Source organism: Drosophila mauritiana, chromosome 2L, assembly GCF_004382145.1.
Source record: "Drosophila mauritiana strain mau12 chromosome 2L, ASM438214v1, whole genome shotgun sequence".
NCBI lineage: Eukaryota > Metazoa > Arthropoda > Insecta > Diptera > Drosophilidae > Drosophila > Drosophila mauritiana.
This window is the reverse complement of record NC_046667.1, coordinates 14244380-14352327: the sequence shown is the minus strand read 5'-3', so window position 1 is coordinate 14352327 and position 107948 is coordinate 14244380. Positions and strand designations below refer to the sequence as shown.

The window sequence follows — 107948 nt, the reverse complement described above, 5'->3', positions numbered from 1 at the left end:
TATGAAAAATAATTTAGTTTTAGTAAGAAGCTACATATTATGCATTAAGCAACTCATTTACCCACCGTGCAAGCACGGCGTTTATATTTTGCCACCTCATTCAGTCAACCATTCAGTCATTCATACATTTGGCACGTTTTTATTCACGACAAGGGGGTTTGACTGTAAGTGGGGGCGAAATACGGTGGTAAATGGCCAGCAGTGCATTCATCATTTAATCGAATATTCATATTCATGTGGTGTTCTAATTTGATTGCCGTTTGCCATTCGCTGTCGTGTGAAGTTTCCCCTGACACTTGTGTTTTATTTTTGTTTTTTAGACAAGTGAAATGGCTTGAATTTTCTCTTTTCTCATTAAATTGTTGCCTGCGTTGACTTTTTGCGGTCTGTATTAGTTGACCATGATGCTTTTGGCACGCCAACGACAAAAACGTCAAGAACCAATTTCAAAGTCAAAGCTACGTTTCATCAATCAATGCCAAGAGTCGGCCTGAGAAGGAAATGCATCCGAAAAGCAATTAGAATTATTAAAATCAAATCAAGTAATCAAAGTCACCTTTCAGCTGCCAAAACCATTAAAATTTTAGAGACAAGGTCAAGCTTTTGGATCGTCGAAGTCGAAAAGGAAACACATCTATTGAAAAGCATTTTAATTAGATAAAATGTACTTATGAAAATGGGTTTTCTTAACGAAGCTGACAGACTATGACAATTTGAAGTTTTAGGTTCCTGCCGCTCTTTAAGTTTAAGGCTTAGAACTTAAAGACCAGAAATTTCAATGACCCCATGTGCAACCCAGGTCTAAAAAGAGTTTTCCTTCAGTTTGTGGTTTTGTGTTTGTTACTTTGAACTTGATGGTGTTTCTGCTGACTTCGTAAGAGTTCGTGTTGTTCTGCTTGTAGTTTTTTGTTTTTTGTGGTTGGCACGCGATTAAGTCGTAATTTGTAAAGCTTTTTAAAGTGATACTTTCCGACTTGATGAGGTGTTTGGGTCAAGTTGACGACGGACTAATGGATAAAACAATTTTCGAACGCCTAAGTGTCTCTTTTTGATGCGGGTCCGCTGTGCTTGTAAATGCAACATAATTAATGTTTTCTTTAAAGGAAATTTACGAAATAAAGTAACTAAATAATTTCAAAATACAAGCACCGTTTTGCCAACTTAAGCATGTCCAAACGGACCCCTCAGAAAAGTTTCCACATGCTCATGCATCATTTTGATTTTTCATTTTCGACCAAATACGTTGTTTCCCTGCCCTCCCGATTGTAATTGGTTACATTTGGTGTTTGTTCCACCAGCTTTTGTAACACTCCCAAAGCAATCAATTGTCCTATTAAGTTGGGTTTTTGTCTACCTCTCTGGATGCCCATGCCTGGCTGCCCTTTTGCCACTTGTTTCGCAATCGAAAATGAGTTGTTCGAGTCGAAATTACCATGGCCAACAACAGCGGGCAAATGCAACAGCAACACACGTGTTGTCCGCTGGCCAATGCACTTTATCGATGGACTCCGATGGGAGGGAGTGGGGTTGCCTCATGTTGAAAATGTTGTAAAAGTGAAAATCATAAACTGCTAATTGTATTCAAATGCAACATGCATTCGGCTTATGTAAGATAGAAAAAAAAGATATATCCAGCAGGAGATTTGGGCTTGGTAAATGGCAAAAGTTGTAGTTATAAGTTGGTGGTTGGCAAGGGGAAGGAACGACAACCCACAGGGCGAAATTGGGATCCGTTGGGATTATGATGGGGGAAACCGCCTTAACCAACAGGAAACATTGGTTGGCGAACGAAAAGAGTTGCAATTAAATACGCATATCGATAAGTGTTTATGGCCTAGACTTTTACTTTGCCTTTCAGTTTTGGTTTTTAAATCCTCAAGAGCATAATTTAATTTGTTTTGCAGCTTTAAGTTTATCGATTTCTTGTGCAATTTTATGGCGGCTTTCAATTTGTTTTGAGCTCCTTCCTTAGCATCCGTGACTCAGCAGCAAAGCAAACACATCGCGAAATCTCTTCGCCAGCAAGTGGAAGAAACTCGTCATCGAATCAAATCTTGAAGTCTCTTGCGGCCATCCTACCCAGCAAAGTGATATCCTGCTGTGTTCTGTTTATTATATGATTTATCTGCATAAAGCTCTGGGCCCCGAAGCTGGTGCTTCGCCAAGATGCACTTCACTTTGAGTTAAAAAGAGAGTGGGTCAAGTGCAGTCAAAAGTGAAATTAATATTTGCTCGCCCTTGCTGCAGCGAGATGCACTTGGGCACATATCGTTTAAGCGGGATTAGGTGCAAAAGTCTTAATAAAAATATATATAATTTCAATTAAATACTTATTTATTTTTATTTTTTTATTTCAAAAGTAAAAATTAATTAAAATGAATATTAGTTTTATAGCTCTACTCTAATTACTTGTTTCCCTCCACTGACTGTAGACTACTCTAATTAAACTCCTTAATTTTTGGTACTGCCGATTGAACTGAGTTTTTATTCGAAATTGCAATTTTAGCTCAGTGAGCCATAATTGATTTCTGTTTTGCTGTTATAGCCATTCCGCTTATAAAAACAGGTAGAAGAAATAGTTTTCGATCCTAAAACATACATTTGTTTTTATTCGACTCATTTTCTTACTAATTTTCAATCTATTTCCTATACCAAGTCAATAAAGGCGCACCCCTACTAGTAACGAGTAACGGGTATCGGATAGTCGAGGTAATCAAGCGTCCTTTCTTATTTTTAATTGTGTTTGTGTTTTGCTGTATTTATTCGATGTCTGGTCAGCAGGTGCACAAAATTGGTGCTGGTTGGAAACCCACGTTTGTGGATTCATAGTGTAGAAAACTGTGCTCACACTCGGAACTCAACTGGGCGTCGAAATTGCGTGTTTGGTCTGCATCTGGACTTTTGCGATTGCACAGCAAACACAAAAAGAGTACTTTAAAAAAAAAACTAGATATAAAACAAACAACAAAGAAATAATTGAAAATAAAATTCATTAAAAATGCTGTATTGACAAATAAATCATTGTTCGTTTGGCTGTCATGTCAAATAAATCATAAGACACGACAAAACTGAGCGAGCAAATGGGAAACTCGGAAAATGGAAAACTCCTCGCGCCACAATTTTGTTACTTTGCGTGCCGAGTTGCGTTGATGAAGAGTTAACGGTAAATTATGTTGTCGCGGTCAGCCGTAAGAAAACCAACCGACAAAATGAAAAGTAAAAAAAAAATATATTTCCTTCTGCTTTTCCGAAAAATAAACAAACAAAAGGTATTATATCAAAAGGAAAACGAGGGAAAAACGTACAGAAATAAAATAACTTTAATAGATAAGTTTGGCAAGCGCAACAAGTATACGCAGTGTTGGACGGCCGGCCTGCAACGCTTTTCCTTGCCACTCGTCTCAAGTCACGGCTGCGCCGCTTTTCCCCTTTCCCAATTTTCAATTTTCCTTCTTCCATGTTAATGAAACGCGATTTCCTAGCAGCCTGTTGCCGCTGACGTCTGTGGTTGCAACTACTGCCGCTGCTGGTTGTTATTATTCACGCGCTTTAAGCCAATTATCAAATCCGAACGCGGTGGTTATCGAACCAGGGTTGCTCTTGGAGGATATCTAAATATATTAAAAATAATACTCAATGAGAGTCATATCCTTGTTTTTGTATCTTTGGCTGTGAGACTAAACAAAGTTAGTAGCGGAAAATTCAAGGGCATGGGTAAGGAGTATAGATTCCAAGAGCTACTGGTGACACGTTAATGTTCTTAAAATTAAAGTAGAAGTATTACCCCTTTAGCCAAATAATAAACCAAAAGAAATGGAATGGCGTTGGGTTTTTATTAGAAGGCAATCGGTGTCAGTAGTATAGTTCCTTTCTTTTTTAATGTACATATTACAGTTCATGTTAAACCCACAGCATAAAATGGTATTAAAATATATATTAGTTGGCTTGAATAAAATTAATTTTCTCCCAAAGCTTAGTTTTTACTGCTGGAGAGTAGTGCGACTAGCATAATAAAAGTGCAGGAAACCCAACTGCTAGTCGAGGCTTGCCAGACACACCGACACTCGCAAAACTCTGGAGCGGATTTTGCGAAAAATTTCACTTTCACAAAAAGGTCTATGGACGTTTGGAGACCCCGCTACCGTACCTCTCCCCCATTTTCCCCCAAAGCCGTGTCTTTCAGCCCCTTTTTGTTCCCCCGGGGTCCACACCCTGGAATTGGCGTGAGTCCGCGAATCGCTGCCAAATTGGTACCAGTACCAGCCAAAGACTGTCAGACGTCGATTTGCGGCATTTTTCGTTGGCTTTTCTTCGTTTTGTTGCTGCCGAATGAAAATTGTTCGCAGGTGGTTTCCGTTAGTTGGGGCCTTGGATCGGTTTCGTTATAGGTTTTAGTTTGCTTCGGTCAGTTATGGAGTCATTTTGACGCCCAAAAACATGGCTGCATGTAAAAATATTTGCGTATTTGCAACCGCAAACTAGTTGTATATAGGAAATGGTTTTCATTGCTTTTGAAAGGAAAACGAATATATAAAGAAAATAGCTTAGGCTTTGTCCTGGAATTGCATATAGATAATACAAGTTTGTAAATGTTTAAATAAAGAGTTTGATTCCGTAAGAATCGTGTCATGAAAATAGCTTAGAGGCATTATTTATTTTGCATCTAAAAATAAAAACTAGAAATACTAAAAACTCATAAAATGTCTAACTCGAATGTCTTCATAAATATGCCATATATCTTTGTAGTTCTATTTTCGACGCTATTCCACTTAATCTATTCATAACTTATCTTTGAGTTAAGTCTAGACTTACGGCTCGATTGGAATTTGGTGGCAAGTTCAACATAAATCATTGTCTTTTCTGAAAATATTTATAGTATTCTTAGTGCTTGGTCGGTTTTCGAAACTACATATGTGCTTTTCTTTTGACCCGCATAAAACATTCAGCTTTGTATACATAATTAGTTAAACAAAAGGAGAATTTAATATTGTGACCATTTCTTGTATACTAAGTTAAATTGAATTGCTCACTTTTTCTATCTCTCCTAAACACATTGTCACAATATTTTGTATCGTTCAGATGAATACACTTTTCAAAATTCCCAAAACAATTTTTTTCAATTTTTTTTTTTTTAGAAAATTAGCATAGAAAAAAGTGAAAGTGTTGCAGCTGCAATTTTATATGTGGCAGCAGCAACAACCAAACCAGACGTCATGTGCAGCATTTAGACCTCGCCCTCTTCTCACAAAATTACCCATGAATCGAGACTCGCTTGCTGTCAAAAGGGCGCAAAATTGTTCGAATTTAAAAGGCTGTTTTTCTTTGGGAAAATATGGAAAGTGCCAGCCCACGCGCAGATTATGAAAAACTCAGCAACTACGGCACTAACGGGGCGGTGGAGCTGACAGCTCAGATTGCCTCAAGTTCAGTGCTTTGATTTTCGATTCGGTTCACGATTTGCATGGCTAGACGAGATACTTATTAACCCAAGTGCTCCGACAAGAAGCGTGATCCAAGTTTTTGGTCACACACCCCGAAGGCGGGATCGGATGCACTTGTTGTTGCTCCTGCCCCATGTTGCATGTTTTTTTTTTTTTGGTTGCCAGTCCCATGGGCAAGTCCGTCGAACTAATTGCTGTTGGATCGGTTAATGATACATGAAACTTAATGTTTGGGAAACATTTGCTAAGCCTAACTTACCTTTAATGGGCTTGAGATACATTCAAAAATATCAAAATATTTTGAAAGACTATAAAACCAATATTATTTCACAAGGCGATTTCAAATTGAGTATTAAATAGTTTAGCTGATTGCAGCATAGGTCCGAAAACTAATGAAGTCATCTTGGGTAATTTTGAAAGGCGCAGAATTTTAACGATCTGGCGTGCGGTAAGGACTATGGAAATATTTAGGGAAATAGGTTTTTCATCTTCATTGTTTGTCTTCCACATTACTTTAAATTCATTTGGAGTGTGAGGAGTTGGGCAGAGAAGGGGGTGGAGGGGGCGTTAAAAGGGGACAACTCAACTCGTGACTCGATTGACATTTGAATGAGAGTGGAAAATGTGCAAAACGAGTGGCGGTCGGTGGCTACCAAAAAAATAAAACCAAAAAACAAAAAAAAAAAAAAAAACACTCGCACACAAAGTGTGTCCCCCTTCCACGTCGAAATCAATATTCGGTAATGCATTTTCGGCTATGCAGGTATTACCACAACAACAATAACAACTTAGAGCGCAGCAATGGACCCGAAAAAGAAGCCATTATCATGCAATGTTTTGTTGCAAGGCAGCTGCCAATGCAATCGAGGTATTTTCGGCAATTGCACAAGAGCCAGCCAAATCCGAATCAAATTTAAAATCAACTAATTACCGTAAATGCCAGACCCAGAAGCGAAATGGTCAATGAACTCGCTGGTTAGCAACGATTATCACGTATAACTAGTAAATATTTAGATCAATAAACCGTTCGTTCAAACTGTTGTATTAAGTATACAAATAGTTAATCTGAGATAGAAACTATTGAATATTACATTGTTCCAAAAGCAGCTTTAAAGTCATCGGTTATCACTAGTAAATATTTATCTCATTAACATTTCTTTCAAAATTTAGTATTTGATTTGCAGCTTTAAAATATTTTTGCGTTGTATAAAAGATACATAGGTATGTATATGGAATATACGTTTTTTGTTTTAGTTTTCAAATTCATAAGGGTTATTTTCTAAAATATCAAAATATTATTAATACCACTTTGATCACCCAAACTCAATGAAACGCATGGAAGTGAATAATGTTGGGACTTACGTCGCTTCTTTATTTCACCTTTATTCTCAGCGGCCCCTCCTCCTTAATTCTTTGAGGGCAGCGCCAGACATTAGTCTTTCCTTTCCGAGATCCCAAGCCCCCCACTTTTCCCCTCATTACACACAGAGCCCCCCTTCCCCTCATATGGTAGGTGGCAGTCAAAATATTTGATCGAGGGCCGACTCCTTTTTACCTCGTTCCCTGCGGCCTTTGCCCCTCCCCGCAAGCCCCATCGAATGCCAGAACCCTTGACAAGCGCAATTAATCAATTTTCGTTCTACACAGAGAAAAATGCGATATGATTTCCATATATAATACTTTAACATTACCCCTACATTTTTATTAAATTCGATTCAATTTATTATTAATTGATAAGCTGTTTATAACTTTACCAAAAAATATTGTTTTTTTATATTTTTAATTATATATCACTTTTTTCGCAGTGCATTGCCTTTTATTTATATTTTTGTGTTGCCTGAAAAGGGTTTATCTCTATTGCCTTCTCCTTCTGTTCTGCATCGCACTTGAAAATTTGTTGACCGAGGTTGTTAATGAAGTGTGCAGTTAATTGTTATTGTTATTGGTACCGCTTGCTCTTGTTGTTGCATTGGCCTTTTCTGGCGAGATCTGTAAACAAATTGTCTGTGGCATGAAATGATTGCCTTTGCCGGCTTTGATTTTTCCACCAGCATAATTCATTTTTCCAGTTCGAGAGTCAAAAACCTCATCAATTACAAGACGGAAGTGTGGCAACATTCGTGTGGCAGGCTTAGCAGCATGTTGCAAAGGAAAATGTTGAAAACTTCTGAAAAACTAAAATATACTCAAAATATTTTTTAACAACATAAGTCTAAAATAAGTTTATTTTTAAACTATTCAATTCCCTTGACGTAAATTCAGTAACTCTTTTATATAAATAAAGTATAACTAGAATTTATTATTTGTTTTTAAAATCGCCAGCAACATTTATTGGTTTAGCTTGCAACATGAAGCAACAAGTGCATGAGGCTCTAGCAACACTATGAGAGGAATTTGACTGTGAAACTAACATTGCGCGCTTAAAGATTCAATCGGTTAACATCCACCGATTCGAATTGTTTTGTTTTAGCGGACTGTTTTTATTTATCAACAAACGTAAGGAAATTTACGCACGTAGACAAATACAAATATTTTAAAATTTTTCGCATATTCCAGATATATTTGTAAAATTTCTAACTACTCCATTTTAAACTTAAAATAAACCCTTTAAAACTTAAAATATTTTATATCTTAAGGTTTGGTTTTTTATTTATTAAATTTTAATAAATTTTAAATTTTAATATTTTAAATAAACGTTTATTTATAGCCAGTAAGAAATGGATCCAACTTTTTGCTTTTGTAGTTTCGTAGCTTAATGTAAGAATAAAAAGAAAAATATTTGTTTATGCATTTTATGGCTTAACAAAAGCCTGGATCCCTGGATAACAAGTTAAGATTTAAAAGTAATATACGAATAAAGGGAATAGTTCGCATGAATAGTACTTCTTACAGCCCAATAACAATTGTTATAACAAGATTATTTAAAAAGTAAACATAAACCTAAAAATCGTATAATTATTAACTTATCTATTCTGTTATGCATGATTTACAAGATTACGCAAAATGACCTAAGTTAGTTATTTTTTAGCCTTTTATCCTTTTATCTATGGCACTAGATATGACATCCTTAGTTTTTGGGCAACAAACTTTAAAAGAAAAACTGTGGACTGTTAACTTAACATTTATCTTAACAGAAGCTGTTGCTGCAACCGAAACGGTTAACATTGCCGTCAAAAGAGTACATGTGCAGAGAGAAAGAGCGGAATGCTATACCTTTTTAGAAAGCATATTAAACTATAGATCGATTTATATATAGTTCTTAAACTAATTTTGACTTATTTTCTAATGAACTATTGCGGCAATAGGAATACTATAAACAAACCCACCCGTAACAGACGACAGCGATATTCCATATAAAGTATAAATAGATATGAATATACGATACATGTTAATCGAAAGGGTATATATACGTCAACTTGACGCAAAAATATTCCTATCGTTACTTGCTTGCGGTATCTCTCCCTGCTTCAGTATTTTTCGTTGTCTCAACATGTTTCGGTATTTTTCGGTGAATCGGTCCGATTGCTCATTCCGTTTTGAGCAGCGTGCGCGAACGGTGCTTCAAAAAAGAGCGCGCTTTCCGCGCGAGTATAATACAAATAATACCGGGTCGACGAATATACCACTAAAAATAACAACAAAAATACGAGTAATACGAAAGAAAAAAAAAAACAAAACAAAAGGCGGCGAAGAAGGCCAAAGAAGAAAAAGCCCCAAACTTCTGCTCTGGTTCTCGCGTGCGCGAGTGTATGTGTATTTGTTGGGCTTACGCGGGCGTCCGTGTGTGTTTTTGTGCGTAATTGTGTGCATGTGTGCCAAAGCTAAGAATCAAAGTGCAAAGCGAAATTGAATAATTTCCCCATCTCTCTTTTTCGCTCTCTCGCTGAGCGTGTAACCAAATACCCGAAAATAAGAAGTTTATCAGAGCTGATAAATTCTGAAGTGCGAGATAGTTAAGAAAGGCTGGCTTTTAGAGCCAAAACAAAAACAAGCCAATGTTTTGGTTAACGTAACTTCGCGTCCTTGCAAAAAATAAACGAAAAACAAAACAAATCGAGTTAAAAATAATAGCCATGCCATTTCTGCGAAAACTATAAAAGTACCACCATTTCCGCACTCTCTTTCTCCTCTGCAAGTTTCCCTACTCTTTTTGGTTTTTTGTTGAACCGACGCAGCAGCGCACTAGCGAAATGTCAACCACGACAATAACAACAACGGTGCCTGCCGCCCCCTCGAAATCGGCACCACCCACACCAACAACAACAGGCGCGGCAGGATCAAACGCTCGCACCGCCGACTGCCGCAAGTTCACGCCGAACATTTTCAACAAGAGCAAGTGCAGCCACTGTTTTCGACAGCGGGAGGAGCACTCGGCCGCCGCCTTGGAATGCAATAGGGTGAGTCTCGGATTTTTCACCTCTTTGGACAAGTTTTAGATACAAAATATAGGGGATATTGTTCATTTATAGGAAACAGTGGTCCAAATATTTACATATTTTACATCTACATACAATATCGACAGTTATTGTATAGTTTCGCAACAATTTATGTAATCAATTAATTCTCTACCGTTAAGTTTAGTCATCAAATTTAATGATTGTCCGCGAAGGACAGTTTTAAATTAATACATCCAAAAAAAAAAAAAAAAAAAAAATGTCTATCTATAACTGTTTTAAGTTCTAAACAACTACCTAATTTTAGTTCGATGTTCTCTTCGATTTCTGTTAAAACTGTTAACACCTTGCCCAAAATTAAGATAAAGTGCCTAATGAATATTCACTGTACTTGGAGTTGAGGGAAGTCACCGCGGAAAAACTTTAGGATAAATTTAGTTTTGTGTGTGCTGAATAAATCTTTATTTAGTTTCCAATTCTGTGCGGGCTTTTCTTTGTTATTCTTTTGTTCCGAAAATTATAGTTCCATTTGGTTCCTCTTCTCATCCTGTCTTCTTGTGCATCTTGCTGAAGTTTTGGAAGACATTTATTGGAAATATATCTTGTTGGGATTAACTTAGTTGTGAACAACACATTTTATAGATATTTTTATGGTTTTAACATTTTGCAGTTGAGCAGTGAGAAAGTTAGAAATGCAGAACGTTCGCAGACATATCAGTTTAAACTTATTAATGAACTATGACTGGACTTTCATCATTAATTTTAATTAAAACATTTTCAAATAAGACAGCATAATCTGATCGGTAAACATGGTCAAAACTGACAGAATTTAGTTTGATTACAAAGACTTTTTCCAAGAAGAAACATAGCTTTTGACCAAGATTAATTCATTAGTATGACCTAAAGCATCGTTTGCCCCGGGCAAAAACATCTTCTAATCTTGAAACTTTCGTCCAATCAAGTTACAAAAATCGCCAGAAGACAGCAATCATTTAAACAATAAACAAAATTGCGGCGCGACAAAGGAAAACTCTCGCTTTCTCGTTTCACTGTAGTAGTCTTGTAGTCTTAGAATTCGGGATAGAAAATGACGATACGAAATAAAATGCCACCGAAAACTAATTAAAATAACAAAAACTAATCAAAGCATAGAAAACATAAAAACCCACCTGGACTCAACTGACCGAGCGAGAAGAAAAAAGTGAAAATCGTTTATTATGTTTACCTGCGCGTTGGGGCTGGGTTACCAAAAAATTTACGACAATACTATACAACGCCCCGAACTAAAACACCATGCCCACACCGCCTTGAAGTCTGAGCTGAAAGGCCAACCTGCTTTCTTATAAGCCGCACGATAAGTTTTGGAATTTGTATTTAATAAACATAAAATCGCTGTCGTAAAAGAGCGAAGGAAACTGAGCGGACTATATGAAAATAAAAACCAGAAGACTAGTTTGCCATTGGGAAAGTTGGAGTTTTCGTTGAACTATGCAAATGAAGGTGGTAGAAGAACAGCGGGAAAGATATGTCAACTGCTTCTAAACACTTGTCGAAAGATTAAATCCAAGATTAAGCATCATTTTGGCCGACAATATCTAATCTTATTTCTTTGGGAGATTAAGATAGTGTTTAGAATGAAAGAGTTGAGATAGAGAAGAAAAAGAAGCGCTGTTGCACTTGGTTACGTATATGAATGTATTAGTTTTATTATGCTGACTCAAAATAAACATGTTTTGGATTTATACCCAAGTTAATATTGTAAAGATTAAAAAAAAAATCAATGTAAAGATTTTGAATTTATACGCAGCTAGGTGCAACATTTCTCTGTCTATTATTAACATGCCCTGTTTCTGTTTCGCTTGCCCCGTAAAATCATTTTTTTAATTTTTACAATTTTTGTTCTCGTTTCGTAATAATTTTGTGAAAATGTATTTTTACACAACTGACCCCAATAAATTCTGATCTGGTTATTCTATAATTGCCGTTCTTGTTCTCAATTCAGTTGACAGGCAATTTTGTGCAGTTTTATAGGTCGACAAATGTTTTATTATTCCGCTTAGTTGTTTTTCTTATATATTACATTGACGGCCACAAGTGCCTGGTTTTTCGAGAAGCCTGCGAAAATTAATTATGCGATTGTCAAAAGCAATTTCGGGCTCGCCGCTTGTCCGCTTGCCAAATTGGAATGGCTCTTTTTTTAATTGATCACCCAAAAATGATTCGGATACGCGAGAGATTTCTAGCGCAGCTTGGCCTCAGGCGAAAATTGCTTTTTCGTGTGCTAAGAGCGCGTAGAAATCAAACTTTTGTTTTCCAACTGCTTCAAATGTGTCCGTGAGCCGGGGGAACTTCAACTGCGTGACTGATCTTAAAAAACAGTGCCAGAATGACCCCCATGAAATTAGCACAAAACGCTCACACACCGACCGACTGTATTGTATTGTTAACCATTTATTGAGGAAGTCACAGACCCGAAAAAAAAATAAAAAACAACGAGAACTCATAGTGAAATACCCTCTGAAAAGGCCGGAGGCCAACAGCACTTGACAGCCGTGAAAAATGTCGCCTTTCGTTGAGAATAGATCTAGAAATGATAGTACAGAGTGCAGGGGGTATGTAAATGATCCATAAACTGGAGAACTAGTTGATCGATTTGTTGGCTTAGCTGTTCCTGGCAGCATTTCCTAATTTATAAATAGCTCGAGTTACAATATTGAATTACCCCGAGCTGAGCGAAGCGTTGGAGCTGAGTGTTCACAAAGAAGAAAATAAATAAACTTTACTATTTGAGTGTGAAAGTCATTTGAGTCAATAGCCAGTGGGTAGAACAACTGTGTCAACAAGTCGATGGATGTGGCGGGGATCGGGAAGTGGATGAGGAAGTGGAGCACAGCAGGGGTAAGTTTTTTATAAGTAGGCAGATCTAAGGTTGAACACCCCAACTAATAAACCATTCGACTGTTTCCTATAATGCGTTCAGGTGTGGGCATATTGCTAAATAAGTTTATGTAAAAAGTTTTCGTAACTTGCATTGTACTGAAAAGATTCGAAAACTGAATCTTTGAATATACATAAACCTTCAGCTGGATCTACTTGAATGCAAAACCTTAGAAACTATTTTTACGCTTGTCATTAAGGAACCCCTCCGCCGGCAGTCATTTTAAAGTCAAATCTGGGAAGCGTGTGTTCTCCGCACTCCTTCGGTTCAGTGTGTTCCACATTTGGCTCCCCCTTCCTGTGGATGCAGTTGCTCCGCAGCTAATATGTATATGTATGTAAAAATAGAACTCAACTCTTGGCTTCCGCTCGTCGAGCGGCAATTAGAAGGCGTCGGCAGCAGTCAGTTCCCCCTCAGATGCCCCTCAAGATGCCCCTCCAGCGGTCCCCTTTTGCGGTTACTCAACCGACAGACCTCACAGGCTTGGCACCCCGACTAGGCCCACAGATTTTCTTTTCTACTTGGCAGTCGTTCTAAATTTAGCAACACTTTTGCTTTTGTTTCTTGCTCTCCAGAAGAGTGTCCATGTTCGCCTGTCTTCTGCTTTGGTTTTGACTAGTGCATAAATGCTGGGCCATAATTGTTGCATTGTCTGTCGCCGATCTGAAGGCTAATGAAGCCGGCAAAAGCGTCCCTAACACGGCTCTCGGATTACCTGGCCATGGGATCGAATGGGACGAGATGGCATGGCATAGGACCACCTATCGTTAGGGGTTCCCTTTGTAGTTGGCGGTACACAGACAGGAAAATGCGCATAACAACAAAAAAAACCAAAAACAAAGGCCAAGAAAAAGCGACGAGGTGCAAAACGGATGTCAGAATGCATTGTCAAGTCAATGGAGCGGAACATTGTAGTTATCAGCACAGGGACCATCCACTTCAGAACCCATTATATTCGAGAAGATGAAGCTCGTGTTTTTTTGGGGGCTGTGCCATGTTGACAGGTCAGGTCAAAGGCTTGCAGCATTTCTCGTGGTTCTGGTGGCCCCAAACGCCAAAAAGCAGCCAGCCAGCCCATAACCCCGAGAAAATCCCATCTTGCTGGCCTTTTTTTTTTCATTTTTGGACCGGGCGCGTGACTGGGCACCCCACTAAGACTTAGACTAAAACTAAAGCTGCTGCCCCACCAAGAGGTCTAACCTATAGGCAGTAATTGTGGACTTTTTGCTGCTTTTGGCGGCCGTCTATTTGTCTGGCAAAACAATTGGCATGGGACACCGTGGGCCCAAGGGACACGGAAAAATAAAAACCAAAGTAAATTTGACGGGTTAAAAAAGTAATAGAATAAGTTCTTTAATTACTAATAAATAGTTTATTTATTTCATCATTGTAAGCTGCAAAATATATGGATTTTTACAAATAGACTAACAAGGTCAAAGAACTTGAAACCTTCACAAAACAGTTTACTTAAGTTTAAGAAATAACATTTTATAGTTTGTAGATAAGAAAATATTTCTCACCTTTTTGTTTAAAAAATTTTATGACAAAAGTGTTTAAAATCAATTGAATTAACCAAAATGGACTCACTGTTAGCCATCGGGTGTCATTTTCGAGCTGTGTGCCCCCGTTGAGTATTTGTCTGTGATTCTCCTTATTTTTGTCTGTATTAACCTCTCTGCTTCACTGTTTGTCTTAGACGGTTGGCCATCGGTGTCCTAGGTGCCTGCCTATCCCACCAAAAAGATCTCAATTGGTCCCCGGGGTGTTATTGAGCTATTGGCAGCATGCCATCGGAGAGGAGACGACGAGGCCCGTTCTGGGAGTCCCATACCATCCTGTATACCGTCTGTATTCCGTCTCCAGGTCTCCAGTGGAGTCGCTATAGACCTCATTCACTCGGTCTCGCGTGTTCCCCTTTGGCCCTTTGGAATAGTTAGTTCTCGGTTTCTGCCAGTGTGCCTTGGCCTGGGCCTGGGCCTCGGCCAAGTTCTTGTGTTGTTTGTCAGAGAAGTATACACATAATAAATATTACTTTTGCACACCCATCCTGTACATGCATCCCCGCACCTATAGCATATATATGTACATACCTTCGTGTATCCTCGTTTCCAGTCTTAACGTGCTCAAGTGGCCAACAACCAACGTTGATTGATTGTTTGGCTTAGAAATTGTTCCCAGCTCTCGGGCCCCCCTTCTAAGTACATAGGTATGTGAAGTGGGTGTGTTGCAGAAATTTGCATTTTTCTAGGTTAATTAGTTGTGTATATGCCACCCAGCCGAGTCAAGTGCATTGAACCCGTCCACTCACCAGTCACCTGCATCATCCACGATCGCTTTTGGGGTCATCTCGTTGCTATCTAAATCTATAGTTGGTTAGTTGCATTGTTGAACATCAAGGTAACACTTCGAAGCGATAAGGCCAAGGCATACTATTGTGCAAGTGTGAAAACAAAAGAACTGGCTAAAGGCCTGATAAGTAAAGGAAACTAAAACGTATCTCGAAGATACATTCACCTGCAGTAGACAGTCTGCAAGATACCGAAGAGTTGGCAGTTGCGCATTCTAAGCACCATCAACCAGATAAGAGGAGTCAACTCTTCTGCTGTGAAGTCAAAATCCTTGACCAGATTGTATACTGGAGTTTGTTATTCGAGGGGTATTGGATCTAATCTATTGTACAGGTGCTCTGCCATGTTCTATGTTTTTGTCGTTATCTTAATATATTAATTTTTATAAGATATTGCAACACACATTCCGAACGAAATGTATTACAAAACATTCAACAAGTTATTATCGCTATTTGTGTATGCTTGTATTTGAGAAATCACCTACAAAATTATTCAAGATATTCAGAGAACAGAAGAGCATCTACGGATCACCGTATAGGTTAAGAATTCAACCGACTTGGCGGTGGAGCTTATCTAACTAACTTTGTTGCTGCTATTTGTACTTTATTGTCTGTCTGGAGTTGCCTGTCTGTGGTTGCAATTAGCAGGGGGCATCGTCTGAATATTCTTCAGCCACTCTGCACTTTGGATCTCGATTCTGCGCTGTCTTTCTTTTTTGCATGGGGCCGTGTCACAATTATCAGCACGAACTTCTCTGTCGCTCAAAAACATGAGCAGAGGTAACCGAAGACAATGCCCAGAAAGTTGACTGCTTCTTCTCCAATCTCTGGCGCTCTTTTTGCCTTTGTTCAGCTATGGGGGCAAACAACAAATGGGCCCACCAACCTTATCGCGATACACAGCCAACAAATCATCAATCATTCCATTTCATTCCACCAGCAACATCTACAGCAGCGGCAAAACCAAATCGACTTCTTAACGCCAACAGCTTCATCTCTGCGGCTGCTTTAGATTCAGCTTCATCTCTAGCCCTAGCTATTAGATTTCCTCATAAAAACAAGCTGAAATCTCGGCAAAAGTCTAAAACCAAGATGTGGAATAGAGAGCCGCATCTGCGGATTTAGTTGAGATCCGTCCCCCTTAGATTGAGTTTGAGCTCAAGAGTTTAGTTTATAAACTCCCGACGACATCTTCCGCTGCGGCGTCATTTTATTTATTTATTTCTTTTTTTTTCGTCTACCTATTCCTATTCCTATTCCTACCTATATCTATGCGCTATGCCTTAATTAAGTCGACTTTTCAGGTCTTCGAAAACAGTGGGATAAGATAAGGGGAAAAGCTCTGTTATCGTTTTTCAGCGAATTCGAAAGAGGTGCATTTATTTACAAATCAATCGGAAAGCCAATTGCTAAGAAACAAATCACAGTAGCATGTTTGCTATTTTAAATATTTTAAATATCTTAATTTTAATGTATTAAACCAAATAAATACAAAATTTCTAATTTCTCAAAGTGGTAACACATTAGTCATCGAATTTGCCACTTAATTCATTTTCGCAAATCTAATTCTAACCACTGTGGCAAGACACAAACGCACAATCTATTCGCCGTAGCCCTGCTTCCTGCTGCTGCTCAAATTGAAAGCTAATTCTGTTCAGTAGCCGAGGCAGTTCCAAGCCATGCCATCCAGTCATCCATCTACTGCTGCTCCCCGCAGTCTTGGCATTTGGCTAAGAAAGAAGTCCAGGTAGATCCCCAACTTGCACATTCACTTGTTGCTGCCTCACTGCAGCGATTTTGCCACTTCATACATCAGCCATCATCGTCAACCGGAGGGAAGGAAGAGCCGGAGGAAAAGGGGCAGAGATGCACTGCCTCCGTCCATTGTTCCCTTCGCCAGCCGTCCCATGTGACATTTTGCTGCATAATTGAATTCTTATTCTCTTCGCCGGGCTCACTCAATCAAGACACAATACTAGACTATCCAACTCCGGGCTGGAGCCCAAGTTCCAGTTCAAATGGCGCGCTGCGAAATCTTCTGAGTTATGGCATCTTTACACCTGCCCCTGGGCACGGTTCTTTGCTTTGAAAGAGATAGAGCTGGAATAATAAGACCCAGGTAACCCAAGAGGGGTAACACCGGGCAAACACCATTAGATTGCCAGCGATAAAGACGGAGGCCGTGGAAGATTCAGGCGATCCAGAAGATCTTGGGGGATGGGGCAGCGCGACTTGGCATTTTCCTGAAATAATGACGTGTTGAGAAGGGCATCTTGATTTCAAATTAGTTTATAATTATGATTTTGCCACGACTGCAACCTGTATTTTGCTATTCCACTCTTTCTCTTCCTCGAACATTGAAATTGCTGTTTAATTGGAAAGTAATTTGCACGATATCGGAAGCTTTGCCAGAGTTGGGTAGAAATCGTTAGTTTAGACCCGTCGCGGTCCAAACTGCATGCCATAATTCCACATTTCCACACCTCCCGTCGCCGCAATTATTGTAAATTGTCTGGCCAAATATTTATTGGTGCGCATATTTTAGCACCGAAACGGGCTAACCGAAAATATGTGCCGATTTTTGAAAAAAAAAAAAATATCCGCCCCTCGAGCGTTTGTAATTAACTATCAAATGCTAATTTCCTGTATAACTAACACAGAATTCGTATTAAAACGAAATAAATAAATATTTATGTATGCATTAGTCAAGTTTTTTGAGGGTTACTGAATGTGAAAAATACCTGTGCGCTTCATGAATAAACATAAGACAGCTCTTATAAATCAAAAACTCACCTGTCAAAATGTGTACAAATAGCAATCAGCCATGAGCTAGAAGATTTTTATTGCGACCAAAGTTTTGATTAATGAGTTATTACTGTGGAATGATATTAAGGAAACTCCAAAATCGAATCAGATGTTTTTAATTAATCTTGTAAAGCAAACGAGTAAAATGAAGATGCATGAAAAGCTATTTTTGATGATTAAACGTAATTTGAATAAGAAGATTAGAATATGAATGGATGTATAAAGTGCAAGTTTCTTGCCATAAAAAATAATTCTTCAGAAGAAGATTAATATGCATTGATTTTCATTTCAATTCTAAGATGCTTATGCATATCAGTAAATCTATTGTTAGTATCTCCCATTTCACCTTTACAACTTTAATGATTATGATTATCTTCGATGCTTTCATGGGTTTTCTTTGGCTTTTCCAAGCGTAAATTCGCCATGCCAATTTCTTTTTATTGCTTCGATCACCGTACTTCTTTGAGCTCAGCTCGTTTTTTAAGATTCTTCGGGTTTTGGGGCCGTGGCAAATGGCGATATGTAAATTTTTTCTCTCTCTCGGTCTCTCAGTATCTGTGTTTTGGTTTTTTTTTTTTTTTTTATGTTTGTGTGTGTTTGGTGTGCGGTCAAGGTGATCGAGCCGCGTCGAGTTGAAGTCGAGTCAAGTCGAAATTCAATAGGAATCCACGGGCAGGTGAGGAAGCGAACCGGGTGCGGCCTATAAAGCTGAGGAGCTTTAACACTTCCAGGTAGAAGATTCAATTGTATGCTCGCTCTTCTCAGCTTTTGTTGTGTGTTGTTGCCGCGTGTCTAGATAAATCATCTAAAATACATTCCATTTATTTGGCAGTTTAGAATTTGGCTGCTCTCTGTTTGATTTTTTGTGCGTAAAATGTTTGGCATGGGTTCTTTTTTCGTAAGCTTCTTGGAAACGTCGTTTTTGGAAACAATGGAAGTTTGAAGATCTTTTGGTATGATTTCAGACCTGCCCAGACAGTCCCAAAATAAGAAAAATTGATACGCAGAGTTGCTTCATATAGGGGAGCATGGGCAAAAACAATAAGCCCGAAAAATTGGCAATTACATACCCGAAAATAGACAAAATGAACAAGGCCCAGACTCCGCGTTGCCGACGACAATGGCAAAAGCATTTATTTATAACCAATAATTTTAGCAATTGCAACAACGGCAACAACACATGCTAAATTACGTAGGTGGACATGATAATTTCGCTTCGCTGCAGACACCCTGAACACACAGCCCCCTATGAAGCAAAAATCCGAGCTTCAAGCCGCGCCCTGCATTAAAAAACATGAATAAAAAATAGCAAACAACGCCGCCGTTGCCCTCGGGGGAATTTCATTTAAATAAAATAAAAAAAGAGCGTTTTCAGTCTGCAATTACTGTAAATTGTGGCGGCTACAATGCAAATGATGAGTGATCGAAACTCGGTAAAAAGAGGGCTTAAAGTCGAAAAGGAAGGCGTTTAAATGGAGCAAAGATACAAATATTTTTTCATGGGAGAAATTGAAACAATGGATTCAAAATACGAAGCGAAGGGGGTTTTATTCAATATGAATGTAATTAAAAGAGCAAAAAAGCCGACTTAAATGCAATGTTGCAAACGTTAATATAGTGATTTTACCATGACATATTGGTTGCATAATATATTATATAAAATAGTAGTATATGCGGCTTAGTAACTTAAAACTACATATAAATCAGCCATCTCATGTTTATCAATCAGAACTCATATATCAACCCATATGTTCACTTCCTATTTTGCACACAAATAATAATTTATATGCAAAACAGACTGTGATATATAGATTATTGTTTTTGTCAAAACTCTTGTCCAATTTTCGCAGCTCTAGTATTTAACATAGCTGCAGGCAGAAAAATGCACTCGAGAAAAATGCATTTTACCAAACAGATTTGGATTCCGCATGCTGTGCCGATGTCAACGGGTGGGTGTACTTGTATTGGGACTACCAAACCACCAAGCCACCAAATCATTGGAACCACCCAATTCCCCGATAAGCCCTGCTCCGCCAAGTCAGTCACCCACCATGTGCAATGTTTATGTTTTGTCTTCGATTTGTTTCTAGCCTCCCACAGTACGTGGGTTGTTGTGGAATTGCCGATTTGGCTTAAGCTTTCGGTATCTGTATCTTTTGGGCTTTAAATGGGCGAGCTTCGCCTGCAGATATCATGTACAGAACAGAGCGCAGATACTATATGGTATATGTATGTACGGAAATGTTTTGTTTGCGGGTGTCTGAGGCTTGTGGCATTTTTTGGCTCGGCGATATGCGTGCAATTTATCAACTCATGAAATATTTAGGTGTTTGCCATATTTGAGCACGTCTTGCATAATTTGTACGTTTGTACTTTTAATTAAAGATATTTTAGATATATTTCTTGTTTGGCCATATTTGGCTAGCTAGATTGCGAGTGCGATTGTTGTGATGTGGGGCATGCCGCAACCAAAAACTTGGAGCAGCAAAAAAAAAATTAACTACCACTCGGCTGCCTAAATGTTGACTTGCAAATTGCGGCCCTAATTTGTCTTTTTACCCCTTATCCGAAACCATTTATCATGGTGGCCATTAATAGGCATTTTCGGGGCATAATTAGTTGTTGTTGAAGTTTTAAATAACAATATTTTTCGAAAGCAAATATTTGACCCCAAAAAGCGTAAAACAAAAGGAAACAACACGTTTTCTTTCTGCACAATTATGAATCATTTAAGATAAGAATTGGCTTTGTCTCTACGGGTTTACCTGGTGATGATGCTACTGATGGTGCTGATGATGTGTTTGGCGTTATATGGTGATTAGCCAGTTCTTTCTATCCCGCAGAAATATTTGGCCGAGGGGCTTTCAAACACGTTTACTAAGTTTTCACATCTACTTACTAAATTATTTTTACGTTTCTCTTCTTGTTCTCGTTTCAGGTATGTACGAAAACGAAAAGTCATAAAATATTCTACGCTTATCCGAGAAGCCTGTGGAAGACTATTTTTGTAAACAAAGGTATTTTTAGCTTTATGCTAATTGCTTGTGGATAATGAATGAAACCATTGTACAGACAAATATTTTAAAGTGTTTTTGGAAAAGTCACAAATCCTAGGTGGTCTTTAAAATCTTTTTTATCTATTTTTTTATCTACTGAATCTTATAATGTATCTTTTAATGTAAAACAATAAAAGATTGTTTGCAATAAATCAATGAAGTAGTGATTGATGATTCATCAACTATCATTCAATCTTTTCTCTTCTAACTAAATATATTATATGGATTTATTATTTTATTTTACGGAAAAATCAAAGCTATAAGGCTGACTATATAGCTGATATTCCAGCCAGAACTACATAAATAAAAACTCCATAAGAAGTGGTGTTTCCGCAAAGTAAAATGAATATGTTTATTCCCTCGCCGGAAATTAAATGTCAAATAAAATCAAGTTATTTACGCGATATTTTTTTTATTTTACTGTTTAACCATTTTGTCCGCAAAGTTGCACGTTCATATTTAGTCATGTTTACATTTTCGCAGCGTTATCAGTTATTAACCCACTTCCGTCGAAAGAAAAGAAGAGAAATTAATTTTTTGCTGCTGCCAAAGCGGTCAAAATGAAGAAATAGCAGCAGAAAAATAATTTACAGAACCTAGAAAAAATCTAATAAATCATCAAAGCGAATTGGGCTAATGTCGTCGCTTCATCAGCTGAGCTGAATTTCGTGTGAAAGTCAGACGCTCGCTCTCCACACACACACACCTCGTATATGTTTCTTCACACAAATTAAGTAATTTTAATTTAATTAATCAAATTATTTTGCATTTAACATGATCACTTCTTGGCTCGACAATGACAGACCTAATTGAGGTTGAGTCTGACACAGAAATTCCAATTCCAACTCACTTTTGAGGCGTTAGGTGGGCTTGGCCTCTGACGATGCGGTTGTACATACAACAAATATACTCACACACTCGATACATTTCATTGCGTTTCATTCATTTTCATTTAAGTTGACAAATGTGGCAGTGTGCCGTGTGTGTGTGTGGCCCACTTTATTTCCATTCAATTCGTTTAGATTATGGCCTGAGTGGCTTGTTCGAGCAATAGGAGAAGTAGCAAAAAAAAAAAAACAATATAAAAATCCACTAACAAGATGAAAAAGTAGCACTTTTGTTAAATGGAAAATTGAAATACACTGAAAAGGCTTAAAACTAAATTAAAGACAGGAAATTTTAAATGTAAACGAGGAACTTAGAATACTAGACCAATTCATTTCGTTAAAAATGTCACAATTAAAATATTTATAAATTTTTAATTGCTAGTATAAGCATTGCATTTTAAACTTTAGTACACACATTTTTTTTAATTTATATCTGTGTGTCGTTATTCCTAAATCATTAAACTTACGCTTATAAAACCAAACTTAAAGCACGTTGAATAAGTTTTGCTTTGCGCAATGGTAGCTTGAATTGATTTTTTTTTTCGAATCAGTTCTCATTGTTTTTTGCGTTCAATTTGAACCGCGCATTGGAGAAGTTTGGCTTTTGAATTTGCGATCGGTCTTTTTTACCGAACCGAACCCGTTGACAAGGTCTAGGTGCAGCCCGTTTGTCAGTCGAGATGGAGCAGTTGGACAACTGATTTGAATATGAATATATATTTTGTCAGTCATTTTCGATTTCTTGCACGCGCCAGTCGGCGGACAAAAAGTCATTGGAAATGTGACTGAAGTGAGTGCGAATGAGTGGTGAATGAGTACTCATGGAACGGTTCATGGCGCAATCATCGTCAAATGCAAATGACTGACAACCTAGGGCAAGGCAATCCAAGAGTTAATATCTGTGTAGCTGATAGCGAACACGGCTTCCGCACTTTGCAAATAGAAAGTACGCACCCGGCGGACTGAAGGTAAAAATAAAGGCTAAAATCATTTTACTCAACTAAATCGGTAAAAGATAAAAGAATCAACTTCCGTTCGTAGCTATTTTTTCTCATGTTTTCTAGGTAATTGTAGCCCTCATCTATCCTTTTCATATATCAATATCCAGCTGGAAAGTGAGTAGGGAAAAACAATTATATTGATTTGATTTGTGAAATTTCCAAGATTCTCTTCGAGGTACCGTTTCGTTGTTGTTATTGTGGTTTCTGTTGGCGCCCTTTTGTGGGCAATTTTCGCCCAGTCTTCTCCTCATTTTTCTTCTTCTTCTTTCTGCACTTCTTGAGTTTCTTGAGATTCTTCCCGATGATCACCATCGATGTGGATGTGGATGCCCCGAATGCGTGGTGTGAGTGAAGTAATCGGCCCATTCGGGTCTCCCCCACCCAATTGATCTTGCTCTCTCCCTCTCTTCTTCTACACGGAAATACAAAAGATAGGGCTAATCACAAATTTAAATTAATTCAAATTTGTTATATATTACAACAGTTAGAAGAATAAATAGGAACTGGTCAGTAATCATAAAGATCTTCGTGAAGAAATTAAAAATGTGTAAGAAAAAATATTAAAGTGTAGTAATTTATTAATAGAAATAGTTCTTAGTGCTCGCAGTATTTATTGTCATATTTTTATACTAAATGAATTTTTTGTTAATAATCAGTATTATTCACATTGTTTTTTTTTTTTGTGTGCTGTCTCTCTGTTGTTGATTTTCTTCAGAGGCTCCTTCAGAGAAAAAGGTTGTTGAACTGGTCCCGTGTGTGTCTCGTGTGTTTGTGTGTTCTGATGTTGTTATTATTATTGTTGTGTTCCCTCAATCAGTTGCTGCTGTGCTCGTTTGTTCTCTATCCATCTCTTTCACTCGGCACATTGAGTTCTATTATAGAAAATTATATTATTATTATGTACTCCACTCGCTTTTTTTCATGTTTTCTTTGGATCTTGTGTTGTTCTTATTTCAGGCTTTTTTACTGTTATTACACACAGGCTTTATTTTCCTTATGCAAATTTTTATGATTACTCCAGGTGATGATGTTCGTTCATAAGGTTTCTTCCTACTTCGGTTCTCATGCCAAAATATGCGAAATTCTTGAAAAATTGCTCCGAAGAACACGAAGACAAGATTGTGTTCTGCACTTGAAAGGTGTTTTTATAAACGTGCATTTTCCGGTAATTCTTCTTGATTGCTTTTTGTTGCGTGCTGGCCAAAATATTAAATTTTAGGGCTTGCTTTACGATCAGAAAATTAAGGGTTAGGAAAATTAAAAGAATTCGATCACATGAAAATTTCTTTACAAGTCATTACTTTTGAAATTACCCACTTTATCATGCTTATCAAAACCTTGAACTTCCCAAGCACACGAACTTGCATCAAGCAAACATTTCAAACATAATCGCTGATTGACAGGTTGTAATTGATCCTCCACGAAAGCCCCGTTATCTGTGTTGACACTTAAGAAAGTAATTTCTTGTTTCCCTCTTCAAATTGAAGTCACTTGGGTGCTCTATTTACTTTCCCAGCGCACATCTGGACGGACGAGCTTATCGGATCTGGCTCTTCAATTAGCGCCCGAAAATGGCCCATCTAAATGAACCATAAAATCCAAATTAATTCAATTGAATTCAAATGGCCGGGCAGACCTCTGAAAACCCACGACGACATCGTGTTCTTATCAGCTGATCCCTCGTCTATTAAATGACCTTTCCACCAGACATCTGAGAATTATCAACGGAATCTTGAAGTTTGTTGCCGCTATAAAACTTGTATATAAGTACATAGAAATGCTTGACTTTTCTTGGCGTTGGCGTTCAAGTTGTTTGTGTTTTTTGTTTTGGTTTTTCGTTTGTTGCCTTTTTTTTGGGTCAATATAAAGAGCTGACCTTTTTTGTTTGTTGCCGTTTCAGGGCTCAAAAAGCCGGCCAGAGCGGCGCTAACAGGTTTTTCCCGTACATGTGAAGCAATTAATTTTAATACGATCTGCTCTAAGAATAGAACGGTGGGGAATTTCCTATTTTTTTTAGTGAGAAGAAAGTGTTGATTCGGGAAGAAAATAAATTATATGTATTAGTGGTTCTACAAAAGTATCTATTGCAGCTGAACAAAAGAACGAAAACTTGTTGACACAAAGTGACATTTTATGCACAATAAAATCACTCGAGAATAAATGGTTTTTATATCCGTTCACTGCATTAGACCACTATTGAATTTATGTCTTTTGCCAGAGTCTGGCCTCTCACCCCCTGGTCAGTCGGTGGAAGTGGGTCTTTGAACCTACTCTAATCAATACATCAAAATTTACAACAAGCTCTCCGGGTCCTGGACCTCATGACTAACAAAACCGCCCAGCTGGCCTCTTTTGGGGTTTCCAGTGTCCAAGCGATCTATCTGCTATGGACTATAGACATAGACCGCCAATTGACACAACAAAACGACGAAATATTTCAACACAAGCCGCAAAAAGAGAGGGTTCCAAAAGAAAAAAAAAAGAAAACCAAACCCAATTCATGCAGAAAATATCAACTGAAAGGTTCCCACAGTGTCCACATGGACAGACACTTATGACATTTTGCTTTTTAGCAATAAATAATTTATGCATTTTATATATTGACACATATAAAAGTGGAAAAATGTATGTCCGAATATATATTTCCAACCGAAATGAAAAAGATAAAAAGTAAATTCAAAACATTCATGCAACGCCAAGGAAATTAACAGCAATTGACGGTTGCAATTTGATTTATTGGCTTTGGCTGGCAGCAGGCGAAAACAGAGAGGGACGGCTAGCCGAAATGCGAAAGAGATGGCGACAAAAGGCGGTGATTTATTGGCACGATCAGTAAAACGTGTCGAAAAGGAGGGGCATGTAGCAAGTGATTTTGGAGTCAGGGGCCTTCGCTTCTTCCCGGCCAGCAGCACACGTGGTCAAAATGGAGCGGGAGTTCTGACCCATTCCCATTTCGTATTTTTAAGAAATTATAATGGAAAAAATAAACACATTTAACTGTAAAACTCATTGAGAACCCGCCAAGCACTCTACACCACTCTTCCCTCAATTTCTTTGCCTATTTCCGTCCCGTTTCGGTTTGTCTATGACAGTTAGAATCGCCGTGGCAAAGCGTTAAGCAATAAAAGCGTTTGAAGAAAGCTGAGAACTGAAGAGTCTACCTCAATTCTAAATGCCTCACTCCATTGCTAGTTCTGAATGATCAGCAAAACGTCGCCCAACTTGAAGCTTTAATATATAAGACTCTATATATCTATTATATAAGACTCTATTTAGTATATCCAATCTTTTAAATTGCAACGCAATTTAAGCTAATAATTCTAAGCTAAGCCTGAAGAACCTACCTAAATAAAATAAATACTTATGTAAACTGCAGTATTATATTATAATATATACTTTTTTAATGGTTTCTAAATGTTTTTACATAAAATACTTATGTTGGTTTGATTTGCTTTTGAAAGAAATGCTCAAACATTTCTCATTCAAATCCCAATGTTAATTTCACACCATTTTTTAACGAAAAAAAGTCTTATTGTTTACCGCACGAAATGTCTTTGTTACAGCGCTGGAGTTCACTTTCTTGCTCAGCAAATCGAAACGAGTTAACAAGTGTAGCATTGGCAATTTGTTAGGTAATTTGCCAGAACAACCAGGCGAACCTTGCCCCCCATCGCCACCCACCGAAAACCCCATTAGGGGGCCAGTGACCACGGTGAAAGACAATGGAATATCTGTCGGAAGCCCTAATGACAGAAGAAGTAGAGTTATGTAACCTTTTTGGAAAATTGTCATCGCCTTTTGTCTCTCTGTATGTTTACGAAGCTAATTTCATTTTCCGTCAACCTTGTCGGCAAGCAGCGGAAAACTAGGCTGCCATACTCGAGTTTTTCCCCGCTTGCCGCAGATTATACGAATTTGTTTATTTTCCACTTCATTAATTCGCGCGATGACTTTTGCCTTGCCCAACCAACAATCGCGCGGCTGCTTCAAACTGCTCATGCCTAATGTTATGTAATTTCCTCAAAATTGTAACTACTCTATTTTGTATTCGAATGTTTTCTTTTGGTCTCTTTATTTTCCTTTATATCTGCATTTGTTATTCATTGGACTTTTGCCCGTGTGTTGTTTGCCTTTGCCAAGCTTACGAGTGCGTTTTGCCTTGGATTCAGCTGGAATCGGGTTTTATTTGGTATGTGGTGTGTCTCTCTGTCGATGTTGTTTGGCTTTGCCATTACTTGGGCTTCATTATTCAATCAAATGCATTGTGTTGGCGACCGACCGCCTGGCCCGGTGCGTCTCCATTGGCATTTTCGAAAGCCCAAGTCTTGGGCATTGTAATGATTTTGGTTCCTACATTTTTTTTTTCTCTGTTCATTCACTTTTGTGGCTTGTCATTATGCAGACAAGATAGAGACGTTCTTAAAGGGTTACGGCAATGTAATCTAGAAAAATCGAATCTATTCCAATTCAAATGGGAACTATTATATGGTTGCCATCATATTAGTGGTTTCAAATGATGTCATTACTAGATTAAGACTGGGGAAATAGGAGTAATAATCCATCTAGCTTAAGCCCTACTCCCTTTCCGAGATAAACAAAAAATAACGGATCAAATGCACTTTCTTTGTACCATTTTCATGCATTCGCTACAGCTGGCTTTACCATCAAAACTATTTATTTAGAACACATCAATGTCATATTAGATCTCATTAATTCACTTCGTTTAGCCTCTTTTCCGCTATCACAGATCTGGCTACTCTCTTTTTCAATTATCATTGAATCAATCAATCATTTCATTTCATTTTCAATTCGAGTTTTATCAAACAAAAGCTGTGCTCCCATTTCACGATCTCTTGGCACGATCGAAAGTGTGTCATGGCGGGTGTAATGAGGAGCCCCCAGCTGTACAATTATTGTTAAGAGAGACATGGCTATAAAGGGTAGGAGGAGGGATATAGCCATGACCCATTTATGGAGGAACACCCACTGATCAATGATCTCTTTTAAATGCGGCTTGAAACGTTGAGATTGAGTTCAGTTTTTTATTTCGGAGAATTTAAGCTTTTACTTTTGATTTCAATGCGGCACAAACATGGCCGGGAAAATAGGAAAATAATAAGGCGAACAGTTACCATTTACCATTTTCCACTTCCCGATTCACCATGTTTGGGCTCACTAATGCATTACTAATTAGATTTTTGTGGCCGAGCCTTTCGCCAAAATGTTTCTGCCGCTGCACTTTCACGTGTGTGCAATATACAGCATACAGCATACAATATACAATGTGCAATTGAATTATTGACTTTATTGTCTCAAGTGGCAATAATAAATAATCGTAGGATGTTAAACAACATTCACCATTGTCGGCAGATACGCTTTTGGCCATATTTGGAGCGGCGAAACCGCCGTTAAACATGCAAATCGTGTAGGACTTTTCCTCAGTCGAAGCAACCTTCGTATGCGTATCTGGAATTTCATACTCATGCCATATAGCATTATCATTAGCCGTAATAAAAGCTGAGTATACTGACAACTGAATGCTATATATCGGCATTCGCAGCGAAGCAACTCATGCAATCGAAACGCAAACCTCAAACCGCACTGGGTAAACATTTTTACAACAATTCTATTAAATTATATGTCTGTATCCGTACATCGGTACGTATCTACCCATTATCCGACGATTGTAATCAAAATCAGGGGTTTTCTCTCTCTCGCTCGCCCAGTCTTAAACATCTGCCATGTGTTTGTAATTGCTGATCCACCGGAGAAATGATTTATAAACGGAGCCAGGAGATTGGGGTTCAGGCGGAGAGGTAGAAGTACAAAATTGTGTTGCATTGCAAAAAAAAAAAAAAAAAATGGGCGCTTATTATTATGGCGAGCCGGGCAGCAAAAAAGGTTGAAACGTTTTACCGACGAAGGTTAAATACCCTAATTAGGTCAGTTTTTACAAAACATTTTACAGGTTCATTGAGATGTCAGAGATGAAAGCCTTAAGCTACATTAAATTCGAGTTTTATTAAGTAATTGGTAACTCACCTGTAGTATGAAAACTAACATTAAAATAAACTAAAAGAGAAGTTACAAGTTTAAAATCCAAACCCCACAGATTATCCAGATTTGCATACCTAATCAGTTTTCCTTGATACCATACACATACGATATTATATTTTCCTTTATGATCTTTGCGTTCGAGTCCAGTCAAGTTGATTACAATACGTTCGGGTCTATAATTCGATACAATTTTCGAATGCCTCAATACACCTGACAGAGTGACAAACTGACGGACTGACTTGACTGACTGACTGAGCGACTGACAAACGGACAAAGTCGATCACACAATGAAAAACACTACGAAAACCGGCTGACGAGTCAAGTTCGGATGAGTGACTGGCGCAAGATCATTATCAATGGGATCTGCTTAAAAAAAAATCGAAATTATAGCATTGAACAAATAAGAAAATGAAAATGAGAAATAAACGAAAAACAGGTGAAGTGATGATGATCGGGCCGCAGCTCTTTGTTATTATTTTTCATTGTAAGCCCGGCATTTTTTACCCAACTAAAGTGTAACAAGTATTTATATTTTAAATGTATAGAGAAACCCATAACTGTGTAATGTATTTTCGTATTATTATTTTCTTTCTATTTTTAACTGAAAAATTACTTCATTTTTTCACTTCCAGCGAAGACTGTTTGATTCGATATTGAAACAACTTTCACTTCATTGCCGCAGCACGTTCCCACTTCAAATAATTGACAAAAAGAAAAGTCTTTCCCCGCCGCCCCTTTAAATGCCACTCCTCTAATTTGAAATCGAAAAGCGAAAAAATCAGGCTCAAAGCGATTTAATTAATTACGAATGCATAGGCTGACTTTAACTTTTTTTTTTGGACAGTCTTTTGTCGGCTCGTTTTCTTCTCCTGCAGGTGAATGGCTATAAAAATCAAATTTAAATTAATTTAAATTTTTATCTAGACGCCCAAAAGAGTTTTTCCGAACAGGAAAAAAAAAACCTGAAACCGAATGGAACTTTGCCTGCCTTCTCTTCGTCTTTGCCTCGCGAGTTTTAAAAAATATTTTAATTAGAAATTATGCAAATTACCTTATATGGTGGCTTTTGGCGATGCTTAATTTACTTGGTTGCAGGCTGGGTAAGATAGTTTCCAACAGCTTAGGTTACTCCCCCTTGCAGGTGGCGAGGGGCGTTCAAAAAGTTTGCCTGCACAGACTCGAAAAGTTAATTTATAGGTAATGTTTTAAATTAAGGCTTGTATATTTAATGAATATATATATATGTATATATCACTCAAGGCGGTGGGACGAAAAAAATAAAAAATGTTCATAGATTATAACGATAGTTGGCTGTATCGGATTCAATTTTTAGTTATTTTCTTTATTGAACGTTATTCTTTAATTAAGCTACTAAGCCAGAACTTGTCTTTATATTTATCTAAACACCTGATTTGAATTTAGCAGGAGTTAAATTGGTAACACATTATCGCAAAATACTCAGACCACCCTCGACTGTAGGGCCCCCCACTATTTAACTCAGTAGACAAGCTGTCTGAAAATTTTGTCATATTAGCCTGTTTAAAACGTTTCTGTATCTTTTCATTCCATTTTTCTTCTTTTCAACATGCCAAGACCGCCTTTTGGAGTTCACATAAGATATAAGTTGCAGCGGCGTCGTCGTAGGTTGGTTGGTTGGGTTCGGTTCGGTTGGATTCAGTTGGGTTTCGGTGGGGGCTTCAGTGGGCTTTTTGGCGCCCGCTTATGCAACAATAGGTAAAGCTCTCTTGACACACAAGTTTCTCACATTAGGAAACAATAACAACAACTGCAATTGCAAAAGTCTATGAGAAAAATCACACATTATCTGCTTGGAAAATCAATAAATCAGGGAACTGCAACAGCAACAACAACAAAACAAAGACCCTCGAGTCTGTCGCTATTATTGTTGCAATTTTTATTCGTTTAATCTATCGCAAAAATCTGAAATATTTTGCCATGAAAAATCTCGACAAAATATCATTGAAATTCACATAAAAAAGTAACTAAATAAAAGTCTAGATACCCCTCAGTTGCAACTTGCAACCTTACCAGCTGCACAAGTGAAATGTCAAATATGCAGTAAGAAGTGCACCAAAAAAAAAAACAAAAACAAAAAACTTGCCACTGGTGGAGCTTGTAAAATTTTATTGTTGCTTAGCAGTTTACATTGTTATTGGCATTTTTTGCTACTTTTTGCAAATTGTATAATAACAACAATTACAAGCCGCAAAAACAAGCAGAAAACAATTTCAAAAGTTTTCAGGCAAGAAGAAAAAAAACCACAACATCTCACCCACCTCAATGGGTCGCAGACTCTTTTCGAGGTTGTTGTTATTAGCCCCAACGACTAAATGTTCATACCCAGATTCGACCTCACTTGACTTCTTTTTCACATTGAAATTAACAAGAGTTGCGGCCAAAATACAAAATGCAGCAAGACAACAAGACGACGGCCAGAGCGGACAAAAAAGCGAACTCAATAAATAAGAAAGCCTCACATGCAGCAGCAAATATTTACAAAATGTTAACCCTCGGAGTCTGGAGTTTTTCAGTTGCTGCCGCAATTGCAATTTCGGTTTTTTGTGCTGATCAGCGAATTGTGTAATCGCGATGAGCTTTCAGCGATAACCGACATTAAAAAGTGGGTAGTAATACAAACTGGTTGTCTTTTTTTCGCACAGCAAATGCTATAATCATTTCGTAGGGCACAAATTATAGGCTGACAGCAAGAAAGAAAGGGAAATTGATTCACAGAATAATCTTCTGCACTTTCGATTGCTGAAAATGGCAGTCTGGTTTATCTCATTTGTGTTGCAACACATTATATACAAAGTTAAACCGAAATGGGTCAATATTGTATTGGTCAAGAAGCTTACAAATTGGTAATGGTGTACATTTCATTTTGTTCTTTGCTTAGTAATAGTAACCGCACGAAGCCAGTTCTTTTGACTGCTGACCATTTATGAAATTATCAAATATATATCAACGGGTGGAGTTGGTCCGCCAGCGAATTCGAAAATCTTGTCATTTAGTTTTGGTGGAGTTTGGAGGAGCTGCTTCGTGGAACATTTTTATGGTGGTCATAAAAAGCGAGAGAAAGAGGCTGTGGAGAAAAAGCCGTTGTGGCATAAATCGCAGTTGGCAAATCATTTGCACATTTATCTCCCAAACCAAACCACTTCACTTTACTTCACTCCAGTCCGCGCCACTCCACTCACTCACTGGCCTATAGATAACGAGCCCACAATTTATGAATGACAATAATTATGCCACCAAATAAGAAAATCCCAAGCGAAAATACCGAAAGGCAGGCAGACCGTCACGTCGCATGCGAAAATCAATTAGGCGCAGAGTCCGGACTCGAAAAGTGTCTGGTGGACAAGTCCGGGGATCGAGGCTGGATGGTGGATCGTGGTTATCTGGTCTTTTATCTGCTCCAGGAGAGCAAAGAGCTCTGCTCTGCTCCGGCTGCCCCAAGACAACAGGTTGAAAACTTATCGCGATCGCTGTCGCTTACGGTAAATGTCCAAAGTTATTACTAAAAGCTGACAAATTACGACTCGAGCCGAGCCTGGACTCGCGGAGGAACTGGCCAGAGTTTCGGAGTTACGCGACTCCGTATACTCGATTACTTTGTGTTGCATCTGGTTGCGGAAATGCAAACTCAAGCAACAGATCTGATCTGGCCCGGAGGAGTCATAGGCAGCAATGCATCCGAGGTCTTGCTGCTCTAACGCGCTTCAGAGAAGCGTTAAATTAAAAGTCGCTAATCATATCAATGTCCAAGGCGTAGCGGTTACCTGTCAATTGATGAGCGGAGACTACAGTTCCTCTGGCTCTCTGTAGTTTTTTTTTTATCTTGCAGAAAAGTAAGAAAAAAAAAACAAAACAGCTAAAAACTGGAACTGCCACCGGGCCAAGTGGCCACAAAAGCGACACGATCGGGAGGTGGAGTAACTGGCTTTCATAGCCGCTTAACTTAGCGCCAAGTTACGACATTGTCGGATTGTCTTTTGACTAGCCAAAAGGAATGCCTTAACCCAGTACTGGGCGAGAACTTGTTGGTCGAAATGCATTTTCAGCCATTTTTAATTAAAATGCATAAGGGTCAAGCGACCTTCTAAGATGCTTAAGAATTCGTGTGTTGAGGGGAAGTGAATTGGGTAAATATGAAACTTAAGCTTTTGAAGTTATTAGAAATGAAAAAATATCTTACATAACATATTACTTATAAGGGAATAAATAGCTCTTGTTATATAGCATTAATCATTGAGTATTTTGCATGCCATTGAATTTATATTGTTAATATAATTTGCTGACTACAGCGATTAATCTTAATGTTCCACTTCATTTGTCATGTTATGAGTGCTGCTCCAAAATGGAATTCAATGTAAAGGATGTTTCCATCAGACATAAGGGTTAATTGGGCCGCCGTCGGAACCCATAAAGACAGTCGGACAGATGAATGTCGACAATGGGTCTACTTTGGCCAGGGCCCAACCCATTGGCCATTGCAGCTGACTTGGCCAGCTTTGGGCTTCGGCAGCCAACGAGGAGGAGGTTACCTCCAGACACAACTTGATATCTTGCATCAAAAAGCGTTTCGGTTTTGCTTGGTTCATATATTTTTTCTGCTGAATCGACTGTTTTCTGAGTGAGCGCACTGAATTTGTTTATTTATTTGTTCTCCGGTTTTTGTGTCGTTTAATTCTGTGGCTGTTGCCTTGTGTTTCTGTCGAATTTGGCAAATTTTGCGAAAAAGAACGCTGGCTTTTTGGTAATTTTGAAAAGTTGCGCATCTTATTTTGTATATATTTTTTTTAATATTTTCTTAACCTGCCGCTTTCAGTTTGTCCTCTCCATCTCTGACATTTTAATATGCACTTTGCGCCCATTTCACAATAAGAAGGAGAATTGTAAAAATAAACATTATACATTGCTGCTGGCTGGCTGCTGCATTCAACTGCCAAAATAATTAACATCAATGTGCATTTTTTGCCCCGTCTTTTGCTTTTTGTTTGGTTTTGTGTGACGAGCTGTTTATTTTTATTGGGCAGACATTTTGCAGTTGGGTAAATTTCTTGCGCACGATTCTGGTGCCAAAAGTTTTTAGCCCCATCATTTCGAATGACACAGATTTCAGATTTTTGGTCGGTGAAATGCATTTATGCGTATATGCTAATTAACCCAAAATTAAAGAAGCAAAATGAGGCTAAAGAGAGGCGGATGACGAGTCATTTACTTAACTTCCCTGGACATCGAGCCATTAATCATATTTAAGTTCGCTTGATCAGTGGCGGAAACTTATTTGAGTTCATTTAAAATGCTCGGTTAATATTCGGACCTTACCAGCTTAGTAGTTTAGTTTCCTCTTATCAATTAAAGTGCTGCTCTTCAATATTTAATATTCACTTTTTTTCACGGTATACTTTCATTTCAAACATTATTATTTTAACTTTCCGCATGCAAACTTTAGACGAGTGCCTCGTTGAAAAGTTTTTGTAATATTTTTCTCGCAGCATTGTTGTCTTACGAAATTTCGAGTGCGTCTAAGTAAAGTCTGGCACACCCACTTGGAAGGCTGACTAGTTTCTTTTTTTTTTTGTTTTTGGCTGGGAAAGAAGAGGGGCCCAGTCAGCTGCGTCTGTTTGGAACCCCTTTCAGCCTCCGACTGACTTTTGACAACTAACTGAAAACAAAAGAGCCCAAAAACAAACCCCCCCATTCCCGATTTCCGATCCCCAAACTGCGATCCGCAGACGAGAAGACAGCTCGTCTGCTTTGTCTTCGGTCTGCCTTTAGACGAAAGTCAAATTGCAGAAAAAGTGCATTCATTGCAGACGCAGACGATGCGTCATCTGTTTTCATATGTGCGCATATATATAGATACATATATACTACGGTATAAATGGTGCAATTGCAATTGCAATTGCAATTGCTGATCGGGCAGTTCACACCCCGTCGACGGTTCCCTTCGGGAGAAGTCGGTCCATAACTTAAATGGCCACCATGCATCAAGTTGGTCATAAATTATTTGCTTGTTGCTGCCTTTTATTTTTTTGTTTGTTGCCGTGGCTGCTGCTGCCGCTTGCGATTTTATAACGTTGACCCCGCGGATCAGCGGATCTTTGGCCATATGTCTCTTGGACAAACTTGAAATTTTTATTGTGCCTCGGTCGTGTGTTAAAGTTCAAATGTGCCAGTGCCCCATGCCACCATGCCACATGCGTCGCTGCAATCCGTGTGCTGTGTCCCTAAATATATACGAGTTTATATACGCGAAGGTATCTCAATCTCTTCGGGTTTTCCAGGCCCCAACCATACCCATATGCCATATAGTATGTGTATGCGGTATTTATAGGCTCTGCGGCGGGGACCTCTGTACTTTTACTTTTATTTGCCTTTTGCCTTTGGCTCGGCGAATGTTATAAATTATATGGTTGGGGGATTAAATGCATTTTTATTGGTCTTTGACTCGACCTACAATATTTAATCCGGCTTATTGCAGCGAATTTATCGTAAGTCGGAGGATGAGTTCCAAGAGAAAGGATTACAAACGCAATGCATTGGAGTTATATAAATTTAATCATATATGGACCCTGTTGAAAAGCTTTTAAATAAACTATTTAGTTTACATCCTAAGAAGAACGGGATACAGTTTATAAAATCATTTCGCCACTTTATATGCGTTATCGGTGCGGTTTTGCATGTAAACCGATTTATTTAGTATGCAAAATGTATACCAAAGAATATTTTACAAGTGCAATAGCTTGTAGCTGACTTTTCCAATCTGAAAGGCATTCGCTCTTGATTTAAATTGATTGCCAAACTCATTTATTTTCGCTTTTCCTTTGAGTTTCGGTTGAGGGAACTCTTGCCGCACTAATCTCTTTATCGTGATCGTAAATCATTTCGCAGTGATTGGACGCATCTCCAGTACAATTTGGCCCTTCGATCGGGGAGCCCAAACCAAATCGCCAACTTTCCGCTACGAGTAGAAATACCAAAAATAGTTCACTTAGAACAAGACACGAATCCGAGAAGTCTTTGGCATTGCCCTGCCATTGGGTTCTTGACCCTCGTCGTCGTTCAGTCATTTAAAGTCCTTCGTACAATATGGTGTGCGGAATTTCCATTTAAACCAAATTAGGCAAAGGAATAATTTTTTCGCTTAAGGCCAAGCTAAAATGCCACAACTACGCTAGGCTCTTCAACTGTTAGTTGGGAGGACCTGGACACTGTACACTGGATACTGTATACTGCGATCCATCGATGGTCTGTGGAGAGCTGAGCTTGAGCCTGAGCGCAGCTTAGATATCATCATCATCATCGTAGTAGTCGTCTTCGTGGTCTTCGCTACTCCATTGGCATCCAGATTGTCTGCGGATTTTGCGCAAAAGTCAATCGCTTGATTGACAAGTCGGTGCAGTCCATTGCCAGAGTCCCCCATTCTTTGTTGTTTTCTTTTTTGATAATGCCAGTCCAGAAAAGTGATCTTGTCTCCGTTTGATTCCTGCATCTTTACTTCCTGCTCTGACGGTTTAGAATTCCTCGGGAGTCCAGACATCTGAAGTCATTAGATTCGAGTGCGAGAAAGTTGTACCTCTGCTTCTTTCTGGAATACTTTTCATTTATGTGAACCCCATTCTGCATTTTTTCGGTTTTTTTTTTTTTTTTGGTGGTGATAGTGTGACTGACCCAGTTGGCCTTTTGGGATTCGACACAAAACACATTTGTCCACACGACAACGCCCCCGAATCTCAACCCATTTACGAGCTGTTTTTTTTTTTTGTTTGTTGGACTCGGTAACAGTTCAAAGCATTGTTTCCATTGAACAAAGAGTTCTGGTGAAAACCGCAGTTAGCTGATGTCTGATGTTTGGAGGTGAGAGTGGGATAAAAAGTGGCGGGGACAGCCCCACCGATGCATGTGTGCAGTGATCTATGCAACAACCCACAACTGACCAACTTATTTCTACGATTCCAGATCAAAAAGCCAGATTCCAATACACTAGGTGAACAAATGAAAGTGTTTAAAAATATTCTTAATGGGTAAAGCATTTTAAATGGTTCGAAAATTTGTATATGCTTTTCAAATATTAGTTTAGAATCGTGAAAATAAGTTTTTGCTTTCATAACATTTCATTTTATCTGATCATTTTTCATTTAGTCTCATCTCTAATTCATTTGGTAGTAAAATCCTATCGCCTTTTATTTTGTATTATTTGGTTTCAATGGCTTTTGTTTTATTTTCCACTTGGCCACAATGCCTATTGTATTACTCTTGTTGCTGCTTGGCGCTCACCCCATTTAAGGCCCAAAACAATTTACAATAAAAATATTTGTTATGGTTTTCAAATGCATTTAAAGCATTCCAACGAATCAAAAACAAAACAAACTAAAAGCAACACGAAAAAAAAAAATAAATAAATAACCGTCGTCTGTGCTTAATTTTTCTTTTGATTAATTTCCGAGTGTGAAAATGGAAAGTGTGAAAGTTGCCAGAAGCCGTGGTAAATGCAGCAGCATCAACAGTAGCCAGATGTCGACTAATTAGCTTTGATATATTACATTCAAGTTTGGCCAAGACAAATAGAATTTGAAACTCGTCTAATTAGATGATTTTCAACTGGTAAAACAGCGAAATATTAGTTTGCCTTAGATTTCCATGGTATTTTATGATGCCAATCATGTTGTATTCACTGGCTAGTTTAAGCTCATAAATATTTACAAACCACAAATTGCAATAGCAACAAGTAGTCAAGTGTAAACTTGTTTTAAGTTATTCCACCTGAGTTAACTTGTCCGTAGAATCGGGCTAAAAGCTCAAACGAGCTAAGAGCGTAATTAGAATCGAAGTGGGGAGTGTGGAATAGATGGCATAGGGCATTCCCGCACTTAACCAACTTTCCGGCACTACCCAAAGCAATGTTCAACTAAAACCAGTCATCTAGCTGCAAAACTGCTGGCAAAAACAATTCTAACTCGCAAGTTGTCTTCCAAATGCCAGGCAAAGAATATTTCTGACTTGATGAACGTGCAGTGGATACTGCAGCAGCTTTACTGGTTGCTGCTGCAACATCTACTGCGGCGCAACTGCAACTGCCTCAACAGCAGCCACTACTTGTGACCTAAATTTCAAGTTAAATGCATTTTAAATTCATTGAATCGATCTACGGCAGCGCAACTACAACACTTTGCTCAGGCAGCCCCCAGTGCTTTTTGTACAATTTAAAATTGAAAATCCGTCGAACGAAAAAAATAGCTGAATCGAGTAGGAATCGATAGGCTGCTGACTAATTACACTATTTTGACGGATATCGGTTACACTTACAGTAAAATTGTATTTTATAATCTGATCCATCCTACAATTTAAGCAGCTTTAAATAAAGCATAAAGCGTTTCAAGAAAATTAATAATTAAAAGATAGATCGTCTTAGATTTATCGAGGCCTATTCATAACACACACCATAATGGTTTTAAACAAAGCGTCAATATTAAAGTGTATCTTAATAAGGTTTTATAAATACTTTTTTAAATTGTCCCTATTTTTAATCGAAGCAAACTGCATTGTTAGATGGCAGAACCCGATTTGCAAGCAAGTGTATGTACAATAGAAGAAAAATAGAAAAAATAAATAAATTATACAACTTGCAATTGCCAAGTTGTGGCCGTGGTTGTTGTTGCTTACGCGCTACGTTGGTGTTGCCGTTTGTTTGGGACAACAATGTTGGCTGGAAATGCCGTCACCAACGAGCCAAGAGACTTCGATTGGTAAGACGCCGCCGGTCTGTGAGGCGGACGAGCTCTGAATGTACGTCAGCATCATCTAAGTTGGCTTGTTTGGCTTTGTTTGTGCGACTGGCTGCTGTGCTGCACACACAAATTGAGCAATTCCAGTCAACAACTCCTACTTCTAGTTGAAAAGTAGCCAAGTTGCTGCTGCTTCTCTCCTTAAACCGCTGCAGAAAGAGAAAAACATTTAATAGAAAAAAGCAACCGGCGAAACAGCCTGCAGACCATTAGGCAATATCAAATACGGTCATAAGTCTTGGTAGCAGGTTCTTTGCTTGGTTTGGTAATTTATACTTGAATTTTCTTCCTCCACCTCGACTTCTTGGCCAAGTGACGGCGATAAGTAGCACGCAGTGCCAGTGCCAGCCAACAGCACCAATACAACCAATTCTCCTCGATTGGTAATGTTTTTCAGCCACTGTGCGGGTTGTGGGACACATTGCACTTGGGACGGGGCTAATGTGCATATTTTCACTGAACTTGCTGATCTGGCCAACGACACTTGATAGAAAAAAAAAAACTTTGAAATGGAACTGCAATATATATTTAAACATATACTGATATATTTACCATATTCTTACAATTAAAAATTCATAGAAATACAATTATTCCTACCATACCAAAAATAATTGATGATGTACATATACTTTTTAGTATGTTTACTTTTTAATAATATTTATTTAAATCAATATAAATTTTCCCATTTTCCAATAATAATTCCATTGAAGTCAACGCCCAGTCATTGCCAAAAATTCCCATAATTCCTTATTTCCTATGTTCCCATCATATTTAAAGTTCATCCAGTATTTTTCTGCCACTTCGTCTGCGCTGTCACTGGCTTGATGATGAATTTGCGTTGCTTTGACATTTGGCCAATTGGCATTGGGACACGGCAAAAACAGCGTTCCTTGGAACCAGGCAATTCCGCACTGGCATTGGCATGGCCAGGAGCAGGGCCATCGCAACCGGTTCTTCCAACGCCAAATGATCATCATCATCAGCATCAGCATAAAAATAAATTTCAATATTGTACCATTTAACGGTTCCCGAAGAAGAGTGCCCGAGACGAGATGCCGGGAGTGGAGTCGCAGTCTCCAAGATTCTGGTGCCGCTGCTGGCTCAGCGAAATGTTCTTTTAACGTTGCACGTAGTCAGAAGATGACTCCGGGTCTTCTGACTTGCGGACTGGCTGGCACTCATCACACATTTTCCTCCAGAGATTCCTCGGTTCTTCGTTGATTTTTTCTTTTTTTTTGGAGTCTTTTGGCGAGACACACTCACACACGAGACAGTGGTAAATTCACTGGGATATCAAATACAGAAATCAACTGTCATGTTGTATGTCAATGACGGAAGTCATGCGAATTTGTTGCCTGGCCCCATCGTCTTGGCTCCTTTTTGCGATTCTTCTTGTCGGTTTGGAATTGTTTTGGCGCGCGCAAACTTCATTCTAGCGGTACTTGACCAGCTCCCAAGTCTTCAGCGTCTGTCTCCCTCCAATCTTTATGGCATCGAAGATTCAAAAATTAGTATGGGATCGTAAATAACAGCGAAAGTATAAGTCTACTTCGCCCACATTCCAAAATTTTATTTCTTCTCGGCCTGATGCATTCGACACCAAAAAACCCATAGCAAAATAAGCTTGGTCTTTATGTAACTGGACGTCGACGTGGGGTTTACTGCATCGACTCAAGCCGAAAACCAAAAGTCCATAAAAGTAACACAAACTGCAGCAGTTGCGTTTTATTACACTTTGCCCCCCTGACACACAAAATGTCCGAAAAAACATATCTGCCCAGGCAACAATGAGACACACTCCTAACCAACCTATCTGTGTCACATAGCGAAGTGAATTGAGGCCTGAAGTCCCAATTGGGATTCCTGGCGAAAAAGGGTAGTAAATTCCAACTTAAAATGAGGAATGCCCTAGCCAAACAAAAGAAGCTATTACACTTTGTTTTTTTTGGTTGGTTTGTACAGTTAAAATTAACTTTAAAAAAAAGTTGTTGCCTAACTCATTTAAAGTAATGCCTACAAATCATGTTGATTTCTTACTAAATTTTATATTGAGTTAATTCTCAAAGTTATAATTACAATATGTAAACTTAAGCTAAAGTTTTCTTATTTATGTGGCAGTTAAAATTTATTTTTTATCATCATCCCACTTTAATCACTGAAGATTTCCAATATCTCAAATGCAAACCTGGAAAATCTTTTACAAGTGAGCTCAAAGCTCTGCTAGCCATGCAGACCTTGCCGTAAAAGTAATAACGCTTGCAATGGCATGACCAAATTATGTTAAATAGCTTAGCGACTGACGACCTCTTCTCCTACCTCGACCGCTCAACGTGGCGTATGCGCAATGGCATTTAAACGTTTTTACGTTGGCACTTAAGTGACTTCTTCTGTTGAATTTGGTTCGCTTGCCGGTTGTTTGTTTCGCTGGTTTCTCTGCCTTAACAATAATGTGACAATAAGGTGGAGGAGTGAAAAAAAAAAGACAAAAAGGAAGTTGCAACGCCGACGCTGTTATGTCCCACTTTTCCGATTCTCGCTAATTGAGCAACTGATTTTCCACTGAATGAAATGTGAAACCGGCCAAAGTCTATATGGGAATAGACGTGTAGAGCCGAGCATTGCCTATCCATAAATAGACAAACGCCGAACACCGTTTCTGGCCTCTGTTTTCATTCATAAAAATCATCAGAATGGCCGTTGGGTTGAGCGGGGGGTAATCGGGAAACTCTCTCTACCGCTTGCCGAACCAATTTTGTAATTACAACAACCGCTCGGAGTCCGGATCGGCCCCAAAACCATATAAGATAGCCCAACCTTTTTGGTTTGTGTGTGTTCATTGTTTTGTTGAATTACTGACTCGAATAAAGACATTTGTGCTAGTTTTTTCCTCAATGCACCACTCAATGAACGTTGGCTATGGTTCCGCACAAAACGTAGTATTTATCATACTTTAACCAACCGAACTAATTTTTTTACCTTGTTCTTTATCTCATTGCAGGTAAGCACATACAATCAGTACACCCGAGCGATAAAGCCATTTCCAATGCTAATCTATGTCGGTCAAAAATAAAAAAACATACGTAAGCTTGTTGATAATTAAAAATTTCAGATAAAATTCTTGTTTGGTAAGGGTTTAAGAAACGTTGTGGGAGTTTCTAAATTTACTTCAAAGGTCATTTAATGGGAGATTATCAAAAATTTTATAATAATATCTTGGGGATTTTAAAGATTCGTCAGGAATTTTTCAAAGATAGGTTAAGCTAATATTTTCTAACCTAGCTACACAGTTTTATATATTATTATTAATCCACTTTTCAAAAAGATGTACAACTTTTTTTTCACGAAATGCAATAAAAATATAAGTTTCCTAATCCTATGACTCCCGGCTTAAAATACTAAGACCAATATATAATTCACTGATGGCTTATTTAGGCTGCATCATTTTCTCGAAAAGTTTCCCCTTTAGGTCGTTCAGTCCCCATTCCTATTTTTCTTTTCAACCGCATAGGAGAAAAAAGAAAAACCCGCAGCTTTAGTTTACGATCGCCTTACCTAACATTTGCTTATCTAATCTACCCAAGTGCAATCAAAACTGGCCGAAAACTAAAAAAGAAACCAAATTGTAAAATACAACATCGATTTGGCGGAAAAAGGAGGGTACCAATACAACCAGAAATTGAATTGCAGCTGCAGATAAGACATTACACTCACTCCCCTCACCGCCACCCCTTGTCATATTTCACTTTTCACCTTTTTTCTTGGCCAAAATCGAACGCAAATTGCTGGCAATGGACAACGGGCACACACACACACATGAGGAAAATACAGTGAAAATTCCAGTCAAATTGCGAAAAGCATTGGTTTTCATCTAAGCCGCCCAGTTGCGAGCTGACCGCCGCATATTGCGTATCCCGGAACAATGTTAAATGTCAAACATTTCTAATTGGATGAATGGCGGGGAAAATGCAGAGCTGTTTGTGGCCAAAAAGGAAACCTAAGATCAAACGGAGTCGATCATGAATGACGGCGATCATGACGTGGCCCCATCAAGTTCACTTTCACTTAGTGTCAACAGCAGCAGCGGCAACAAGCGGCAAAGCAGCCGATGACGATGACAATCATCGATCTTCATCGGCAGTACCCTATGCTGCCCCTTGTCCCTCAGTTTTCCTCGCTTTTCCTCACTTTTCCCCGCCAGTTACGATGGCCACACGAAATTTATGTGCAAAGGCAAAACTTGGCTGCGGTCTGTCGAAGGTTCGTTGCCATTTGACGGCGATCGACGATCAACGATCTCTTGAATATACACACAACCACAAAGCGCTTTTCCTCCTTCAGTACCGTACTTTTTTGTTGGTGTTTTTCTTATTTTTTTTTTAAATTAAAAACGAAAGTAGCTGTGAGTCGGTCTGTCTGGCCGTCTTTTGGCCTGCGAAAATTTATGCAGTCGCGCAATTATTTCGTTTTTTCTCCTGCTGCAAGTTTTCTCGCGTTGCAAGACGCCTTGTTATGGGCCTGTTTTATATATAAAGTACATATATATATATTTATAGGGGGTATATCTTTAAGGAAACTGTTTGTAAGGAAGCGGAATATTGTTGTCAAGGTTAGCAGAACAGATGAGGGCTTAATGGCTTGCAGGTGAACTAAAGATGTTGTAATACATACATCAGCGGAGAATTGTATTAACAGAAACATTAAATTGTTTTTTGATCACGGAGATAACATATTTTCTTTTTATTATAATTCAGCAATCAAAATTATTTCTCTTTATATGAGCAATATAAATTAAATGTTTTTTATAAAAAGGATTTTTTTCCAATAATGGTTTTCTTTTTCATTTGATAACAATGATATATGGTATGTAACGGACATTAACATTTATATTACATAATTAAGTGTAGAGTAACATCAAATCGATCTCCTACTATTTATCCTAGCCCTGTCAAGTTTTCCGCTTTTGTTTTGCTCCGTTTAAGCGCCCTGTGGCTCTCCTTGTTAAGTTACTCAATTGGCATCGAGTTGTTAACCTTTTTGGCTGCACCTTCACCGATTTACCCCCTCAGTTCGATCTTGGATTGGTATGGCTTGGTTTGGTTTGGCTTTTAGGTTTTCTGGCGAGAGTTTCGCATGAGGTCCCCCGAAGCGTTGACATTTAATGATGAATTTGACACACAAGGGCACGACAACGAATCATTTGCTGTTGGTCATCTGTCAGGCCCCTCTTATGCCCGAAATGCCCTTCATCGCGGACTTTCCTTGAAATCGGACAGATGATTAATTTGGGATACCCAAAGACAATCAATCCAGGTGGTCCTTCTGGTCCCCTTTATTTTGGGTCTTGGATTTTTTCCATGTTTTCTTACAGATCATCGTTGTGCAACTCTCATAAATAACGATGATTGCTGTTGATTGGGAATGTAACCAGCGGCAAGTGTTGGGGAAATCTTGATTGTCCTGTGCATAACTAAATAAGCTGGCCACACTGCAATTGCTTGTAATTTCATATATTTTGAAATGTTGGGAAATCTGTTAGCGGCGTTTTGGTGTGAGATTAAATTGCAGTGCTGGGTCTTTAACTTCAGTTTGATATAATTTGTTGTGATTTCATAACATGCACACACAGTTGTTCTTTTAAGGATTAAGGCTGAGTAATAAACTGCTTTTGATAAAATAGCAAGGCTTTCCAGTTGTCCCGCACATATGATGCATACACAACTGCCATGATCACACTGCGAAAACTTGGCGAAAACTTTCCATTTCATTTCGGCATTCTTTTCGCTTTCATTTTCATTTGCCAACACTAACCGCGCACTCCTCGCCGATGCTGAGGGTATTTTATGTATTTTTAAATGCATTTCTAAATGAATTGTAATACCGCCTGCCCCTTCGTCGGATTGCCAACGTGAAGTCAGATTGCCAGACACGACCTGTGCGAGCGACTGTATGTGCGATGTCTATCGCCCAAAAGTCGAAAAAGAGTGGAGTTGAGTTTGAGTCCCCGGCAACTTGCAAACTCATGTGCGGCAATAAAAATAAAAATAAAAATAAGAAATACATACTCGTACAGCTGGAAACAAAAAAAAAAACACAATCAAATGCAAACATATGCTGCTGCTGCTGCGGCGCACAAGAAGCCGAAAACGTTGAAGGTGATTTTTACTTTTACTTACTGAAATTCATGTGCACGATTTTCCACCATCGGACGTCGATTTCAAATGCCGAGCTTTCAAATGAAGAGGCCACCACCAAGCAGCAGCATCCACATCCACATCCATCCACGCAGTACGTCTCTACGAATCCAGATGCGAAAGATGATGAAGCTACCAATAAAAGCCTCCACCTAGCCCTTCTTCAGCCCCCGCAAGCCGATTCATCGAAAGTGAAATGTTGCCTTTAAACTATTGTTTTGTAATTTCTTGTTTTCTCGTGGCTGCCCCGTGCGTTGTTTTCCCATTTGGAAATCAATTTCTGACAGTTTTTCTATTGTAATTTCCTAGGCAACACAATAGTAAAAGGATTGCGTTTTCCGCCTTAGTGTGTGGCCACCGGCTGAATGACTAGATTTTTATATCATTTTTTTTATTTACTTCACTATGACTTGTTTGGCTTGGCTTTTACGAGTTACCCCCGGTGTTTTAATTAGTTTGGTCTGGTCGAGGTTTCCTTTTGAGCAATTTTAATCTTGACTTTAATTGTTGCCTTATGGGTTTGTTGGTTTGAATTTGCGGTTATTCTTTAATTGTGGTTGCCATAATGCGTAAATCGACGGAAATCGCAATTGGATCAATTACAAAAAGATCTGAAGGGGGCATTGTTATTAATTGATGTAATGTTTGTTTTTTTTTTAAGGGAAAAGGCTTCTTCCTTTCTATCAGATACAGCTAGTTTTATATAGAAAATGGAAAAAAAGCGGAGAGGAAACCTTTAAACAATCGAACCTCTTCATTTCCTTGTGTTGAGTTTCATACTCAATTTCTCCACTCATAATGAAGACTAATTACCGGTCCTAAACGATGTCACCCATGCAGGTGATCTCATCCAAGACGATTCAGAGCCATTCCCGCTCAGCATGATGCACACATGCACTTCCCACAGAGCGTGCAACGAAAGTGAAACTGGAAAGAGAAAGACGCGAGGTGTAGGAAACCGAAATTTCCAATATTTCTTTTTTGTCTTTCTTAAATATTACACAATGGAGCCGAACGCCGCCCATCCAAGTCAATATTATGTTATGTTAATAACTCGGAGGCCGCCGATGGGACTGCAACAATGTTGGGCCCCAAACTTTCCCACTCTAGCTGGGCGATGCAGTCGAAATTCTTGGCATGCAATGCAGAACTGGTCGGATGTTGGGGATACGTTGACTCGCCTCGAATCGGATTCGATCGCTGGCGGTGGTTCCGGATCGGATCGGATCGGTTCGCGGACAAACAGACATACTGTCTGCCTGCCCCTCAGTATCCCCAATGCAATGGTCGTATCTCTTTGGCCCTCGCTTCGATCCGCTTTTTTTTCGTAAATGGAGCTTGAAGCGCGACCGCGCACCGCAGGCGATGATCGAGCGATTGCACTGAGAAAAATTACAAAAGATGGCAATTGTACTATATAGCTAGCTTCTTTTTTGTAGTTTTTGAATCTAATTTTGGACAAAGAACACCTATAAACCCTTTAAATCTCTTAGTATTTTTGGATTTCATATGCTTTTATACCAATTTAAATTTACTTTCCACGGTGCACTAAACCGTCGACACACAACCGCTAAATCGACGACATTCGCTTTCATTTCCAACTGCAGTTGCCTCTCAGCTGCTGGTCAGTCACACTTGCTACCCAGTGCCATAGCACACCATATTTTCATGCCATGCCGTGCCATGCACTTGCCACTCGGACCCCCCTGCAACCGCTGCACTCCATGCCACTGCGACCCCCCTTCCCCATCCGCCGAGGATCTGCCCCTTCTCAGCTCGACGGTTCATCGGTTTGTTGCACTTGATGTTCGGCCTCTCTGTTTCTGTTCAAGTTTCGTTTGTGTTGCGCAGTTTCGCTTTCGATTTCTTTCGTACTTTCGATTTTCCATACCCTTGAATAAGTTGTCAAAGGTGCATCACAAGTTTGGTTTTGATAATAATAAATATTAAGATTATTATTTATAGAAAGATACGTTCTGAAAGTAGGATAATATAAATATTATTTAAATTAAATAATATTCTTAGTTTGTTGATGGTTTATTATGAATGCTCGCATTTTTTACTATTATGTTGTATATAGAGAGATTGGCTTGATAAACTGTATAAATTGTATATTTTCCCATACTGTTTATTTTTAAACTACGTCGATACTAGTAGAGCTTACCCACAGAAATTTATATAAATATGCTGATGGCATTAACCCTTGTCCCAACCCTCTTGAAGTCAATCAACCTGCGTCTTGGCGGATCGCAAACCACTTTCTTCTCCCAGCTCGTTGCCTCTTGCTTTTTGATCAGGGTCTGGGGGACTTAATAATCGTGCGAAACTTATTAATCATATTTCATGTCGGAGACGCTTCCATGCGTGGTGTGTAAAGGCACATATATATACTTATAGTTATGAATGAGAAGAGATTAGCCGTCATTGACTTAATCGGGCCTAAGATCGGCGACGGCCCTTTATGGCCAACAAATCGAGGGCCACTTTCATTTTTGTTTCAGGCGCAGTCTGTGTCGGAATCCAAAACACTGAGGAGGAGCTTCGATTCATGGTCAGCGAAGAAAGTTGTTCTCACACATTAATTATGCTCCTCGGAAACCTCCCCATCGATTGATTGATACGATTTATAACCGGAAAAAAAGACGGTTTCTGGTAAAAATTGTTTTCATTCATTGATGGCCAGTCAAGTAATTCCAATTGTCTCACTCGATCTTGCTTTTCTCGATCGTTGGCCGACTTTGCTGAAGGTATGAACTGTATGACAAAAGACCAGACTTCCACTTTACAATTTGATGGTTCAATTATAAGAATTGATGGTCTGTAATTTTCATGTCCCATACATAAGCATTACGCCAATGAAATTCCCAAAATGCCGCCTTGGTTTCGCTTTCCGAAGAATCGTTTTATTGGGAAATATTTATTTATTTAAAGTTAACTTTGGGGATTATCCAGCGCTTTCTGTGAATATTTTGTTTTTGTCGCCGTATTGTTTTCATGGAATCCTCTTAATTAGCATTTGTGTCGGAGTTCTACAGAAATGATTGAAAATCCCAAAAGGCGAAAATTCAACAATCTCCAACAGATTGCTTAAGATGATGTTCAAACGCTGCAAATCAAAATATAATTTTTATTTAAAGGCCTCTTTGCAATTTAATAAAAAAGAACATTAATCATGGGACTTCTATTAATGAATTATGTGTAGTATGCGCGTGTTTTAATGTTTGAATTTAATGGCTTCATTGAATGGGAAATCAAATTCGAAATACTATTCGATAACTTCAGCAGAAACTGTTTATAGCATGAGGGGATGGTTGAAAAACCTGTTGCCATCTCTTTGCCAACTGGATGGATGTGGCTAATGATGATTTAGTCGGTTGTTGTTGTTACTGTGGATGAGGATGTTGGTTGTTGTGGCTTGCCTATTAAGCCGCAACTTAGAAACTCGAAGCGAAACAACAACTGCAATGGCAAAGATTGAAAATACACATGTATAAATAAACAAAAATAAATAAACAAACAAAGCTAGGCAGCTAAAGCAGGCTGAAATTGAGTTAAAAGCCCAAGAGATTCGACGAGATTCAAGAGATTGAAGCTGCAAACAACTTTCCACTCCAACTCGAAGTTGGACCGGGTTTGTTTGGGACTTGACTTGGCTTGGCTTGACTTTGACTTGGACTTGGATATGATCCACGTGTGCGTGCGACTCACTAACTAAACACGGTATACCATATGTGCAGATAGATGTATGTGATGCTCGTATGTGGAGGGGATGCCACAAATTGTTTATTTGTCAATCGGTTTTTGGCTTATTAGCCGCTGCGGCAGCAAAAGTGAAATTTTCCACAACTCTGCAAGTGGAGCTCAGCCGGCAGCCGATTTATGGCCAGAGGTACGATTCAGTTAATAGCCCCGACTGCTGCCAATAAATCAGCTAGCTTGGCGGTGAGTGAAAAACGTGACTTTTGATTTGACATTTCACAGTCATAAGTATGCGACGACTATGGACGACCCGTCTCGCCCCGGGTTTCTTATCAAATTAAATCGAAAACAAGTCGCTCTCATGCAATTTAAATTCATTTGGCTGCCGCTGCAACTGGTGGTAAGATGGGGCTCGGCCTCATCTCGAGCGTCTTGAATGTCATCTCAAATGTGGCTAAATGTCAAAATGCATCAGCATCAGCCTCTCATCTGAGACATCTTCCCCGCTGCTAATTGAGTCATTTCGTTCGTCTTCACCCCTTCTCTTTTTTTTCTATAACTATTTAATTCACCAACTAACCGAATGCATTCTCTATTCGTATCTTGCACGCTTGCGCAATAGCGAACCACGTCGAATCTGGCAGAACCAGTAAGTATAAGACTGCATTTATTGCGGATAAGTATGATCTAAGATCCACCGATCGCCTATAGTTTTCTTGCCCGTATGTCTCATACATAATAGCGTTTGCATGACTACATAAAAAAGTAGTCAAAAAAAAAAAGTTTTTGAGTTTTACAGAAATGTATTTAGTCACGCATTTCGTAGTGCATAACTTTTTGGGTTTCAAAACACAGCACACATATTTACATTACCTGTTAAAATGTATTGAATATTAGTGCTTTAGATAGAAATCATTACAAGTTGTATAAAGAGAATTTCATAGCTTAAATTTAGTTTGTTAAAAAGTGATCATTGACCAAATCCACTAGATTGGTAATGGTTTTCAATTAAAAGTTTTTTGTAAACTTTGTAAATTACCTTGAAGCCGAATACATACGCGATTCTCAACAGTCACAACCTTTTGATTTGTCATTAGCATTCGTATTTGTGGCTGAGTTACTCACTCGGAGCGATCAATCAGTTGGGGCTGTGGTTTTATTTCTGTCTGTGTCGTTCCACATTTGCACGGCGCACTTTGCTTCATTAGCCAGCGCCTGGGGGCGTTGCCACGCCCACCATTCCAGCGGCTCACTCAAAATTCTGCACGCGCAGCCCCCAAAAGCCCCCCTCCCCCTGCTCCCGTGGTTTGCCCCATTTCATTTGAAAATCTCCCATTTGTGTGTCAGCAGCGACATGCGCGATGCATAAATATTCAGCATGGCTTGGTGGCTTGTTTTTGATTTGAAATACCCTTAAACCAGAAGTTGTCCTGGCTTTAAAGTTGGCTACTGGATCTTAAAGCCAAGAAATTACTAAAGAACATGTAGCCACAACTTAAACATATAACAGAGCAATACAATTAGCATATTCCTTCACTTTATTTTGGCCAAACATATCACAGTTCTCATATTTTTCTCATCTGGTAGCCTTATTGTTCTTTTAATTAAAATAACTTACTGCCAATTATGTTGATAGTTTTTGTATTTTCAAAGGTGAACCTACAATCTTAATCATAGTGCATGACTGACCTTATGAGAGGCAAATGTTTTCCCACAGCTATCAATTGCCAAACAATTATTAAAAATTATTTACTGAGGGTATACACTGGCATCCATACACACAAAGTCTTTTCTTATGTTTGATCAATTCTTTTGGGGACACCGAAAATGGAAAACAGTTCGCACAATTTAGAAGACAATTGTGACTCATTTAGTCACGAATTTTGCCAATTTTTTTCGCCTGTAGTTTTCGTAAAAGTTTTTTTTATTTTTTTCTATTTTCCAAACAAGCAAAACAGCGACTGCGGCTGGCATTGATAATTTATGTTTGAATGGCTGAATGTCTGCCAGTGCGCCAGTGGAGTCTCGGTCTTGTGGGCTACGTGGTCGGGTATTACGAGTAGCCAACGGTATTTTTGAAACCCCCTTTTTCCATCGGATCCATCGGCGTCCCCACACGTCGCACAGTTTAGCGGTGGCCGTAATGTGACAAAAGTAGATCGCAATTTGGTGATCGTGTGAGCCAGCGATCGGAAAACGGGTCGTTACTTAGAAGGTGCTACCTTAGCTACCCACTAAACCTGAACCTATTTCTGTCACTTAACTTTTCGGACCCATTGAAATTTATGTGGAAAACGTGTCGACTGACTTAGACTGATGAAAGCCTGACACCAGCTGCAAGCTGCAACTGCAACTGCAACTTGCGATTGCAAATTGCGGCTACTGTTGCTGCAACGGTTGCAAGTCTCTCACTCATTCTCTCTCTCCCCCAGTTATTTGAATACAAACGTGCGACTTTTCACATAAATCAATGTTAATGGCGCATTTAAGCGACCCACCACCGACTACAACAACACCAACCACAGAGAATATCATAAAATGCAAAAAAATCCAAGACAGATAAATAAAATTAGCCAGCGTAATTGCAAACCAGACAGCCGGAGACCCCAAAAAAAAAGAAAAAATGTATATAGAGTACCCCGATTAGACCTCCGTGGCAGAGGAGTGGGAGGCATTTTTTTTCTTTTGACCAACTTTGTTAAGTTGTTGGATAGTTTTGGAGGCGAGTGAGTGGCCGGGCACTACCGTATTACACATTTCGTTTTTGGGCTTTGATTTTCGTTTTTGCTATTTTATTGTTTTGTAAACATTTTATGGTGTCAGCTTACAAGACATGATCGGGGTCGGTCGGGATCGAGTCCTACGCGATGCTTAAAGTCGTTGCCAATGGCAAAAGGTGGCTTAATTGGTGAGCGTTTTCAAAGGTATGTTGTGTGGGAATAGAAACCGTGAGGACGCTAAAAAATTTGAAATTTAAAGTATTTTCTTTTTTATGATAGGTTCCAGCCAATATGTGTATTTGATCCAGGCTTTGAAAAGGTTAGATTATAAAGTGTTTTTCTTTTGTAGGATAGGTTATGATGATTGGTCTAATATGTAGATTTGATTCAATCCAATATTGGTATTGATTTGCTTAACTAAAACTATTAAACAATGGCCCATAATGTATAGATCGTTTTGATATGAAACGCTATCAAGCAGAATGAAAACAGAATGTATAGTATAGAAAGCACACTTTGTTTTCATTACTTATTTGTAGCTCATTTGTTTCATTGTTTAAATTTAAAGATTGTCTCACTTTCTTTAATTAGAAGCTGATTGGCGACCTTAAGCCACCGTCACAGTTGCCTCAAATTAAACGCCAGTTCAGCTGGGTTCAATTGGTGGGAGCATTGTGCTATCCCCCCATTTGGCACTCTCGTTTGCAGCTTTGTCAAATCGAAAATGTATATATATGTACACAAGTACAACCACCCACCCAAAGCAGACCCAAAACAATCCCAAACAAGAGACCGACAGCAGCCTAATGGCGGGCGCGACTAACGACTGAAATCCACTTTAAATGCGGCCCAATTGTCGCTTATTGTTCGCCAGCTCTAGACCAGAGGTGTGCAAAGGCCAAGACCCCCTGAAACCCCACAACCAATGTGTGGCAGCCAAGTGGTCTGGTTTTCGTAGTAGTTTCTACTTGTAATTTATTTTATTTGCTTTAACCCCCCCCAAAAAAAATAAGAAAAAAAGCGAGAACCAAAAATACCACATATAAATTTGATTTCTTTTACGGTTGGAAGATAAGCGCGATTTGATAACTCTGTTCATTTTCTTTTTCGATTATTTTTCGCCAATGATATTTCCGAATAAATTTGTTTTGCTAATTAAGATTAAATAGTTTTTGGTAATATATTGATCATTTGTTATCAAACAGCTAGATAATATTTTCATAATTCACTAGACATTCAAGCCAAAATTATATAATTTATATTCGAAAAGCAATCAGCATTGAAATGTGTTTATTAGGCTTATGTGTGACACTTTTGTTTACCACAAATATTAACATAACCATTTTTTCTATTTCAACATCTTTAGGCATCGCGAAAGGTCTCCAAATGCGGATATCTGTTTGTGGCGCCAGATTGGGATTTTAGCAATCCATTGTACAGAACAAAGGTGAGTTCTAACGAATATAATAATATTAAAATATGTGTGCGACATCTTTAATCTCTAAACTGCCATTCAATGCTGTAATAAATTGAATTAAATTGAATGTGGACGCAACAAAACAGACTTACTAAGAGGCTAGACTAATAGAAATTTGTTTAAACATATTTATGAAATCGTTTTCATCGCAGGTGTTGCGAGTCTTTGCTTATTTTGTCTGTTTAACAGAATATGATACCCATTTAAAACAGGAAATAGATTCATATCTAATACATTGTGAACCTAATGACCGCTGCAAGTGTAGCACCTCATTTTCATGGCTCTCCAACAGACTGACTTAGAGAGATCCTCATCCCAAGAGTTCCACACTTGGCGAACCAGTTTGTTTGGGGGCACACGAACGGAAAATTCACACCTTGAATGCATTAAGGCTAACCAAATTTCCGATGTCCACTTTCCCAAAAATGCCAAGCCGCCTATCCTCACTACAAGTAAATCCCATAAAGCAAATTGCCAGCCTTGTCCACCCAGGTGGGGTGGGGACTGCAGGTAGGGGGAGTGCAGTACGCTGGTCATGGGTGGCGACTTGGTGGCTTTGACGGGGTGGTGTGAAAAGCAGAAACACTTGAGCAAATATTTGACAGCATCTGGCGGGACAGAGGCGACGCACCAGAGCCACCGATTTGTTTTTGGACGGTTGGCAAAGAAAGTGCCGCTGTTTGTTGGCCAAGAGAAAGGTGACACGGGGTGGGTACGGTAAGGTAATGATGACAGTTTGGCACTTGAGACACTTGAAAAAATCAAATGAAATGAATCTCATGGTTAGTAATTTAATAAGTTGACTATATTATAACATTATAACGTTTAAATAAGAGCAGGCCTCGTAAAATTAGTAAGAGACGTTGTCTAATTTGTAATCATATATAGTACTACTTTGGTTGCAGTGCATGTACTGCCAGCATTAACCCGCAGTTGCATCAGCTGATGGCCAACACCGGCAACGCCTCTTCCACATCCTCATCCTCTTCCTGGGTTTGGACTTGGACTTGGACGTGGACTTGGTCTTGGTTTGGCTTATGGACTGGGGGCTGCGACGTCGTCACTTCACTCTCTCGTGGCGATTTGTATCTCGACCAATTAGCGAATGACGTAGCGACGTGGCGACAGCAGCGCATCGTTAAAACCGCAACGCAAACGTTCGGCGACATATGCAAATGGCTGCGAAACAGTTACAGGTGGTTTGGCGGGCATTTTGTCGAGGGGGAGGAGGCAGGTGGGCTCCACAGGTAGAAATGGCCAAGTGGCGGCCACACTGCCTCCTCTGATTTGTGCTGAGCGACGGCCAACTCCGACAAACTCTGGCAAAAGACAGCGATGCTGATGATAATAATAAAAGTGTGCGCATGCGCAGAGCGCACTTCCTTGTTAACAACATAAATTTACGTATGTTTTTTAATAGATGGACAGGTATTTAATTAACATTTGTGCAGAAGCAGTCGCAATCTCCAAGCTCACAAACCGGATGTTGTTTTCTGCCATGAGCTGTGTCGTGCTAGCGCACTGGAAAAGCACTCAGATTCAACGATCAAGTGTCTTGAATCGAGGGCGGGGCTAATTGCGGTGCTGGAACGGGAAGGAAATAAATTTAAGCAAACTAGCCAGTGTTTAGCGAAGACTTTCTTTTGGCGAATGTGTGTCTGTAATTGAATTAATAAACGAAATTCACTAGACATTGACTGGCCCACCAATTTTTAATTATTTTTAAGTATTTAACACAGATTTGCTATCATATTCACACATTTCTCATATCTGGGATTTAATATTAGGGCTCTGGAAATTAACATTAATTTTAATGCAAGCTATAAACTTGCTTCGTATCCTATTTTGGTAGTGGCAATTCGCCACTCAATTTCCATTTCACCCAAGTCCTGTGTATCATGTTGTCTAACTTTCCCAACTTCTTGAGAAATATCGCCATCGGCCATCAGTTCTTTATCTCCGTTGTGCAGTCATCAAGTGGTTCCCCTTTCCTGGCCTCCAGCAAATCCACAGCTCGGGGCTCTGGGTTACCCACAAAGAACCGCTGCTGCCTGCTCCCTTTCCTGCCGCCATAATGTATCCATAATGTAGCTCCAGTGCGGCAATTACGTGCACCGCAGTCCCAGATACCACCTCCCCAGATTTACGACCCCACAAACAGAGCAGGTGCAGTCAATTTCTTATTGTCTCGACTCTTTGCATGGGCACTTTTTATTTTGAACGTTATTAGGATGGCTTTTGCCTTGGGTCCGTTGGGCATGCACCTGAACTTGATTGTGAGGCCTGAAGGTGTCGGGCTAGACATGATTTTCTATCCTATTTTGATTAGATATCCAAGTTAATTAAAGCTTACACTTGTATCATTACCAACGGAAAATCAAACTTTTTTTACTTGAGCAGACAATTGAGTAAAAGTACAAAAGGTATCTGATCTAATTGACATAAAACCATGGGATACAGCACACAGTCATAATCACTGTTAAACAAATCAATTTGCTGGCCATAACTGGTTCAACGTAGCTCTCAGATTGGCCCAATACCCCGATCAGTCTTATAGCCCTTAAGACAAATCGACAGTTAAGTTAAGCATCTGGAGTTCCGAAAGTAATTTCACCGCGTCTGCCGCGCTGAAACCCTTTTTAGCATAATTTCCGATAATTTCCTTTGACAAGTTAAATGCTGCAATTTGGTATCCGATAATTTATCATATATAACTTAATATTGATTACGATTATGAAAGGGCCAGAGCAGAGGGGTCTCCTTTTCTCCAGCTATCATTTTTTGCCGCCCGTCGAGCATCTTTTTCCCTTGCGCCCGAATGCTAGGAAACGGCAATAAACTTACGGCTTGGAATTTTGCAGATTTTTATCGCCTCGCCAACTTTTCTGCATACAAAGTGCATAATTTCCAGAAAGGAAAACCTGCTCCAAAGACGTTGGACAGACGGACACGTGGGCAACATAAGCGCTGGCTGAGCAGCAGCCGATAAGCTTTTTTTTTGCCGAAGATCCTGGGTTGCGGGGAAATATTTTCATAATGACGACTTTTGCGTGAGGAGGCATTGAGTTGGGGAAGAGAGCGCGCCTCCAGGGGGGAGTTCAATGGACCTGGTCGTCGAAGAGATGGCCCCCCATCTAAAACGGAAGTGTTTGCCTCGGGTTGATCTCCAGCCTGTGCCTGATAATGAAATTGATAATCACAATCATCACGGTCATAGCTCTGGCCACCGTTTTTAAAGGAAAATAAGAACGTTGTTGATTGACAAGTTGGTCAGGAGTTGGAGTCTGGCTGGGACTCGGTGTCTTCTCTCAGGGGCTTTATTAATTAAACCAGGAAGCATTTTCGGCCTGCCTCCGCAGGCAGTCTCGCAGTCGCGGCCTTACTGGCCAACCCAGCTGCTGCAGCTGGGGATCTTGAAAAATATTTATTAAAAATTATGCACGCATTACCGTGGACCGGCGGTCGGCGGTGGGCGGTCGGCGGTCTGTCTCCCTGGGCTTTATTAAGGAAGTGTTTTGGCTTGGTGGGCGAATTACACGAAATGCTGCATATTAATTTAGTTTCTCTAGCGGTAATAGCTGCGATTTGCGGTCAGGCTTAGAGACCCAGACGCGCTTTATGGCATTTTGATAGCCGAGAGAATCCGCTATAAAAATAAGCATCCAACATTTTACGACACTGGCCCGTTCTCTTCTAACACATCTCTCTGGCGAACCATAGTGATGCAAAACTATTTGGTTTAGTGGTTTCGATTTTTTCGCTTTACGCCCACAGTGCGCGTAGTCGTTTGTAATTTCCTCTCAAAACTAATTACGATACGGCCCGCGGGGGAGGCTGGTGTGAAGGAAAAAAAAATTAGAATATTAACTGAAAATTGTCTACACGAAAGCAAATTCATTAGTCGCAATTAACGGATGATAGGAATGGAGTCTATCGATTAAGTTCTCTACGGATTGCAATCGCTCGATTGTGGGCGTACCGATCGAAATGGGTTGGAAGTGGAAATGAATTGCCGGTGAGACTGTGGGTGATGCGGATGAATAGGCGGGAGATCTGTAATCTAGAACTAATGAGTATGCCGTCTGGTCGGGGCGAACAACGATCGATCACCCCTAAACGAATCGATCACGATGCTATTGCACCGAAGAAGTTGTAACGAATTTATATAGTTGTTAATTGTGTGTTAACGATGGAGATTTGAAAGAAGAAATCACGAAAACCTAGCATAACAAATTCGATTTCAGAGGTGTGAATTGCTTTGATGATAAACAAGTTTGATAAACAAAAAAAAAAAACTAAAAAATATATCAAACTCTTGTTTTTTTATTTGTAATTGTATAATAGCTTTTTACCAAGCCCTTTGCAGGCATTAAAATACATTTATTTTTGACATTTTGCGAATATGCAGTTATTTCTTTATGGTGATCAATTTTGAACACACAGCGTACAAGTGGGTTAAGCACATGCATAAAAACCAAACCAAACAAACTAATTTGCACACTTGACGGCCTGCCAACTTGAGAATGGCTGCATGAACGATTGAATGGAATGACTAACTGAATGACTGACTGTCAGACAGCGAGGCAGCTGCTCTGCCGTCTCCCACCGCTAATAAATAGCAATTAGAATAACATGCCAATAAATCTTGGCTGGCTAAACTCTTTCCCATAAACTGCAATCCGCTGTTGTCGATGCTGTTTTCGATGCTGCTGCTGCTGCTGCAGTTGAACGGAACTGAAATCGACCTTGGCTTGCATATGAATACGAGATGCATATTGCAGATTTGCACACTGACAGAAAAAGTTACCCAAAGATATAAAATACCTCGAAAAAAAAACAAATTTTTAGTGGATTATATGAGCAATTTGTATTCGCCAAGGATGGCTTTTAATTTTCTTTTATTTTTCTCAGTGCACTTGAAACTCTCCCACTCCCTGCCAGCCTCCTCCTCCACCTCCACGACCAGGCCGTCTCTTTGTCTCTGTCAGTTTCATTCATAAATAAATACAAAAGTGCAACACCTCTAAATTTATATGTTAATTAGTTGGGCTGCAAGCTGAAACCGCAAATTAGCCCACGACTCGCGACCGCCTGATGCATTTGCAACTGTCAACGGTGGAGTGCAGCGGATGGAGCGATGTGGATGGAGTTCTCGACGTGGGTGCTCCAGCTTCTCCTCCCCACCTTCGCCTCCCAAAGGTGTGTTAATTGATTGCTCGGGTCTTGCAGGGCCCACAATTGCCAACGGTAAATGCTGCAGATTGTGGCCAACAACGCCACATGAATTCAATGGCAAAAAAGACCAAAACGGGGAAAATGAAAACTCATCTCTGGGGTCCATTCTTTCCTGTCAGTCAGCAAAAACGAGACAATAAGAGAATTACTTCTGCACATTGTTTAAGGTCATTTTTCATGACAATGACAATGATCATAGAAGCATTGCTCTTTTATGCCCCTTACAGAAAGAAGAAATTACATAATTGCTTAGCTTTTGGTTTTTCCAACTATTATGAGATATTTTAAAGATCTCAAGTGTTCGTAAAAAGAATATAATCCCATAAATAACTGAAAAACTTCGAAAGTTTATCTTACCATTTTAAAATTGTAATTTTTAATCGAAATCGCACAATTTCCGATTTTTCCAATAGGCAGCAGATATCGATTACTTGGATCTCGAGAGAGTGTAAAAACTTCGATGAATTTTCAATCGTTCATATTTGGAGTGCAGTACGCGATGCCATGTGGTCAATGGAATATGGCCAGCTTTGGTCGCCTTCGGAGTTTTTCTCGCTTTTTGCTTCTGCCATTACATAAAACACTGAGTTGAGACAAGGCGAGGCTTACGTAGACCGAGCGTCTAACGGCGATGACGTTGACTTGGAGAGATCGCGTATTGGATTTCCACGCCGTCATTGTCGTTGAATGGAGCCGCCATGAACGATGGGCGGAGGGCGGTGGTGCAGTGGTGCGCCGGGGGGCGTGGTGGCAGCTCATGTGTGGTTGCATTGACGAACTGTCTGACGGCGGAAAGAGAGGCTATATTTCTAACTGTGGTGTGGTTTTACTGTGCTCACCAAGCCTAGCGGGCCAGCCCTAATAAAAAGCATTGCACTTCACATATCTGGACAGTGAATACCCTATATAAGGATAAAAATAGCTTAAACAATGATATCCCTTTAAGAGAAGGTTAACTACGAACTATATTAATAATAATAGTTATTAGATGTCTGTCAGGAATATGTGATTTCCAGGTAATTTCTTTAAAGAAGCTTTCTTCCGGTATATTCAAGAACTAGAGTACTCCCAATTCGAATCTCAGGAATCCAAGCGCGTTTGAGATCTCTACTCATCTTTCTGAGAACCCCCTCCCCCCTCTCAAACGCTCAGTAAGGTATTATTTAACTTTTTTCATTTGATGGCTGGCGACTGATGCTTTATGCAAGTTCGTCTATCGTTTCTGCCGGCATTTGTGCTTTTCATTTTTTATCCGCTGCCGCAGTTTGTTTTTGTCATCTGTGCCCATGTGCAATATTGTGCAGCCAAACAAAAAGAGTTGGTGATACTATGGCTGTTGGGAAAACTGGGGGACGGGCGGTGGAAATGGTCGCACTAAAGTTTTCATCATAACGGTAACGACTTTTGCAAAATCACCAGGGAGATGTTAGATGTTTGATTTCCGCGTAATTACTTTTTTTGTGCTACCCCCGTTTGCGGGTATTATTTTTCCAGCTCTGTTTGGAAAGTGTCTTGTTCGCACTAATTACGAAAAAACGACTTCTGCAGCTGCAGATTTGTGGGCGTGTCCAGCGATGTTGCAATTGTTTTTTTATGTTCACTTTGTATTTTTTTTTCTTTTTTTGTGCATTTGCTGCTCACTCCCCGTTTAACACGTATCGCATTAAGGCGCATTTAATAAGCCAATCGCCGCTCTCCCAGTCGCCGGCAGTTAGCCCATTCCCCCATAAAAGAAAATAACTACTAGTGAACGATTTCCGCTCGCGACCGTCATTTGACACGTTTAACGAAATGAAAATGATTGACGACTTGGTGAGTTGACGACTTGCCAACTCTCTGGATTCTCCCAGCCCCAGTTTACATACGTACGTATGTATGTACATATGCGCAGGTACATGTATGAAATACCTGTGTATGTATATATTTCGCAATGGTCGCCACTTGCAAAATGGCCAACAAGTGTGCTGTGGGGCCCACTGACAAGTTAATAGTCAACTCTATTAACTTTTTATGACCACAGCCTGTGCTCTTTTGTCGCCCCAAAGGAAGTTGCATTCACTTGAGAGCAACAACAATGCAATAATCAATTTACAAATATTGAAAACGAGAGCTTCGAGCTGTTTGGTAATGATTAAACCCATAATTGACTTCCTGCGGTGCTTTGGCAATCGGATTTGATCATTATGGCATTGATTAGTTTTCAGTTTGTTTTGCAATTTGCGGCGAGAATTGAGTCTGATTGGTTATTAGTTCAACTTTTAATTGTCAATTAATGCTACAAGCAGTCAATAAATATTATGTGTTTTTGTGGCTAGTTTTTTATGTATTCTCACATGTTGCACAATAGTCAAAACGAATTAGAGACAACTCAAGAATGTACTAAAATGCAACAAGTGCTTCTAAGTCTCCAGGATATAAGCCAACATTACGTTTATTGCTCTATTTTTATAGCAAACTAGAAGAAATGTTTAAATTAATGTCATTAATTTGTAATTTTCGCAATAAGCATTAACGTAACTAACAAAAAAATAGTTTCCTTTTTAGTTTAAACATAAAACTAAAACTAATTTTGAGTTTTTCTTACACTTAGCTATTATTTATATAGTTAATTTTTGTTATCTATAAATGAATGAATGATGTTCAAACTCAATTTCCTATCATTTTTCATCCATATCAAACTCTTTCGTAAGCATTTCAATCGCACACAGATCACAAAGGCATTTCCCAATAGCCATTCAGACTGGGTGTGTTGACAAGGCTAACCAATAGACGCCCCCGCAGATCTTTCCATCTTCTGTTTCCCGACTTAAAAACAAGCTCAATTTATGAGCCCAGCTTGTGGCATCCATCATCGCGCAACTTGTCTTGTCTCCTAAAAGGGCCGAGTCTTTTGGAAGCTGTATACCGTATACTATGCTATGTGCATGCGTTTACGTATTTCTGTATGCAAACGAGAACGCCACATAACAAATGCCAAAAAGCGAGCCGAAAAAGGGTAAGGAACGCCGTCTCGAGCTGTCCGTGTTATAAATGATGGGTCCCAACTCCTCCAAGTCGAGATTCGAGCTCGAGTTCAAGCCTCTTTCTTTCCGAGGCCTTTTACTCTAGCGCCACATGCCACGGCAAAAGATCTAAGACCATGTTGCACATCACAAGATCGCCTGTCTGTCTGTCCGTCCGTCAGTCCGACGGTCCGACTGTCTCAGAGTCTGTCTAAATGTTGGCGGCCCACGCATTCGCCGGCTAAGAGATATCCCAGCGAGAGCAGAGCAGGGAAACCTGCTGCATCATTTTTCACTCGAAGATTGCATAATGATTGACAATTCATTATGCCAGCCAGCTCTTTGCTGGGATCTCTTAGGCATCAAGGATAGCACGCAAAACAATTTGCAGCTAGTTCCTGATTTATTTTAAGTACAACACAGAGATTTGAGAGACAGTGTTTTGATCAACTCGTATAAGAAAATATTATTATTAAAATGTTAAGTGTAATTCATTTACTCAATCCTTGCTTAAAATGATTTAATAGATCATAAGTATTGTGCATATTTTTCTCTGAGTGTATGTGAGGGTTTCTTGGGCTCTTAATGGCTGGCCAGATTAGGCATCTCCCCGCTGGCAATAAGGAAGTGTGTTTGTTCTCCTTAAGTCCGTGTTCTTGCATTTAATATTTCACTAATGAACCTTTTCAAATATTTTATTTTTCTTTCAGGTGAGTGAAGATCGAATACAGAATAAATCGAGATATCAAGATTGAAGCGTGTAAGCATAAACTCAATTGCGAGTCAAGAAGTATCAAGGTCAGCTGATCGTTTAATTGAAAAATCCACAAAGGTGTGACCGCAAAAAGCAAAACAACAGAAATATCGTGAACTTTTAAAAACAATAGAGAGATCCGAGTACTTGGCCCCAACCGAGGGACCGACTGCAATTGAGCTCCATAGGTATTGCACAACTTTGTCGGTCGTTTTGCACACCTGTTGCTCTATGCTGCCTTCAAAGGCCCCAGTCGATGTCTAATTGAAGCAATTAGTGAACCCATTATGGCATTTTTCTTCGATTTTTTCTATCTGTTTCTGTTTTGGTTATATATTTTTCGATACTCTGGCCAATTCAATTAGTTTTTTTTTGTATACAAGGGGGGGAATGGTAGGGGTTCGTAATTAGCCAATGCTTATCTGTGTTTCGGGGAACCTCAGTCACTCCATCCATCCATCCATACATCCATCCATTTGTGTTGTGACTATGACAACAGACCATAATAAACTATATAGAAACACTGACAAAAGGCAATTGACCTTCGTTAGTCAAAAGTTCATTTGCATCAATATATAATGGCATATTACACTCTGAACTGTGGGAGTTATTTGCGCAAACTTTGGCTGCTCCAGTTGAGTAGCTTAGTTCAGCGGATAACTCATACTCATATCCGAAAGGAAACTATTATTGATGTTTTTAATTGAAAATGTATCATATTTATTCGACCAACGCAAAGAAAAAAGGAAAATTCAAAATTTTTCGTACATTTTTCATAGTTACAAATTGAGAAATTTTTTTAAATGGTTTTAAGAAGGTAAGCAACCTCTGTGTGTAAGCCGACATCTGTTTCCAAGTGCGATATTATTTTTATCGAGCAAATCTGAAACAGTAGCAAGGAAGATCCAAAGCAAAATAAGAAATTTTAATATTTCACTCGGCTTGCGCTCCATTGTAAAATTACTCCTATTAACTTGAGATTTAAAATGTTACTGACTACGGCATTTCCATTTCGATAGTGCGCAAGGCTCGAGCAAAAAAAAAAAGTAATTATATGTGCAATCAGTCTATAAAGTAACCTTAGATAACCCACAGATCTTATGCGATGTTTATAATACAGCTTTTTATAATAAGCTGTGTAATGAACAAAACAAATATAACATAATTGGTGTGTGAGTGACCTGACAGTTAACTAGTTTCAAACATTTGGAACTGCCTAAAATTCCTAACTTTTAACTGCCCAATTTGTTTCCACAAAGGAAAAACATATGCAATTTTCATAAATCAAACGAGAAAATCTCGACAGCAAATGAAGCTGAGCAAAGAGAGACCTTTAACCTTTGGCACTTTGCATAAGCTTCATTATCGTGCGAAATGCCTGGCCGAATGGCCACGTGCATGCATATCTCTATGACTCTATCTTAATTCAACCCATCTTCCTTCACAAGTGCTTCTGCCATGGTCACAACTCACACAAAGCTGTCAGATTGGCTGACAAAAAATTGGGGGTACTCCAGCTGACATTTAATGTCATGTCATTGCTAAAACAAACAAAAAAGAAACAGAAAAGAAACTGAATCTGTAAATGAGTTCACTGAACGCGCGACAAACCAAACGCGCCAGCACAATCAACGTCAATCAATGGTCAGCTGACTTACGATGTCCATAGTTGCGCGCCCCCCTCGTCGAATGCATTTCATTTATGCATTTTTCGACTCTTGCAACCAAAGTCACTTTTGGAGTTTGTTCACCCATCCACGCTGACTGGGAACGGGGCGCCATTTCCAAATAACCATACAAATATTTTTGCCGCGCTTGTTGCTCTTTTTGTTTTTTTTTCTTTTTTCGGCTGCAACCTGCTTGGGTAATATCATATTTTAGCAAAACTTGTTGAAAATTCCAAGACACCAATACAAAGGCCAAATCGCCACACAGCACACACCACACGCTGCTGCTGACCAAGCTCTAATAACTAATGGCCAAGAGCGGAGCGGGCCAGTTTGCGGCTTTGGCGCAATTTGAGACTCGATTTCTTGCACCTAGATACAAGGCAGCCCAGGTAGGAAGGCGAACACAAACCGCATTTTCTGAGCTCCGAAACCAGAAAGGATAGCTGGCTGGAAAGAACGATGGATACCCTTTCGTCGGTAGTGATCTTCATTTATTTCACATCGAAATCCTTAAAAATATGCATATGATACGATATTCAATTGATCACTATTCCTGAGATTGGTCTAATATTATAACACTCTTAAAGGGTATGATTATGTACACATACGACTTTTTTCAATATTATATCTTCAGACTCATAACGACCTTTAGGTCCCTCTCTCTGTTGATTTTTGATGTTTAATCAACTGAATAAAGATTCATATCAGAAAATGACAACAAAAATGTATGATGAATTAACTTAATCATTTGCACATATGTAGCCTGCTAACACTTCGGAAGGCTGTTGGCTTAGTGATTTAATCTAATATAAATTAAGATAAAATTTTCAGTTGTAGATACGGTTATGATACAATATAATAATTCTTTAAAAAGTATAATTCTTTTGTGTAGATAGATTTGTGATTAAGTGACCTTATAAAGTTACCTAATAGAGTTACTTAATGAAGTTAGGTAACTTAATCCTAAAAGCTAATTTTCAGAAACATTTTTGGTTGGACGTCTCAAAATACGTGGTGGTGAAAGGCTTTCCACTGTTCTTTATGCCAATCTGTTTATTTTTTTCTTTTTTGCTGCGGCTTTTAGTTCTTAGTCAGCTGCACATACTTCTGCTTGCCGCATGTGCCACTCCCCTTACTATTCATCTAACTAATCGCAGTGCTTACACTTCACAAAATTATGCAATTCATCAAAAATTTAATTAAAAGTTTTCACTTTGTGCTATGAGTAAGGATTACTCATACACTTATGTTAACTTGTTTAAAAGTTAACTAATTTAAAATATTTTTATTACATTTTCAATGGCACGTATTTTCTCTGTGTGCAGCTCTAAATGATGCAAGGCAGCAAAATGTTGCGAGAAATTGTTGCGGCAGCCTTTTCTCTTGGTCAGCCTTTCTGTGGGTAACAGCAACACAAGTTGCAGCTGCAACAACAAAGACGTTCTAAATGTTACGTTATATTATAGCATGTTGCTATTGTTGCTGTTGCTGCTTTTGCTGTTGCTGTTGCAGTTGTTGCTGCAGTTGCCGCAACTCTTCTACAGATGCGCCTCGAATTAGGTCTCTTAGCTCTGGGCGCTGCTGCAGTAGCATTTGTTGCTGCTGCTTTGTGGTTGTGCTTTTATTGTGTAATCAGCAGATAACGGCATTTAATGGCTGAATGAGTTTTCCGGAGAGGAAAACCCAAAGAATATGGCCTAGACCAAAACGCATTCCGCACGAGTCCGTTTACTACCGAACATTTTCCTTTTTGTCGATAACTTAATTTTATTCCGACTCTGCCGCTTTGTTTTTAATGCTTTTTTAACTTTTCGCTGGTCAGCTGAAGCGTGGCGCTAATCGATTTCTATTGCCTCAATTTTGGCTTGCCATCAATTTTGAAATTGCCGAATTATTTCACAATTCGTTGTTTTTCCGTTAGTTTCCCATTTCGCAGGTCTTCGTGGGGCAGCTTAAATTGCATTCGAGATACTTGTTATTTAGATAGAGTTGTTGATTGGATTGTTCAGCCAGAGTGGTTTCGATTTCATTTTCTGCTCATTAAAGTGTCATAATTAACTGGAGGGCATAACAAAGAAACTGGCTATAAAATTGCAATATTTTTAAAACGTTGTCTGGGTATTTTCTCTGTTAATATTAAATGTATGTAAAATTAATAAATATGCTATCGGATTACTCATACTAATCTTCAAGAAGACCAAACGTTTAAACAATATCTGATAACCTTTTATAAAAATTCAGAAATGTATCTTAACTATCTGGCCATCCATCGCATACCCATTTTATTGCCCCAGGCTTTTTTCTTTTTCTATTAAAAAACGAAGAGCAAACCATATTGGGAACGATCAAAATGCAATGTTCCAGCAACTAATAACAGTAAACGCTGAACTACTGGCCAAGATTGATTCAGCGATTGCCTCACATCATCGTCGTCGTCATCATCTTGCCAATCAATGCCCCCCAATGCACCCAATTCCTCGACTTGGCCTCCCAAAGGGAGAAGGGAGCTCAAGTTTGAGCTCGGGCGCTCGAATGCAATTCCCCCGACAACTCGGCAGAGAGTTGAGAACCAAGCTCAACTTGCCATCTTCCCGGCTGCCGCCTGACCGAGCGTCTGTCTCCGCTGACTGGCCGGATCACTCGCATCCACATCCACATCCACCTCGGCTGTGGCAACACCAACAAACTGGGCAAAATCAACAGCGACAGCAGCAGCAGCATCAGCTACGTCGACGATGACGGCGACACATGCTATGGGTACATAGCATAAAAATTACTTCCTGATTGTGTTACATGCACCCAGGACCGGTCCCGAGCTCCCCCTTTCAGTCAGCACCCTTTCACCCGTCTGCCCCTCTCAGAATATTACTTATTTTTACACTGAAAAAAGCGATAGGGGAAGTTAGGTAAATAGTAGAATTTTCGTAGAAATGGGAAGGGGTATAGATTGTCTCTTTTAGTTTAGTAAATGTTTTGGATTTTACTCAACCTACTAATCGAAATTCACCTAGTCAATATCCAGCTCATTTCAATGGTCCTATTTTTGCAGTGCATCGACATCATTTCACATTCGTCTCTTGTACATACAAAGTGGTTGCTGCCTCAAGGCTGAAATGGGTACCACGAGAGTGTAGTTCAGGTAGAGAACTGAACTGGCGAGGGGTAGGAACTTTGCGTGGGCCAATCTGCCGGCTAGGCGGGCCCTCCCGGTTAAACAGGGTGACCCTCTGGATCAGAACCGAGATCGAGAGCAGCGAGATCTGTATCATTCAGAGTGTCAATGGACGCAAATTTACAAAATGTTTGCTGTTTTGTACTCCAGCGCCATTGTTATGGACATTTGGACCATTCCCATTGTCGCCCGGCACGTGTCGGAATCTCAGATCGTCGGCTCAAGTTCGCTCCACTCCCGAATGGGGAATGGTGGTCCATGGGGGAGCAATGGTGCTATATTCGGAGTGGGGCGGATAAGGTGGATGCGACGACCCCCGGAGGGCAAGTAACGTTTTTGCCTGTCATTTTTCTTCATGTTTATTTTTCGCTTACTGCATTTTTTGGCATTTAAGCCGCGCTCAGATCTATCTGTCTTTTTGCTGTTTTTGGGCCACCAGTTGGCCAAGTTGGAGTTGTGCCTTTTCAGCCGGCTGTTTGATTTTCTGTGTCAGCCTCAAACCCGGAGCACTTGTCGTGATTAGTTTAGAAAAATGTTGGCTATTAATTTGCCGCCTTGAGTAACACTTGTTATTTGGCTTCGCATTTCGCATATAATCTTGTCTGACCGCCTGGTGCCATGTGCGGCCGTAGATAATCTTTATGCGCCGCTCCAAGCTCCACATCGGTGTCTCAGTCAAAATCTGAATCGCAGGCCGAGAGTTATATAGTCTCTGGCCCGAGACAACGAGTCGGCCATACAAATGGGACTTGGCTTTCAGAGCTTCAAAGTCTGAGAGCGGTTTTGGCGGGCAAGGGGTATTTGCTCCCATATCTAACATGTGTTCATGTGTTTCGTTTTTGCCACACTGCCGCGTGTCGTATAAAACGAGTCGAGATTGGTGAACTCTGCCCGAGGGGAACTAGATCAGAACATCGGCATTCAAGCTATAGAGCAAAACACAACGTATTCTAGGACCCATTGTAACATTTTTCATGTAGTGATTTAAGACTATATTAATTTACAACCTATTTGTTTATCACTTACATAGCAAATGGACATTCAATTCTTTATATCCCACTAATTATTAGAGCAGAACACTTAAGGAACAATCAGACATCCTGCTGTTTTGTTTCAACACTCATAACCTTTGCTTAATTACTATAATACCAATGATTTCCCACTCCATTAATGAATGGCTATTAGGTTTCATAATGAGTGCATTATCAGTGTTGGCTATAAACTCCCATCAGATCAGTACTTCATTATCTCACCACGCTCATACACAGACAACAGCAGCGACCCATGCAGTTGCATAATCACTATCTTCCTTGGCTGTGGCGTGCATCCGTCAGGTTAATTAGTAAAATACCTGGTGACCAGGCACGTATTGCCATTTAAAAAGCATCAGTAATTTTTTCCTCCATTTTTCCGCAAATTTTTTTTGTTGATTAATCTCCACCTACTGCCGGCAACCGGTCGGTCGCATGTTTTTGTTCGATCTACAGTGTTGGGGAAAATACTAGAACTAGTCGCAGCCTAGATACTCTTAGTATGAATAGTTGCATTTAAAATGATTATTAGTAATTTAACTTAACCTACCATTTACAAGAACACCTACAATCAAATTAGTGTGTGAATGTTAGTTCTTTGAAATGGACAAGCTAAATTGGTAAATTACCGGCCCAGAATATTTATTACTTCATGCAATGTATCTTGTATCGTAATTTTCAATATTTTCCGGCATTTCCTTCAGGCGAACATACCCCAACATTTTTGCGATTGCACTGCCTCTCCCATTTTGGCTATTGTGCCCTAGCCAATCGATTACTTCCTGCATTTTTAAATGTCCTCCACCCCCCTCCCCCCTTGCCAACCGGCAGCTGACCAAATTAATCAAGCGTGTGCCAAAAAAAAAAGTGGAAAAGGGGAGGAAACCAGCAAAAATTAAACGAAAAAAAGGAGTTATAAATGAAAAATGCTGGACAATTGCATGGTTCGCTTACAGTGACTAATCGATTTTTGGAATTAAGTTGCGCCATGGAAAGGAAAGCAAACTTGCAACGCCAGCGGACGGCAGGGAGTGGGAACTCTGGAAAAATGGTTTGATATGGCCTGGCCAGATTCCACTCCATGCGATTCCGTTGGTTCCATTCCGCTGCGTTGGGTCCTCAATCTCCTCAATGGTATTGTGGCTCTTTTTGGTCTGCTGGCTATTGATTTTTTACGAACCGAGTGGCCCCGACTAGAAGGAAGACAACGCACTCGAATTGGAAGTATGCCAAGGCGGCGTGCCCACAACTCACCCCACCATATAGCTGAGATATAGCTACACCCTGAGAAAAAGCCAGGGCAAGATTGGAAGTAGAAAATGTATACTTCTTCATGAATTCAGCATAATAACATTTTCAACATTTGTAATAGATTGAACGTAAAGCACATAATAGCTTTTCAGGTTACTCGAGCGTATGAGAGCTATTGCGTTAGATTTATACCGAAAGTATCTATTCAGGGTTTTTCTCCTGGTGTATCTGTAGGCTCTCCTCAGTGCCAATATTCCTGGGCAATGTGTCGGCAGATTTGTTTGTTTTCGCATTCGATTCTCGGTCGTCCGATTGGGTTTCCTATGGCTGACTGGCTGCCTGTGCGTTTGGAAATGTGCCAAAGTTCAATGCACGGCATTGCTCTAGCAAAATTTCGACATGCATTCGCATAGTTGAGATGCACTAGAGACGTTCTAGAAATGTGCACGTAAGGTCTACGTATATTGTTGCTGAAAAAGCCTTGAGTAGTTGGACTTGACTTTGCACTTACAATTTAGATCAAAGGTTGGAAGGAGAGCATATAGTCGAATGATGTAAAGAAACTGTATAGTACACAATCCCAATCCCATGTAGTCATACATAACGTAACCCCATCATAATTAAGCACATCTAATTATAGCCCCAACACAATTCGCTGCATACTTTTGGGCACACCGAATTTTGTCATTACTCTTTCACACCCCATAGATGACCCATATCTATTATCATATGAAAATGAATTGCCTACTTTTTGCGTAAAGCATTATTTTATTTGATTCGAATTCAATCTTGATCCTCTTCATCATTGCTCTGCATATAGTGCACGAACTGGTCGGCCATGTGCCAGTACCAATGCAATTTGACCAACTCCAGTCCACCCTTATCCGCAATCCATATCTGGCCATTCTCCGATCTCTCGATGGCATTGACAATATTCTGACCACACACCGATGTCGATTGGCAGGGAGCTCGCCGCAGGCGATCGGCAAAGGATTGTCCGTATTCCAAAAACGCTTTCAGTTTCCGGTCCACAAAGACCCTTGTGGGACCACAACAAACCGCCATCACAGCGACTCCGTTTTGGGAATAGTAAAGGGGGTCCTGAAAGCAAAAATTAAGGAATTTATACGGATAAGATTGACTTCAATTCACCGCTAGACTTCTGGTAAATCCAATCACACCGAATTTGGATGCACTATAGGCGCAGAAAACCGGCGAAGGGTCCAATCCAATGACCGAGGTAACGTTCACAATTAGCCCACCAGATCCTCCCATTTTTCTGTCCATATAGGGTAACACTGTCGCCACAGTGTTCATCATTCCCGTTAGATTTGTATTGATGGTGGCATCAATGTTATTTTCATCGCACAGCGTAGCTCCATTGATCAGGACATCGATGTAGTCCATTTGGACCATCACCTCATCGAAGTACTTCTTCATTTCTTCTCTTGCCATGGTCACGTCGTAGGTCCAGAAAAATATTTGAGTACTTGGCTTTATCGACTGCAGCTGAGCGATGGCCTGGGGATTTTCCGTGCTCTGTAAAATGGCCAATTTCTAGAGTGGAGAGAGTAAGAAATTGTTTGGCTTTTAGTAGATAGTAACTTCCCCGTTTCTCTGAATTTCCTGATAAAGAATACAAATATTTACACAGTATATATGGCTTATCTGGCGATTAAAATAGACTTCATAGGTGGTTTAATATCGAAATATAAAAAGTTTAAGCTTATCATTAAAAAATATGACCACCAAGTTATTAGAATGAGTTGTGATTTTGTTCTGAAGTATTCATTGAAAGCGCCAAGTTCTTCAGCGTAATCAAAACTGAACTGAAACATAAACTTAATTGTTGCTCAGCGCGAAACTAACATGAAAAACTCATTAACTTAATTAGTTTCGACAGCGACTGGCTGGACTAGTTTTGAGTTCGATCCGGACAGAAACCGAACCCCAAAGCCGCCAGCTTCCCGCTCACTCACCGCTATGTTCTTGGTCATGAGAACCTTGCTGGTCTCCAGTGCAATTCCTCCGCAATCCGCCACATAGCAGACATGCTTGCCCGTCAAATCGAACATTCTTTCTATCCGCTTTCCACGACTTCTGTTTTACGACTGATTGGCGGAGGAACTTGGCCATGTTCCGCCATTCCAGCCGCTCCTATTTATCTATTTTAATTAAGTAGAGCGTTTATCAGTTTCTTGGATTTCTCAATTTTCATATATTTTTCCATATTTTTCATGGAGAGTTTTATTATCGTATTAGGGGAAGAATGTGAGTGTGCTTCGAATCAGCCTTATTGCCTTGCGTGAATATCTTGTGGTTCGCAGAACCCTATGAACTAATGTTATGTGTTTCTTGGGAGTATCACTTCTTAGATGCCGGAGTCCCAGTGCTTGGTCCACTGGACGGCCTCCAGGGTGCTCAAGTCCAGTTTCCAGATAGCTCCGTTCTGGTTCAGCTCGATAGCCTTGACGAAGTTCTCGGCGCAGGCCAATGAGGGCTGGGTGGGATGAGCCAGGAGCTTCTCGGCAACCTGGGGCTCAACATCCAGCCATGAGTTGAACTTGTGCACCAGGGTGGTGCGGGTGATGCCGGGGTTCACGGTGTAAGCGGTCACGCCGGTAATGGGGGCCAGTTTCTAAAGGTGTTATAAAACAAATTAGTTTTTTTTTTGAAAACTTTGCGTTTCCTCTGATGAACTTACCGCCAGGGAGCTGGTGAAGTTGACTACGGCGGCCTTGGTGCCGGAGTAGACGGGCACCTGGTAGATGGCATTGAAACCAGTGACGGATCCAATGTTGCAGATGATACCACCGGGACCACCCTTGCGCTTGTCCCAGAAGTCCAGAATGGCCGTCGTGGTGTTGACCAGGCCAGTGTAGTTGACGGCAATGGTGCGCTCGATCTGGTGATCGTCCAGGATACCAGCTCCGTTGATCAGGACATCGACGGTCTTCAGCTTGGCGAAGATGGTCTTCAGCAGCTTGGTGGTCTCGGCAATGGGCACGGTCACATCATAGGGGTAGAAGGTGACGGTCACCTTTGGATTGATTGCCTGCAGCTCGGCAATGGCAGCAGGGTTCTCAATGCGGTCGAGGATCACCAGGTTCTAGGATTGAATACACGAGATTAACCTCCATCCCTCCATGGAGCCTGAGGGCATCGCATAGTTACCTTCAGGTCGCGCTTGACCAGCTCCTTGCTGGTGTCCAGACCAATGCCTCCCAGGCCGGCAACGAAAATCACGTTCTTGTTGGTCAAAGTAAACGCCATGGTGACTTCTTTTTTGCTTTAGCAGGCTCTTTCGATCTGTTTCAATGGGAAGAGGGCTCCGTTAGTTGTTGGTTTCCAGTTCGTGTCGGCCCCGTATTTATAGGAAGATCCGTACCGCAGAAGCTTCGGTTACGTAGAGCTTTTCATTATCTACCGTTACGCGATCTCGGCTATGTACGCAGGCTGCTCAGCCGGCGACGGCAGCGCTGCCTAGTTTATGGTTTATTTTTATTTTTCCGCACACGCGGTTTGTTTTTGTTTGGGATTTTGTACCGGCAAAGCTTTTTCTATATTAGTATTCGGTTTGTATGTTTATAATTTATGCCCAACTATGCCTGATGCTTGGAAAATTACTGCTCGTCTGCACGCGCTCGCTTTTGAGATAGCTAACGAAGGCATGGCGCCGATTAACAGAGGCGGGTTATGTTAAAATTCCTATTTTTAGAAGTTAACTAACAGGTGATTTTTCAAGACGAATATTCGGCGCAGGCCTCCAAATTTTAATTAGATGCCAATTAATTGAGTTCACACTACTCGTGACACTTTAAATTAATTTTGATTGAATAAATTTGATTTTATGATTTTACAAAATTTATTCTCTGTTTAATACTGTCATTTTATTTCCGCACTTGCATAATAAATTAAATTAAACAAGAATTTCCTTCAATTGGTTGCCCTTTTGCTACTTACTTGATCAATTAAGTAAATTTGAAGAGATGCAAGTACTCGTTAGCCGGTCTGCTGAACTGCAACTGACAACTGCACTGAGACAATAATCGGCGACTTGGACCTTCGCAGCTCCTTAAATACTTTTCTGTCGTGGGGGCGAGTGCAGTCGACGTCGACGGCGGCAGCAGCAGCGGCGTAAAAATAATTTGTAATATGTAAAATGCAATAAAAATGCGCAAGCAAGTGATCTGCAAACAAATGACGGGTAAGGAGCCCAATAGAAAATGGAACACCAGAAAGTGCACTGAGAAAAAAGAATTAGTAAAACGATAAAACACAAAATTAATGAAAATATTCAAAAATATTCCACAAATGTTTATGCTTTTCTAGTAGCAACTTTTTAACCGATTTGAAAAAAAAAAACATTGGTTTCCTAACAATAATATAACATAAACATACATATTTGGCATATGGATTAAAATAAAATCATATTCTGGGTACCGTTATTTCTTGAGTAATTTTTTACAGTGTTGTACCCCGAGTCAGAATACTAAGAGCTTTGACCTTGTGAATGTCAAGCATAGCAAGGAGAAGTGTAGAAAGATCCGAGCTCGTGTTGTTGCTGCGGTCGCAATTGAACTTCGGCTTAATTTGCATACGTGTAATACTGTGACTGGGAGCCAGCGGGACTGGATGGTGATGGGGATGGCGATGGGGATGGCGATGGGAGCGGTGCCTGCTGGAGGCAGCGTAGAATCAATCTAGAAAAGTTGGAAAGCAAGCAAAACACGCCCCCTAAAAGCAGCTCATTAGCAATCTCACTTGTCCGCAACTGCGACCAAGCCCACTTTGTGGCCGAGCCAGAGTAGCGGTTTTAAATGCAGCTAGATTTAACCCATGCTCGCACATTAGATTAATACATATGTATATATTAATTAAACCGAAAATACTATAATGCTTCATTTTTAAATTTGTTTTCCAGCTTCGTAGTCTTTATATATTCGTAATTTATTTATTAAAAATATATGAGTATATGTGTTTAGCAAGAATTAAAAGTTTATATTTTTACTCACTTAATGGGAATTTTTTAAGCTGACCCACAGCGCCTTAAAAACTAATTGACTAGAAATCAATTTGGTTTCAAATATTTTTTTGAGCTAATTGTGAATATAGGGCGTTAAATGTGATGTGGGAGGAGGCTACTGCAATATCACATACATATGATGAGAAGGAAAGAGATAAGCATGAGGAAGAAATAAGCTTTCAATTTGCATAAAACTTAAACCTGTTTGTTGATATGTGTGTATGCACACAAGTTCTTTCACCTAATTGGAAACTATATTTGCTAAAATATATATATGTATACAGATATCGTGTCATATATGGCCCAGTTCTCTGGAAGCTTTAGAGACGCTTAAGAATTCATAAAACTTAATTTTATTTTTAATATATTCATATTAAGTATTTTTGATAATCTTTGGGGGTCGCATCGAGCGTTATCACTAATCCAAATATGGTCACTTGGGGAATGCATGATTGGAAATTTTCGGGCTCTGATTAAATTTTCAGCTCAACATTTTCCCAGAGTCAATAATAACTCATTTTCCAAATTGACCCACTAATCGAACGGGTTGCTCTCCTGCCTTGGCAACTGACCGCAAAGTAATATAAACAAAATCGTATGACTGTTCGCGCCTCCAGACGTTAATTTAATATGGTCTGGCCTAGTCTGGGGCTACAGTTTTTCTTATCAGCAGACGTGCCTAACATATTCTTACTGCTTGGGGCAAACGAAACCGTTGTTATTAGGTGCACTGATCAAAAATATTGGCATATTATGCATGCAAATATAAAGAATTAGTAAATAAGAAAATAAAATCAAATTTGTTTATCTTATTTTGTGCCTACGTCAAAGGAATTTATTTTTAGATTTATCTGTATTTTCTATAGTGGCAAAGCTTTTGGTGATAACATTTCCCAAATTAATGTTCTGTTTTGGTGATAATTTATATAAGTTAATAGTGTATTTAAAAGAAATACGCATTTAATTAAGTTAAAGCTTCTTAACTTGCAAGTGTATTTACTGTACGCTCCAATTATCTTTAACAATATTTGGGCTTGCCATATTTTTATCAGTGTACACTGTACAGTGGTCAGTGTGCTTATCGGCTTGGCCCCCAAGTCATGCCGCCGGTGACATTCAACCTCGGGGGGGTAATGACGCCAGCGGCGTACCTGCCAAAACCGATTTACACCAGCTCCCGCACCAACGCACGCCCATGTCCATAGGTACACGCTCGCCAGCATTGAGATGTCGTTTCCCGGGCTGATTAAGTCGCCGGCGGTGTCGGTGGCATTGTCTTCCCGCTGCGAGTGTGTCTGCCTAGTGAGACGAAACTGGGGCTTCTAAACATCGGGGTCTAAGCAGCTTACCTCTAGTATACTAGAGAATAATGTGAGGAGTGGAATAGCGGGAAAACGGGTGGTGAAAGGAAGGGTTTTCCAGGGGCCAGGGGGAACCCTTGCGCACGTTCCATTTATTTGGGGCGCGGCTTGCATTGCATCTCGATGCAAACATAATCTAATTTACTATTCCACTGCCTGACCCATTTGACCCATTTTCCAATCTCTCTCGACAGCGAAAAGGAGGAAATCAACCTGGTTTGACGTAATTGAGTGCAGAGAATCTTTCCCGCGATCTGATCAAGTTTCCTACACGCTTGACTTTGCTTTGGGAAACCGCAAAACGACTATCTCATCCTATAGCAATTATATATTTAATACAAAAGCAGTTTATTTTGTTTTTTATTCACCAAGTTATTGCAGATATTTGTTTATTTCCAAAAAAATATATTGTTACCTATCACTTCGTTAGTTCAAACTATCCATAGATTTGATTCCATATTTATGAATTCAATCGCAAAAGAAGAACTACAAAACCTATAAAGAACTAGACCATAAACTAAAAATTGGTGCTGAGTCTTGATTATTCGCGTGCGAGCTGCCTTCTTCTAGACCTTATAAATAATACGCTTGACACACCTCAGCACTCCACTCACACTCACTCCCTCTCACCTGACTGCATAGGTGGATGAGGAGAAATCAACTGCAGAAAGGTGCAACGTGCAACTAGCAACTTGCAGCGCAATGGGGCAACAGAATTCAACGTCATCTTCGCTGAAGGTTGAGCTTAATTTGCTTTGACTTTTAACAATTTGCATAAATATCAGACACACGTTGAGTCCTATGCCCTTGTGGCTGTTGCACGTTTGTTATGATTCTGGCAACCAACAATAACAATGAGAATCAGATCCAGATTCCGATTCAGATTCATATTCAGATACAGATACAGATACAGATCCACAGCGAATCAGTGCCAATGCAAAGGCGAAGGCGTTGGGGCTTGGTTGCCTTTCATGGGAATGACAACGCCGGAAAATTTATGAAAGAACGAATTATAAAGGAATTATGATTTCTGTCGGGGGCGTTGAACATTATTTACCTCCGATCTTGTCTTTCCTCACCATTTCTCGTCCCACCTTTCATATTGCAAATTGCAAGCGACAATGCAAATTTGTTTTAGAGTTGATTACTCTCATCGACCGATAGATACAGACTTAGACTTAGTGAAGATCAAATAATAGAAACTTGAAAATAGTTAGAGATATTTAAGATTTATAATAAAATTTGTCTTCTTTTTGAATTTTAGCGCTGGCAAAGAAGATGGTTTGTTCTCTATGACGATGGCGAGCTGACGTACTCGGTTGATGATTATGTAAGTAATTCATTTGAACGTATTTTATACCATTTCCATTTTTATTTGTAACGAATTTCTTAATTTGTAATTGATCATTCATAGGCATAATTGTGTTTTTCTGTTTTAAATACCGTCTCGTTGGTTCTCTAGTGATAACAAAAAATAAAATGATAATAAAACTTTCTGTTATGGGGTGGTCTGAAATTATAAGATAACAAAGCTCATAAAATATTATACAATCCCAAAAGAGCTTATAATTATTGTATTATAGCATTGCTGTACGTTATCGGTAGAACCAATAAGTGTGCTGGCAGTAAAAAACAACAATAAATGTACTTTTCCTTAACCAGCCGATTATTTATGAAGTAGAAGAATTAAAGTGGCTTCTTAATTGCCATCAGATTGATTTACTTTTACTTACTAAACAAATAATTCGATTTTATATATACTAGTTATTAAATTAAAAAATATATATTGTTACGCGATAGGCCGAGTTCATTTTATTACCGATTAATTAATTCTCCTAATTACTTATTAATTACATATCTTTCTTACAGCCCGAAACCATACCGCAGGCGTGCGTCGATATGACCAAAGTGCTGGAGGTCACCAGCGCCGTGGAGGTAACAGGTCACCCCAACTCCATCGCCATAACCGCTCCCGAGCGCGTGACCTTTGTGAAGGGCACCAGTTCAGAGGAGTCGCAGTGGTGGCTCAACATCCTGGCTGCCTTTCCCAAGTCGAAGGGTCGCCACAAGAGAAGCGCCACCCTGCCCGGTGGTCAGGTGGTGGGCAGTCTGCGCCAATCGAGCAACGGCGACCTGACACTGTCCACTAAGCTGGGCAATCGGCACAGCTCCTATCACAAGGACACCCTTACGTCTTCCCAGTCGGCAGGCAATCTGTTGAGCAGCCTTGATCTGGGTCCCAGCTCCACGAAGACCGCTGGTTCGCCTCTGACCACCACGCAATCAGCTCTCGCCGATGATGAGGAGGACGACGGAGTGGAAACGGGCGAGGATGTCGACGAGGACGAGGAGGATGAGACGGCGGTGCCCAGAAAGTCAAAGACTGTCAGCATGGGGGGCCAGGACGAGAACAATCGTAATGCCGGCAACGAGATCACAAATCGGGGTAAGTAAAATATCTGATATGATGCTAATGAAACTAACTTTATGTTGGGAAATCTAAAAAGCTGATCAAATAATTTATAACTTAGCGGAAACACAAACCTTATAATTGCAAAAAGCTCTTAGCAAGTATTTATTTAAAAATCTATAACTAAACTTTTCTTTTAAAGAAATCTTAACTGAATCTCGTGTTAGAATAATGTTATAAAATTGGATCTATCAATAATAACCTTCATCAAGTTGTGGTAATAACTCAAGCAATTTAACAGTCAACTGAATAATAAGTGGTTGTAGGGCCAAAATGGCATTTATCTTTACGCAATATAGTTGATGAATCTGACTTTTACTTTTTAATGAAAATGGCTGGCAAGCTTAGTTATCTTTTGCTCTGTATTTTGAACCCTTTTCGCGAATTGTGTTCCGCTTGCCCTTTCGTGGATGTGGAAGCGGTGGGTTCGGTTGAGCTCGTATCGGCTGCTATAATTTTTATGATCATTTATGGCTTGCAGCAATCAAAATTATCAACCTGGGCCCAGACGGACAGCGAGTCCGAGAGACTCCGCTGAGGGATTGCAGGAATATTCTATATTCGGGGCAAGGAAGCGACTGAGGAAGATGGCGATGGGGGGCAGTGCGTGCAGCTAGTTAAAGCCGCAGCCACGAAATTAACCTTGAATTCACACACAAAGACAGGGACAATCGTGAAGCAGGGCTGGCTGGCTGGAGAGGAATCCTCGCCACTACTTAAGATCGTATAATGGTAGGCTTCATAAATTTTCTTTAGATCCCAGCCAGACTCTCTAGAGTGGAGTTGGTCCGTTGTGAGGATCGGTTGGTTGGTGGGTCGGTAATTGCAGTTACTGTGAATGTTCTCACATACATTGCTGCAGGATACTTGTTCATGGAAAAATGATATTCACGCTTAAATTATAGAGTGTCTGCCCTCAGATCCGTTGTTGTGCCATCACGGATGGATCCAAAGAGGGTGGTGGTGGTGGTGTTGGTTGTGGACTGGACCAACTCCCCTCCTTGGCTGCAAATTCAAGGCTCAGCATCCACATCAAATGGCATTATTCCGTTGATAAATCGCCAGTTAAAGACGTGAACCAGTTCGAATTGCAAAGCCCACGAAATGGAAAGCGAAAATATACCAAGCATCTCCAGTGGCTCAAGGGTTAATAACTTTTTGTAATTTAAACAAAATATCGAAGTAACGAAACATTGAAGAAGCTTAGGAATATGAAACAATTGCAACTCAACATCTCTCTAGGCTTCCGACTATTCATTTCATTTACCCACACAATCCGTAATAATAATAATAGATCTGGAGAATGCATTTCATTATTGCACTTACCTGCGGAAAGTACCGCTTCTGGGTACATTCTAATGGTCAGTTTTCACACTCACATTTGCCACCTTTTTCGATTAGCGATGCACCGTTGGCTAGTAATGGGTCTGGAGGTCCGGCGAGGCCGAGATCAGTTACCAGGTAGGACTCTAGGGCATTTCGCTCACTCGCTTCGTGGAGCTTGGGTGCTGACATAGACTAATTACATTCCATCAATAAGCAAAATTGTGCGGCAAATGAGGCAATTCATTGGACGACGGTTGGCTGGGCGAGCACTTTCTGAATGGGTGTTAGGATGCAGGATGGAGGATGAAAAAAGCTCTTAAAATGCACAACGACAAAGATTATAAACTGTCTACACCTAATAGCCGTCGGCAGGCCAATGTCAGGCCGGGGCCAGTTGAAATATTTTCCAAGTCAGCGCTACATGATAGCCCCTCTGGACATGAGTGCACCACCATGTGGCTTCTCTAGCCAAGTCTCTAGCTGCTTTATGTGTCTTTCTGTAGGGACTTGTAATGGGCAAAGTTTCACGGCAAAGTGAATAATTACAGTGCAAATAAATCTCGGGCTGTGGTGTGGAAAAGCCTCGCTTTGTGGATTAGTTTAGAAATTTCAGCAGACTCGCGGTAGAGGTGACGAAATGCAGCTACACAGCTAACCGGCGATTAAACGCCCCAAAAAATACTGAACCCAGGCCAACAATCAAATCTTCAACCTAGGGCCCATTACAACCGAACAAGTTTCCGAAGAAGTTTGCGTTTCACAAGAATTAAGTGCAAGATTGTATTACAATGACAAATTGTAAGAGACCGAAGGAAGTGCAGAAGTAACTACTTATGATTGCAACAAAGTAGCTGCGCATTCCATTAATCTGATGCACTGAAAGAATGCCTATTAAAGTAAACAAAGATTCATGTCTTGCATAATTTGTCTTTCCATTACTTTAAAGGTTGTTTCTGAAACTTTTCTCAGTGTGCTTCTGACATAGAACTTGCATTTGAACTATCTGCCGAGCTATGTTATCGGTGGCTAACCTTCATACTATATCAATCGCTAATTACAGCCCTTTGCAACTTTGTAAAAAGAGTGGAAGGATGCCGGGAGAGGAGAGATAGAGAGAGAGTTCCATTAGTTCTACCGCGAATTCATTATCTTTCTATTGAGCAGCCCCATTATGAGCCACACAGAAAAAGCATGTTAACAAACGTGGTTAGGATGCGGACGGACCCAGCTCCCATTGAGGCCGGACAACTTCTGTGCAAATGCAAAATGACAGCACTGGATGGGCCAGGAGGCGTCTCGGCAGCTAACGATGCAGGTTGTGCGATTTACGAGACTGCTGAGCTCCAGAACTGGGAGACTTTGGAACTCGAAAGGAGAACCACCGGCAGTCCGGCAGTAGAAGCCACCATCACCTATAACCAATCAATATTCATAAGTGTAACGACTCGAAAGCAAAATTTATGCAACAAGCTGGGGTCCGGTCTGGCAGGGTTTTATTTTGTTGTTTTTCCACAGGGAGCAGCGGGCTGCACGGCCAGTTAGAAATTTTTCAAAGTCATCGTGTGAGGGGGCCCTCGGGCGGAAGGGCTGGGTTCCGACGGGCGGGAGCGAGATTCCAATCCAAAGGCAATTTTCGCTTTCGTTCGCCCAAAAGGCAGAGCCGGGCAGGTAAATCAACTTGCAATTTGATTATTTATTACGTCTGAGGCGGGAGCTTCGTTGGCAAGTGAGGTGAATAGACGGGAATCGGGGATTTCGGGGAGTTCAGGAGTTATTTGCAGGAAGCCCCGTGCATGATTGAGTGGGTTGTCCTGAGTGCGCTTAATTGTGGCCATAATTAATCAAATGCTGTTAATTAAAGAAATGAATAAAGAGTCGCCACCAGAGACAATTCCGAAAATCTCAAACCCTCACCCGATCCACCCCGTTTATATGGTCGCATCGCCTGGGTTCCTCAACTGCCAGGAACCATAATTATAGGGCTTTGTGCATCAACAGCGGCATCAAGCCACTAGCCAGCCCATGTATCTGCGAACACTGTTTTTATCAACTTAATTACACTTAGCACCTTACGCGCCTTCATTTCGTTCGCCCCACTGAAGTCTGTGTTCTCAGATTTGATCTTGAACTTGAAAGCGCGTAGTAAAAGCCACAATAAATATTAAATGGTGCAAAACACATCAAGGGCAGGCCACAAAAGCGAAACAAAGAGCCACAGATAATAAAGCAGCAAGTGGGGATGGTTTTATGGCCAGTTCGGCGGGGAATCAAGAAACGAATGAAGGATGACCTGTAAGCCGGCAGAGAGGTTCTCGTTGGTACTTCTTAAAGCTAAGAAAAATATTTTAACTTTCGTTACTCCCCAGGGGTCCGTCAATAAACTTTATAGTTCCGAGTGTGTTCTTAAGATTGTAAATTTGATTTATTGCAAACTAATTGTTCAATTGTTCAAATCTGTTCTTTGATATGGTTTTAGGCTTAATAGAACAGCATTGAATGTTTGAAACATGGGTCAACTTAATATTAGACGTACATTAAGATCTTGAACTTGATTCGTTCTTATATGCCCCAGAATCCCTGAAAGCAGAGTAGTGAGCATAACAAACCGCATTTTAAAGGCTAAAGTACTATTGTCCTTCCCTTCGGATATGTGTAATATCATAAGCATTATAAATTCCATTGCTGACATAGTCCCGGCCCCAAACCCTAATCGACGTAGAGTCGCCAGGGCCACTTTGGTCAGGCTTTTGCTTTAGCGCGATGGGCCGACAAGTCGACCAATTAAAGGCATACCCCATGCCCATCGTCATCGCCATCGCCATTACTCCGTAACCCGTAACCTCCCCTTGGCGCTGTTAGCACAGTAACCTTGAACCTGCTCGGTGAGTCAGTCAGTCAGTGGCCAGCTCTGTTTCTGTCAGAGCTTTGAGCTGGATCCCCAGTAACCATACCCATTCCGAGCACGGGGCTGGTGCCTTGGCTTTGGCATTCGTATCTGAAGCTGGAGTTCAGAGGCTGCTGGTCCACCTCCTTTCGCTTTTCGCAACAGCTCAATAATCAAGATAAACGCCGCTGGAGCAGCCGAAAAGCGACCAACCTGTTCGACTGACCGAATTGATGCGCATCCAGAGCGCTGTGTGTTCGAGGTTCGGGTTCAGTCAGTCCAGTCATCTCGGACGCTCGACTTTATGGCCAGTCGGAAATTTGTATCATAATCATAATAAACCTAAATGTGGCGGCTGGCTGGAACAGGTCTAAATATATATTTTGTAATCACATATTTTATGGGACAACTCGGTGCTTGCCGCCTCTCGTTCGTCTGGTTCGTACTTGATGGCTCGTCCTCCTCGACTTGTTTGGGTGTTAATAAAATTATGGCACTCTGCAGCGCTCTCGGGATCTCTTTCAGGGCTTTCTGGCCGGGCTTATCGCGATCCCTCGGATCCCCTTACAATACACCGTGTGCCCGTTTTAATAATTTTATTATATTTGCCCGCACATAACTTGGCTCTCTCGCCGCGTTTTACGGCCCTATGCTGGACATAAATATTGTTAGGGGTGGAGTGTGGCTCCGAATCCTCGGTCCTCAATCCTCAATCCACCGTCCACACGATCCTGTGTCTAAGTTAATTTCAGTCAATGGCATTGATATGGTTTGCTTAGCCAAGAGAGATACCGGTCAGCCAGCCAAATGAAATTACCAACATGCTCATATTTCAAAGTATTTAATGAAGACGCTGAGCCAATTATGAGAAAAGAATGCGTAGATTGCTGGTTGAGCTTTGTTTTTGGCTAAGGCCGATGTGCAATTTATGATCCTTGATCACCGACATGCTTGTGTGCTTATAATTGCCTGGTTATCTTTTTTAACGATCTTTCCTTTATTCTTTGATGGTGGTTAATGGTGATTTTGGTTCATTGAATTAATAATACTAAATAGTCTTTGTTTTGATCTTCGGTGAAAAAGCTAAGCTAAATACAATTTGACTTGCTCCTTAATTGAATTTTATCATTTTTTCAGTTTCCCAGCCCACGACATGCTTGCTGATCGAGGATATTCGACGCGATGAAAAGACGATCAAGGACATTGCCAACACCATAACGAATCTGAGTCAGCAGCAGAACAAACGCTGGTCCACGGCGGTGAACAATGCCTTGAACAACCAGCATCATTTCGCCCATCACAGCCAGTACCAAGTGACATCTAGGGATGAGACGGACTTCCAGATGTCCTCCAACAGCAGCAGTACCAAATCCCAAAATCCAGCCAGCGAGCGACCCAAATCTTTGCCCCTGGCATCTAACTCCACGCCTGCGATTGTTTCCGCCATAGTCAAGAAGATACCCACGGTTATGGAGCAGGGTGACAAGACAAAATCCACTGCCAGGCTGCAATTGCACCTAAAGTCACCGAAACATTACCAGCACGAGAGGGGCGATCCCGATGGCGGATGCAATCTGGACGAGCTGTGTGTTAACTACATGGCCAAAACGGATGAGCTGCGATCGGTGGGTAAGGCGAACAGTAAGTCATCCTCTGGTCAAGGTAAGCCTTCGGTTAAGGAGGAATCGCTAAATGCCAAGAAGGGTTGGCTCATGAAGCAGGACAATCGGACGGGTGAGTGGTCCAAGCACTGGTTCACCTTGAGCGGTGCAGCGCTTTTCTACTATAGAGATCCCCTGTGTGAGGAACGAGGTGTCCTCGACGGCGTCCTGGATGTTAATAGTCTAACCAGCGTTATACCCGAACCTGCGGCAAGCAAGCAGCACGCTTTTCAGCTGACTACTTGGGACAAACAGCGCTTGGTTTTGGCCAGCTTGTCGCCCAGTTCGCGAAATAGCTGGCTAGCCGTCCTGAGAAGTGCTGCCGGATTGCCCCAACTAGACACACCTCCCAAGCAGACAGATATAGAGCAGGACTTTATCAAGGCTCAACTGCAACAGCCATCGTCGAGTCCTGTCACTCCAGGCACCCCAGCAGGTCCACATTTCTCCTCGGATGAGGAGTACAGGACGGCTTCGGAAGGCGGCAGGCGGGATAGTCTGGACTGGGGATCACCATTGTCACCTTCACCACCTGTTTTGAGAAGTTGCCTGCGAAATCGGAGCTTGGCCAGCTTGCACAAAAGGAGTCGCAGTTCGCCACCAAGTTCACGGCGCAGTACGGTAGACAGTGTGGCCAGTGATGAATTGCCCCTATTGGTAGTTCCCGAGGAAATGCAGCCAACTGAGAGCAGGGAACTCAAGCAACAATGTGAGACCTTGCGGGCAGAGGCTTCACTGCGGGAGGCCCGCATGTCGGAGCTACTGGCCACCCTCCAAAGAACCGAACAGCAGTTGACTGCGCGTCTGCAGGAGCAGCAACAGCAGTTGAATAGCGAACTTACCCAGGCCAAACAGAGTGCCTCCGATCTGATGCACAATCTGGGACTGCAGCTCACCGAGAGTCAGTGCCAAATCAAGCAGTTGGAGGACCGTCTGGCGCAGGGAATCGAGGAGAACGAAGGACTATACAAGCGTTTGAGAGAGTTACAGGCTCAGGATCATAGTGGTGGTGCCGCTCTCAGCAACCTGCAGCGTCACAAAATTAAACGCATGGACTCACTGAGCGATCTAACCACCATCAGCGACATTGATCCCTACTGCCTACAACGCGATTCCCTGGCCGAGGAGTACAATGAGCTGAGATCCCGCTTCGAGAAGGCCGTTAACGAAATTCGAGCCATGAAGCGGGAACTGAAGCAGTCGCAAAATCAATACGATGCCTTGGAGCTGGCACAAGCTGCTCTGCAGCAGAAGTTGGAGAGGCGGCAGCACGAGGATGGAGCTCAACTGCAGCTGATGGCAGCCCGTATTCAGGATCTGACCCTGAAGTACAGCAGCTCGGAGCGTCAGGTGCGGGCTCTTAAGCAGAAATTGGCCAAATCCGAGAGGAGACGTTCGTTGTCCTTGAAGGGAAAAGAGCAACTGGAACTGAAACTAAGCGAGTTGCAAAGGGAAACGGTGGAGAGAAAGGAGGGCACGCCACCCGAATCCTCCAGCAGCGAATCCAGTAGCCAGTCACCACTGAATGCCCACCTGTTGCAGCGATTGCACAGCCTGGAGCACGTGCTCCTCGGCAGTAAGGAGCGTCTGGAGCAGAGTCTCACCCAATTGCAGCAAATTCGCGCCGGCCAAAGGACCCGTCGCTCCGTTTCGCCCATGAACGATCGCAAGGATGGCCTACGCCAGCTGGAACGAGCTCTGGCCGAAACCTGTGTGATGGTCAGTGAGCAGATGGAGCTGACTTGCTTGCAGGATTCCTGTCACAAGTGTTGCGATCTGCGTCAGCGTGTAGAAAAGCTATCCGCCCTGCAGCAGCAAACCGAAACGGATTTGCAAAGGAGTGAGCAGCTGCTGGAGCAGCGGGAGACTGACCTGGCCCAAGCACTAGAAAAGTGCGCCAGCCAGGAACAGGAGCAGGAGCTGCTCCTGCAGCAGCGTCAGGAGCTGAGCGAGGAATTGGGAAGGCAGCAGGAGCGTTGTCGGCGACTGGAAAAGCGACTGGAGCTCCTCGAGCGGGAACATGGCAAGCAACTGGAGTGCCTGAGGGAGGTCTACCACACCGAACATGCCAACGCAGCCGATGAGCAGAGCTTCCGTAAGCGGTACCAAACTGAGATCGAACAGCTGAGGGTGAGTTCAATCACAGCAATCCCACTGTACTCTAAAAGATCATTATATATGTATTATATATATATTATTATTATTATAGTATAGTTTAAATAAATAAAATTTAAATCCGTTTTAATATCTAAATTTTATACTTTACAATTCAGACACTCTGCGAGAAGGGATTGAGTGCCATGGAAACTTCGCATAAGCGGCTTACTTTGGATCTTGAGCAGAAGCACAAGATGGAGATTGAGCGCCTGCTGGCCGAGAAGGAAACTGCCCTGGCCGAGGAAACTCAGGTACAGCTCATAGCCCACCAATCCACCTTTATTGGATTCTTAACTTCTTTGGATTTATTTACTACATTTACAGGCCACTTTGGCTGCTCTGGACGCGATGAGAAAAGCACACCAGAGTGAAGTTCAGCGGGAGGTGGCTCGATTTAAGCAGGAGTTCCTGCGACAGGTCCAAAGAGGCGAACAAATGCGAGGGGATGGCGCCAAACTGAAAGAGTAAGTATAGAATGAATATTTTGTAGAAGAAGACCTAAAACACATGTATCCAAATATCAAATCCTTGAGCAAAATTCGATTAAAACTAAAACGAACATTAATTACTTTTAAGGGAGGATCTCGGAGAGCTGCGAATGGAAATTCTCGCTTTTTCCGAAAAGTATTCCATCAAGTGTGTGGAGAATGCGGCCTTGGAGGAAAAACTGCATATGGCCAACAGCAAGCTGAGACATTTCCAGCAGATGCAGCAACTGGAGCTGAGGTACGGTAATTTATATTCAATTGGACAGCCTTACATTAATAACATCTTGCAGAAACAAACAATTTCGTGCTCACTTGGCCTCCGATGATCCATCAAATGATGTTCACTTCGTGCAGGGCCTCACCTCCGACGCTCGAGAAGATGCTGATTGTGAAGACAGCGAGGTAAGAAACTGTAGTGATATCACTTAGAACCCCTTAATTAACTCTAGATCAATTAGTATAACTTGTGACTAACACTAATCACTACAACAGCAGACAACAACTAATCCACTTTGTTACCATCTTCCACTATCCCAAAAAAATAAATACAAAATACAAAAACACAACACAAACAACACACCACAACTACAACCAACCACCCAAGCCTGCACCTCAAATATTGGGTGCCACAGCAACAAGAACCCCTGCCGCAACCACAACTACAACCACAGCAGCAACCACATCAGCGGCCCCGAGCGACACTGAGTCCAATCCCGATTCCGATAGAGAAACCGCCGATTCATCGCGGGCGCCACCCGAGAAAATGGAGCAAAGTCTCTTCGTGATACCCTCCCATATGCTAAACAGTTCCCTCGTGCCAGCCGCAAACGCTTCTGATCAGAGTCAGAGATCGCAACTCTATCGAGATCTCGATGGGCCCGAGGATGGTTACGAGCCATGCTACAGGCCCTTCGATATATTTGCCATCTATCAGAATCGTTTGAGCTACCAAGGTAAACGCAAAAACGCCATTCTCGATCCACTCTATTCCCTCCTGGGGCAGCGCACTCTTCTCTCTACACTCTATACACGTAATCGTTATCATCACGGCTGTCTCTGCTTTTGTCTTCTGTCTATCCGTAAATCTCTCCAGATCCTTTCCCAGTGCTCCTGTCGTTATAATCACACATTTGTATATCTGTCTTCCTGTAAAAGTCCAAAATATAACTAATTGTAGATACATTTCCTCTTTTTGGGACTCTTTGCAGGTCTGAAGGGCAGTTCCACGTTTGGCAAGAGTTTAAGGAAATCCGCTGCACAGACATCACCAGCATCATCAGAAATAACAACAACAACAGCACGAACAATCGATCCAAAAAAGCCCAGTCACAAGCAAATGTTTAAAACGGCTGCCGTCATTAACATTCAGCAACAGGTAGCCCAGGAAGAAAAAGCACAATGAACAAATCGAACAAATAATATCGAAAATGAAATGCAATAACCAAGAGCAAGAAAACAACAAACAGAACCAGTGGAACAACCAAAGAATAATTAGTGCTAATAATAACTAAATAATTATAATTATTTAAAATATATTAATTAAAACAAGCAACCAAATGCAAGACAAAATCGAACGGCACAGCATCCATGATGTATGTACATAAAACGAATAACATTACTCTAACAGAGCGCAAAACTGGTTGAAGATCATAACTAAGATGATGATGATGATGTTGGTGATGTAGCAGTCAAGTGAAATATATACACACATATATGAGGAGCTTCAGATTTCGAATGGAGTTTAGCTAACAACGACTGTTCACCCCCTTCCAATGCAAAAAGTGGAAGGGACGTCGAGCAATGGAAAACTAACCCCCACAAATGTAACAACAGCAGCATCCACTGCGTCATCAACAGCAACAAAACCACAACAATTTTGGGCCAAATTTATGTATTTATCATCTATTCTATCTTTGTATTTGTATGTTATTCTACTGTACGTTTATCCAATTCTCTATGTCCACAAAATGTGTCATTTATTTATGTTTATGTAGTTCATAGGTCTACTTTCAAGCGAGCAACAAGTATTCAAGCTTAGTTGCTTCTTTTTTCGTTTGTATTAAATAAATTGAAATTGTTTTCAGCTTACATACATGTAAATGCATTATACATAAAGAAAATACAAACAATATATCGTCTAATTTTATTTTTGTTTTGTTAACCATTGGTATTAATCAATATATTTTACCTTAATTAAAGCAATTTTAATCTTACTAAATAAGCGGGGCAAAACAACAAATGTTAATATTATTTACCCATAAGTCGTTATTTGTGCAACAAAAATAAAAACTATAAGCAAAGTTTATAATTTGAAGCAAAAAACTCTTTTCTCTTGGGCTCGTCCGGGATTTGAACCCGGGACCTCCCGCACCCTAAGCGGAAATCATACCCCTAGACCAACGAGCCAGTTGTCACACGTTGGTCAAAAAGCTTATTCATATCACAACACGAAAAGAGCAGGTTTTTTTAATGGTCAACAGAAAGCTCCAGCCTTGAAAGTAGCAATGAAACTAGTTTTTATGCATTTTGAAAATATTTTTATGGAAATTGTGAGCAAGACCAACTGTTACTGTGCAAAATTGGTGTGATTATGTGAGCCGCGACGATCACTTGGCTCGTTGGTCTAGGGGTATGATTTCCGCTTAGGGTGCGGGAGGTCCCGGGTTCAAATCCCGGACGAGCCCAAGATGGTTATTTTTTTTTCCCAACGGTGATCTTTTACTCACATATGCATACATTCGTATAGTGAGCTTAAAAGATAATAAATAGCAAAAAGGATGATAGCAAAAACATTTAAAGCCCTTCGATAGTTTTTAATTATAAAAGCTTAACATTGTGCACATGCAGATAATATGATGTGTATACATACATGTATGTAATTCTAACTGTTCGCTTAAGTGCTCTGATAATAAATATTTCGTAATCAAACTTCAAGGATTGTTTTTTGTATTTGTGTATATGAATCCGTTTTTGAGATTGCCAGAGATGAATTTTAATCTTGCTGTTTCTTCTTTTTCTTCTTACATCCTCTATAATTATACTAGCAATTGTTAAAGGAAATAAAAAATAAACACAATAAAAAAACTACTTCTTCTTGGGCTCGTCCGGGATTTGAACCCGGGACCTCCCGCACCCTAAGCGGAAATCATACCCCTAGACCAACGAGCCAGTTGTTCAATGCGCGCTTTAAATCCGTTTTGTTATGGCGGGCACTCCATATGCAAGTGCGAAGAGAGCTTTGGCGCTGTCTAAATCTGGCATAAGCTTTCCAGGAAAACTGAAGACGCCGGCAAAAAACGAAAGGGCAACGAGAACTCGACTCATTACATGCCATTTCGAGTAATTCCAGCTGCAGCCAGCAAAAACAGTAACTACTGAATAAATAAGTGTGTTCAGACATCGATGGTTCCATGCAGTCTGCCGCATCCAAATGGATTTCAGAAAACTCAGAAAGAAAATCAACTGGCCAAGAGCGTAGTCAGGATTTTCATCCGGAGGGGAAAGGCGCATTTCAAAGAGCACACTTCACAGACAATACTTACAGTCGGGAGACCTTTATAAACCGACTACGCCCATGGTCAATCGTTGGAAGACAGAAGTCCCATTCCATAAACGTCGGATAACGTTCCCTTGGGACGTGCAACTTGAGATGGACTAAAAAACCCTTTGGTCAGTTTAAAATGCAGAATGCATTTGCTGTTATGGAGTTTTTCGCGAGAACTCTGGAAAATCTGCTATGGACACTTGGATTGTGTTTTCCTTGTGGATCGATTGCCTTTTTTGGCAGCAGAGCGATTGTGACGTCACTTTAAATGAGTCGCAATTGATTTGAACTTTTGGCAATTGGAATGACTATTGAAATTGCGCGATTCATTCCCCCGTTCGCCATTAATTCGCATAATTGTTTTAGCTACTTGGGAAGCAAATCGACAAAATGTTGACGTTGAAAAAAACTAGAAAAGCAAGCCAATTCAAGCCAAAGGTAAAACAAAACGTGTAGAAATTAGTGAAAATTACAGGCCGCTGTTTGCCTTTGCAATCACGATTTTCACTTCATTGGCAAGCCATCGATACAATTCGTTTGGGTTGCCCCCTCACTCTGACCGGCTTTTCATTGAGTCTGGCCCTGACCCTTGTGGGGACACTCGGGAAAGCAAATAATCCCGAGTGGCGCTTTTCTTTCAACTTGGAAACCCGGCTAACTATGCATTTATTTGATTATCTCCTCAGCTGCCGTCGCGTGGATTGCCGACTGACGTGACGGAATCGAAATTACTTAATTCAAGCGATTGGCAGGCCGACTTCAGTGGCATCGAATCTTAAGCGGGGTTAAGCGCAGGCAGGTGATTCCATCGCTGGTCATTGAACCCTGTTTTGGCCAGTTTTAGAAAGATTTGCCAAGGGTATTTAGTGTTTTGCCTACGAATATGTAAAAGTAGCTTGCCCAGAATTTGGGTCACCTATGAGCAGCGATCTGATCATTGGCAACCATAACAAGTCCCACGTAATGACCATGATCGGGTGGAAGTCGTCCGCCTCTTCCCAACGCAATTCCCGATCGCGCCCCGGCCCCAGCCCATCCCATCCAATCATCCCCCAATTGGGGCCTCCATTTCCACCCAATACCAGGCCGCTGGCCAAAGTCGTCATTACCATGTTGCACACCTGCAATTACCATCTAGTTGTCCATGCAATTTTCCAGCTTGAGATTGAGAAAAGTCTTCGCATATGTATATAATGCAGGTACGAGCTCTGATTAGCCTGTGATACGCAACTGGAAACAAGAACATGGCCGTGAAACCAGTAATGTATCTAGAAGGAATCCTGAATTTACTTATTAAACTCATATATTCATTCTTAAAATAAAAATTTATGTAGACTTCCTGCAAACGTATGATGGGGACTTAGTACTTGTTTTGTAATAATAATTATAAATGTAAATGAAGCAACTGAAATACTTTTCTCGGTTGGTTATCATTTTCATTAATCCAGTTAATAAACCACAATTTTAGACGGCGAAAAATGACTTCTTTATGCCCCTCGACTAATTACACCCGGGCAGTAAACTTTTATGATACACCATAAAAGATACGATACTAAATCGTTGGCCAACTTCAAAGGATTTCGCTTGGCTCTTTCACTTCGATCGTTCTTAACAAGCGCCAAAAACAAAATCACCGCAAATTAGAACAAACCCATCACGATCGATTACATTAAATAATGCTACGCCTGGGCCCATGTGCAACTTTTTGTTTCTTATTGTGGCTTATTGTGCCGCAACTGATTCTAACAAACTGCGACAACATCAAAGGCCCAGCCACGACCCAATTGGCCTTCTTCTCACAGGGCAGGGGTATTGCTTCCCCGTCCCAGATATCTTCAGCTCCAGCTCCAACTCCAACTCTGACTTCATTGAGGCATAACGTCTGCCTCGGATTCTTTTCGGCCTGTTATAACGGCCACGAAATCGCGCGCCCCAAAACAATGCCGCAACAACAAAATCAGCAGCAGCAGCCGCAGTAACATCTGCAACTTGCAACAGCAACATCAGCGACTTGCAACAGTGGCAGAAACGGTAGCTGGCGTTGATATTGGTGAAAAGGGAAAATTGTTTCGTTTCGTTTTCGCTCTGCTTGCTGCTTGGACTCTCGGGGGATATTATGTTTGGTTGCTGTTAACATAAATTTATACTGCCTTTAAACTAATTGACGATGACAACTTCTGTGCCGCCGAAGCGGCAGCAGCAGCAGTGGCAGCAGAACAGCAAAAATCCGAGTCCAAAAGGCTGCTGGCATACTTTTCTAGCCATCCCTGTTGCGGATTTTCTTTGGGATCGCATTGTGGGCTGGTCGGCGATTTACGAGTGCCGCGATCTTGAAATGCCTCCACGAGCATTCACCAAATGTGTGTGGCAGTGCCACATTTTATTCAATAACTGAGCTAATTGGATGCCAAGCGAAAACTTAAGAGAATTCAAGTTCAAAGTTTTGAAATTTTATTTATATTTAATTGCGGAAAATAATATTTTAAAATTTTATTGTTTCCTTTAGAGAACCATATTTATTAAAAGATTCCATTCGACTAATAACTTTTTCATATTGAATTTGAAAAAAAGTATATATATTTTAGAGCCACTGATTTATTGAATTCACTTCGGACTGCGCGAGGCTTATTTAACTTGGCTTAAAACACATGGGGAAATTCGGTTTCATTAGGTTTTCCATTTTCATAAACGTTTACGATCATCAATTGTCATTAGTGAAATTAAAAGCCGGCGAAGATAAAGTGCCGACTGTCAAAGTGGCCAAGGAAAGTTTAGGCTTGGGACCGTTTCAAAAGAGCAAACTTCTGTGCGCCGACTCGAGATCAAGATAGTGTGGCAATTGATGAATTCGTGGAGGCGAAGAGGAAAACGGTAGATCGGTGGGGCCACCAGCACCATCAGGCCACTGGGGAAGTCGACAACAAGTTGTAAGAACAAATAAACAATTGGTAATTGTTTCGAATTGGGAATGGAAATGGAAATGGCAGAGGCTGTGCCAGTGGATTGGGAATGGGAGTTGCATCTAAAGCTGGAGGATTGCCAGCCAGCCAGGAGGAGGAGGATGAGGTGGATGAGGAGACACAGAGACCCGGTGACACACATTTCCATCCATTTTCCAGGCACACACCATATACTACACGAATCGTACACGAGCTTGGAAACCGAAAGTCACACAAACCGAGATAATCATCAAACTCAAGACTTACCCGGCTCAGACATTGCGACGTTTCTGTTTTGGTTCCTCTCTGGGCCATCGTGTGAAACATAAATGCGCCCAAATTGATTTTTAAATGCTCCTGGGGACCTCTGGCGAGGATTGACCCAGCTCAACCCTCTGGGAATCGGCTGGGAAGAATCGAATTCAGCCTCTTGCCTGTCGCTGCCGTAATACGCAGAGCCCGTTTTTGGCCGTGGCTGGAATGAACGACAAAATCTGTTTACTATTTAAGGCAGTAACAATTTGTTCGGCTCACGTTTTTGGCTCGCACATATTTGGCTAGGGTGCGCTTCTCCCAGAATGAGCAGCCAACGAAAAGTGGAGAAAGATTCAACGGAGATGGCACTGAAATGCCCGAAGTCTTGGGGGAAAAGGGAAATGATCCCAGATCCCAACGCCCACAATGAAAGGCGATGGCGATGGCGATGGCAAAGGCGTTGCCGCTACAAATTCCCAGCTGGCCGATATGAAATCACAAAAACATTGCATAAACATCGGTGCATCGGTGGACAATGGGCCACCTAAATGAACCGATCGTAAATTGCGCGGTAGTTGGGCACACAGTCAAAAGATCCCCCTTCTGGGATCTGCATCTCCGACCGTGGTTAACTGTGAAGTCATAAATTTGTCGACCGTTTCTCGTTTCTGCCGGTTAACGGAGCGCGCACAGTGCGTATCTTTTTTCGGCTTGTAGCTAAAGTTAACGTAACAGAGCACACACCCCCGAGGGAATTAACATGGTCAAGATCATCGCGAATCATAAGGACTCAAGTTCGAAACGAAGTGAGGGGGGTGGGGGCCTGAAGTGGTAGGTGTTACTGAAAGATGCAAGAGATGGTTTGTAGATATACTGAGCTTTATTAGGAGATATGCTAAGTAAAATGTCTCCAATTTTGGTTAACTTAACACTAGGTAGCTTTTATCTTTCAAAACCCTTACAAGTGCCTATAATTATGATTATCATTTATGGTTTGAATCTTTATCAGCACGATTATAGTGCAATTTTAAAGCAGTCGTAAGGAAGTGCTTGCTCTGATTTGAATGCGAAATAGATCTTGGACGTCGACACTGTGATTTTTCACCATTAAGTCATAAAACTTAGCTGTCTTTCTTTACGAGCAGTGATAATTCCCAGTTCAGCTTAGATAAACACACTTTTGGATTGCTTTCGGTCGTTGATCGGTAGCCAAAGCAATCGAGCAAACTATCGGTTAAAGGGGCTTAAGGGGTCGATCAGATATCTGTGATCGAAAATGTTCTCAAGCCCCGGTGGCGAGGGCAGGGCGGAAGAACCCCAAATCAACATCCATAAAGAAATGTTCGGCCAAAAAGTCTAATAAGCAGTAGTTGCCCAGGCTCAGCCTTAATATTTTTAATTGAATTTTAGGCTTCGCCTGTCAGGCGGACTGACCAAACAGCCGAAATGCAGGAGGCAGAGGCGAAACAACAAATTGTGGTTGGGTGTGGTTTTAGTGCGGTTTGGAAATTCTCCGGGCCAAGGCAAATGTCGAAACATAAATTAATATGCAGGCTGGCAGACAACAAACGGCAATAGGCGGAACCGAGCAAGGCAAGGCCAGTAGCCGGCCAGGTTTTATTGATCTTGCTGGAGAAACTACGAGTATGTGGCAGTGCGGCAGCAATGAGCAACATGTGCAACATGCTTGCCAAAAACATTTGCTCAGACAATTTTCTAATACCGATCATGCATGCATATAAATCTTGCGGCAAGTGTGCCCATGCGTTTCCTACAATCGCTGCTCGCTACCCTAGAAGCAGAAGGGTTTCCATGGATATCGATCCTATTTGACTACATTCTAGCCAATAAAATATGGAATTCATTTCATGGAAGATTAACTAAGCCTTAATCGTAGCTATATGTATGGTATGTCCATAAATGAGCGGAAATAACAAATGGAATTATATTTAAAGCAGATAACAAGTTGGAAAGCTATAATCTTTATAACTTTGTCATTTCCGCTAAATATTATCTTTCCCAAACAGTTTGGTTATATCCCGCTACATCAAGAGTGTATAAATCTCTCACATATTTAGGCAGCAATATATTTTAATGATAATCTTCACTATCCGATTTTTCGATTGGGTGGTGCTGGAAAATTGAACATGAACAGCAGCAACATGGACATGCATCAGCAACAAATTCAATTCGAATTTCCCACTGATGCTGGCGAATTCTATTTAAATTGTTTCGCCAGTGCCAATCGAGGTGGATTCTCCGTAGCTCCGTTTAATGGGCAGTTGCTAGCTTGCTGCTTGTTTGGATGTTTGCTTGTTCTTGTGGCCGTTGTTGCAGATGTTGCTGCTGCTGCTGCTTCTGCTGTTATTAGATGTTGCTGCGGTGCGGTGCAGTGCAGTGCAACGCTGCCTGGGCGTTTAACCATTATTATATATTGGCCTCATGCTAGTCATTCGTTTGATTTTGTGTTTTCCCCAGGTTTTTTGTTTTCCTTGCTGCTCGAGTAGGCCGCAGCCTCTGCAATTTATTCAGCAGTCCAAGTCTTGGTCTTGTGGGTAGCTGTTGCACTACGGTTGGTGCTCTGGTTGCCGAGACATTGATCTAATAAATGTGGCCGGTGGAGGTCCATGCTTTTTGTTTTATGTCGTTTTGCTCTGCAACTCAAATTGCCTTTTGCGTAGTCGCTGTGGGTTTGATCCACTAAACCAATAATGCCACACAGCTGACCCAGTTTCCCCGGCTACTCCCCCCATTGCGAACTTTTCGTTTTTTATCATCGTTGCAGCAGCTTGTTATGCGATTTCTGTGGTAATTATAGGAATAGAAAGATGCCAACAGAAATAAAAAGTTGTCCAAAACCTACACACAAGCAATTTGCAAACGAAATGTTGCATTTTCTTCAAAATTGCAAATTGAAGAGCGGGGTGAACCGGATAGCTTTTCATAGCGTAAGATAATTGGGCAAGATTTGGGTTAGTTTGGTGAAACTTCCCACATAAAAGTCTGTCATGGCTTACATGGTAAGTGCATTAAAGTCAGGATATTGATAGGATTATCTTGATTTTGGGGCTTTAGTTGACTTCCAGAATGTTAAGATAATAAAATGAAATAGGGAACATAACATTTATGGGTGTCATTATCTGGCAGTAAAATATAACAGCACCAATTACTGCATTCAGAACAGAGATGGACTTCTTCTTTCTCCTTAACTTTTCTCGCCACCCATGCCGAACTTTAAGAATCTTTAAATTATGAGTGCCCCCAGCGACTACGGTAGCTGCAGATCTTCCAGAGTTAACTGCCGATTTATGGCCCAACTTAGCACGGTCAACTGGCCAGAAAGAGTTAAGGAAAACACTAACTGCGAACGTAAGTTAAGTATGCCAAGTTGGCGATCTATTAGAAGATATGCTAAAAGCCCGCGCCAAACCGAAGACCAAAGTGAGTGGCTGCCACTCGAGCGACCGCCTGGCAAACACTTCTGTTAATGACACTCGTCTTGCGGCTCCTTGGCCAGTGTTAATTTGCGGTCATTAGCCAGAATCTCTCGCTTAGACTCCAACTCCAACTCCAGCTGGAGCTCCGACTGCAGTGCATCTTGCAGTGCGACTCCTTCGCGGCGTTCAATCAATTTGCGTCCGCGCGGATTCTTTTCTCTCCGGCTGGCGGGTAAAAGGCTTTCCACACACGCGCACACACTCTCTTCACAATGGGTTGTTAGCCCACAATGGGCTTTTGTTAACGGTTAAATTACACTTGATGCCGCCTCTTAGGCTAATGATGCGTATGGGAATCGGGTGAATACAAATGCTAATTCATTTGCACTTTGCCCCGCCAGCTCGACTGATTCCGCTGATTTATTTATGCAAAAATCATGCCGTTGAAGGTGCAGGCAAAACAATAAATTACGGCCACAAAAGTGAATGTTAACAATGGCGAAATGGGTCAGAGTCGATCGGTTACGCTTGCGCTTCCCGGGAATTTCGCAGGTGCCTGCTGCCTGCTGCAGCGACTTAATCGGCAAATTAAACCGCCCCGATGATATATTAAGTGGCTCTTTAGGACCTGTTAAAAATGCCCGAGCACGCCCGCCCGAAAAGATGGCATTGCTAACCCAATTTTCCCCGGTAAGGGAATCTGCGTGCGATTCAAATTTCCATTTCCTTTAATCGCCATTGGCCAGCTCGCAAACACACGCACACCTGCCGAGCGGGGCCAACAAATTTCACTTATTGCCAATTTGCTGGCAATGAAATAAAATACTTTTCTTCCGCGACGCGCCTGTTTGTTGCCGATAGCCAAAAACCTGACCATGGACGCTCCACTCCGAGTAGTTGGAGTGCAGCAGGAGGGGAAATCCCCACACTCCATCCCACCATCATCATCCAAATTGAACGGCAGCCCGCGCGGCTCTGCAATAAATAAATTGCGAAATTTATTTGGCGGCACTTACGCGTCGCTTTTTTTCATCGACTGCATTTTCCATAGTGATTTATTTGCATCGATTGGCGGGGGGCTGGCGGATCGAGCATCGGGCAGATGATCCAGTCGCGGTAAATAGATGGCTAGAAAATATCAATAAAAAACTAAAATATTCTAGGTTATGGCCAGTGCCAGAGATGCGAATGCCAGTGCGTGCTCATGGAGTGACTGCAGTCAGTGACAGGCATTGAGTGCTACTTGGAGTTAGTAATTCCTGAAGAATTCCTAATGTCCATTGCTATGAAGAATATAAAATAAGAACTTGTTAAATCCGAGGCGAAATAATTAGAACATCCAAAGGTTAGTTTTAATCCAAATTACATTCAAATGATTCGGCTGACTTAATTCCTGTCCTACTCAAGCGGTTGACTTGGCCAAGTGCTCAATGGCGTTTCCAGTTCCCAGGGGGCAGCATCTCCGATTCGAGTCGGAACAGCTTCCAGCTGCTTTTCCGCGAATCTCTCTCGGCTTGTGTGTGTGTCCGTCTGTCTCCCACCAAGATGCGTCGGCCTTTCAGGCATTTTCAATTGATTTTCAAATTTATCAAACAGGAAGCATCTCTGGCTACGCAGAGCGAGAACTAGCAGCAAGTCCGAGGCTCTAGCTCTGACTCTGGATTCGGCATTAGCTCGTTCTCCAGATGTGGCTCGCGCTGCGTGTCCATTTAACGGCATCTTATGGCGCAGAATTGGCCAACTCATAGTGTTCGCCAGATGGCTAAAGCCAAACAAACAAACCAAGAAACCAACAAGCCGGCAGACGACAGGCAAAGTGTTTCTGTCGCCGCTGATAGATGCGGCGGGTTTCGATTCGAATAGGATCGGTTTGGTTTGTGTGGAGATCTGGCTGACAATTTGTCAACTACTCGCCCAGCTTTACTTTGCTAATTTAACTGCTGTTTTAATTAGTCACCGCGCCTCCAGAGTATTAGCATTAAGTGACTGACTGGCTTTGGGTTTTGCGAGGGGTGTGCGCGTTATTAATTGCCCGGCTTTTAGCAGACGATCTCAATGGCCGAGTGGCAGGTGACAGGCAGCAGCAACTTTTAGTACCTTAACTGGTGACTTCCTTTCACCCATCACAAACCATATTTTGTCATTTTAAATCTGAAACTGAAAAGGTTCTAAATCTGTAAATATCTATACTTAAAATGCGAGTAGGAAAAAATGAAATTTTTTGATAATGTATATAATTTTTAGATTCCAGTCCACTCTTTCTGAGAAAAGTAAAATTTCTTCAAAATTTATTCTTCGTTTTTTCCTTGGTTAAATAGCATATTACCAAACACCTCTGTTTTTCTTCTTTCTATTTGAATCATTTTCAGAAGTACTAACCACCTTAAAAAGAAGACCCGCAAAATATCGTAACCACATAGAAATAAAATAAATTTCAAATACAAAAGGATTATTTGCTTGTTACAGAATGCAATTTTAGACAGTTAACAGAAGTTGTACAGTCAACGATTCGATAAGTTTGGAGGGTCTCCGCTATTTCGTTAAGTTAATTTAACCAACAAACCTACCATTGTGGTTCGAAACTGAGTTATATGTAAATATACATGTATTTTGTCTACAAGTAAAATTACCCTTTATTATTTTCTTGCTGCTCATTGCCGCTGGGTGGCGCCATATTTTTTAATGAGGAAAATTTTAAATGATTTATAAAATAATAATGTTAGTGGAATAGTTTGTTATCTTTTAAAACATTTTAAGGGTGAGTAGGCAATTGGTTTTGTTGGTCGTAAAATATATCTCATGGCCTTGACCAGTTAATTTCAATTAAAAACGAAATCATAGCATGATATTAAGAAATTAATAGTTAAATAAATAAATAGCTATAACTTGATGAAAACTGTGCAGTAATGCAAGGAAGTACGTCATTTTTGATTACAGCAGTTCTTGGGAAACATTGATGTGCATTTATTTTTTCCTCCGAGGAACGTAATGACCCAGCTTCGCATTATCGCGACCTTGGCGTGTAAAGATATCATCCTGTCGAAGCGATAAGAACTTGATCTGAATGTATAAAAAGCGGTGCGCTCTGCAGGGAATTCATACTGAAAATTCAAATCTCGCAAGATGAAGTTGTTGGTAAGTTGGACAGATTGAATGATTATAATAATTTTATTAAACACTAAATCAATTTCACCAGGCTGTTATTTTCGCCGTTTTGGCTGTTGTCCTGATGACTACCGTTCCAGTTTTCGGAAACCTGCCGCAATGTGAACACACCGCCGATGCCGCTCAAGGTGGTAGCTATCCAATCACTGAGCTGAAGCGAAACGGCAAAATTAAATACAATACCGCCCGAAGAGGTTAATCATAAATAGAAACAAAAATCGACTTTATTTAAATAAACAGAGAATTCTAAATAGTAAAATGATGCTTTTAGTTATTCTAAAAATAATAATGCATAGTATCAGGTTGAACGATCTTCCCATGACCGTATGTTTGATCTTATTAAATTTTATCCATCCTAAGATGAACAAGACATGTATTTATAGATGAACTATTTATGTATATTCGGAACAAATAAAATAAAGTTTTTGAAGAGACAATAAATTCATCACCGCTTACCTCAATACTATGACCAAATTATTTCGCATTTATATCATCATAGGTATATACTTGGCCAAAACTTAGCCAAAACGTGAAAAAGAAATAAGAACACTTTCTGACCAACATTTTTAACTTTCGGTTTTTAGCCAAATTAAGGTAAAAATGGTGCAATGGACTTAGTTATAATCCCTAACTTCAGGGTGAGATTTCTTAGGCTCATGGACTCGGAAACTAGAGCTTTTTACATCAGTTTTCTTACATTTAGTTGATTTTCCCGATATCAGCTAGTTGGATTGCAACCAAGTAGCATAGGCCGTTGACCAATTTTGATTTGTAGACTGGAAAATATAACTAGAACATTGGCTCACTCCAGAAATAATATAATATTTTATATAAAGGACAAAGACATGACTTAGCGTTAGCATTAAAAATACACAAAAAATGCAAGCGCTTGACGTAAAAAATTTCTTTAACTTGTCAATCTTTAAAATCAATAGCTATGTAGAATTAAAACCCCCATATAAAGCCCCAATATAATAAAAGCCTACGATGAATATAGGTAATTCTCCAATGCAGTAATACCAGGAAAAACAATATTCTTGATTATTGCGATTCTTTGGAAATATTTATGTTCTTCCACCGAGTTACAATATGACCGACCCAGCTTCCAATTATCGCGGCTTTAGTGTGTAACGATCATACTGTGAAAGCGATAAGAAACTGCTCTGGGGTATAAAAAGCACTGCGCTCTGCAGAAAATTCATACTTGAAATTCAAATCACGCAAGATGAAGTTGTTGGTGAGTTTAACAGATTTCTCAATCCATTATGAGTTAATTAAACATTTAAATCCATTTTCACCAGGCTGTTCTTTTCGCCGTTTTGGCCGTTGTCCTGATGACTGCCGCTCCAGTTTTCGGTAATCTCCCACAGTGCGAACCCACCGCCGACGCCGCCCAAGGCGGTAGCTATCCAATCACGGAGCTGATGCGGAACGGCAAACCTGTTTATAACCATGGAAGAAGAGGTTAACTGATCATGAAAAGAATACAATTGACATCAAGTGGTAATAAAATAGCGCATCTTAGAAAAGATTTGTTAGTTTTTTGCAGTAGTTTTAAAAAGGTATGGACACCCAAAAATGAACGATAACATCTCGGGATCTGTGAGAGCTAAAATAAGAATACAATTTAAAATTCTTCTTACCACTCACTCTACTTAAGTACTACCTGATAGGAATAGCTTTCATTCTTGTTTTTAGTTATAAATTTATATTATGTTTTGCTTTTCCCCTATTGACGATCAATTGCAAGTTGCAAATATGACCAATTGAACCCTTGCTTTCCAGTCTTCACGAATCCATTTAAGCTACAATTTTCCCAAAAGCCCCCATGGCAAGAACACAAATTGCGGATAGTAACCTGCTGACTAGAATAGACAGGCATGGTAGAATAGACAGGCATCCTAATCTAAGCCGCGCGTGTAGAACATCATCTGGCACCGCGAGCTGACATGCAAATTAAAAAGCATATGCTTTGACTCCTAATCACAAAGCACTTTCATTCAGTGACTTCTCTACCCCGCCTCGTCCTTTTTGGCCCAGCTCACTTGATGGGTGACTCTTTTCTTCCGCCTGTCAGACGTCGCTGCCGTCGCCTTGTCCGCGCTCACATCCGCGCTCCCATCCGCGAACACATCCGCGTCCTGCTCCGCCGCCTGACGTTGACATTGATGTTGGCTGTTAGCTGTTGGCTGTTGCCTCTTTGAATGTGTTGCCTGTGTTGGGTGGTGGCTGATGCGAGTGGCTGCCATTTGGGTGCGTGATGGATTTCTGCAGCACTCCGAGTCGAAATCCAGCGACTCCGACAGCTCGGCGCACAACTACGCCCCAAATGGCGCAAAAAGCGAAATCCCCCAAAATGATTAATGACTTTTCAAGTGACTGGCAACAAAACCAAGTCACCAGTCACATAACGAGCCTCAGCAAGGATCAAAAAATCGTGGCTGCACTGTGGAAAATCCAGATTGTATAGCAGGAAGTAATAAGAAATGTATACTAACTACATACATACTAAAAAGTATTAACATTTTAATCAGTTTGTTAAGCAAATCGAAAATGATTTATTTTTATTACAAAACTATAAAAATAATATCAGAACATACATAGATACAGTTTATCATAAGATTACGTTTCATGTATCTCAGTATTTTCTCAAAGTGTAATGGCTCTTATAGTGGGCGTCTCAGAAGAGAGCCACAAATTAGTCTCAGCAAACGAGGACGCGACTCCTAGACACTGACTCCGACCCCAGATCCATCTCCGAGTATGCTCCCCCTGCTCCTGACACATCCAACTTCCACTTCCAGAGACGTCCTCCGCTTCTCGGGCTGCTAGTCTATCTTTGACATCACTCTGGCTGAGTGATGGGGCTGCGTGTGTGGGGTCCTTGTCATTGGGATTAATGATTTAAATGCGGGGGAGGGGTCTTCTTCTTCGCTGGCTGACTCGAACTGTTGTCGTGTCATTAACCAACACTCTGGCGTGCCATTTTCACCTGCAGCTGCAGTCATTTTTCAACACTGATCCAGTGGGATGGCATCGTTAATTGCAGGCAAACGTCAAAAGTCGTCTGTCAGTCCAGAAACCCCGCAATCCACCAACCACCAGGAGGCTCCTAGCATCAAGCATCAAACATCAAGCTAAAGCCTGGCTTCTCGTCCACGTCCACATCCACGTCAGAAGCTGTCAGGCTCACAAAAGTATACATCACGGCCAAAAGTCCCAGTTCCCAGTTCCCGGTTACCAATCTCAATCCCCCTCTTTTCAGCCAGAGTCCAGGCCTGGTCATGGTCGATAGTTGGCTGTTGCTGTTGCAAAAGATTGATGTGTGCTGTACGACGTCGGCAGGCAAAACGGAAAATAAATGATGTTGGTGATTATTTTTCTTCATTGAGCGGCAGTCACTGCTGCCTGTTCGCTTTGCCGTTGTTTCAACAGCCATTTTGGCCATCAATCTCGTAGAAGCATCAGGCGGACCCAACGGGCGTATTCGAGGTGGCCATCAGCTGGCGGACAGGGGGCTTGCTTGGCAGAAGGGGCTGTACTCGCACTCGCTTATTCATTCATTCATTCATTCATACGCAGCACATTTAGACAATCTATCAAGTTAGCCTGACTCGAACTGGTTCAAATGGGTGGCCAGTGGGAGGTGGACAGAGACAGAGAACATGGCATTGAGCACCGAGGATCGGTGTTTATTACAATGCACCAATAAAATAATTTGGTTAATCTTATAATAGAAATTCCAAACGCTAAGGGCCCATAAAATTTTGTTGAACCAAGGTGAGCTGATAATATGCCACCACTCCATTTATGCCAATAGCACCAGCATTTCCTTTTTCAACTATCCACGAGTACATATATCCATCCATTACGCTGCCACTCTTCTTAACCAGGACATTACCACAATAACGCCCTCAACTCTTAGAACATCTGCAGCTCTCCTTCTTGAACGAGTTTGGAGAAAAAGTGCAATATCATCAATTACTCGACAAATTTAGTGCCAGAAGACCAAGTCACTAGTCGGTTGGCGATTCTGCGGGGTGAAATGCCCGAACAGTCGGGGGGTAGAGGTCGGGAAAACGAAATGTCCGGATGCAAACAATAAAATACATTTTCCGGTTACTTGTCACCCACTTTTCTATCGGGTCCGCCTTCGTCTTGACCCGCTGGAGAGGAAAATCCCTTTCTCGGTCTGAAAAGAAGTTGACACATGCTGCCGCCATCGCTCCTTTTCCACTATCCTCTCCAGCAAGACCTACAGAGCCGGCAGATCCAGCAAGACCTACAGAGCCGGCAGATCCTGCACAGCTGCAAGTTCTCCGACTTGCTCCGGGAAACTCCTCGGCAATTGCCAACAAAGCATTTCACTTTTTCGGTGAGAAAGCACTCTTCTTGCTGTTGTTGTCGTCCAAAGTCATGTCGACAATAGCTTTAGCTTTGCTTTTGACACTTGGTAAATGGCGCCCGCCCGCTGAGCGACTGCAGCCAACATTTTGCCCACAACTCTCGGCTTCCCCAGCTTCCTTATTCCTTATGCCTTCCCTGCCTTCGATTGCCAACATCCTGCGGCCTCCTTGTGGGTGCCCGGTGGGCGTGGTCGGGTCACTTGTTTACCGCTCCACTTACGCGTCTCTCTGGAGAACTGTTGGACACTTTTCCGGCCACTCCTGCAGAAGCTCCTTCCCTTTCCCTTGTCCTGGCTGGAGATTGTCCATCCTAGATGCACTGAAAACAAGTATCACAAATGCGTTAAATATGTATGCAAACATGTCAGATTTCAGGGAAACTATATCATCAATCAATTCTGTGTAAAAATAACATACTAAGAAAATATAAGTAAAAGATTATTCTGAATTGTTTGTGTGTTTTTCATAAAGAAAAATATTGCACTCAGATTCACTCTTTTGTGGAAGCGATCTCACTCTGCTTTGCGATTAAAAATATAACGATTACTGTCTTCAATATAAAACAAAGCTATTTTATATTATTCAACCGCAATATAAAGTATTTCAAAAGTAAAAGATCGCTTTTTCTTTTATGTTATTGCTTATTGTTATTTAAAAACACATATAAAAGTATTAACTAATTGGTAATTTTCAATTTGAGAGATCATGGAGAAACATGGCTGAATTAAATTGGTTAAGCTTAAATTTCCGGTTACGATTGGCCTTCCACTTTTTTTCTCTGCATTGCAATCCTTTAGATCGCACTGCAAATACCCCCTGTCTTTTAAATATAAATTGAGCCAAAGTGCAAAGTGCAGGGCACTGAGGGCACCGATGCGAACTCTGTGGGGGCTTTTCGCCCATTCTCCTCCACTAACCTCATTGCCTTTCATCACCCGGACTGCAGATAATAATTTATCAAGTGCGTGTCGGGATGCTTGACACAAGATTTGTTGCTGCTGCTGTGGGATATGTCAAGTCGGGATGCCAATCGACGACAGTGCGAGTGACAGACGGGAGTGAAGTATTGGATCAGGTTGTCGGCAATCGATAAGACAATCAGGGGAGGACATTCGCAATGGATCCCAAGCACAAGCGGAAATTGATATTAGAGGCGTTGCAGCATAGGAATTAATAATTGGAAGAAATATATATATCATACCTTACTGCTGTGGAGAGCATGCTGACATGGTTGGTCTTACAAAAATATTAATATTTGCGTTTCATAATTCTGTGAGTTGTTACAAGTGAACATAGACGAGTAGGACACAGATCGAAATGTATATGATTATCCTCTAGAAGACCATAATTATGAGGTATATGTTCCAATTACATTAATTTGTACAGGTGATGTACAAATTATGATGTTATCATTTCTCCGCTCCAAAAGGTTTAAAAGTTTCTCTTTCCGTCGTGCTCCCATTTTGAAGGGAAAAACGAAAATATTGGGCAGCATAAATCTTGACGGCCAACTAGTAAATTTTCATTTTCACACCTTTCAACACTTTTCACGCTAACACGACCAGAAGGAACATTTTGCTGTCAAAAATAAAAGGCAGACCAGCAAAGAGGCAAAGAGATTCGACCTCTGATCCCCCCTTTCTACCAATCTGTTTCCCCCTGACAAGCTACACAAATACTGTCATATACAGCGGGAAAGGACCAGGAGAAAGTAGTGAACGAGGAGCAGAGAGCAGTCCGAACAAGGAGCATCAGAGGAGTTTGGCCAAGAAGAGCGAAGCAGACAAAGTGCCTCTGAGCGTAAATAAATTGGAAATGTCCTTTGCCCTGGCAGTGCCCCCATCAGCTACGAAGAGGGGAGTTCGAAAGTGCACTGATAAAAAGGATTAGTAGTGAATAAAGATAATTTAAAAAAATTTACCATTCGTAAAACGAAATGCTGTTTTGAAAAATACTTCGAGAACGTTTTTAATTTAGAATGCACAAGGCGTGTTTAATAATTTCAGTTAATTTTATTAAATTAATAATCAAGTTAAAATACAAATGTTCAGTTAAAGTTTTACCAGCGATTTATTGGTCGAAAAACGTCTGAATAATTGGAAAGTCTCTTTTTTAGAGTGTGTACCTCCAAACGTGGGTCCTTGCTGGCATTGCAATGCGTCGGACATTGGGCGAAGGCAATGCTTCCATTTTAATATTAATTTTACCCCAAAGCAGCAGACGGGGCCCCGGACACAGAAAAGTTATTGCCAGCGCTGAGACCGAGACAGAGACAGAGGCAGTAATCATGGGGCAAGGTCCTGGGCACGGCAGTATCCATCCTGCAGGTCTCGCCCCCACGCTCCTCTTGTCCGCTGGCGTTGTCAGTTGAAGCAATTTATGTCAGTGCATATCCGACAGCCTGGCAGTTGCAAGCCATGTGCGGATCCCGGAGCCCCAGTCGCAATCCTGTCCCCCTCCCTCCGTCGGCTTGCTCCTTCTTGAGGCCAACACCGAAGTGTCCTTGTTGGCAGCAGCACAACAACAACAAGAGAAATAACAACAACGGTGGCACCAACAATGCAGCCAGCACCTATCAAGTTATCAAGCAGCCAAAGGCTTCCGCAGTGCTGATCCCATTGGTGATGTCAGCGTGCCACGAAACACAATTTGAACACCGAAAAATAAAAAATTAAATAAATAGACTTTATTATTAACTTTATTGAATATTTTAACTTTTTTAATATTTTATTAATCATATTAACGTGAATTTTCTTTAAAATTAATAGAAATAAATAAATAATATATACACCATTTGTAGTTCCATTAAAGTATCCGACTTGATCGCAAACGATCTGCATGTTTATTGGATTAGTGCTACATTGAATCTCGATACTATCAGAATTAATGGGTATATTTTTAATAAACGTATTTTTTTTAGTCTGCTTACAATCAAAAATATATACATTTTTGAGTTTGAATTAAGTTTTATCAGGGCCATCACATTATTTTACTTTGTCTGCACGACTCACGTTGCCATCGCTAGATGCATTTCACCAGCAATACTCATCGTTCTTGTTGTTATCCTGGCAACGACATCGAGCAGGCTAAAGTTTAGTGCAACCTTTGATTTATATATTTCTGCCTGCTCCTCCTTACCATTCTCCCAAGTGCTTTCCCCCTGCCCCTGGGTCCCCAGCACTTTGGAGATGCCAAAGAAATTGCTCCATTTTTCCAGGCACTGGAATCCATGTCCTTTGGAGCGAGCACATTGCTCAGAGCCTGCAGCGCCGGAAGGCGAAAGCAAAATATTTATTAGTTTGTTAAATTGTGAATTGGCCAAGGAGTCCCAGACGTTTTCCCTCTTCGATTCGTGTTGGCTTGGCCATAGCATTTCGTTTTAATTTTTTAGCTAGTCGTTAGATTGGCTCCTATTCTGGCTTAGAGTCGGTCCTTTCATGCCATTCATTGTTTGTTCGGCAATGACTCCTGTCTGACTCTTGGCCTGCCTTTGAGTCCCCTTTTTGTTCCATTATTATTTTCCATTGGAATGCCCTTTGACACCTAATGCTGTAGATTAAAATGTCCTTCCAACAGGAGCTCACCGGATGTAACGTGTTTGCGGGAATTAAATTCATAGTTTGGGTTATTTAATTGACTCTTTTTGCCAGTTTATAAAATTTACAAATTACTCCATAATGGGGAGCCCCGGCAAAAGCCAGACACTTTGCGGCTTTACCCATCGACACATGTTTTGGGTTAAGCGCCCCCTGGCGGCCGGCACCCGGTATCCGATCATCGGGGACCCGTTTTGATATATAATATTTTAATTAAAATGTAAATCGAAATGATTAAGTGCTTCCAATTTATACACAATATTTCATAAGCCCAGAAGAGAGGAGAGCCATAA

The 107948-nt window shown here is 40.7% G+C and overlaps 5 protein-coding genes and 3 non-coding genes across 9 annotated transcripts; 4 read left to right on the top strand and 4 right to left on the bottom strand.

Annotated features, from left to right (window-relative positions):
* Positions 1-8970: 8970 nt before the first annotated feature.
* Positions 8971-87870, top strand: LOC117135139 (protein outspread). Of its 2 annotated transcripts, XM_033295195.1 has the most exons (11): positions 8971-9838; positions 52715-52795; positions 76592-76657; positions 77197-77773; positions 83145-85798; positions 85942-86076; positions 86150-86289; positions 86402-86551; positions 86604-86715; positions 86918-87266; positions 87522-87870. In XM_033295195.1, the coding sequence occupies exons 1-11, from the start codon at positions 9632-9634 to the stop codon at positions 87713-87715; spliced, it is 4665 nt and encodes a 1554-aa protein (XP_033151086.1). In that variant the 5' UTR covers positions 8971-9631; the 3' UTR covers positions 87716-87870. The 2 variants fall into 2 exon arrangements, with proteins under 2 accessions (XP_033151086.1, XP_033151087.1); XM_033295196.1 differs by lacking the exon at positions 86918-87266 and having other exon boundaries at positions 87522-87614.
* On the bottom strand, positions 69724-71082 carry LOC117135140 (alcohol dehydrogenase-related 31 kDa protein). The gene is made up of 3 exons (XM_033295197.1): positions 70920-71082; positions 70093-70497; positions 69724-70041 (listed from the first exon to the last, which is right to left on the bottom strand). Exons 1-3 carry the CDS (start codon positions 71013-71015, stop codon positions 69724-69726), a joined length of 819 nt encoding a protein of 272 aa, XP_033151088.1. The 5' UTR covers positions 71016-71082.
* Positions 71170-72997, bottom strand: LOC117135141 (alcohol dehydrogenase). Its single transcript, XM_033295199.1, has 4 exons — positions 72904-72997; positions 72115-72249; positions 71645-72049; positions 71170-71578 (listed from the first exon to the last, which is right to left on the bottom strand). Exons 2-4 carry the CDS (start codon positions 72211-72213, stop codon positions 71312-71314), a joined length of 771 nt encoding a protein of 256 aa, XP_033151090.1. The 5' UTR covers positions 72214-72249; positions 72904-72997; the 3' UTR covers positions 71170-71311.
* Positions 87871-88647: 777 nt separating the features above from the next.
* Trnap-agg lies at positions 88648-88719 on the bottom strand. Its single transcript has one exon. It is a non-coding gene; the product is annotated as a tRNA-Pro (tRNA).
* A 206-nt stretch (positions 88720-88925) lies between these two features.
* On the top strand, positions 88926-88997 carry Trnap-agg. Its single transcript has one exon. It is a non-coding gene; the product is annotated as a tRNA-Pro (tRNA).
* Positions 88998-89409: 412 nt separating this feature from the next.
* Trnap-agg lies at positions 89410-89481 on the bottom strand. The gene has a single exon. It is a non-coding gene; the product is annotated as a tRNA-Pro (tRNA).
* Positions 89482-99490: 10009 nt separating this feature from the next.
* Positions 99491-100042, top strand: LOC117145589. Its single transcript, XM_033311299.1, has 2 exons — positions 99491-99623; positions 99685-100042. Exons 1-2 carry the CDS (start codon positions 99612-99614, stop codon positions 99850-99852), a joined length of 180 nt encoding a protein of 59 aa, XP_033167190.1. The 5' UTR covers positions 99491-99611; the 3' UTR covers positions 99853-100042.
* An 826-nt stretch (positions 100043-100868) lies between these two features.
* On the top strand, positions 100869-101184 carry LOC117145579. The gene is made up of 2 exons (XM_033311289.1): positions 100869-100890; positions 100955-101184. The coding sequence occupies exons 1-2, from the start codon at positions 100879-100881 to the stop codon at positions 101120-101122; spliced, it is 180 nt and encodes a 59-aa protein (XP_033167180.1). The 5' UTR covers positions 100869-100878; the 3' UTR covers positions 101123-101184.
* Positions 101185-107948: the final 6764 nt, after the last annotated feature.

Excerpts from the sequence above, each read along its gene's own strand:
- LOC117135139 (XM_033295195.1), top strand. The coding sequence starts at position 9,632 with ATGTCAACCACGACAATAACAACAACGGTGCCTGCCGCCCCCTCGAAA. Across the intron at positions 86,290-86,401 it reads GATGGCGCCAAACTGAAAGA|GGAGGATCTCGGAGAGCTGC; the intron begins GTAAGTATAGAA and ends ATTACTTTTAAG. Across the intron at positions 87,267-87,521 it reads GAATCGTTTGAGCTACCAAG|GTCTGAAGGGCAGTTCCACG; the intron begins GTAAACGCAAAA and ends GACTCTTTGCAG.
- LOC117135140 (XM_033295197.1), bottom strand. The coding sequence starts at position 71,015 with ATGTTCGATTTGACGGGCAAGCATGTCTGCTATGTGGCGGATTGCGGA. Across the intron at positions 70,498-70,919 it reads TCATGACCAAGAACATAGCG|AAATTGGCCATTTTACAGAG; the intron begins GTGAGTGAGCGG and ends TCTCCACTCTAG. Across the intron at positions 70,042-70,092 it reads GATTTACCAGAAGTCTAGCG|GACCCCCTTTACTATTCCCA; the intron begins GTGAATTGAAGT and ends TTTTGCTTTCAG.
- LOC117135141 (XM_033295199.1), bottom strand. The coding sequence starts at position 72,213 with ATGGCGTTTACTTTGACCAACAAGAACGTGATTTTCGTTGCCGGCCTG. Across the intron at positions 72,050-72,114 it reads TGGTCAAGCGCGACCTGAAG|AACCTGGTGATCCTCGACCG; the intron begins GTAACTATGCGA and ends ATTCAATCCTAG. Across the intron at positions 71,579-71,644 it reads ACTTCACCAGCTCCCTGGCG|AAACTGGCCCCCATTACCGG; the intron begins GTAAGTTCATCA and ends TAACACCTTTAG.